Genomic DNA, 121,896 nt, shown 5'->3' on the forward strand with positions numbered 1-121,896 from the left:
GGGGGAAGGATGAGGACCAAGCTGTCCTGTGTGATGCAGGACTGATACTGCAGACAGTAAAACACAACAATTAGCTTCTTTCTTGCTAGTCACTTTCTACCACATAGTAATTACAACGCTCGGTCCATCATAGCGAATTTTCTAAGAACGGAAGAAGATCTCGCGCTCCCGCGGAGCCCGCCTTTTAATTTGAAAGATCCCAACCGGAAGTCCTCCGGCGGCGGTGCGGCACGGAAGAGACCGCGGCAACAAGCGACTTTTCGGCTGCTAACAGACGCCAGCGCGACCCCGTGATGCTAGCATGACTCATGGTGTCCCTCTGCAGCCTGCGGGTAAGCGGACGTCCGTCCCCCGGTCCGGTAGACCCGGAGACGGGCCTAATTTCGGAACCTGTCGGTTGAAGACGCGCTAGCTTCGCTAGCTACGTGTTTCACTCGAGTTCGCGTTGTGATTGGTGGAAGTGACGCAAAGGCTCACGGGTCGGTGAGTCCCGGTTCTGTCCGTGTGCTCGGGACTCGATCCCCCCCGACGCGGGCGGCACGGAGGGCTCGTAGGGCTCCCACCGGTCCGGGATTCGTGTTGTGTTCACGGACTTGCGGCTAGCCGACGGCTCTAACTCTGGTGTGATGCGGCGTTTGAGGCTCAGGATAGATGACTACCGGGGAAATGCTGCTCTGGTCAAGGAACCGTTCGGTAACCATAGTAACAGAGCCTAAAGTCTCTATAGCTGAGGGTAACGGACCAGTGAGCGGGATGTGACGTCACCGGAAGTGAACGCAGGTTGGTTGTGCTGGTCAGGTCCAGAGACAGGAAATTTGAGAAGATCGTAACTGAGCTGTCAAGATCATCAGTCGCCAGGACCTGAGGTCTTGCAGGTGGAGATGCCAGGCGGATCCATCGCTGAAGGTGGCAGCCCAGGTAGGGGGCCAGGCTAACGGCAGCCATGAAGGTCGGCACTCATCCTCAGGTGACAACTCCAAGGAGAACTTGGTCCAGTTGCCACCGGAAGATCAGACTATGGGCTGCAGGTCAGGTCTTTCTCTGCTGGTGTGTCTGTAAGTGGACCGTTTGGGCAGGAGCTGGTTTCAGGGGTGCTTCCTCTACACCACCATCTCCCTGTGACGTCAGGTACATCCTAGGCTGTAGGCAAGGTGGGTCTGTGTTGTCAAAGAAACATCAGGAAGTCTCACTGGCTCCACGACTGGGGCACTGATACCATGTGACAGGGGGTTTGAGACACAAACCTCCGACCAGGAGTGCTTTCTGATGCGTTGGGTGATGCTGTCATGGACTGGTGACACAGTGAATACACACCAAACGCGCAAGCTGGATGATTCCAAACTACACACAGTGAACACAAATCAAATACCATCTTCTCCAGCCAGCGTTCCTGCTGGAGATCTTCAGGGGCTTGCGATTGGACGGCCACTCCTCGCTCCCGGTCGGTCCCAACACTTCTATCGCCTTTGTGTGGACAAGCTCTAACTCGGATCCGTGGTTTCTCTGGGCAGCAACGAGCAGAAGAAGACCTCCGTCCTCTGGGGAGCAGGTCTGTGAGGACAGACAGGATGCTGGCTTTGCCTCCCGAGGACAGAGCAGGAGACGGTCAGCCGGAGGAGGTGATTTCCATGGAGATGTGTGAATCCAGTGAGGATGAACTGGGGCGACTGGACATAGACTTGGACAGGAAGTCGAAACAGCACAACCTAACCTCCAGCAACGTGCGCACCATCCTTCATGTGAGAGTCATGCACACGCGTGCGCACGCACACACACACACACACACACACACACACACACATACATAAAAGTACTGTTTCCATGTCATTTATGTTGTCCTCTTCCAGGAGCTGATCACCCATGAGCGTGTGGTGGCCATGATGAAGGCCGCCATCAGGGACACGCAGGACACGCCAATGTTTGTGAGTCTTGTCTTCCTTGAAAGGTCCATGAGTGGACGACGGAGAGGAGAGGCCTCCTCTGCAGGAGGTAGTCGTGGGCTCTTGAGTATCCATGAAGTGAACGGGTGCTCTCAAGAGTGTACGTTCACACGTTCACCCGTTCACCCGGTATGAACCAGGCCTGGTTCTGACTCTAGAACCAGGCTGGGTTCACACCACCCATATCTGGTCTTGTTCCCCTGGAAATGCAAACAATGAGCCCACAGCCCTCAGCCTCAGTGTGAACGTCTGCTTGTTCAGAGCAGGAGGAGTCCTCAGAAACATCTGATCTCTATTTCTGGTTCATCCTCGATCTGACTCTGGTGTTTGCTTTTCACCAGGAGCCCAAGATGACCCGGTCCCGGCTGAAGGAGGCCCTGCCCCAGAGGCAGGTGAGCACCCTCAGCCAGCCTGTGCGTCTCTGTTTGCTTACAGTCTGACTTGGATTGGTACCAGAAGATAACCTGTCTGCCCGCTGTTGTTCTGTCTTCAAGACTCCTCAGTTTGTTTCCATTGATCTGGAAGAGGATGAGGATTCTTCAGATGAAGAGTATTGTCCTGATGAGGATGAGGAGGAGGACACAGCTGAGGAGGTGAGGACCTCTCTCACTGGGACCAGACATCTGCAGGACAATATTCAAAAAGGACATTCAAGGAGTATGTGTGTGTGTGTGTGTGTGTGTGTGTGCAGATCCTCCTCAGTGATGCTGACAGTCTGGCCTCACCTCCCAGAGTGCATTGCTCCCAGACCCCCAGGGTTGACCCCCCTCAGGTAAGGCCAGGTCTTCAGGTCACCTCCCAAATGATGTGACTGTGGGCGGGGTATCTGTACCGACTCATGTCACCTGTTGTTTCTAGAAACCCCCTGGAAGCCTCATGGAGCAGGTGACCTGCTGGCCTCAGCAGGGTGAGTCTTCCTTCCTTGAGAGGCTGAACGCTGTGGAGGAGGAGCTGGACATTGGCCCCGCCTACATCTTTCCTCAGGTGTGTGTCCTACCTGTGGACGTCTCTCATTTATTACACAGTCTGAGTCAGTGTACCGGTAGCAGCAGTGTGTGTGTGTGTGTGTGTGTGTGTGTGTGTGTGTGTGTGTGTCTAACTGCTGTCCGCACTCTTACCAGTCATATTATTTATCTAATTCCTCTTCATTGTCTAAGCTCAGTCCGCTGCCACTGACAATCTAATCTTGGAATCTAATCTACCTGTCTTGTCCATCTGCCCACCTGTCTGTTTGTCTAAACCACGTGTCAAACTCAAAGCCCGCGGGCCAAAAAGTGGACTGAGAAATACAAACGATCCCTAAATGTATAGAAAGAGAAAGTTGATGCAGGTGGAAGGCTGTTTCAAGAAAGATGGGAATGCATACGTAATATTTTGAATTTGAATGAGTAATAAATTCAGAATTATTTTACATTAAGGAGTGGTTACAGGTATTTGACTTTAAGTTACATTTACACTGTTACTATTACATGTGGCCCTTTGAGGGTGACCATTATGCTGCTGTGGCCCTGTGTGAAAATGAGTTTGACACCCCTGGTCTAAACCATGTGCTGAGTAGGAGTGGAGTGAGGATGAAGAGGAAGGTAATAAGGAGGGGTTGATGTGGAGGAGAAGGGCGATGAGGAGGAGGAGGAGGAGGATGACAGCTGCCTTTCTCTCTGCCTGTCTGCCTGTCAGTCTCTGAACAAAACAGCTGTTGATGAGGATGAAGATGGCAGCTGCAGCTGCTTAGCATACCGCACACGCTCCAAGCTTCCCCTGGTTGATGTTCCTCTAGACCAGCTGGAGGCGGAGCTTCTGGCCCCTGACATCACTGCAGATATGTATGAGCAGAGCCCCGCCCAGCAGGAGGAAGATCTCCACTGGACCAGGTGGCTGCAGGGTCTCATGGCCCCAGATAACGGAGGTCAGAGGTCACTTCCTGCTTTGCCTCCTTCAAGGGGTCACTTTTAAAGCTGACCTCACAACAGTGTATGCACATACATGCACTCACCGACAGGTGTTTCTCTCCTCAGAGGACGGAGACGACGACGACGACCCCGAGTACAACGTCCTGGATGACCTGGATGAGCCTGACCTGGAGGACTACAGGACAGACCGGGCTGTCCAGATTACCAGTAGGTGTTCCCTCCAATTTAAGCCACCCACAAGTCAAAAACATTCCATTATAAAGATGGTCAGATGTAAACATTGAAACAGCACCAGACCGCACCATCTGGATGTATCGCTGTAGCCTTACAGAAGGTCCAGAGTCTGAAATAATAATGATGATAATTTATCCCTTGAGGGGAAATTCTAGTCTCTGCAATTAACCCATCATGGATGAACCATGAGCAGTAGGCTGCTGTCCACTAGCGCCAGGGGAAGAGTTTGGGGTTCAGTGTCTTGTTCAAAAACACTTGAACACACTGGGAGGAGCAGAGAACTGAGCCATGAATGTTTGCTCTGAAGCAGTTGTCCACCCCGTCCTCCTTACCATCACACATCCGACCCACATCACTGAGCCTCGGTGCATTCTGCCACAAACCGTGTTCTCTCCAACCCGGGCTGCAGCTAAGCTAGCGGGCGGCTAAGGTATGTTAGATCGGTTGCCTAGCCAAGCTGTGTGTCTGATGTTTTTCAGAGAAGGAGGCGAACCAGCTGTTGGAGGAGCTCTTCGAGACGGTGAGTTCACCTAGGACCTCACTGTGACCTTGACCTTTGACCCTTTTTGTGGGTGCATGTGTGCCTGCCCTGTAACACTGTGAGTGGACTGTTGTTTATTTGTGTGGAAACCTACATGTGTATGCGTATGTGTGATTGGGTGTTAACCTTTCACCGTCTTCCTGTGTGGACCTTTCATCCTGTTGACCTGTGTGTGTGTGAGTATGTGTTTGTGTGTGTGTGTGTATTGGCCTGTAACCTGTGTGTGTGTGTGTGTGTGTGTGTGTGTGTGTGTGTGTGTGTGTGTGTGTGTGTGTGTGTGTGTGTGTGTGTGTGTGTGTGTGTGTGTGTGTGTGTGTGTGTGTGTGTGTGTCTGCCATGTGAGTGTGTTAACCTGGAGGTGTGATTCTGGTGCAGCTCCAGGAGGAGGTGACAGCAGAGGAAGCCTCATTGCCAACTGGACCTCAGTTCAACGTCCCACAGGCATTACGGTAAGGCTGTGTGTATGTGTGTGTATGTGTGTGTCCTCCCTATGGGACAGTGCAGCAGAGAAGTGCTGTGACTGTTTGGGTTGGGAGGAAGAGCAAAGACCTGGACCACTTCTTCTCCACTTCAGTTAGGGGAAAAGAATGTGGCTGTGCTGACAGGAGACATGTGTCCAGGAGGAAAGGCAAATCTTACATCTCCCCCCTCTGAACATCTGTCATAGCTGTAGGTGGTAAGACATGTGTGATGATGTAGGATCCTTGAGAGAAGAGCCAAACATGAAGGACCAGCTTTCTATCCCTCCGGTCCCAGACCCCTCCTCCAGGAGGTCCCTGAAGTGTTTCTTCACCGACCCACATCTAGAGTTTAGGTCAGCAGCAGCCTGTCCCAACAAATCTCCTTGAACCCGTACCATGGTGGTTCTCTGGGGCCTCACCAAGTCCACTCCTCAGCCCCTGGTTGCTGCCTCTACTCCTCTGGGCTGCTGAAGATGAATGAGTGAATTTGAGGAGGAGGTTGAAGGTTCCATTCTCCATCATATCACGTAAGCTTAGAGGCGTTTCATGACTCCTGACCCGATGCTTTCCGCAGCTTTGAAGCGCCGTTAGCGTGCCAGCTAACAGAGCGGCGCAGAGTGGTCCGGAAGCAGTACGAAGCTCTGCAGCAGAGGAGAACGTGGCAGGACCCGCCCATCCATCCTCATGACTTGGAAGTCCAGAAGATCCCTCCCTGCCTGGCTCCGTCCGCCGGCTCGGTCCTCGTGCTGCCCCGCGGTTTGTCCCCGGCTCTCCACCTGGACCACCCTCAGAAGCTGCAACTGCAGCAGCAGATCCAGCAGGTAGGTCCGTCAAATTGCACCGTTGCTCCGCATCGGTCTCGGGACCCAGTGGATGTTTGTGGAATGTCCTCGTATTCCTGTCTGGCAGCATGTGCAGCTTCTGGCTCAGGTGTACCTCCTCAGTCACCGCATCTCCTCGCTGACCCACCAAGCCTGCACCACGAAACAGTACCTGGTCAGTGCACCGCTCCACAGACGCACCCATAACATCTGCACACACACAGTGTCTGAAAATCCAACTCCTTGGCTCCAGGAGGAGCTGCAGCAGTTTGCCAGCCGCCAGGAGCAGACGTTCCCGTCCAGCTGCTTCAGGGTGCGCAACCTTCAGGGGGCTCTTGGTCTCCTGGTGGAGGCGGAACGAAGCCCCCCTCTGGCGTCTCGGTCCTCCCAGGCTCCCACTGCTTCCAGGCGCCTGCTCCCCGCCATGAGGCCCTCCACCACCAGTAAGGAAGTGGTATGTCCGCTGTTGGAAGAGAAGCGGGAGCTTTATTGGGTTCTGGTTGTTTGCAGGCCATGCATTCCCTCTGCTGCCCCCTGACACCGCATGGCTCTTTGCAACAAGGCCGGTCTTCATGTACCCGGAACTACTTCCTGTGTGTAGCCTGGACCCAGCCCTCCACCCTCGGCCGCCCCGGAGCACCTTCACCACAGGGGAGGACGGGTAAGCACAGATGGCGCCCACACACACACACACACACACACACACACACATAGGTGTGTGAGCGCTCATCATTCCCCAGCGTGCCTCTGCAGGCTGATCGTCCTGGGCCTAAAGCACTTCCAGGGGGCCGTCCAACCTGAGCAGCTGATCAGCTCCTACCTGCTCTGCAAGACGGCCCAGAACCTCAAGAAGCACATCAGAGAAATGAGGAGCTCCAGAGCACCGCCAGACAATCTCATCAAGGTGACGTACTGATGTCACACCCGTCTCCCTTCGGTTGCCACGAGGAATCCTCGAGGTCATCCTGAGGTTCACGTGATTTGTCGTCTTCCAGATGTTTGTGGCTCAGCAGGCGGTCCCCTCCTTGCCCGTGGCCTGTTGCAGAGTCCACCCGGGAGACATGCGCCCTCCGGTGGAGAAGGAGAACACTACCTTCCCCAACTGGCTGAGGGTGAGTGATGTATGGTCTCAGCAGTAAAAGCTCTGGGTTGGACCCGGGACCAGGTCCTCAGAACCTGAACCGTTCATTAGCAGACTCTGGGGGCAGGACTCAGATGGAAGGCAGGAGATACCAGCAGAGAGGGAGGCCTGGTGGGAGGAGAGGGAGGGAGGAGGCAGTTATAGAGTTTCCTCAGGCAATCATGGGTGATGGAGGAATGTGATGGGGTTGTCAGAGAGGCAATGAGGTGCCTTCAAAGAAGCTCTACCTGAACTCGGGCTTTGGATCGGGTCTGAGAAGCCGTCCTGGTCCGACGCCTCTGTCTCATACTGTCGTCAGAGCTGAAGGCGGATCCCGCTGCGATGGCACCCGAGACGGGCTCCCGGGGGTTGGCCTCCAGGTGAGGCCCAGAACCAGGGATTCTCTGGTGGTCTTGAGGTTAGACGGTGGTGGTCCCAGCAGTCAGGTGACCTTGAGGGCGGGTGGTCCTGAGGTTAGCTAGCATCGTGGTTAACATGTCTCTGGGTGGGAAAGAACTTGTCTCTCATGGACGGTCCTTCTGACTCCACCGCAGAAAAGCCAGCAGACCATCCTGTCCTCTCGACAGGTCGCCTGCACTCCTCCGCTCTACCCCCCCTCCCTGCCCCCCGGATGCACCCTCAGGCTCCACCCCGGCCGCATGAACAAGCCCCGCCTCCCTGCACCCCCCCACAGACGTCTCTTCACCCTGGCCCACAATGCATCTCTGCCGCCCCTCTGCCCGGCCCAGGGCCCGCCGGATCCAGAAGGAGAAGAAAGCTCAGGCTCCACCTTGACGCTGAGCCCGGTGTCCTGCTCAGAGGAGGACAGGGGGAACGACATGTCCAACACCTGTCTGAAGAGAGAGGGAGGTGGGGGAGGCAAAGAGGGTGGAGGAGGCCAGGATGCTGGAGGAGGAGGTGGAGCAGGAGGAGCAGGAGGAGGAGGAGGAGGAGGGGAGGGAGGGGAGGATGGCGCCGGAGGAGGAGAGGAAGATGGAAGTGGAGGAGGAGAGGAGGGAAGCGGAGGAGTCGACGGGGGTGACGGTGGAGGAGAGGAGGAAGGAGAGAGGGATGAGGACAGAGAGAAGGACCGAGATGGTGAGGAGGAGGAGGAGGACTTTGATGACCTGACACAGGATGAGGATGAGGAGGAAGTGATGTCATCGGCGTCAGAGGAGTCGGTGCTGTCAGTTCCAGAGCTGCAGGTGAGACCACATTGAAGGTTCTTCACATCTTCAGCTGGAGCTTCAGCTGTGAACATCTGCAGTCTCCAGCCAAACCTCCATCTGAAGGTTCTTCGTCTTGCACATGTACTTCACACACAGGCCCTTGTCATTGGCCGATTTACAGTTCACACACACACACACACACACACACACGTTGAGGGATGGGCGGCTCCGTCCTGCCCTCCGATGGTGAGATGACAGAAGGGACCTCCATCATGGAGGTCCTGCAGATCTTCAGAGGTCCGTGCCACCGTGACGGTTGACCTGTGACTCATGCAGGAGACGATGAAACAGTTGACCTGGTTGGCTTCAGAGAGGAGGCTCTGTGCCGATGCAGACTCAGAGGAGGATCACTCCCCCACGTCGGCCGGTTCCCAGGAGGAGGAGGAGGAGGAGGAGGAGGGTCCGAAAGGCGAGGTGCTGGGAGAAGGCGGGGGCAGTAAGTTGGACGGAGATGAGGAAGCTCCTTCCTGCGAGGGGACCCCACGAGGAGGCGGGAGGTGTCCGGGACGAGGACGAGGTCAGACCTGGTTGTGGTAGATGTTTGTGTGTCTGCATCCCAAACTCCTCCTGTCCCCCGTCTCGTTGGGCCAGACCGGAGCAGATCGATCTCACCGTCACAGCCCTTTGGAGATCTCAGAGATACTTTTTGAGGTTTTTGTATCTTCTGCCAAATGCCGCTGTGCCTGCAGGTCGCAGCCGTCCTCTCCGTGGTCTGAGGAGGAGCCGCCAGGAGCGACACAGCAAGGATGCCGCCAGACTGCTGCTTCTGTGCGATGAGAACATCCTGGACAATGACCCTCACCGGGAGAGCAAAGATGTGGCCTTCGCTCAAAGCTACCTCGTCAGGGTGAGACGTCGTGGCGGGAGGTCCGGGTGGTTTGAGAGTATTACAGGATGATCAGGGCGAATCCTACGTCTCCAGGTACGGGAGGTCCTGCATGACAGTCCCAGGGAGATGGAGGAGTTTGTGTCTCTGCTCAGTGAGTTTGAGCGAGGTTCTGAGGGACAGGAGGCCGTCCTGACCTTCAGGAAGCTGCGTGTCCTCCTGGGACACAGGACCGACCTCCTCCGAGACTTTGCGGCCTTCTTGCGTCCAGAGCAGGCGCTGGAGTGCGGCCTGGTGAGCAGAGCTGGGATCATCATCCGACCAGGTTCCAACAGGATGTGTGACTTATATGTGTGTGTGTGTGTGTGTGTGTCCCAACAGTTCGAGGAGCAGCAGGCGTTCGAGCGAAGCCGCCGTTTCCTACGACAGTTGGAGATCAGCTTTGGAGACAATCCTTCTCATTACCAGAAGATCATCAAGGCTCTGCACACTGGTCCTGACCTGAGCCCCAGCAGTGTCCACGAGGTACTTCATGCACGCTTGACTTGGAGCAGGTGGCACACTCCAGGTGTCTTCTCAGGCCCACCTCTTGAAGGGGTTAGTTCAGCGTGAGACTCAGGGGACCTTCCCTCGTGTCCCAAAGCCCTGTAGCTCTTCTGGAGGAGAACAACAGTCCAGGTTTGGTCCGGGTCTCATCTAGAGCAAAAGTCCAGCTGCTGATGTTATGATTGTGCAGCAACATCCATCCTGGTCTTGTAACCATGCTTGTAACCGTGCTTGTTGCCTGGTGTGTGGCTGAGTCGCCCCTTGAGTCGGTGACCACCTGTTCCCCGAGGTGCGTCTGGTTCAGAGCTGCCTGACGTTGCATCGTTGGAGAAGGTCCTGAGGTCCTGCAGATGTGACCCCCTGGTGTGTCTTGCAGCTCCGAGCCCAGATGGCTGCCCTCCTGAAGGGACACAACCATCTGCAGGCCGAATTTTGCTTCTTCTTCGACGAGCTCCGCCCGCCTCCAGCTCGGCCGGGGCAATTCGAGGAAGCCCATTGGCCGGAGGAGGGAGGGGGCGGGTCGGACGGAGGAGAGACGGCGACCTCGGGGTTAGGAGGCAGCTTCAGCAGCGGCTTTGAAGAAGTCACACTTCCGGACCTGGAGGAGGAAGAGGAGGGACACAAGATCAGACCCATGAGGAGCCGGCGCCAGAGGAGGAAGATGGCCGGCCACAGAAACGAGAAGGTGCTGAGAGGGATTCCCGGTCTCCCGTCTTGAAACATGGCGTCTTACCCTGCTCATCTTTCCAGGACTGCGATTGGTCCGATGATGCCAAGATCCGGAGGAGGAGGGGCTGCTTGCGCTGTCACGGCAACACTGCCGATACCTGTTCCGAAGGTGCATCCAGGGCCATGAAGAGTCTGGACCCCTTGTATGCTCAGATAAGCTCTGCTCTCCAAGGAGACAAAGACCTGGATCTGAAAGGTGACGACACTAGTCCTCCAGCAGGTGAGTCACTGGGGCTCCTTCCCTGGCCAGGTGGGCTTCTTCCCAGGTGGGCTCCTCTCAACACAGCCTACCTCTCACCTGTCAGGTGGCAGCGCCGCATCATGGGAGGCCTCTTTCCCTCTGGCTGATGAGAAGGATGAGGACGAGCTGGATGAGGACGAGGACGAAGAAGACGAGGACGACAGGAAGGACAGGGAGAGGAGTCCAGCTTCCAAGAGGAGGAGAGACGAAGGTGTCCAGCCTCCACCTTCATCCACGAGTCTCCCCGTCCTCTCCAGGACCTCCAGCGCCTCCCAATCCTCCTCTATCCCTCCTGAACTTCCTGTCTGTGCCAAGAACATCTCCATGACAGCCAGTGGAGAGAAGGTCATCCTCTGGACCAGGTAATGCTGCTGGTGCTGATTGACGTCATTTGAGGGGTCAAAGGTCAGATCATAGTAAGGGCTACTCTGAGGGTCTGGAGATCTTTGGAACTCTTCAAGATGTCCACAAAAGAACATCTGGTAAAAGTTCTTCACCAGACAGACCTGCTGCTGATGGACCCAAGTTCTTAGGTTCCTTTTCTCGGGTCTTCTACTCACCTGGAAGGTCAGGCCAGGAAGGCCCGGTGACCACCATGGAGGACTGTCTCGTCCTAAATCAGAACCACCTTTGTGTTGTAGAACAGATGCATATGTTCTTAGGATGAACAGACATTGGTTTCTGCTAGCTTTCACCTCAGCGGTCCAGTGGCTGTCCGGGGTCAAAGGTCGCGCTCTGGGCCCTGAAACGGTTGCTTGTTTTCCAGGGAAGCAGATCGGGTGATCCTGACCACCTGTCAGCAAGAAGGAGCCAACCAGAACACCTTCCAGTCCATCTCCAGCCTGCTGGGCAACAAGACCCCCGGCGAGGTGACGGGCCTTCGGGATGCCGCGATCGGTCGCCTCGGGAGCCGCAGCCGGTAACCCTTCCTCTTCTTTGCAGGTTTCCGGCAGGTTCTGGGATTTGATGCGTCTCTTTCGGACGGCGGCCCGTCAGACGGGGTCAGAGGACGAGGCCCCGCCCCCACAGCCGGCAGCCAATGACCAGCTAGACTGATTGTGTTGGAGGACTTTTATTGTGAAAGGGCTGGGGTGCAGGTGCCGGGAAGGAACGTGTAAATAGTTTTCATGAAACAGATTTTCTTTTACAATAAAACATATTTCTTCCACCAGAGAACTGGTTGCAGGGGGGATTCGAGGGCGAGCGCCAGACAGATGAGATGGCGGACGAGCGGACGAGGGGCAGGGACCCCGCAAACTATTAGATGGGGGGGCAGAAGCGGGGTAATGTTGCTAAGCGACTGTGACAGTGACATCGCCGAGGACGAGTGGGGAATGATCAGATGGCGTGTATCTTCATAAGGGACGGGTTGCTCCATTGACGCCGGGGTCTGAGCCTCTGGGGCGGGCAGCTACCCCCCCGCCCTCTCGCCAGTCTCGGGGTCGATGCCGTCGGTGTCTGAAACACAGCAGCCCGAGGTAAAGGAGGCACACCTGGCATTGGTCTGACACGGTAAGAACTTCAGACACTGTAACCATGATTGTATTTACAATAATAATAGGAGGATAGTAATGATAACAAGAATGAAAGCAATTATATTTTATAGTTATTACAGCAATGATAATATTAATAATGAGGACTGGAATAATATTGACAATAATGATAATGATATTGAGTGTGCATATGTGTGAGGAAGTAAGGGGGGGGCTTTTAACCACAGCACAGACCAGGAAGAATCAGGCCTAATCCTCTGTAATGGTCTCTCACCCATGCAGGACTCGGCCCTGTCCTCCGGGTTCTCGCGGTGCTGGTGTTTCGGGTGTTGAAGATCTGCGGGGAGAGATGGACCAGAGGAAATAAGTAGAATCAGCTGTTTTCACAGGCTGCTTTTTGTCCCGACTTCATGGCTTCAGGATGTCTGTATAAACGTGATTGACCAAGCCTGTCCGAGCCTGTGACCTTTGACCCGCAGGAGCAGGCTTCTGCAACATTGATGGAGAACAATCCTCACGCCGTGCTTGGGAGACCTAAGGGGTTTTTGCTGGTGACATAAGAAGGAAAAGGTGGCGGTCTATGGTCAAACCTGGGTTGTTGGAGAGAGCTAGCACCTGCAGCCGCCTGGAGAACCTCCTGAAGGGACAGTTCTGCCGAAGCCTCAGGAAGCAGAGGCGCCTTCTGGTAGACAGAGACGCCATGGACTCGCTCCGAATGCTCTGAGCCCAGAACCTGCTCTGGCTGCTGAAGAATCTGCGGGCCAAGAGGCCTTCAAAATAAAAGCCTGTAATGAAGCTCCACCTGAGGTGAGAGGCTTGAACCCTCCAGGGCTGTGACTGCACAGCTGGAAAACATCCAGCCACACTCTTTTACATGGTGGAAAGGGGTTCCAATTCAGACCCTGACAAGGACATCAGTTTTCTCAAGAACAGCGTCAGGTGAGAAGATGGTGCTTAGTTCTAACACATATCAGGTCCTGGTCAGCCTGGAAGAGCAGGGAGGAGCTAAGGGTGTCTCCAAAGCAGGGCCTGGGTCTGAGCGTTAGTGACCATCTACTTCAGAAAAGGATCTGTGTGTGAGGAGCACAGCCAACCAGAGCCTGGCCTCCTTTATTCTGAAGGCAGCCTGCTGAGCTTCCTTCCCATTGTTTGTTAGAACTGGTTCAGCTGGAAAAACAGGTGAGCTTCCGAATGAATGGTACTTCTTCTCGGTCTGACCCCTTTCAGACTTCAACCACAGGCCACCAGGCCTGGCTGGGGTGGAGCCCAGAGTCCCCCCGCTGATCTCCCTGGGTGGGGGTGAAGGTTAGTGGGTGAAGGCTGGTGTCACACAAGCAACCAAGAAGATGAAGCAATGTTTTATTTGCATGATTGAACATTTCCATCCATAAATGATGAACTCTGAAAACAAGAAGCCTTTTCTATGCGACTTCCTGTTCCACCCGGACCGCCCAGCGCTTCAGCTCCAAAACAGGAAGTGTTTCTACAGCTCCTACTGACCTGTCAACATATGCACGGTGGGTGGGGCTTAAAGTTGAGTGAAAACTTTGATTGGGCAGTTAGAGAAAAAAAAACAAAACAAAAAAAACATTTTATTATCAGACAAATCTTCTCAAGTACATCTCATCCCCAGAACCTCTGCTTGCCGGGCGGCGGGGCCAGCTGTGCAGGCGTCAGCCTGAAGATGGACCCCGCGGCATCCACAGAGAAGATGAAGTAGATGTTGGCGGCCGTCATGACCAGACTGGGCAGGAATGTCAGGCCGAAGCCGAAGCCTCGGATGCTGCTACCGAAAGCGGTGGACACCCAGTAGACCAGCCTGAGGAGAAAACAAACAAACTCTCAGCCAATCTGCTGGTATGTCTATGTGGCCCGGCTGCATGGCCCGACCATCATTGGTCTGGAACGATTGGCCGGCCCCGCTGTGGGCGGCGATTGGTGATGCCGTTGCTGCTGTATTGGCCGTTTCCTCACCGCCCGAGGACGAAGATGATGGCAAGCAAAGACACGAGTTTCAGCTGCTCCTGGCTCAGGTACATTGCCATGACGGCCAGCTGCAGGAAATAGATCAGGAACAAGGACGCCGAGTCGGAGACGAAGTGCCGGTGGACGGAGATCTCCTGAGGGGCCGATGGACGGAGGTCAAACAGAGGCTGGATGGCCGAGGACTTCAGACGGGTGACGCCCAGGACAAGCCAGCCTGGGGCAAAGACAAGTGAGACAGACAGGTGAGAGGGACAGGCAGGTGGGACACAGACAGATGGCACACAGACAGGTGTCTCACCTAGGATGATGGGCATGGTAGCAAACACGGAGCAGCGCAGCGTGTAGACCAGCCTGAGGGGGGTGGAGTCCATTAGCGGGGCGTCGAAGGGCAGGAAGACGAAGCCCCCCCACACCAGGAACGGGAAGAAGAAGGCCGAGGCGGTCAAGGACAACCCCAGCTTCAGCGGGTCCCTGTGTGGACAGCCACGCCCACCTGAGGAGAAGGATGGGTGTGAGGTGAGCGTCCCCTGCCCGTAGACCCGGTCTGACAGGTGGGGGACGGCAATGTGTACCTGGGAGGGGGGGCGTCTCCCTCATCCAGTGGTACTGGTCCACGGGGGGCACGCCGCCCTCTGGTGAGGGGAGGACAAACACATCTGGCAGAGGCTCCTCTGCCTTCTCCAGCCCCGTGTCACATTTCAAGCTGCCTCCCCGCGTCTGCGCCACCTTCATGTCCTCCAGCCGGACACTTCCAGGAGACACCCGTCCACCTGTGGAGAGCAGAGGAGAACGTCTAACTTCCAAACCAACCTCATCACCACGATCAGATGAGCACTTCCACTCAGTAGAGACACTGGAGAGGAGGAGAAGGAGAAAAAGAATGGCCGGAGCTCCAGTCAGCTCCTTTGGCTTTGGAGGTTCCTGGTGTCACGTGGCACTTCTCAGGCAGTCTGAAGAACCTCCTGATTTTGGGTCTCTGAGCTCCCTCATTTCTATCACAAGAATCCATTGGCTCAGACTGATAGAAGTGATCAGTGATAACGGATCAGACATCAGAGGAGGCTTGCGGACTCCCGGTGAAAAGGTCAACTCAAGCATGTTGCCGTGGGAACAGACCATAAATGAACGGTTTGGATCTCAGATGCTTGTATTATTGATCAACCAAAGCATCCGCTCTTACTTTTGGGTCTTCCTCTGGCATCGTAGTCTGAGAACCATGGAGGAGGAGCCCTAAGGGCATGGAAGCCGAGGTTCCTCGGGCTCTTCCGTCACGGGGAAACAAGCCCCGCCCACTGACCGACAGGTGGGCGTGACGTCACGACGGCGTTTCACGGACCCGTCGCTGTGACGCCTGACGTCAGCTGAGCGCTAGCATGCTAACAGTTGGAAAGGAAAGTAGCAAGGGAAGAGCGGCTAAAGGCTGACAGAGCTAATCCCTTGACAGCGCCGGTCGGTTCCTCGACTGCGGAGAAGATAAGACTCACCCTCAGGAGCTCCTGCCATGTTGTGAAATCCAGGAAGATACCTGTAGATGTGGGCGGGGCCATATTTTAAAGGGACAGTCTGACAGGTGGATGACACACACACACACACCCCTCTGCAAAGCAGGCAGGACAGATGTGGCTTGAAATCCCCGGGCTCTGCCGGCTGGCAAACATGTGGAGGTGGCTCCAGGTGTTTGGTCCGGACGGGTCACCATGTCAGTCTAGGTGTTCTGGGAGGACATTGGACCTCCAAGCCGGCTCCGCGCTCTGACACTGCCGGTCGGGATTCGGTGCCTGCGGGGTCTCCTCTCGGGTCCGGGTGAGTGCCCCGCATCACTCCTCCATCCCGGAGCACAGCCGGACCCCCAGGTTGTACCTTTCGACTCCGGGCCCCCTCCACCCGTTCTGCCTCAGGTCTATGCCTGGATTGATGTGGATTTGAATCGAGCCGCAGTGCCGAGCCTGTTTGGTTTATGTCCCGATGGTCGCCGGGGAGCGGGGTCTGCCGGGTTCCACGTCACATGGTGGTGAGCTGTCCGGCCTCCCGCGGTGAGGGCGGGGCGGCTCGCTCTCGGCGCGAGCGCCTGCGTCGATTCCCCACGTGACGATATCCGGACGTCCCATAGGCCATCACTGATCACGTGCTCCTTTGACACGTTGTCATAGCGATTAACTCCGCCAGAGCAGCTTCCTGCCCGCGCCGGTGTACAAATCAAGCCATTCCCCAAAGTTGCTGGCGGGCGGGCCTAAGAGTGGACGTGGCATCGGGATTGGCCGAAGCCGGCGAAGCGGGCCGCGCTCTGATTGGTCAGAGCTGCGGTGGACCGCCGTCGGTCAGAGGGAGGCCCCGCCCAGTCCGTTCACCGAGACCAGAACCCAGTGGCACCGCACCGTATTGATCCGGATCGATCATCGGCTAATTATTGGCGGGATGTCCCGGCTCCTGGAAGGAGGGAAGTCGGACCGGGTGAAGGACGTCACGATGAAGGTGAAGTACCGGAAACTGAACCCGAGAGAGAGGAAGAAAGAAAGAAAGACAGAAAGACAGAAAGAAAGAAAGAGAGAAAGAAAGAAAGAGACAGAAAGAAAGACAGACAGACAGACAGAATGGGACGCGACCGATCCCCACGGTGATCGAAGAGGCTGATCAAACATTCGGATGGGATCGATCACAGTCCAGGAACTCGACTCTTTCCGTTACTTTCCGCCTCTTTCCGGTGGTTCCGCTCCGTCCGGTTCTATCTGTTACTGGCACCGCTGGAGCGGATCGAACAGATGATCGTTGATGTGTGTGTGTGTATGAATGTATGTATGTATCTATGTATGTGTGTGTGTGTGTGTATGTGTGTGTATGTGTGTGCGCGCGCGTCTGTCTGTCTGTCTGTCTGTCTGTCTGCCTGCGTGTGTTTAGTGTTCAGGAACGGGAAACGGATTCTCGTCCGTTTTTTTTTCGCTCGAGCTGAAGCCCGTTTTACGTGCGTGCGTGCGTGCGTGCGCTTCCCGTGTGATCACACGCACGGCCGGGTTCACTCCGACGGTGTGTGTGCGTGTGTGTGTGTGCGCGCTCCCCGGTCGAAGCGGTCTTTCCGTGTCCGTTAGAAGCAGCGTGGCCGCTTTGTCCTGCAGGAAGCGCCGCGCGGGGGGAGGGGAGATGTGTATGCGCGCGCACGTGCGCTTCCAGACCGGAAGCCGGTGGGTTGAGGTGTGACCTTTGACCCACGACGTAAACAAACACGTCCGTGCGAAGCCCGACAAGATGGTCCTCAGGCTTCACCCAAAAGTTCAGGAAAGTAAGGGACTCCCCCAAACCGCAGTCACCATGGAGACGGCGGTTTGGGGGCAAAGGTTGGAGGAAGGTGTGTTCTTTGCCGCAATTAGACACACACACACACACACACAATGTGCGTATGTGTGTGTGTGTCACCAGAATATGTTGGTTTTTGTGTGTGTGTGTGTATGTCTGTGTGTGTACTATGTCATCATTTTCTAAAAATAATCTGCTGTTTTTCAACCAGTGTTTTTTGTCCCAAAACTCCTCGTTGAACATGGCCTGCTTAAGAGAACTTTCTGGAAAATTCCTTTGGCCATTATTTCAAGAAGGCGGCAGTGTGTGTGTGTGTGTGTGTGTGTGTGTGTGTGTGTGTGTGTGTGTGTGTGTGTGTGTGTGTGTGTGTGTGTGCGCACGCGCGCGTGCGTGCGTGCGCACACATGCCACAAGTGTACATGTAACCAATGTGTGTTTCACCAGATTGCAATGTCTGTGTGTGTGTGTGTGTGTGTGTGTGTGTGTGTGTGTGTGTGTGATGAGAGTGTCTTTAGGTTGTGCATGTGTGTGTGTGTTACAAGTGTATATGCAACGAATGTGTGTGTGTGATGTGATGTGTGCTTGTGTGTGTGTGTCTGTGTGTTACAAGTGCATGTGTAACCAATATGTGTGTAACCAGTGTGTGATGTGAGTGTCTATCTATAGGCTGTATCTGTGTGTGTGTGTGTGTGTGTGTGTGTGTGTGTGTGTGTGTATAGGGCTGTCCTCCACAATGTACCATGATATTGAATCATAGATGCAAAGGTGTGTGTTTTTGTTGAACAGACTTTTATGTTAGGGAGGCTTCCAGGCCAATTAGATTCTCTGGTCGGGTCACATGACCTCAGTGGGGCTGAAGCCTAACTAAAGTATCTTCATCCTGAGGAGCAGGAGGGACAGGACAGGGTTTGTGACACATGTGCGTGGGATTGGGGCACAGAAATGCGATCACTGATCACCAATCAATAATCAGTAACTGTCAGGGACAGTGATGGCTGGGGAGGTCCGAGGAGCCGCCCTCAGACGTCTCCTCCTGGTGCTGCCGCTCTGAAGTTCTCTGTGAATCCTCCCCTTGTGTCTGATGACATACACCCACACACACACACACACACACACACACACACACACACACACACACACACACACACACACACACACACACACACACACACACACACACACACACACGGGTCTTTCTCCTGCGCTCACTGGGCTCTTTATCCCCAGCTGATGGCTGACTGTCAGCAGACCCTCCGCCCGTTAACCCTTTCACGGTTTCCCCGCCATCGCCAGGGTGTCTCCTCCCTGCTGCCCCCTGCTGGGCCTCACCTCGGAGACCTCAATGCTCTCCTTCATTAGCGTGTGTGTTTTTTCGCACTTCAATGTGTGTATGTGTGTGTGTTTGATTGCAGAAGAAACAGAAGGAACGTCAAAAGGAGCGTGAGAAGGAGGCGAGGGAGCGAGAGGCTCGCTCCGGGAATGGACACCTGTTCACTTCCCTCACCGTGTCCTCCACCACGCTGTGCTCCTCTTGCAACCGCAGCATCACTGCCAAGGAGGCCCTCAGCTGTCCAGGTGACACACACACACACACACACACTCACACATACACAGGCTGATAGGAAAGACAGGAAAGACCTTGAAAACCACTCAAGTGGTGAAAAAGATGGATCAAGAGATGGTCAGAGGACAGAGGTCACACCGCATTGCCGAGGGTTCTTCAAAAATATCCACCTCCAGCCTCCATCTTCATCCGGATGTTCATGTTCATCCTTTTGTCTCCGTCTGGACGTCCAATCTGGATGTCGGACCTCGTGTCCACCCTGTGTCTCTGAATGTCCAACCTGGGCTTCAGTGTTCGATGTGTCTTCAGATGAACTGAAGCAAACTGACACCGTCCATGTATGTTTGTGTGCAACAGACGGTGTGTTAATCCGCCTTCACAATGAACAGATGTACACTACAGATTAAACACACACACACACACACACACCCCTTGACCCAGTTCTCAGGGTTCATCCAAAAGAGCCAATCACAGCGTAACTCATCACACACACACATACATACGATTACACTCACAAACATGTGGGTGCAATCACACACACACACGCACACACACACACACACAAACACACACACACACACACACACACACACACACACACAAACACACAAACACACACACAAATCCTAGAAACATCCTACTGAACAATACATATTCATGAAAAAGTATCCACTCATCTCAAATAATATTGGATTATTTGAAAGATGTGAATGACTTTTTGACATTGTTAATTAACATTCATTGGTGTGGATTGAGTGTGATTGATGGATATTGATTGTTTTTCAGGCTGTAACGTAACAATTCACAACCGCTGCAGAGACACTTTGGACAGCTGCAACAAGATGAAACAGAAAGTATGACTGTCTGCCTATATTTCTTTCTATTCCTCTGTTTGTCTGTCTGACCAATGAACCCTCTTCTTCTGTGTCTCAGCAACAGAAACTAGCGATGGCGAGGAACAGCTCCTCCCTGCAGAATGTGGCTCTGCGCTCCAAGAGTAAGTAATCTGTGTGTGTGTGTGTCTGTCCATATGCGTGTCCATGTATTTTTGGGTCCGTGTGTGTGTCCATATGTCCATTTGAGTGTGTGTGCTCATGCAAGTTTGTGTGTGGTGTGTTTGCAGCCCCGATGCTGAAGGAGCGTCCCAGTTCTGCCATCTACCCGTCCGACAGCCTCCGCCAGTCTCTGCTGGGGTCTCGCCGTGTTCGCTCGGGTCTGTCGCTGGCAAAGAGCGTCTCCACCAATAACATCGCAGGGTGAGCTCTTGCTGTGTGCTCATTGGTCCGCCGCGGGTGATGTCGCCGTGACAGTCTCATGACCTACCAGGCTGTTCTCCCTCTCATTGTCCGTCTCCTGCCCCCCCCTCTAGGGTGGGCGAGGACCCGGTGGGCCTGCGGAGGATCCTGTCTCAGTCCACGGAGTCCCTGAACTTCCGCAGCAGGACTCTGTCCATGGAGTCTCTGACGGACGACGGTGAGCTCCTTTCACCGATCACCTATTGGAACGCGCCGTCCACACTGACCAACCCTCATCCATCCATCCCCGTGGAATGATAGCGATAATCGATGGAAATACTGAACGTTGCAGTCAAACCCGATCATTCTTGAGGGTTTATCTCCTTTCACCTGTAATGATCGGACCAAATAACGGAGAAGGCGTCCTAAATTCCCACAGTCCTCGTGGACCCGGAGAGAAGGTGTTCCATCTGCAGCGTGGTCAGATGTCTCCGGATGTGGTTCTATGATTGACGGGTGCTGGGGGCCGGCTAAGCCCCGCCTCTCGCCCAGTGACAGCTGTGATTGGCTCCAGCCTCACTGAGCCTGAGTGCAAGATGAGCAGCATCGACCACGAATGGATGGATTGGTGGACAATTCCCCCCATCATCGGCAGATCTGAGGAGAGAAGATTCCAGGAGAGACATAGGGATTACTGTAACAAGTGGTTACCATGGTGACACTTTGACCTGTGCTTTGTTCAGGGGAGTGGTGGTGGAGCCCTCTGTTGGAGGAGCTGCAGCTCCAGGGCCGAAGCGTCCAGGCAGACAGCTGGAGCCTGGTGGTGGAACCCAGCTTCCTGCAGACGCTCCACAAAGACCTGATAAGGCAGCAGGACGTGATCTACGGTGAGACCCTAGGAACAGTTCCACAGACGGTTCCACAGCTGGTTCCCACAGGCGGTTCTAACCCTTCACCGTGGATGTGTGTGTGTGTGTTCTCCTTCAGAGTTGATCCAGACAGAGTTCCATCACCTCAGAACCCTGCGGATCATGGAGGGTGTGTACCGGCGGGGGATGCTGGAGGAGGTGCAGCTGGAGGCAGGCGTGGTGCACGCTATCTTCCCGTGCCTGGACCCCCTGCTGGAGCTGCACGCTGCCTTCCTGTCCGAGCTGCTGGCCCTGAGGAGCCAGGGGCTGCAGGACGGCAGCACCGGCAACTTCATCGTCAAGGGTGTTGGCCAGCTACTCCTCAGACAGGTACGCGCTCGGGGGAACACGGGGGCAGTGGCCATGTTGGAGACAATCAGACTGATGAAACAGTGTGTTCAAATGAACTTCCTGTTCTGTGGAATAGCTAGTGTGTGTAGTGTGTGTGTGTGTGTTTGTGTGTGTTTGTTTGCGTGCGTGTGAGCATACATACAGGGGATCAGTCTGCTAGCTCATTAAACATCCAATGTTTGTTGTAGTTCGAGGATGAGACAAAACACACACACTGTAGAGCTGTCATCTACACACAGTCATGTCTCCTCTGTGTGTGTGTGTGTGTGTGTGTGTGTGTGTAGTTCTCAGGTCAGACTGCTGAGGACATGAAGAAGCTGTACTCCGAGTTCTGCAGTCGACACCCCAAAGCCGTGAAGCTCTACAAGGAGACCCTGGCCCGGGAGCGAAGGCTTCAGCAGTTCATCAGGGTGGGGGGTCCAAACAGGGTGTCAGGGTGGGGGTCCAACTGGGCTTTGTGAGTTTGACTGTCCTGTTTGGTTCTGCTGATCTCCAGCGAGTGTGTCGTGGTCCTCTGCTACGGCGTCATGGAATCCAGGAGTGCATCCTGCTGGTCACCCAGAGAATCACCAAATACCCAGTTCTGGTCCAGAGGATACTGGAGCACACTAAAGGTGAGGGACCTGGGTCCCGAAGATGCAGACCGGGTGTGACAGGTCGGGTTATAGTGATCCAGATGTTCTCGTGGCCCCGGCAGGTAACGAGGAGGAGGCAAGGGCCCTCCGCCAGGCGCTGGTCCTTCTCAAAGAGCTGATCAGCTCGGTGGACCAGGAAGTCCTGGAGCTGGACCGCACCAGGAGGCTGCAGGAGGTCCAGGCCCGGCTGGACCCCCGCGCACAGACAGAGGTGCGGGGTGGCGGAGTCTTCAGAGGAGGGGAGCTGCAGCGGAGGAAGCTCCTCCACGAGGGGCCGCTCCTCTGGAGGGTCCAGGGCTCCCGCATGAAAGGTACTGCTGTTCTGATCTGCGCGATGGCTGGAGCTTAGAGCGTGGCCTCACGTCACCTGTCCGTCTGTCCTGCAGAAGTGAAGGTCCTGCTGATGTCCGACATCCTGGTGTTCCTTCAGGAGAAGGACCAGAAGTTCACCTTTGCCACACTGGTCAGTGGCAGCTGAACATCTGCCGGCCCGGGAAGAGAGGAATCAGATACTAACCGATCATTTGTCCTCCTCAGGACAAGTCCCCGGTGGTCTCCCTGAGCAACCTTCTGGTCAGAGACATTGCCAATCAGGAGCGAGGGATGTACCTGATCAGTGACTCCTCCCCTCCGGTGATGTACGAGCTGCACGCCAGCTCTAAAGACGACCGCAACACTTGGATGGCTCGCATCCAGCAGGCGGCGCTCAGGTCAGGACCGCTCAGGCTTAGGCTTGGCGCTCTCCCAGCAGGCGCCTCTGGAGATCTCCAGCTTCCAGAAGCTGCTGTGCGGAGAAAGGGTGGAGAACTCTGCCCGTGAAGGTGTTGGCTGTCCGTGTTCACGGCAGTTGTGTGTTGTGCTTCTCCTCTCCAGCTGTCCTTCCAGAGACGAGTTCCCCCTCATCGAGACTGAAGACAAAGCCCTCCTGAGACGCCTGAGAGGTGAGAAGATCTGATGCTGCAGAAGCTCCTCTGTCTGCCCGTCGCTCGCGTTCTAATCGACGCCCTCCCTCAACCCCTCAGCTGAAATCCAGCAGAAGGACCGTGAGATCAAGGAGCTCCACCAGGAGCGAGCCACGCTCTTCTCCGAATGGCTGGAGGCCACAGTTCGAAGCGAAGCGGAAGAAGGAGGTGTGGAGCTCAGTAACTCCTCCAGGTTGGGCTCCTCGTCCAACAGGAACTTATTCCGGGCTGACACACCTCACGCTCCTCAAGCGGTGCCGCTGCTCGCCGCCGCCATCTCTGAAGGTAACGCTGCCTCTGGCTGCTGGAGAGAGAAGCTCCAGGAGACCAAAGCCAGCAGGAGGTCAATCATCTCTGTGTCTCCAGTGGATAAACTGAGCGAGCTGTTGGCGGCGTGCTGCATCCGGAAGGCCACGGTAACCAGTAGTAACCAGGACCTCCAAAAACTTCTTGTTACCAATGGCAACCAGGAGGTGAGCGGTAAGTAGCTGTCTAGAATATGATCTTCTGGTCCTCTGAAAGAACCTGGACCATGATCAGCTCTGAACAGAACCCTCTCCTCCTTCAGATGGCGATTCTTCTTCTCTGAACGGATCGTTGGAGCTCAACGGCAGCTCCTCCAAGGTAACACACCCCTGAGCGGGAGCTTGGCTGACTCTCATGAGCAGATTAGATGTTTCTCCAGATGAGACGCATCTCAGCAGGAGATGTGTCTCTGTAGTGGACAAATACATGACAACTCCTTTACGGAGGTATGGACTAGATGTCCTCAGAGTTGGAGGACCTCGTTTCTGCTCTTGGCAGGAAGCTCAGATGGAACCGCCAAAATAAGAGGGTGTTTGATGTGTTTTTTTCAGGACAAGAATGGGAATCAGCTGCAGGAGCGAACCTTGAAAGAGGTAAGGTCACTTCCTGTCTGACCGGCAATCCGTCCGATGTCAGCGCGGATACTGACGGCTGCTGTGTCCGCAGGAAGTGTGCCGGCGCCTGGTCAGCGTGAACACGCAGCTCTTCGCTCTACAGGTGAGCCGGACAGGAAGCCGATGTGGTGACCATTCATGGCGCAGCGGCTGGTTAATCAGCCTGTTCCTCCTTCCCCAGGCGGCTGTGGACCACCAGGACGCCATCCTGGAGCTGTGGGCCCGGATGGGCCCGTCCACCGTCCCCGTCCCTGGGCCGCGCCTCAGCCGCTCCATGTCCCGGGACACGGGCCTGGACGGCGGCGGTGAGGCGCTGCTGCGCCAGCAGCTGGTGCTGCTGCAGGAGGAAGTGACACGGCTGCGGCTGAAGGGCGAGGAGGCTTGGCCGGGGAGCCGGAGGAGGAGCAACGGAGAGCTCGGAGAGGTCGCCAAGGGGGACCAGGTTAGTGGGACTCCTCTGTCCACAGGACCTTTTGGAGGACCTTAGGCAGCAGTGAGGAGCTCCCTCACTGGAGGAGGCTTCCTGGTCCCATTTGGACCAGGGCCTCTCTGTGTGAGGGTCCATGTTCTTCTGCCTAGTTCCCCTCTGTGGGTTCTCTCCAGGTTCCCCGTTGTCCCCCCACACTCCAAACACAGTCATTGGTTCTTTGAAGACTCTAAATTGTCCGTAGGTGTGAATGAGAGCGTGAATGGTTGGATAATATAATCCATAATGAGTGAGAAGGGATGCTCTTAAAGGGAGCTGAGGTAGATGGACTGCATTTGGAGTAAGTATAGAGATCTAAACCCAAAAATGAATAATACACTGTGAGCTATGTTGGGACCGGAGTCTGGAGGAGTGTGGTGTGGAGGGTCGTGTTGGGTTTGTTTGTGGTGGTTGATGTCGCAATGGCTTCGGAAAGAAGATACTTCTTGAGGGTCGGTGCGGCCACAGTGGGAACAGTCCTTGATGATGTTTGCGACTCCACAGACCGGGTGGAGAGCGGCCCCATATCTTCTGGGCCGAGTCAATCATTCTGCCGTGCTCTCCTGTCAGCCACCGTGCATCCAAGCGGTATGTCAGGACGAAAAAAGGTCACGAGCAGCTTCTCGTCCGGGTTGGGTTTCCTGGGCACCCTCAGGGAGTGGAGTCGCCGCTGGGCCTTCTTCACCGCTCCTGTCGTAAGGGCAGACCAGGAGAGGTTCTCAGTGCTATTGGAGCTGGCTCCGTCTCCTAACTGAAGTCCACCATGATTTTGTTTGTTGTCGTGGTGCTCAGCGTGAGGATGTTTGCTGTGCACCACCCATCGGAGAGGAGTCCGATCACGGAGGGGGCTTGGTACACAACCAGAACACAACCTGTGGGCAGCCAGAGTTGAGTGTGATGGTGGAGGCTGAGTCTGAGAGCTTGTGAGCTGTTTATTAGGAGGTCCTTGATCCAGAGGCAGATGGGGATCGAAATGCCCGGGTGGGACAGTTTCTCCACTGGGATCTCTCTGGAATGATGGTGTTAAAGATGGAGCTGAATTGTATGAAGGGCCTCTGGCGTAGTTCCCCGGGTGGCTGAGTGCGGCATGGAGCGCTGCGCTGGTAGCGTCCTGGGTGGAGTGGTGGAGGTTGAGAGATAGAGGCATGGAGGGCCTGATTTGCTGTGAGACTTGTCTCTTAAAACACTTCATGGCCACCTGCATGAATGCAACGGTTCTGGATTGGCCGTAGCTGGCTTTTTGGGGACGTGGATTCCATACATGACTCCAGGCACGGAGGGACGATGGTTGGTGTTAGGGACCCGGAGTACCTTCCCAGGGTGTCCATCCGGGCTGGTGCGTTTCCTGGGGTTCACGTTCTTCAGCCCCTGTCTCACTGCATGTTCCTGAAGCAGCGGTTTGTTTCTGGAGGGGCAGTTTGCTTGATGGGGGTTTTGTCAAGGGCCTGGGGCCCAGATGCAGGCAAATAAACACTTGAGTTCCTTGGCTCTCACAGGTATGGGCTTTCTACCCGTGATTGCTGACACGGTTCATGCCCTACCACAGCCCTCTCTGGTCCTTCTTTGAGAAGTGTTCCTCAATTTTCCATTCCAAGTTTGGTATCTTTAATCCCTCTTCTCAGTCGGGAACCAGCGAAGCCGTACAGGGTCTCATCTCCTGATTGAAGGCGGACTCGTTATTTCTGAGGAGGATCCGGTCCTCACTGGTAAACCCCGATCTGTTGGTTTCCAGTCTCAGAGTATTTGCAGTGTTTGATGTAGTCCACCATGCTGTCTGTGTTTCTGGATGCTGCGGTGGTTGAAGATACTCCCGAGAGTCTGGGAGAAACAGTCCCGGCTCTGGGAGAGAAGTACCTCAGGCCAGGTTTGGATGGTCTTTGTTTGAGGCATTGATTTCCTCTGGAAGGGGGTGGAGATGGCCATGACGCTCAGGCAGAGATGATCGGATCCGGCGGGGTGGGGATTTTTGGGGGTGGCGGTGGCCTTGCAGGCGCGTCTCATGTTAAGAGCAAACATGGGCCTGAGTTTTTTCCTCTCGTGTTGCACATTCCACATGCTGGGAGAATTTGCGGAGCACAGTCCTTAAACACACTGGCAACCACAAGTATCTCAGCTGGATGGGACAGTTGTTTTTTACTGACGGTTGCGAGCAGGCGGCCAGCGCAGTGCTAGCGTTAGCATTCGGTGGTATGTAAAGAGCTATGACAACTGTTAGTAATCATAGTCTTAGAATGACTGAAACGACTGAGATGTCAAGAAATATGGTTGCTCACAAAGGTCACAAGTGTGTGTGTGTGTGTGTGTGTGTGTGTGTGTGTGTGTGTGTGTGTGTACAGGTTAGCAGGAGACGAGGCAGCAGGGAGCTGGAGCTCCACCCCCTCGCCCCATTGGCCAGTCAGGATCCAGTTGATCTGCTAGATGGCCTCCAGGAAGGAGACGAGGAGGGGAAGGTGTCTCCTCGCTCTGACAGCCCCCGAGGTGATACATCAATCCCTAATCATTGTATTGATCGCAAATTTCCTGTGACTTTGGAATCTGTCCTTTTCTCCAATAAAGTCAAATGAAGGCAGAGCTTCACCCCTGTCCTTGTCAGCAGGACACACACACACACACACACACACACACACACACACACACACCAGACTGAGTGGACCAAAGACGAGGATCCATCAGTACTTTCTGTTATATCATTGGTTCACGTTCTCTACCCAAGGCCCAGCAGGTTCCTTAGGATCATTCCCTGTAGACAGACAGTCAGACACAGACCGACTCATATACAGTTAGATAGATAGACAAACAGAACTAAAGGCCGAGGTGTATCACATTGTTCTTCATTGGCTTGCTGCTTGTTTCCTGACCGCCTCCATGCAAAGCTGCTTTAACCCATGACCTCTGACCTCTCAGACCTGCAGGATATCCCGGAGGAGAGCGAATGTGGGGCAGACCCCAGTTAACGCCGCTGTCACCCTGAATCCACCATGCTGCCAGCGTGATGTCACCACGATATCGCTGTCATGTCAGAAGCGTCCAGAAAGCAGGAGACAGTCGGACTCTTCGGAACCACAGAGAGGAAGTGAGGTCATCTCTGGGCTCCTCAAAGGGGCTTTCAAACCAAACATTGAAGGACCGTGTGATGTGTTTACAGGGTGGGCTGCTGGGCATCATGCTCCTCTGGACCACCGGCGCTCCATGCTGGTGTGAAAATGTCTTCCAACATTCCAGATTTTAGCATCTTTCAACACAATAGTGTCGTTTTTTTTAAACTTCGGATTTTAACGTCTGATTCTCAGCTAAAATGTTCTCTGCCTCCTGCTTTTGACTGACCTTTGACCCCGGGGTGCGTGATGTCACTGGGTTTGCAGGCGGGCTCTGGTCCTCACACTACTTCAGGCCGACGCCCCCACACTTGATCGAATGAAACTGTATTTATGAAGAAACATCAACGTCGTGTCCTCATGGGGGGGGGGGTTGTCCTATCGTCACGGCCATATTTCGGCATTATCATGGTAACTAAACTACGTTAGTCCCACAATAAGGGAGCTGTTGAAATGGAAAGAGAAACTGAATGAGGATGGGTCGATGAAGATATTCTTAAAAAGAGGAGCTGAAGAAGGACCTGCCGATTGGGTCTAAGGGACCTCCTGAGGCTAAAAGAGACTGAACCCCCCCCCCCCAAACACAGCTTTCACATCTGCCGGCCTGCAGCAGGCTCAGGTTCTGGTTCCGGTTCTGGACTGTGGCTAAAGCGTGATGTGAAATGCCATTTTAAATATTTGTGTGTATATCAAAGATCTGAGCTGTAAGCATGTTTGTCATTGATATAAGCTGGATTTTATTCTCCCTCCTGTTTGTCCAAAGACTGAGAAGATTCTCCACCAACGAGGAAAAACAAGTTTTCTGAAGATTGTCTGAAGGTTCCCTCAGGTTCATAAACCTTATTTATATCCGATGGTCACGCTGTAGTCTGATTAAGGTGACTTGAAAATGTCTCCAGTGTTTCTCTGTAGTTTGTGTGAAAATTGTTGCTATTAGAAAGTTTAAAGAAGAAGTTGTATAACCCCAGAATGTTGTTGAAACGTTCCTGCTGTTAAAAAGGACCTGCTCTTGAAATGTCTTTCTGTTGGAGATCATTGCTGGAGAACATTGGCTCTTGGAGTGGTTCCACATCACAAGGACTTTTGAGGAACCGACTGATCATATGACAGAAGGTCCAAAGTCAAAAACCTTCTGCAATGAACATTTCTTTGTACATAAACTGCGGTATTGCCCATTTATTGTGACTGCTTAGTTTATTTATTCATTTCTACCTTCAGACCCTTGGCATTTGGAGAAAGGTTTGACTTCCATTGCGCAAGCTGGCAGACTGTTGCCTTCCAGGGATCTACATTCTCTGAGTAATTCCATGTGCTCTTCTCTGTGGCTGAAATGCTATTATTTTTCCATAAATTCTTCTTCAATAGATGTGTCTTCATGTTTCCAGTGTGGTTCGACCCCGAGCAGCTTCCTTGCCACGGTTTTATTTTTATTATTTTTATTTTTTTATTTTGGAAAGGCGACTCGGGTATGCGTCACTTCCTGTTTGGCAAGCTGAACCCGGAAGTGGGTGGAGTTTGGGTTGGGAGTTGCCTGAGGACGGAACCGGAGACGATAAGAACCAGGACTCGGACCCCGAGCAGACCCGGAAGAACGGAGAGCGGAGCTTCCAAACCAGCGTTTGTCCGAGGAGCGGCGGCTTCGCCAAGTGAGAGAAGGGTCCTGATCCGCCTGTTAGCCGCGAACTGTCTTTTCTGCTCACGACTTGCTAGCTTGTTTGCTAACAGGGACGTGACGATAACAGGTGATTTGGTGCAGGTGTGCCGGCGCGCGTCATCGACACGGTAACAAGTGATCGATCACCGGCGCCCAGGCGTCATCTTACGCCCGGAGAAACGTCAAACACCACGCGGTGACGCTTTCCTCCGGCGGGAGGCTCCAATATCTTCAAATATTAATGTCTAGCCGTCTGTACGCGGTGTCATTCGTCATATGACTTGTGATTCGAACGTGTGTGTGTGTGTGTGTGTGTGTGTGTGTGTGTGTGTGTGTGTGTGTGTGTGTGTGTTTATATATATATTGTCATCGGATCTCTGACGACATTCCACTGATAATCACATTAAAGGTGTGTGTGTGTCTGAGTGTCTTGGGTTTGCTGGAGAGACCTGCCCTGCTGCTGTAGAACATCTGCCACACCTGCTGCGTTGTGTACTTTAACAATCATCAGAGTTCTGTTTGAGACAGGCCACTTACCCATGGAAAGACTGTTCGTGTCCTCCTTCAAACACACTCTGGTCACATGACCCGCCCCCATAAATTGTGTGTGACGTGTCCATCAGTCTGACCTCAGTTAAACTGGTGCCAAATGATGTCTGGTGTGGCGGCATCATCCCGGTCCTGCTTCCCAGTCGGTGGGAGGCAGGCCTTCCTCTTGCAGTAGGACGCCTTACTTCTCCAAGTACTGCTAGAAATACACTCCTGTACCAATACTGCGTGATCGATACTGTAGCACGGAAACTATGCAGTCGTTGGAGGTTTAGGATTTTTGCATGACAGCAACCTTCTGTCTGGAATGCACCCCACACTTCCTGCTCGGTGGTCACCTTATGCTTTTTCAATCCACAGAAGAAGAAGATGAGTGGGGGAATGAACAGCATTGAGGCGGTGAAGAAGAAGATCAAGGTCCTGCAGGATAAGGCTGAAGAAGCTGAGGAGAGGGCAGAGTCTCTGCAGAAACATCTGGAACAGCAGAAGAGGGCCAGGGAGCAGGTGGACACACACAAACACACACAATCAGAGTATGATGGGTGTACCATGCTGAACTTCTATACCGGTATTGTCCTGGATCTCCATCAATAACAGATCGGTTCAGGACATTTTCATTTTTGGTAAACCTTTGCTGTGTCAAGTTTTGAACTGATTACTGCAGGAACCAAGATCATAATGTCACTCAGCGGTTGTTCTTGTTCTGAACCAAATTACCAAGTTTGTAGTGAAGAGGAAGTAGAACATGTTTAACTGGAAATGTCACGATGGCCAAATAGTACCAGTGAATGAAACACATGGAGTCTTCATACCTGGGATGTGAAGATCCACTTTGTCCTTCAGGCTGAGGAGGAGGTGACGTCTCTGAACCGTCACCTGCAACTCAGTGAGGACAACCTGGAACGGATTCAGGAGAGACTGTCCACCACCCTCAGCAAGTTGGACATGATGGAGAAGACTGCCGATGACAGTGAGAGGTCAGGCGTGCACAAAAACACACACACACACACACACACATGCACACAAGTCCTGAGGTTATGCTTGTTCTCAGGGATATGAAGGTGATGGAGAACAGATACCTGAAGGACACTGAAAAGATTGAGCTACTCGAAAGTCAGCTGAGAGAAGCTAAACACATTGCAGAAGAAGCCGACTGCAAATATGAGGAGGTACACACACACACACACAAACACAAACACTCTTTAACCTCCATAGTATTTGGGTCAGCTTGGCTGTCAATCACACCTGGTCAGCTGACTTTTGATGTCATCGGTTGGACCAGTAGCACTGGCTCAGGATTGGACAATCTCTGGAATGTGTTTGGCAGGTGGCTCGTAAACTTGTGATGGTGGAGCGAGACCTGGATCGTGCTGAAGATCGAGCTACGCAGTCTGAGAGGTTGTGCAAACACTCACACACACGCCTAACAGATTCATGATGCTGCTCCCACTGAGGGACTTCATCAGACAAGAAGTTTAGGATTTCGAAGTTGGAGTTCCTGTTTGGGAACAGCACGGTTTTTGTTTTTAAATTAAAGTGCGTAAATATTCCAGCCAAGTTCTAGAGTAACAGTCTCTGTGGCTCAGCTGGCAGAGCGGGCCTCACTCCCATTGGAGGGTTGCCGGTTCCTGTCTGCATGCCGAAGTGTCCTTGGGCAAGACACCAAGCCCTCCAGTTCCTCCCGATGGTCTGGTTAACGCCTTGCATGGCAGCTCTGTGTCCGTGTGTGTGCATGTATACATGTGAAGGGGTGAGGTGTTCTGGTAGTGGAAACCATCTTGTTGTGTGGTGACCCTCAAACTACTCATAACATGTCTCACGTGGATATTAAGTTTGGAAGATGATGGATGTCCTTACACTGACGTCCTCGCCAGCCTCCAGCCCAGAACGGGTTTCTAGATAATAAATAATCTCATTCCAAGGCCCAGTGGGTCATTCTCACATCTGCTCTCATGCAAGGACACGCACGCGCGCACGCACACACACACACACACACACACACACACACACACACACACACACACGTACTGATGGGGGTTGGAGTGAAAGGGTTCTGGTTGAGGGTTCTGTTTCACTCAGGGTTGCTGACACCTGTGCTGGAGGGCGGCCATGTATCCCTGTGCAGTCATTTGGGTTAGGATTGGGGTTAGAATGGGGGAGTACGGTGAGGGAGTACGGTCGCTGTTTGGTCAAGGGGGGGGCGTGTATCCTTTTGGTGTCACTAGGTCAGGGGGTTGGGATTGGTGGGTGTCAGGGTTGTGGTGGGGTCACGGTGGCCATACTGTCCTGTGCTGTCATCAGGTCAGGGGGTGTTGGGGTTGGGATGGGTTGGGGTCAGAGTGGCCATGCTTTCCTGAGCGGTCATTCTCTTAAACAGCTGATTTGGGCTGAGTGACATCATTCTGAAGTCTCACCGCTTCACTAACAACTCCATCTGCCTCCATTTTTGTCCTTCTGTGTGTTTCCATGGAAACGTGTGGGCATGGCTGCATGTTTGCCGCGTGTTGTCCGTCTGCTTCTCGCTTCCTATCGAATAGTAAAGTTTGGAGGTTGGAGGATCAGCTGAGGGTTTACGACCAATCGTTGAAGAGCCTGCAGGCATCTTCGAACAAGGTACAGAGGGTCACCTCACCTCCATTTCTATCAAACCAAAGAAGCTCCCGCTACCTCCATGACCTCTGACCTCCAGCTTCCGCTTCAGCTCCTCCTGCTGCTCGGCATGACTTACATGAACAGACTTGACCTCTGACTCTGAGGATCCAGAGCTGGAGACCTGAGTTTGATCAGGACTGAGCGTAACCTCTGACTCTGTCTGTGACCTTTGACCTCCAGTAAGGCCCGACTTCTGGAGGAGGAACTAAAAAACATCTCGACTACTTGCAAGTCTCTGAGGGCTCATTCTGAGAAGGTAGGGGGTCAGAGGTCAGCATGAAGCTCATTGGCCAGGTGGTCTAACTGCTCCTCTTTGACGACTGTGCATGTGTGTGTTTCAGTTCTCTCTGAGGGAGGACAACTATGATGAGAGCATCAAGATTCTGACCGACAAACTGAAGAAAGTAAGGACCCGTCTCCTTCTTGCCGATCTCGGATCTCCCTGATGTACCCCCTTGTTTACCCCAGTGTCTCCCTCCTCTCAGGCGGAGGACCGGGCTGAGGTCGCCGAGCATGCCGTCGCCTCTCTGGAGAAGAGAGTCGAGAACCTGGAAGGTGAGACTTTCTGAAATGGGCAGTTTCTGAGGGGGGCAGCTGAGAGAAAGGGTCCGATTGCTCACTCAGTTTCGGGTCAGCTGATCGGGTTAGGGTTAGCTAGGCCCTGTGGTCGCAGATGGTTAATAGATCCAACAATGAGGACGCAGTCCTCTGGTTTTGGTTCTGACGGTGCTGCTCTCCAGAATCAGGGACCAGATTAAAATCCTTCCCGGTGATGCTAAGTGTAAAGACTGCTGTGATTGGTCGGTCAGTGATGAGCCATTTGGGTGTGTGTGTGTGTGTGTGTTTCAGACTCTGTGACTGCAGCCAAAAATGAGACCCTGAAGCTTCACGCGACTCTGCATCAGACCATGGAGGAGCTAAACTCCTGCTGAAGACCCCCCTCCACTCCTGCCCCAGCTAAACATTCCTGCGGTGCCTCTGCAAACCCCGCCCCATGTTTCCTGATAGAACACATTCCAGCTCTATGATTGGCTCCCCATGCCTGGGCCCGCCTCCTCTCCCTGGATTGTGCCCCCCTTCCCTAATGGTGCCAAGCTCCACGTTGAACTCGACCAGACATGAAGGATGTTGACCTGATGGTCAACTGCTAACCTGTTCACCTGTTTTTGCCGCCATCCTGTTGTCATCTCTCAGCCCGTGTGTGTCGCCACCCGAGCTTAAAGCTTCGCCACATGTGATTGGACCCGGGCGCCGTGGGCGGGGCCTTTGCCCGGGTCAGATGGAGGGGGGGGGCGGCTAGTTTTTGTCTAAAAGGGATTTTAACTGTCTTTCCCTTGTTAATGAATCAACTAACAACCAATTAACCTCAAGCCTGTGTTTGATTAGCTTTGTGTGTCATTAATATTGATTTGTTGATTAACGTCCATTTAGCCAATGATGACGTGGAGGGGTCGTGGTCTCAAGGATCAGCCAGTGGCAGCGAAGCATTCCATTGCTGCTCACGGTGAACCAATCGCAGGCCAGAGACTTACCCCCATTTCTACAGTGAAATGTGTTTACCTACTAACCGGTGAGACAACATTGTATTTCAGAACGCAAAGATTTTCAGAATAAAAGCACTGTCACTGGTACGAACATGCACAGGGTGGTTTGGTTGTTTTTCTCCCTACAACCAGTTTACAAATGACTATTTGTGTGGTGAGAAGAGGTGAGAGGTGCAGCAAAAGATCCCTGAACAATTTAAGAGCAACCATTATGCGTATCGCTTTGCTCAGCAGCTTAATCTGGCTGCTGACATCATCATCCACAAGGTGGAATTTACGCCGCAGAATCCTCAGCACTGGGCACGATAACATGGAAGATCTTGTTCAGTTATTGGAACTATTACAAAGGGTTCAATTGTTGGCATCACGATGAGGGAAGCGTCCGGCCTCCTGGGGGTGCTGCAGGATGATAGTTTCATCCTTTTTAGGGACTATTTCACCAAATAGTTCCCTCATGAAGCCATGCTGTTTGCAATGCTAGCAGAATGTGACTTGTCTTGCTGAAATAAGCAGGGACGTCTCTGAAAAAGACGCCGCTTGGATGGCAGCAGATCTTTTTCCAAAACCTGTATGTCTCTTTAAGCATTAATGAGACCCCCATACTGTCAAAGACGCTGGCTTATGAACTTTGGGCTGATCACAATCCGGATGGTCCTTTTCCTCTCTGACCCGGAGGACATGACGGTCATTATTTCCAAAAATAATTTGAAATGTAGACTCTCCAGACCACAGCACACTTTTCCACTTCACATCAGTCCCTTTCAGGTGAGCTCGGGCCCAGATATATATACAGGTATGTATATATGTGTATATACAGTAGAACCTCGGCTTAATAATTCATTCTTATTCAGTGTGGGAACCAAATCAATGTTTCCCATTGAAATCAATGTAAATCGTATTGATCCGTTCTCCAGCCCTCAAAACATACTGCATGCAAACTTCCTCATGGGTCTATTTGTGGCAAAAAACAGGAAGGAATTAAAAATAACCTGATTCCATCACTACATCAGCAAAAGTAAAGCCCTCTGGCATATGAGACCCGTGCTAACGCCATCTCCAGCAAGCTGTCTTTCATGAATCCGATAACAACTTTCTACTTCTCTTGAGACCTTTGCTTCGCTAATTTATTCACCCCTTTAGCTACATCAGCTGTCTTTAGAGCATCTGTGTTGCAAAGGAATGTGCAGATGGTTGACTTAGGCAAGTTGTGCTTGGTGAGATCTGTGACAGGATCACCACACTTGCGTTTAGCTATGATTTCCTTCTTCAGTTCGACTGACATTAACTTTTTCTTAACACCACACACTCATATATATATAAATGTGTGTATATATACATATGCATATTTATACAAATATATCTATATAAATGTATACATAAACACATACACTCACCGGCCACTTTATTAGGTACACCTGTCCAACTGTTGGTTAACACTAAATTTCTAATCAGCCAATCAAATGGCGGCAACTCAGTGCATTTAGGCATGTAGACACGGCCAAGACAATCTCCTGCAGTTCAAACCGAGCATCAGTCTGGGGAGGAAAGGTGATTTGAGTGACTTTGAACGTGGCATGGTTGTTGGTGCCAGAAGGGCTGGTCTGAGTATTTCAGAAACTGCTGATCTACTGGGATTTTCACGCACAACCATCTCTAGGGTTTACAGAGAATGGTCCGAAAAAGAAAAAATATCCAGTGAGTGGCAGTTCTGTGGGCGGAAATGCCTTGTTGATGCCAGAGGTCAGAGGAGAATGGCCAGACTGGTTCGAGCTGATAGAAAGGCAACAGGGACTCAAATAACCACCCGTTACAACCAAGGTAGGCAGAAGAGCATCTCTGAACGCACAGTACGTCGAACTTTGAGGCAGATGGGCTACAGCAGCAGAAGACCACGCCGGGTGCCACTCCTTTCAGCTAAGAACAGGAAACTGAGGCTACAATTTGCCCAAGCTCATCGAAATTGGACAATAGAGGTTTGGAAAAACGTTGCCTAGTCTGATGAGTCTCGATTTCTGCTGCGACATTTGGATGGTAGGGTCAGAATTTGGCGTCAACAACATGAAAGCATGGCTCCATCCTGCCTTGTATCAACTGTTCAGGCTGGTGGTGGTGTAATAGGGAATATTTTCTTGGCACTCTTTGGGCCCCTTGGTACCAATTGAGCATCGTTGCAATGCCACAGCCTACCTGAGAATTGTTGCTGACCATGTCCATCCCTTTATGACCACAATGTACCCAACTTCTGATGGCTACTTTCAGCCCGATAATGCGCCATGTCATAAAGCTGGAATCATCTCAGACTGGTTTCTTGAACATGACAATGAGTTCACTGTACTCAAATGGCCTCCATAGTCACCAGATCTCAATCCAATAGAGCATCTTTGGAGTGTGGTGGAACGGGAGATTGGCATCATGGATGTGCAGCCGACAAATCTGCGCCAACCGTGTGATGCCATCATATCAATATGGACCAAACTCTCTGAAGAATGCTTCCAGCACCTTGTTGAATCTATGCCACCAAGAATTGAGGCAGTTCTGAAGGCAAAAGGGGGTCCAACCCGTTACTAGCATGGTGTACCTAATAAAGTGTCCGGTGAGTGTATATACATGTATATATATATGCACAAATGTAAAAAACTACACATATTTACACATTTATATGTATGTATGTATGTATGTATATATATATATACATACACATATATATATATGTGATAACTTTTGTTTTTTAATAATCTTGTAGGAAACAGAGAACATGGTTTGTTGGAGGAGGTTTTTTCTTTCTCTTTGTAAAATAAAAAATAGGTATATAATGAATATATACATACATATATATGTGTATATGTGTATGATTATAAATATATATCTATGTGTGTATATATATAAGCATATGTATATGTATATAAAATATGATATGTATAATATATACATTTATGATAATATATATATATATATATATATATATGTATATATATATTTTTTTTTTTCACAAATCTGTCAATAATCTTCTTCTTCTTTCTCCTTTTCCCTTCAGGTGTCACCACAGCGAATCAACTTTCTCCATCTAACCCTATTCTCTGTATCCTCCTCCCTCACACCAACTACTTTCATATCCTCTCTCACTACGTCCATAAATCTTCTCTTTGGTCTTCCTCGAGACCTCCTGTCTGGCAGCTCCAATTCCAGCATCCGTCTACCAATATATTCACTATACCTCCTTTGCACATGACCCAACCATCTCAGTCTGGCTTCACTGACCTTCTCTCGAAAACCTCTAACATGTGCTGTTCCCCTGATAGACTCATTCCTGATCCTATCCTTCCTGGTCACTCCCAAAGAGAACCTACACATCTTCATCTCTACAACCTCTAGCACTGCCTCCTGTCTTTTCGTCATTGTAACGGTTTCTACGCCATACAGCATTGCTGGTCTAGATCTACAAAAACACAATGCAGCTCCCTTTGGCCTTCTCTGTACTTTTCTATTAGCATTCTCAACACAAATACTGCATGTGTAGCACTCTTTCTAGGCATGAAGCCATACTGTCGTTCACAAATGCTGACTTCTGCTCTCAGTCGAGTTTCCACCACTCTGTCCCATAACTTCATTGTATGGCTCATCAACTTTATCTCTATAGTTGCTGCAATTCTGCACATCCCCTTTATTCTTAAAAATAGGCACCATCACACTTTGTCTCCATTCTTCAGGCATCTTCTCACTCTCTGAGATCACGTTGAATAATCGAGTCAGAAAATCTACCGCTGCCTCGCCTCCTCCACATACCTACATATATACATACATAGTATACACATATACAACATATATCTACATATATACATGTATATACATGCATGTATAGACACATATAAACACACACACATAAATATGTACATATATACATACATGTATACACACACATACCTACATGTACACATACATACATGTATACACACATATATATACACATACACATGCATATAAGCATACATACATGTATACACACATACAAACATACATAGATGTATATACACCCACATACATACCTACATATATACACACACATAGATACCTACATATATATGCACATATAAATACATATATATACCAACATATATATTTACATACATACATGTATACATAAATGCACACGTACATACCTACAACACAGATACACACAATCAGTCTTTCCTGAAAATCCTGTCAGTCTTTTGATATATTGTGACGGTCTGTTTTAATTTTAAAACCGTCAAACAGGGTTTAAGTGCAAAACCAAACGATGTATTGTTATTGATCAGACAGAAGAAAATGCTGTTTTTGGTTTGTTTGTTCCGCCGGGCAGCCCGACTCTTACCGTTCATTTAGGAACATCATGGCTACTGGTTCAGTCATAGCTACATACATATTTCCTCACTTTCTATGAAATAAAGAATGTATTCTTTCCTGAACTGTGACTATGGCTGTTAAGTTATCAAATTTTGTATGTTCCTTTAACAAAATTTAACAAAAGTGTTAATCAGTTATACCTTTGTTTTATTGTTCAAAATAAGTGACTGAGCAGAACACTTGCCTCGTCACTGTTAATGAGCTCAATTCAATATCTACATTTTCTGTTTCACTTTTGAATCTAAACATACAAACAAACATTTGCACAATTTGGCACAGGAAATGACGTATTTCCTTTTGTTTTTTTTCGACCAATGTCATAAATTAGGGGGCGTGGCCAACGAGCGGACCGGAAGTGGACCCGAGCGAGCTAGCAGCAGCAGTGTAGTGGGACGCCGACTACGTGAGACATACAAACTTAAATGTTTTTCCCGGTGAAATGGCTACAGTTCGATGAAAGAGCACACAAATAAAATTTTTCAAAGAGAACCTATGAAATTTGTATCCGTAATTTTGTTTCATTCAAAGGTGACACGTCGGCGGGCAGCGGGTATGAGACTAGTAGCATTAGCATCGAGCTTCTTAGCTATCTCATGACAGTTCAGGACAGACTTGTTGTTGACGTTCAATTCTGAAGTGTTTGATTACAATCAATTGTAAATGTTGTAATTTCTGAAGTTACGCTGTGGAGCAGTCTGTAGCCAAAAACTTTCCGAAGTATTTGCATGTTAGTCTGCATTTTGACAATAAAATCCCAGATTACATCGTGATGTGTGGTGGGAACCAGGGGACAAGCTGAAGTGTGAAGGTTTGCTGCAAAAAGACAGTATACATGTGTGTGAATGACAGTGAGAAGGGGGAGGATTTTAAGTACACTTGTCAACAGTGCAGAGTAATGGAGGGTTTGGAAGAGGATGTTTATGGATGGATTGAACGAGGACATGATGTTAGTTGATCTGAGAAAACGGAATGCAAGGAAGAGGTGGTTTGCTGAAGGGAGAAGAAAAGAGGGTTCTCAAGAAAGTTTTAAATGGTAAAGTAAAAAACTAGATCTCCCCAGCACTTGACATTCAATGCTGTTGAATGATTCTTTCTCATTGATCAGACCTGTAAAACAGACAGTTGATCTAAATGTTGCTATGACAGTCTGAAGTTAGTCATTTTAGGATTGATAGGAAATCATGTTATATTTCCTATTTAGCACATGATTTTCAAAGATAATTTCACCCATCAGATACTTTAAATTTTGATCATCAAATTGGTCCGGTCAGTCTTTTTGATATATTGTCTGATTTATTGTCTGATATATAGTCTTTTCATCTTCTTCTTCCTTTTCTTTCGGCTTTTCCCGTCAGGGGTCGCCACAGTGAGTCAATTTTCTCCATCTAACCCTATTCTCTGTGTCCTCCTCTCTCACACCAACTACCTTCATATCCTCTCTCACTACGTCCATATATCTTCTCTTTGGTCTTCCTTGAGACCTCTTGCCTGGCAGCTCCCATTCCAGCATCCGTCTACCAATATATGCTCTATCCCTCCTCTGTACATGACTGAACCATCTCAGTCTGGCTTCTCTAACCTTCTCTCCAAAACATCTAACATGTGCTGGTCCTCTGATAGACTCATTCCTGATCCTATCCATCCTGGTCACTCCCAAAGAGAACCTCAACATCCTCATCTCTGCAACCTCTAGTTCTGCCTGCTGTCTTTTGGTCATTGTAACAGTTTCAAGTCCATACATCATGGCTGGTCTCACCACTGTCTTGTACACCTTTCCTTTTATTCTGGCTGAAAGTCTTCTATCACATAGTACCCCTGACACTTTTCTCCACCCATTCCAACCTGCTTGGACCCGTCTCTTCACCTCTTTTCCACACTCTCCGTTGCTCTGGGTTGTTGACCCTAAGTACCTGAAATCCTCCAGCTTCTAGATCTCCACTCCCTGTCGCCTCACCGTTCCACCCGAGTTCCCCTCATTCACACACATATATTCTGTCTTCCTGCGACTAACTTTCATTCCTCTCCTTTCCAGAGCATACCTCCACCTCTCTAGATTTTCCTCTACCTGTTGTCTGCTCTCACTACAGATCACAATGTCATCCGCGAACATCATGGTCCATGGGGATTCCTGTCTAACCTCATCTGTCAGCCCATCCCATCACCATTGCGAACAAGAAGGGGCTCAGAGCTGATCCCTGATGGAGTCCCACCTCCACTTTGAACTTCTCTGTTACCCCTACAGCACACCGTACCAGTGTCTCACAGCTAGCATACATGTCCTGCACCAGTCTAACATACTTCTCTGCCACTCCAGACTTCCTCATACAATACCAGAGCTCCTCTCTTGGCACCCTGTCATATGCTTTTTCTTGGTCTACAAAAACACAATGCAGCTCCCTCTGGCCTTCTCTGTACTTTTCTATTAGCATTCTCAAAGCAAATACTGCATCTGTAGTACTCTTCCTAGGCATGAAGCCATACTGCTGTTCACAAATGCTGACTTCTGCTCTCAGTCTAGTTTCCACTACTCTTTCTCACAACTTCATTGCATGGCTCATCAACTTTATCCCTCTATAGTTGCCACAATTCTGCACGTCCCCTTTATTCTTAAAAATAGGCACCATCACACTTTGTCTCCATTCTTCAGGCATCTTCTCACTCTCTAAGATCCTGTTGAATAATCAAGTCAGAAAATGTACCGCTGCCTCTCCTAGACACTTCCACACCTCCATAGGTATATCATCAGGACCAACTGCTTTTCCACTCTTCATCCTCTTCAATGCCTTCCTTACTTCACTTTTACTAATTTCTGCTACTTTGTGGTCTACAATAGTCACCTCTTCTACTCTTGCCTCTGTTTCATTTTCCCCATTCATCAGCTCTTCAAAGTACTCTTTCCATCTTCCCATCACTCCTCTAGCATCTGTCAATCCATTGCACTCTCTGAACTTAATCACCCAGACCTGTTGTACATCCTTCCCATCTTTATCTCTCTGTTTCGCCAACCTGTATAGATCATTCTCACCCTCCTTACTATCCAACCGAGCATACAAGTCATCGTACGCCCTTTGTTTTGCCTTTGTTACCTCTATTTTACTTTTCGCCGCATCTCCCTGAACTCCTGTCTGTTCTCCTCAGTCCTCTCAGTATCCCACTTCTTCTTCGCTAACGTCTTTCTCTGTATACACTCCTGCACTTCCTCATTCCACCACCAAGTCTCCTTATCTACTTTCCTTCCAGATGACACACCAAGTTCTCTTCTACCTGTCTCCCTGATAACACTAGCTGTTGTTGTCCAATCATCTGGAAGCTCACTCTGACCACCCAGACCCTTTCTCAACTCCTCCCTGAAAACCATGCAACGCTCCTCCCTTTTCAGCTTCCACTACTTTGTCCTCTGCTCTGCCTTTGTCCTCTTCATCTTCCTTGTCACCAGTCATCCTATAAAGCACCATCCTATGCTGTCTGGCTACACTCTCACCTACAACTACTTTGCAGTCACTGATCTCTTTCAGGTTACCCCGTCTATACAAGATGTAGTCTACCTGCGTGCTCCTACCTCCGCTCTTATAAGTTACCCTATGTTCCTGTTTTTTCTGGAACAAGGTATTCACTACAGCCATTTCCATCCTTTTTGCAAAATCTACCACCATCTGTCCCTCTGCATTCCTATCCGGGATACCAAATCTGCCCATCACTTCTTCATCCCCTCTATTGCCTTCACCAACATGTCCATTGAAGTCTGCACCAATGACCACTCTCTCATTTCTGGGAATATTCTGCATCACTTCATCTAACTCATTCCAGAACTTCTCCTTCTCTTCAGATTCACATCCCACCTGTGGGGCATAGCCACTAACAACATTGAGCATCACACCTTCAATTTCCAGTTTCAGACTCATAAGTCTATCTGACATTCCTTTCACCTGTAGGACATTACTTACAAACTCCTCCTTCAAGATAACTCCTACTCCATTTCTCTTCTTGTCAGTACCATAATAGTACAACTTAAAGCATGCTCCTAAGCTTCTAGCCTTACTACCTTTCCACCTGGTCTCCTGGACACACAGCATATCCACCTTCCTTCTCTGCATCATGTCGACCAACTCTCTACCTTTTCCTGTCATAGTCCCAATATTCAAAGTCCCTACTCTCAGTCCCAGGCTGTTTCCTTTTCTCCTCTCTCTCTACTTCCGAACACGCACTCCTCTTCTTCTTCTTAGTCTTTTCATATATGTATGAAATGATTCATTGAACCTTTTTTAGTTTTGAAGTCTAGAAATTATGTCAACCTTAATATTTTTAAAACAGCTCCCAAGTTGAATGTTGTCCAATCAGTCATGTAACATGTGTTGTGATCTCCTTGAGCACCTCAGATGGTTTGGTGTGGATTGGCGCATCTGTGTGCAGAGTAACCTCATTTGTGACGACAAGGAAGCCGTAACAGCACGTCACTGGCAGCTTTAATGTTGAATAAAGATCCTTTTTCATAATTTTGGAGTCTGAGTTATATTTATTTTTTTGCACTTTTTGTATTAAATCCATATGTGTCATATGTATATGATATTAATTATTAATTGAAAAATATAAATGGGTCCTTTTCTATCGGGGGCACACTCACACTTGGGCCACCCGCCGAAGCGGGTGGCGAGGGGTGGCTGGTGCCCATCTCTCAGCCTATAGGGCCGCCCTGGATTGCACAGGGCCACTCACACCATTCATTCCTAGGGACACTTTACAGTCGCCAATCAACTTAAATGCATGCTTTTGGCCAGTGGGAGGAAGGAGAGAACCCACGCGGACACGGGGAGAACATGCCAACTCCGCACAGAGGCAACCACACACAGTGGTTGATGTGGGGCTTGAACCCGGGTTGCTTTGCTGTGAGGCCACAGCTCTAACCGCTGCGCCACCGAGCCGCCCACCTGAAATTTGTTCGGATGTTATATTTGACATATACGTTGCTTGCAGACATACATATATATACACATATATAAAAACTTAGATACCTACATAAATATATACATGGATACATACATATAAACATACATTTAAACACACACACATACATACATACCTACATATATATATACACACACATATTTACCCACACACATACCTACATATATAAGTACATACATACATGCATGCATACATACATACTTACATACATACATATATACATACATTCATACATGTATGAAAACAGATACCTATATCTTGACATACATTCATTTATACACACATATATACCTTCATAGTAGGGTACATATATATACACAGACACATACATACAGGTATGAACACATAACATACACAAAAATACATACATGTATATACACATACATACATGTATACTACATATATACATACATATATACACAAACATACATATATACATGTTTACAAACATACATTCCTACATTTATACATATATATATACAAACAGATACATACATATATACATACACACATACATACCTACATATATACAAACACAAAAATACATATATACACACAAACACGTGTATACAAACATCTATACCCATATGTATACACACATACACACTTACATATATTCATACATTCATGTACACACACATAAATACATTCTTACACACACACATGCATACACATATACACACATATATACATACATACATGTATAAAGACAAGCAACCATACCTAAATATATACATATCTATATATATAAACCCCACATACAGACATACAGTACATATATCTATGAAGACAGGTATCCCTACATATATTCATAGATATATATACACACATACATATATACATGTTTACACACATAGAAACTTTCATATATAGACACACATATACTTGACAACATTTCTAAACAATACATACCTGACCAAATACATGCCTACATTTATACATAAATAAATACATATACACACATAACACATACATACATGAACACACACACAAATACATACCTACATCATATACGTGTATATATATATGTGTGTGTTTTTACACAAATAAACAAACGCACATACATACATACATACAAACATACATATATTCATACATGTATACACACATATATACCTACATATATACACATACATATGTACATACATACATACATTAGTACAGACACACACATATTTACCCAAACACATACCTAAATATATACACAAATACATACATACATACATCTATGAACAGATAACTTTTTAAATATATACATATATGTAGAGATATACATACATACATACATACAAACATACATGCATACATACTATGTACACACAGGCGTACCTACATATATACACATATACATGTATACATACATACATACCTCAATATATACATAAAAACATACATACACACATACATACATGTTCAAACACATACACACCTACATATATACATACATATTTTTAACAATAGATACAAGTAGACACACATACACCGACATATACACACACATATATATACACACTTACACATATAAATACACATACATATACACACACATATATACACACATACATATAGACTTGTGTGCACACATACATGCGTACATATATACACACACAAAAAATACACGGATACACACATAGATATACACGAATATACTTACAAACATGTAAACACAAATACACACATAGACACTTACATGAATATACTGTATACTTATATTCACACTTACAAACATACATTTAAACACACAAACATACATGCATACATACATACATATATTCATACATGTATACACATATATACCTACATAAATACACATACATACATACATACATACATACATACATACATACATACATACATACATAAATACTATGTACCCACAGGAATATCTACATATATACACGTATACACACATAGACACGTACATAAATATATACATATATACACACTTACAAACATACATTTAACCACAAAAACATACATACAAACATACATATATTCTTACATGTATACACACATATATACCTACATAAATACACATACATACATACATACATACATACATACATACATACATACATACATACATAAATACTATGTACCCACAGGAATATCTACATATACACACGTATACACACATAGACACGTACATAAATATATACATATATACACACTTACAAACATACATTTAACCACAAAAACATACATACAAACATACATATATTCTTACATGTATACACACATATATACCTACATATATACACATACATACATACATAAACACATACATACATACATACTATGTTACATAGGAATACCTACATATATACACGTATACATGTATACACACATAGACAGTTACATAAATATATACTTATGTACACACTTACAAACATACATTTAGAAACACGAACATACATACAAATGTACATATATTCATATATGCATACACACATATATACCAACATATATACACATACATATCTACATACATACATACATAAGTACAGACACACACATATTTACCCAAACACATACCTAAATATATACACACAAACCTATACATATATACAGACATACATGTTCAGACACATACACACCTACATAATAATAATAATAATACATACGATTTGTATAGCGCTTTTCACGGTACACAAAGACGCTTTACAAGTTGACGACAGAAAAACATAGAACATAAACATTGTTAATGGGAAGAGCTGTAGGTGTTGTAGGTGGTTTGGAAGAGGTGGGTCTTGAGGTTATTTTTGAAGGAAGACAATGAGTTTGACTCTCGAATGGCTGGGGGGAGGGAGTTCCAGAGGGTGGGGGCGGCGATGGCGAAGGCTCTGTCTCCCAGGGTGCGGTACTTGGACTTACAGATTGGAGTTAGGAGGTTTTCATCCGAGGAGCGAAGATGACGCGCTGGAGAGTGGCGACGTAGAAGGTCGGTGAGATATGGGGGGGCGAGGTTGTTGAGGGCTTTGTAGGTGGTGAGGAGGATCTTGAAGTGGATGCGTTGTTTGATGGGCAGCCAGTGAAGTTGACGGAGGATGGGGGTGATGTGTTCTCTGGAAGGGGAGCGGGTAAGTAGTCGGGCAGCAGAGTTTTGGACGTATTGCAGTTTTTGAAGGGCCTTAGAGGGGAGGCCATATAGGATACTATTGCAGTAGTCGAGTCTGGAGGTGATGAATGCATGGATTAGTGTTTCAGCAGCAGAGGGTGAAAGAGTGGGTCGGAGGCGTGCTATGTTTCGGAGGTGGAAAAAAGATGTTTTGGTGATGTGATTTATGTGTGGCCTAAAAGAGAGTGCAGGGTCCATGTAGATTCCAAGATTTCTTACCAGGGGGGAGGGGGAAACAGAGTGACCATCAATGGAGAGTGCGAGATTGTGACAGGAATTGAGCAAGGGTTTTGGGCCGAATATGATAATTTCTGTTTTGTTGCTGTTGAGTTTGAGGAAATTTTGGTTCATCCAGGTTTTTATGGCTGAGATGCAGTCGGTGAGGGAAGAAATACATGTATACAGACATACATACCTACCTACATATATGTATATACATTAATTTTTTCATATATACATATAAACATACATATATATACATATAATTTTACGTACATGCATATGTACACACAGGCTTATCCACATATATACACATATACATGTACACACAAATACATGCCTAAATATATACATAAAAACATACATACATACATACATGTACAAACACATAAACACCTACATATATACATAAATATATTTAAAAATACATACAAGTAGACACACATACACCGACATATACACACACATACACATATAAATACACATGCACACACATATATATACAGACATACATATAGATGTGTGCACACATAGATCCCTACATAAATGCACACACAAAAATACACAGATACACAGATACACAGATAGATATACACGAATATACTTACAAACATGTAAACACAAATACATACATACATCTATGAACTTTTAAAATATACTTTTTAAATATATACCTATATATATATATATATACACACATACATACATACATACACACATACATACATACATACTATGTACACACAGGCATACCTACATATACACATATACATGTATGCACACATAGACACTTACATAAATATACTGTATACTTATGTTCACACTTACAAATTCAATATAAATACACAAACGTACATACAAACATACATATATTCATACATGTAGACACACATATATACCTACATACATACATACATACACACATATGTACATACATACATATATTAGTACAGACACACACATATTTACCCAAACATATACCTAAATATATACCTTACAAACATATACAAACACAAATACATACATGTTCAAACACATACACACCTACATATATACATACATACATATATACACACATACAGACCTAAATATGTATGCAAAAACATATACATACACACATATATATAGAGATGTGTGCACACATAGATCACTATATATAAACACACACACAAATACACGGATACACACAAAGATATACACAAATATACTTACAAACATGTAAACACAAATACATACATACATACATGTATGAACAGATAACTTTTAATATATATATATGTATATATATACATACATACATATGTACACACAGGCATATCTACATATATACACATATAAATGTATACACAAAAAGATACCTACATAAATATATACATATATACAGACCTATATACATACATTTAAACACACACACATACATACATACATACATATATGTATACACACACATACATACATGTACAAACACATACACACCTGCATATATATATTTAAAAAAAACATACAAGTAGACACACATAAATCGACATAAACATACACATATAAATACACAAATACATATATAAATACACATACACACATATATAAAAACACATACATATAGACATGTATACACACATATATACCTACATATATACACATACATACATACATACATACATACATACATACATACTATGTTATACAGGAATACCTACATATATACACATATACATGTATACAAACATAGACAGTTACATAAATATATACCTATGTACACACTTACAAACATACATTTAAACACACAAACATACATACAAACGTACATATATTCATATATGTATACACACATATATACCTACATATATACACATACATACATATATACATACATACATAAGTACAGACACACACATATTTACCTGAACAAATACCTAAATATATACACACAAACATATACATACACACATACATACATATACATGTATACACACATACATACCTACATATATGTTTATAAATTCATTTTCTCATCTATACATATATATATACATACATGCATATGTACACACAGGCATACCTACATATATACACATATACATGTATACACAAATACATGCCTAAATATATACATAAAAACATATATACACACATACATACATGTACAAACACATAAACACCGACATATATACATATATATATCTAAAAATACATACAAGTAGACACACATACACCGACATATACACACACATACACATATAAATACACATGCACACACATATATATACACACATACATATAGACGTGTGCACACATAGATCCCTACATAAATGCACACACAAAAATACACAGATACACAGATAGATATACACGAATATACTTGCAAACATGTAAACACAAATACATACATACATCTATGAACTTTTAAAATATGCTTTTTAAATATATACCTATATATAGGGTTAGGGTTAGGGTTAGGGTTGAACAGATAACTTTTTAAATATATACATATATATACATATATATATACATATACACACACATACACACATACATGCGTACATACTATGTACACACAGGCATACCTACATATATACACATATACATGTATACACACATAGACACTTACGTAGATATACTCTATACTTATGTTCACACTTACGGATTTACATTTAAATACACAAACTTACATACAAACATACATACAAACATACATATATTCATACATGTAGACACACATATATACCTACATATATACACATACATACATACATACATACACACATGCATACATGATATGTACATACAGGAATACCTACATATATACACGTATACATGTATACACACATAGACACTTACATAAATATATACTTATGTACACACTTACAAACATACATTTAAACACACAAACATACATAAATACATACATACAAACATACATATATTCATACATGTATACACACAGATATACCTATATACCTACATACATACATACATACATACATACATACTATGTTACACAGGAATATCTACATATATACACGTATACATGTATAGAAACATAGACAGTTACATAAATATATACTTATGTACACACTTACAAACATACGTTTAAACACAAAAACATACATACAAACGTACATATATTCATACATGTATACACACATATATACCTACATATATACACATACATACATACATATGTACATACATACATACATACAAAGTACAGACACACACATATTTACCTGAACAAATACCTAAATATATACACACAAACATATACATACACACATACATACATATACATGTATACAAACATAAATACCTACATAAATGTTCATATACTAATGTTTCCATTTATACATATATAAATATACATACATGCATATGTACATATAGGCATACCTACATATATACAAATATACACGTATACACAAATACATGCCTAAATATATACATAAAAACATACATACACACATACATACATGTACAAACACATAAACACCTACATATATACATATATATCTAAAAATACATACAAGTAGACACACATACACCGACATATACACACACATACACATATGTACACATACACACATATATACACACATACATATAGACATGTGTGCACACATAGATCCCTACATGAATGCACACACAAAAATACACAGATATACAGATAGATATACACGAATATACTTACAAACATGTAAACACAAATACATACATACATCTATGAACAGATAACTTTTAACTATATACATATATATACATATATATATAGAATACACATACATACATACATACACACATACATGCGTACATACTATGTACACACAGGCATACCTTCATATATACACATATACATGTATACACACATAGACACTTACATAGATATACTCTTTACCAATGTTCACAATTCCGGATTTACATTTAAATACACAAACGTACATACAAACATACATAGAAACATACATATATTCATACACATAGACACACATATACACCTACATATATACACATACAGACATACATACATACATACACACATACATACATGCTATGTACACACAGGAATACCTACATATATACACATATACATGTATACACACATAGACACTTACATAGATATACTCTTTACCAATGTTCACAATTCCGGATTTACATTTAAATACACAAACGTACATACAAACATACATAGAAACATACATATATTCATACACATAGACACACATATACACCTACATATATACACATACAGACATACATACATACATACACACATATATACATGCTATGTACACACAGGAATACCTACATATATACACTTATACATGTATACACACATAGACACTTACATAAATATATACTTATGTAGACACTTACAAACATACATTTAAACACACAAACATACATAGATACATAGATACATACATACATACAAACATACATACATACATACTATGTTACACAGGAATATCTACATATATACATTTATACATGTATACAAACATAGACAGTTACATAAATATATACTTATGAACACACTTACAAACATACATTTAAACACACAATCATACATACAAACGTACATATATTCATACATGTATACACACATATATACTTTCATATATACACATACATACATATATAAATAAGTACAGACACACACATATTTACCTGAACAGATACCTAATTATATACACACAAACATATAAATACACACACACATACATATACATGTATACACACATACATACCTGCATATATGTTTATATATTAATTTTTTCATCTATACATATATAAATATACAGACATGCATATGTACACACAGGCATACCTACATATACACATATACATGTATACACAAATACATGCCTAAATATATACACACAAACATATACATACACACATACATACATGTTCAAACACATACGCACCTACATATATACATACATGTGCATGTATACACACATACATACCTACATATATATACATATATACAGACATACTAACATATATTTAAACCTACAAACATACATACGTGTATACACACTTGGATAGCTGAATATATACATAAAAACATATCCATACTCACATAGATGCCTCCATATATAGATATCTATATAACTTGTAATAACATATATGTATTATTTTTTTCATTTATACATATATAAATATACATACATGCATATGTACACACAGGCATACCTACATATATACACATATACATGTATACACACATACATACCTAAATATATACATAAAAACATACATACACACATACATACATGTACAAACACATACACACCTACATATATACATATATATATTTAAAAATACATACAAGTAGACACACATACACCGACATATACACAAACATATACATATACACATACATATAGACTTGTGTGCACACATAGATCCCTACATATATGCACACACAAAAATACACAGATACACACATAGATATACACGAACATACTTACAAACATGTAAACACAAATACACACGTAGACACTTACACATATAAAAACACATACATTTACACACACATATATATACACACATACATATAGACTTGTGTGCACACATAGATCCCTACATATATGCACACACAAAAATACACAGATACACACATAGATATACACGAACATACTTACAAACATGTAAACACATATTCACATGTAGACACATAAATATACTGTATACTTATAGTCACACTTACAAACATACATTTAAACACACAAACATACATGCATACATACATACATATATTCATACATGTATACACACATATATACCTACATATATACACATACATACATACATACTATGTACCCACAGGAATATCTACATATATACACGTATACACGTATACACGTATACATGTATACACACATAGATAGTTACATAAATATATACTTATGTACACACTTACAAACATACATTTAAACACACAAACATACATACAAATGTACATATATTCATACATGCATACACACATATATACCTCCATATATACATACATACACACATACATACATACATACATACATAAGTACAGACACACACATATTTACCCAAACACATACCTAAATATATACACACAAACCTATACATACACACATACATACATGTTCAAACACATACACGCATATGTACACACAGGCTTATCTACATATATACACATATACATGTATACACAAATACATGCCTAGATATATACATAAAAACATACATACATACATACATGTACAAACACATAAACATCTACATATATACATAAATATATTCAAAAATACATACAAGTAGACACACATGCACCGACATATACACACACATACACATATAAATACACATGCACACACATATATATACACACATACATATAGATGTGTGCACACATAGATCCCTACATAAATGCACACACAAAAATACCCAGATACACAGATACACACATAGATATACACAAATATACTTACAAACATGTAAACACAAATACATACATACATCTATGAACTTTTAAAATATACTTTTTAAATATATACCTAAATATATATATATATAGATAGATATATACACATACATACATACATACATACATACACACATACATACATACATACTATGTACACACAGGCATACCTACATATATACACGTATACATGTATACACACATAGACACTTACATAAATATACTGTATACTTATGTTCACACTTACAAATTCAATTTAAATACACAAACGTACATACATACAAACATACATATATTCATACATGTAGACACACATATATACCTTCATATATACACATACATACATACATACATACATACATACTATGTACACACAGGAATACCTACATACAAGTATACAGGTATACACACATAGACACTTACATAAATATATACTTATGTACACACTTACATAGCTAAATACAAATACATGTACATATACACAATTACATACGTACATATGTACATACATACACAAATATACATATATACATGTATATAAACATATATTCCCACATGTATGTGTATCCATATGTATACATATATATATATATAAATACAAATATATACATACATATAAATACAAACACATACATAAATGTATAAACAAGTACATACCTAAATATATTAAAACATACCCATTTAACCACACATACACATATATACACACAAATATACATAAATATAGATAATAGATACATATATACATACATTCTTGTAAGTACACATAAGTACATATATATAAACACATACATGCATATCTGTATGAACACATATATCTTTTAACATATACCAATATATATATATATATACAGACATACATACATACATACGTACACAAGGGAATACCTACATATATACACATTCATAAATATATACACATATACATGTATACACACATGGATACCTACATAAATACATACATCTATACACAGATACAAACATACATTTGAACAAAACTACATACATACATGTTTACACACATACAAACCAACATATATACACAAACATACATACATAAATGTGTTATACATATATCCCTACATATACACATGCATATATACACACATACATGTATACACACATACATACCTATTTATATACATACATAGATACATATATATACACACAAATAAAAACCTACATACATATAAACATACTTACACACATATATAAGCATTAACATACCTACATGTAAACGTAGATATATACATACATACATGTATACACACAAAGATATTTAAATATGTATTCACAGGTATACTTACATACATGTCTTAAAAAATACATACCCACATATACACATAAATAAATATATATAAATACATACATACATATATACACATACATACTTACATCCATATGTATACATTTATAAACACATACATGCCCACATATATACATACATATATAAACAAATGTACATATATATATAAACACATAATATGAACACACACACACACACACATATATATATATATATAAATACATACTTGCACACACAAATACTTACCTACATCTATACATACATACACACACAAATATATATGTATAAATATATAATCAAACATACATACATACATTAATATACACATACATACATATATACAAACATACACACATACACACATGCATGTATACCCACAATAATGACTACATATATAAATGAATCCATCCATCCATCCATCCATCCATCCATACATACATACATACATACACACATATTTACATTTATACACATACACATATACATATATGCACACATCCATACTTCATATATACATACCTATATGAACTAACGTACAGACACACATACATACACAATATATTCATAGATACACACATTTATACAGACATACACACCTAAATGTATGCATACATGTATACACACACATTCATACATACATGTGTAGACATATACATATATACGTATATCACCTGCGTAAATATATGAGTACATGTATACACACTTACATACCTACATATATGCACCCATGTATACACATATACATACTAACATGTATACAAAGATATATATGCATACATACATATATGAACACATAACTATCTATATATACATAAATATATATGCAGACATACATCCATACATGTATAAACATATAAGCATATCTATACATACACACATATACTTACATACATGAATACAAACAGACATACATACATTAATATACACATACATACATACCTACATATATACATGTATGTATACCCACATAAATGACTACATACAAATACATACATACATACATACATACATATAAACACCACATGAAACATGAAGACATCTATGAAGACATATTTGCCTATATATATACATACGTATATACACACATACATATGCATGTATACACACATACACACCTACATATATAGAACGATATATACTTAGATATATATACATAAATATACTTAACAACATGTTTAAACAAAAACATACCTACATACATACATACATATGTACATACACATACATACATAGATATGTGAACACATGATATTTCAAACATATATAGACATACATACACGCATGCATTTTGACACGCATGCACAAATAGACCCCTACACATATACACACAGAGATACTTACATATATATACCCACATATACTTACATACATGTATACAGAAAAACATAGCTACATGTATACATACATATATACACACATACATACATATCTGTATAAACACATAACTTTTATCATATATACATATATTTTCATACATACATACATACATATGTACACACAGGCATACCTACATATATACACATACTTATATATATACACACACGTATATATATATTATGTATATATATAAAATGCATATTTACATATAAAATGCATATACATAGACATATATATATATATATACACACACACATAAAGACGTGTGTACATATAGATCCCTACATATATACACACAAAAACACATATATACACACATAAATACTTACATATATATACATACATACACATATATATATATATACACACATACATACATACATATATATAAAGATGACTACATAAATACCTTTAAAATCGACATAGAATCTTGGATTTAGTTATTTGAGTTTTGCAAAACAAATATATATGTGTATATATGTATATTTAGTTCTGTATATAGTGTATGTATATATATAAAATATCTTGTTTTTCAAATTTGTATATTATCAATATATATGAGTGTGTATATATATGCATATATATGTATATTATATATAAATTAATGTATATATTGTATGTTTGTTAATTATATATGTATGTATGTATATATATGTGTGTATATATACATACATATATGCATACATATATACATATGTATGTATATATATGTGAGTTTGCATTTATATGAGTGTATATATAAACATGTATATATACAAATATGCTTATGTATGTATGCATGTATGTATGTATATATACCTTTTTTTTTAAATCTGTCATAATGAAGAGAGAGCATAAGCGTGTAGCTCAGTGGGAAGTCCTGGGTTTGATCCCCAGCACCATTGGGTATATACATGGAAGTATATACGTGTGCATATATAAATCTTTATATATATATATGTTATTTTTCAAAATGCATATAGTGAATACATATACATATATGTAGATAGGTATATATATAAAAACACACACACATATATATAGTATATATTTAATATATACGTATGTATACACATAAATGTATACATATGTAACATATATGTACATACACATATTTGTATATCTATATAGATATAGCTATGATAACTTGCTTTTCAAAAATCTGTTATACGAAACAGAATAGGGTTAGATGGAGGTTTTTTCTTTTTGTACGATAAAAAAATTTATACAATGAATATCTCTATATATACATATATGTCTGTATAAGTGTATGTATACATATGTATATATAAATGTGTATATATATCTACATACGTATTTATCAATAAACACTTATATACTCAATATTATGCATATAATAGCTGCATAAACATAGACACGTATATGCATTACATGTATGTATACATGTATCTATGCATATATTATGTATATATATATATATGTTTTTTTACACAAATCTGTTAATGATTCTTCAACATATTGCTTGAATTTCTTTTTGTAAGATATATACATATAGGTGTGTATATATGTATGTATATATAAATATAATATATATTTGTTGTTTTTCAAAATTTATTGGAAATTAATATATATGTGTATCTATATACAGATATGTATATATATAGGTATATAAACACACACATATATACATATATATGCATACATGCATATATGTGTGTCTATACATATATGTATAGATATGCATACGTATTCATATATACAAATATGCATATTTATACGCCTACAAGTATATATGTATATATTTATGTACGTGTATGTATGTTTATACGTATATATACTGAAATGTGTATATATATACATATATGTATATATGCACATATAAATGTATGTATATATATATATACACACATATGTATGTATGTATGTATGTGTGTGTATGTATATATATATATATATATATATGTTTGGTATCATGTTAAAAAATCTGTTATAGGAAATAGAATAGGGTTGGACATATTTGCATATATGTATACATATACGCTCTTAGGGTGATTTGTTCATGATTAGCGGTGTTTGTATGTCGAGGTTCTGTTGTGTATAGGAAACAGAGAATAGGGTTAGATCGAGAATCATACATATGCATATATATATTCATATATAAAAATTTATACATACTTATATATTCATATATTTAAATATACGTATATGTCAATAAATGTATACGTATATACAGATACGTGTATGTATATGTATACATATGCATACACTCAAATATATACCCATATATATGTATACATATATACTTGTATATATATATACATATATATTATACATTATACATGCAAATATGTATGTGTATATATGTGTGTCCATATATGTGTGTATATATACACAGGGAGACGGTAAATACACAGACACACACTTATATACATTACATATAACATGTACATATATATATACACTCACATTTGCATCCACGTGTATATATATGTATGTATGCATACATGTATGTATTTTTTTTCCAAAATGGACATTGACTATTTTATTTGAGCAAAACCTTCAATCCAGCCTTTTCTTTTGAAGTTCAAAATGGTTTTGTTACATGCAGAAATAGAATTTTGCTTTCCCTGTAGCGGTGGATCCATTCCATAACTCCAACACACTGTAGTTTTTCTGTTATACATGGCATACAGGGAAAAAAGATTCATGCAGTGTTATCTTTATTTTACATGTCAACGGAGTTTTGTGACTCCGCGGTTTCCTTTCCAGCAGAAGATATGTCAAAATTGCTTTATGAGCTTTGAAGGTTGCTGTAAAATATAAAATCGTCATTCAAACACTACTTTTCCCAACATGTTTCCTGCTTTTTTGTTTTGTTGATCACCGGCAAAACACATACCAACCAAATACTCATTCTGGCAGTTTGAAGACAAAGTTTAGAACTCTTTGTGAGGTATATTCAGAAATTTTGGTTGAGTCTAAGCACTTCCATGACAAATGAAACCAAAAACAATGTAGTCATAGAATTTACAAATGAAAACATGTAAGGTGGTTGTTACTTTCACACCACCACCAAGTTCCACTTACGCAGGAGACTTGACCATCCTCAAATCCAGTTTTAATTCTACAAAATATTAAAATATCATTTTGATGTATTTATTTTTAATACTTTTAGTCATCAAAATACTGAATTTTACTATGTGATGAAATTTTTACAAAACTAATAAAAAAAGAAAAAAGCTGTTACACTTGTTAGTCCAATAAAATTATTTCACATAAAAACATGTATTCATTTTAATTTCAATTGTAATTTTCACGTTTTTGTTCAATATGTTTATAAATAGCAAATATTTAAAAACCTTGGTAATCCCTGGCTGTACCGGAATAATGAAGCAAAGTTACCAATAGGATTTATTTCAGAGATGCAGCCTAATGGAAAAAAAACGTAAAGTAATTGTGATGATGAGATTTAACAGACAAAGTTGTCCTTTCATGTTTTCAATCAGTTTGGCCACAACATACAGCTGCCTGCAAAAACCCAGTGTACTAACTTCTTATAAGAATTAAAGTCCCCAATCCATCAAAAAAAAAACAGTGGGATAATCCAAGGTAAATGGAAATCACTGAAAGCACCACGAGATTCACCATCTATTTGTTGTCTTTTGTTGAAACAACCATTAATCAGACCCTAGACAATAGCAATTACACTGCACAAGTATGGTGTATGGAAAACACTTCTAGTACTGGGCTTAATGAAAAACGTGTCATCACATGGTATGTAGTCCATACGCCGAGCCAGTAGCATAGAATTAAGTTTGTGTTCATTGAGAGTCCATGAAATCAAATCAACATGTTTCATGCAGGAACCAGTTCAACGTAGCGCTAAAAAAGCAGCCTAGGCCCACACTAAACATGCTATGCCAGCAGGTAATAAACACAGGATGTCAAAGGAACAATGAAAGTTATTACATCTTTACAAGGTTAGTATACATTTTAAACACTACAGTATCATTTCAGAGCTGTGAACCAAGAAAATGCGCCAGTTCAGGTATTTGAATCTTTTTTATTCAGACAGGATTGTTGCTAAGCTAGCTCAGGCTAGCTTAGGCCCTTGTGATCTGACCCCGGATAAGCAGCAGAGGATGGATGGATTGTTGATATCTTTCGTTTGCTTTTGAACAATTTAAGTTTGCACATTTTCTGTACCTTCATCCAGTGGATTTACATTTTCAAGTTGTTGTCATTGCAGTGAATTCAGTGAAGGGCAATAAAACTCAAAGTCCACTAGCCAGGTGCTAAAACTTTTGTCCTTGTTGGCCACTGCCAGTCAGATGGTAATGTTTGAAGCACGGAGTCCGTTTTAGCCATCAGTTCCAACTTGGATCACAATCCTCCACCTAAAAATGTTGACATTGATTTGAAGAAAGGAATAGAAGATAAAATAAAATTCAAAAGATGGGGGAAGATGGTTTTTTTTTTTAGAATAAATTTCCAACTTCTTTACTGTGTAAAAATAAAGAAAAAAATCCTCAATCCCTCTCATCAGCAGATGAGATTATTTTATACCTTGACACCCACTAATATTTTGTCTATTTTATTATCTATTTTGATGTATTCCTGTTAATCTCTTCTTATTTGTTTCTTTCTGCATGGAGCATCTGAGACCCCTGAATTTCCTCTGGGATCAATAAAGTATTTCTGATTCTGATTAACTAAGGATTTTTTTCTTTATAAACATACATAGACATAAAAAAAAATGAGAAATTTGAAATGAAAATTGAGGTCATGGAAAAAAGCTAAAAGCAAAACATATGCATTTCTCACAGAATTTTTGTTTCCGATTCACATTTCATCTGACACCACGGATCATTTTATACTTGGTACCAGAACATTGTTACAAATGTTTCCGTCAACTCTGATGAAAGAGCATTTGTATAAAAATCCAAATAACATTGACATTGATCAATAAAAGTCGAAAAATTATTCTGACCAAAGTCTGCACCTATCTGACAAGAACATCCAGAATAAACCAGATATTACACCTCAGTAAGTTTGCCGCAGGATGGAGAAGATCGGGAATGAGTCTACCAGAGGGAAAGCATGTGTTAGATGTTTTGGAGAGAAGGTCAAAGAGGCCAGACTAAGATGGTTCAGTCATGTACAGAGGAGGGATTGTGAAAATATTGGTGAAGGATACTCGGGTTGGAGCTGCCAGATAGGAGGCCGAGAGGAAGACTAAAGAGAAGATTAATGGCTGTAGTTAAAGCGGACATAAGGTTAGTTTTTGTCAGAGAAGAGGACACAGAGAGTAGATCAGAGGGAAGAGGTTGATCCCTTGTGGCAACTGATAAAGGGAAAAGAAGAAGACTGCTATTGCAAAGTCATGGTATAAAATCTGTAATAAAGAAATCCTAAACTTTTAGGCTCATTTTTGTGATTTCCTTTTGCAGAACATGTGTTTTCATTAATTTTACAATGATAAAAGATTAAATAACTTCTCTTCACAGTGAAATAATTTATCTTTTTTATTGATGAAAAACAAATACAGATTAAATTAAAGATGTAGAAAAATGGATTTGTCTCCAAAATAGTATATGAAAAGCCTAACTTTATCGACTTGAATATACAGTATGTATATTTCCACTTGGACACCACATACTCAACACATTTTCTTTACCAACACATTGGTCAATGTGTTTCATTCATAGTACCTTCCATTGTTTCTCTATTCTGGAAACTCTAATGTCAACATTTGTTTTTTACAGGGGATTTAAGTACAGAGTTCTTAGGTCGCTTGGTACATTATATCTGGTCTTCCTCTTGGCCTCCTGCATGGCAGTTCCAACACCAGTATCATTCTATCAATAGAAACACTAACCCTCCTCTGCACATGACCAGACCATCTCAGACCGGTCTCTGACCTTATCTCTAAAACACCTAACATGTGCTGTCCCCCTGATAGACTCCCTCCTATCCATCCTTGTCATTTCCAAAGAGACCCTCAACATCTTCATCTCTGCTTCCTCCAGCTCTGCTCCCTGCCCTTTCCTCAATGCCACCATCTCTAAACTATGCTACTACCCCTGACCCTTTTATTAGCCGTTCTAATCTGCTTGAACCTGTTTTTTTCAACACTTTTCCATACTCTCCTTTGCTCTGGTCTGCTGACCCTAAGTACTTAAAATCCTCCACCTCTTTATATCCACTCCCTGCGGCCTCACCATTCCACTTGGATCCCTTCCAGAGCAAACCTCCACTCTCTGGATTTTCCTCCACCTGTTCTCTGCTCTCACTACAGATCACAATGTCATCTGCAAACATCATGGTCCATGACAACTACTGTCTAACCTCATCTGTCAGACGGTCCATTACCACTGCAAACAAGAAAGGGCTCAGAGTTGACCCCTGATGTAGTCCCACCTCCACCTTGAACTTCTCTTTTACCCTTGCAGCACACCGTACCACTGTGTCACAGCTAGCATACATGTCCTGCACCAGTTTAACTTACTTCTTTGCCACTCCAGACTTCCTCATACAGTATCATAGTTCCTCCCTAAGCACCCAGTTGTACGCTTTTTCTAGGTCTACAAAGAGACAATGCAGCTCCCTCTGATTTTCTCTGTACTCTACAAGCATTCTTAAGGCAAATACTGCATCCGTAGTACTCTTTCTAGGCATGAAACCATACTGCTTCTCACAAATGCTAATTGACTTGTCCTCTCAGTCTAGTTTCAACTACTTTTTGCCATAACTTCATTGTATGGCTCATCAACTTCCTCTATAGTTAATGCAATTCTGCATATTCTGCTTATTTTTAAAAAAATGGGCACCATCACACTTCTTCTCCATTTGTCCAGCACCCTCTAAACTCCATGTGCTCTCCTACCTGATCCCATTAGCTGCAGTTGTCCAGTCAATCTGGACGCTCTCCCTGACCACTCAGAGCCTTTCTCAACTGAAAACCAACCGCTCCTCCCTTTTCAGCTTCCACCACTTCACCCTCTGCTATGCCTTTGTCTTTTTCAATGTCCTTGTCACCAGATTCATCCTACAAACCAGCATCCTGTAGTTTGGCTACACTCTCACCTACCACTACTTTCTTCTCTAACTCACATCCCACCTGTGGGCCATAGCCACTAACAACATTTAGCATCACACCATCAATTTCTAGCTTAAGGCTCATCAGCCTATCAACCTCAAGAATATTCCTAACAACCCTCCTTCAAGCTAATTCTGACTCCATTCCTCTTCCTGTCCGTTTAAGTACAATATAAAATCTGTTGCTAAGCTTCTAGTCTTGTTACCTTTCCACCTGGTCTCCTGGACACACAATATATCCACCATCCTTCTCTGCATCATGTCAACCATCTCTACAGCTTTTCTGTCATCATCCCCAATTTTCAAAGTCTCTACTCCAAGTTTCACACTCTTGTCTTTTCTCTTCTCTCTGCTTTTGAACATCCAATCCTCCTCTCCTTTTACAGTTGCCCAATTTACGCTTTTTCAAAGCCATGTGAATTTTGTAGCATATTAGGGCTGATTTAGAACACACACACAGATTTTGGAGGGAGTGGAAGTGAAATGAATATCAGGATTTGACATGAATTGAAATCCCCAAATTTCCACTGGAGAGTTAGAGCCAGATTTCACCTTTACTCAAACATGAACTTTTAAATAAAAATGCATTTATTTTATTTAACATTTTTACCACACTAAAACATGTTTAAACTTGATTGTCAGTGTATGTGTGTCTGTGTGTGTGTGAAAGAAGGAAACCTGGAATCTTCAGGATTGTCCTCAGTTCCTTCAGCTGCACATGTTGGCGTCTCTTCAGTAGCTGATGCTGTGAGATAAAAACACATACAGCTAAAGTGTCCATTGTATAATGAAACTTTTTTGACTTATTTAACAACATGCGCTGTTGTTTAAAGGTGCTACAAAGAAAAAAAAAAAAAGAAAAGAAGATAATTACCATCTTTGGTTTGATTCGGCTCAGAATGTTCTGTTTCTCCCCAAGTTGCATCACCTGTTTCACCATTGCTGTTGGGCACATTAAGAGTGTCACATCTTTAACAACATTACATGGCAAATTTTACAGTAATGACGCTATCATTAAACATGAGTGAGTCTGGCTGATAGTGGGGTGAGGGTATGTGGTGGGCTGTGCATATGCTCCACCAACATATGTGCTAAATTAATGGCAGAGGAGATGCATATGATGAAACATTTCAAATAATTTGGGCATTATTTCTATACTTTTTCCTCACATTCATTTCAAGACTTATTCAAGAATATTGCTAGATTACATGTATGTGCTCATGTAAGACTGGACAAGTTCTTTGCTTTTAGGTTTACTTATTGGGGGGGATACATTCATTCTAATGCAGTCATTCATTATCAGTAGTGTGTATCCTACACACAGGTTTATGGGCAAACACAAGAATCTCAAAATTCAGAGTGAGACCTTGAACTAAGAAGTGTCTTGCAATGAGTAGGGAGTTGCAAACCACTGCCCCACCAAGTAAACTTGTCTATTTAATTTCCTCTTGGGGATTGATAATGTCATCTATCCATCTAGCTATTAAAAAGTATATTTATTATGTATTCATAGCAAATATATTTTATTTCATGGTGTTCACGTCTTCCTCCTGGTGATCCATAAATGTGCAATTGAATCATGCACGCTACCTTTTAGACAGCTTTATGGGGCAAAAATGGTCCTTACCATAGAATGGGTCCATAAAATACTGCTAATGGTGATTAAATGTTCTCTTGTTCAAAATCATTGTGTCAAAAAAATGAATTCATAATGTAAAGTGAAATCATAAATGAAGAATTGAAACCTGCAACACCAGTATATGATGTATGAAAATACATCTTTAACAAAATATAATCAATGGGTTTTATCATCCCACAGTGAGGAAAAACATGTTAAAAACTAGCTTACTCAACAAAAAGAAATCTGATGTCTTGACAATGACTGAATACTGAGTTAATGTATTCAAAATGGTCTCAGTTCGACATTTAAATAAAACTGAGTTAGTAAGAAAGGCCTGTTACTGTAACAAGCATGGTGCTCTAAATTTCACCCTGTGTCTTTGCTATATTTGTATCTTGATGCTCATCACCAACCCTGGTGTGATGATGGCTTTTGGAGGTGTCACCACCTCAGGCGTTAACGGTTCATCATCCAGCGTCTGAGATGTACAAAGCATGTCATTGGCACTGCTGCTTTCCAACATGTTTGACTTGGGAGTTGATGCGCATTCGTTCAATTCGCCGTCTTCCCCGTCCATGATGTTGCTGCCTCGGTGCTCAGGGGTGGAGCTTTCTGTGTCAGTGGGGGTCTTGACTGAGTGTTCCCCAGGCTGGGAAAGAACAAAGCTGCAACCAACGCAAAGACTGAAGCAATTAATACAAATTAATACAGAATTCATACATTTGTTTACAAAGCTTGAAAGTTTGAATCGCAGCTTCACTCAGAGCATGTGTTGGATTATCAAAGAAAAGGAGGCGACAGCTGAATTTATCTTCTTGCACATGTGACTTCCGCTGGCAGAGATTTTATAGATTTTCTTAACTTAGAGGTAGAAATTAAAAATCAAATAGAAGATTACAAATTAACAAAAATATTGTGTGTTACATCATAATGAAAATATTCCATTTGGTCTAAAACAGGGGTGGACAAACTTTTTGGCTCAGGGGCTGCATTGACTTTTGAAAATTCAAAAGACGGGCCGGGTCACCACAAGATACGATACAAATAAAAAAAACAACAAAAAAAACGCTTTTGTTAACAGTACATATCAGACTCGTCTGACATTTGCTTTGATAATAAATGCAGCTTGGTTTTGAAGGCTCTGACGTTTGCTTGCATTTCATGCACAAACTGTTTTTTCCCCTTGTAGCTTCACGTCCAGCTCATTCATGTGTGTCAGTATGTCCACAGTAAAGGCTAAATCAAAAAGCCAATCTGTGTCATTCAGTTCAGGAAAATTCTCAAGTAGCTCCAAAAATGAAATAATCTCCTGTTTGAGCTCCCATATTCATCAATCCAATCATTCACATCAAGAATGAATTCTGTTCCAATTTTTGGCGGGACAGATTAAAAAGACCGACGGGCCAGATGCGGCCCGCGGGCCGTAGTTTGCCCACCCCTGGTCTAAAAGCAGACAAAACATGTCTTCTTCCCCACCACCTGCTTGCTATGAAGGCATCTCACCTATACATGGACTCCCCCAGGGGCCGACTGGTGTCAAAGCAGTCAGGAAGAATAATAATGTAATCTTCAGATGATGTTGAGGAAGAACGTGTCCTTGAGCCTCTATTCTCCTCTCCTTCTTTCTTCTCCTCCTCTGGCTTTTTTTCAGTCTCCCTCTCCTTAGACTCAGCACAGACGCTCTCCATGTGATGCCCATCACTCCCAGCTGTCCACACATGTCAACACATCGGATGTTTCCATTAGGGTACTGCATGCAGATCTTGGCAAAAACAGTGTTGGCAAAAGCTTATTGAGCAATATGAAACTATTTAACAATGAAATGTGAGGGAATAACTTGCACGGGATAAATTCGATTTAAAAAAAAATGAAATCTAACTTTGGAATCCTGGGAATAAAAAGCTGGTTTCCTGCATTTTTCATACCTATTTTTGTCACTCAGCTCACTCAATTCACCTAAATTATCTTTTCATATCGACACAGAGGGACACAGGTATTGGTCTTCTAACACTTGCTGTTCAACAAAGTCATTTACATTTTCTTGCAAGGCATGGCTTTATAGATATTTGGGGCATTTGGTTCTTTTTTGTCAAACAAAATCAATCAATCAATCAATCAATCAATCTATCTATCTATCTATCTATCTATCTATCTATCTATCCATCTATCCATCTATCCATCTATCCATCTATCCATCCATCCATCCATCCATCCATCCATCCATCCATTATTCCATATACTGCTCGTGCATTCATTTATATGAAGCGTCTTTACTCACATGTGGCTGTGACATCCTGCATTGGGAAAACTGTGGCCGGGGCTTGGAGTGTGGTTTGAACAGACATCGGGCAGCCGCCCCTGGTCAAGGTCACAGACAGGGGTGCCTGCAGGCTGGGCTTCCTTGTTTTCAGAGGGTTTTGGGGGATGCAATGGCTGCCACCTGGACTTTCTTTGACTTTCATTGATTTATTCTTCACACTGCAGCCCCCCTCAGCAGACAGATGTGGCACTGAGAGCAAGCAACATTTCAATTGTTAGAAGAAAATGTAAAAAAATGGATGAGTGTGTGAGCATACAAAAAAAAAATTAAAAAAAAATGCATCAATGTATGCACGTGGGGTCTAAAATCCAATTCTATGGCAACAGGAACATTTTTGCCCATTTTGATGTACTGGATAGATGTTTATTAGAATACCTGTAACTTGGACATAAGCAGTATTGTGGTTAAAAAACTGATGCATTTAAATTTAATGCTTAATATGCAGCATTTGTCAGATTCTGTTAAAAGAGAGGTTAAACTAAGGTTTTTTTTTCTTTGCTCACTGAATCACAGTGTCACAAAAAAGAAAGTAATATTTTTACTTCCCCTTCATCTGAGCTGAAGAGTGAGAGGAATGGCACAAAAGAGCCAGAATCATTTGTGAGTGAGTGAGCAGTCAAAGTGCACGCTCAACGGTAGTAATGAAATACTTTATATAGTATCACCTTCCCTCAGGAACTCGCCTAGTTGCTTCACACATCTCCGCTTTCCTTATGTATCAACAAATGCCCCATTTAGAATAAATGAACCTCCGTTTCTTCGCCTACACAGGATTAAACTCATTTTGTGCGATCCCTCAGATAACTCACATTAGCATGAGACAAATGATGACACAAACATCCCACAGCTGACACAAAATCTACAGACCCATCACTATCTGACACTTCTTGAAATTTCACAACGAACGTCTTCAAGATAATTCCTTTTCCATTTCTTTTTCCATCAATATCATGATAGAACAGCTTAATTCCTGCTCCGAAGCTTCTAGCATAGCTACCTTTCTAACTGCAACATTCCCACTCTTTTCTAGGAAGTATTTTCCAGGACTTTGCCATTTTCCAATGCGACAGAAAGATAAGTTATCATGTCGTACATTAAAACATTACCTTGCTCTACCATGCATTTCAGAAGTTGACTTTTCTTGCACCTTGCATTTTGTTCATTTAATCCTTTTGTGAGGTCTGATTTAAAAGATGTACAGTCTATGACTCTTCAATTATCTTTTTATCTAGTCCTATTATATTGCGTGTTGTGCAATGGTTACCAAGTACATTTTTTTACTTTATATCCAATGTTGTTTTTGTTGTTTAATCAACTGGCTGAGACCTTTGAATTGCATAGGACTCAATTAAAAGTCCCAAAATAAAGGAACATTGACAAACAGCTGACTGCCAATTTTTAGTCACGACATTGAATTCTATTCATTTCAGACTGCAGCCTCAGGAGGCCCAAGCCAGTGTCTTTTCGAGCCCGTCCCAAGGAGGGCATCCGCTGAAAAACTTGTGGCAAAACTGCGAATCGTACCTCCAACTTTCATACAGGATCTTTCGAGGCCCGGGTTAACAACGACAGTCACGGGTGCCGATAACCTACAGGGTACCAGAGGAAATTGGGCCACTGTGGGTCAAACAAGGAGAGGAAGAAGGCGTGTTTGAAAGCGAGAAGAGGACAGGCAAGAGTCTGGGAGTCTTGGAATATTTGGACGATGACAAGAAAAGCTAGTTGACAAGATGCAGAGAGGGAAAGTGTGCATAAGGTTAGAAGCTTAGGTGCCGGTTTTAAGAGTATCAGATAGACTGCTGAGTCTGAGGCTAGAAATTGAAGGTGTGATGCTCAAGAGGAAGACTAAAGACGAGATTTATGGATGTAGCCTAAGAGGCCATGAAGTTAGGTGCGGCAGAAAACATGATACAGAGAATACGGTTAGAGGAAGGAAGTTGATTCAAGGTGAACCCTGAACGGAGCGTCCGAAAGGAAAAGAATAAGAAGAAATCCTGTTTTTCTTATACTTACATTAGCGGTAAAAGCCCTGAGCCGGCAAGAGGCAAAGAAGCACAGTGTCTAAATGTTGCCCATTGAGGAAAGTGTGACAACAGACATGCATGTGCAGAACTTTTAATCATTTGCATTCACTCGCAAAGCAGAGAAGCAGAGGGGGGTGAAATATTTTTCCTTGGACAACTTACACTTTTCCAAGGTATTTACTTTTTTAAATAATTTTCCATATATTAGTGATGACTGGAAAATTGTACAATCATTTTCCAGATTTTCCTACATACATGGGAACTGTCCGGACTACACAGTATATGCACTTTCATCCTCTGCATCATGTCCGCCAACTCTAGCTTTTCCTGTCAGTCCCAACATTAAAAGTCACTACTCTTGGTGTCTATGGAGATTGTCAGTCATCTAGGTCACGGTCAATTCGGGTCGAAATCTTTTCGTGGCAACTGGACTTGATTTTCCTCACTTGAATACACCCATCAGAGAGGCTTCTTCAGTTCTAACGTCCTGTGGGGAGTTTCTGAATATAACTGCCCGGGTTCTGGGCGGGTCTGGGTTACGATGACTTGTTATGCAAACGAGGGAGTTGATCGGCACAAACCGGGTCGAAAGGGGTTGCTATGCTGATGGGGGTGTCATTGGGGGGGGACAAAGATAAAACTTTGCGGGATTTACCCCGGTTAGAATCTGAAAAGGTGAAGCCAAACTTCTCAGAATGTGAAACAAAGGAAAGAAACCTGTTAGATCACATGGACTGAGGTGCGGAAGATAACGTGAGCTGGTTCTGGTGGTGGATCCTTCCGGGTTGTTTGTAGGGTGCAGGTGGACCTGGTCCATGTGCATTTATCTGACTTTGTATGAATTAAGGTTGTGTCTAAATCCCCCTCCTATGTTCAGAGATGTTTTTCCCATTTTGACAAAGATGGCTTTTTTAAATACAAACAATCCCAGAGGGATCCAAGCAACTAAAGGCTTTGTCAGGGGGAAACAAAGGTACCACTTTTGGGGACTTAGTTGGAATATGTATAAATGTATATATGTAAAATTCAGATAGTGTGAAACAAATTGAGAGAAACCTGTTAGATCCCTGGGACTGAGGTTTTATCGGTAGTCACCAGGAACTGGTTTTAATGGTGGATCAACAGGTGATTTTGAGGGCGCAGATAGACCTGGTGTGTGTGAGTAGATGTGTGTCGGGATAGATCCTAGTATGGCATTATAGGTTGGCGAAAGGTTGTGCTTAAGCCCCCGTCCTCTGTTAAGAGAGGAAGGGGGCCATCTTTGTCAAAACGGAAAAAAACAAACACGGCGAATGATTTCAACTGGAGCTGCTCTTAGTCCAAGACTCTTGCCTTTCCTACTCTCTCTCTGCCAGTGGACATGCCTCCCCTCTCTCCTTCTTCAACTCTCAGTCGCCCAAGATCCACTGGGTTACTGTAGGTTAACAGCACCAACCTGGGCCTCGACCGACCCCGTATGAATACGGTGACGATTCTGCGCACAGACAGGACGCTGAGCAGCAGGTCCTTTGGTGCAGTGTAACAACCTGAAGCTGAACCCCAGACAAAACACGCGAGATGCCAGTGGACGTTCAGGAGGAACCCACCATCTCATACCAAACAGCAGTAGATTTTTAGAAACCATCAACTCTTAGGACCTTAAGCGGTCAAACATACTTTCTGTGTCATCTCAGGAAGCTGAACCTCCTTTCAGGAGCCGATCTGCTTTTGCAAAGCATTCTTGACCAGAGTATCAGAACCAAACACACAATTAACAGTAAAGTAGCAAATAAGCAATTTTTAATGATATAAAAAGGAGAATCAATGAGGAAAAGGCATTTCAAACATAGAATTGAAAGAAACATTACTTAAGAAAAATTACCAACCTAATAATCTCTTAATACAGAGGAAGAGAAAAAGAAGTGCTGACAAATTTTACGAGAAAAAAAATCCAAAATTAAAAAAAAACAAACTATAGGAACATGACAAACTAGCACAGGTCAAGGTACATGCAGACTACATATACATGTGCACTAAAAGGAAAGAGGCGGACGCAATCAAGACTAAACTGGGGACGAACAACAGTTGTGGAGAATTCACCGCTTCCTGGTGTAGAAAACACAACTCTCGGATTAGTAACACACACTGCAACTTGCACTTTGCATATTGTATTGTTCATAATGTCCTCATCCTGTCGTTATTTAACTCCACATAAGCACAAAGTGAAACTGTCAACCAGAGCCAAATTCCTTGCATGTGTGAACATACTTGCTCAATAAAGCTGAGTCAAATTCTGTTTGTTGGTGTGACAGAAGAGGATAGGGTTAGATGGAGGCAGAAGATTTTCTGTGGCAATGCCTGAAGGGAACAGCCAAAAGAAATAGAAGAATTTTCACCTTAACTTGCATACAATTGACTTTTTTTTTTTATTGCAACCAGTACATCTCTCGCAATTGACATAACTACCCTCTCTTCCATATCCATGAGATTTATAACAGCTAACAAAAAAAAAAAAAAAATGAAGCTACAAAAATAAACAGGTGACAGAAAAATGAAGGAATACTAAAATTAATTACCAGTGCTGCTGTTAGTGACATCTGTCTCTTCCTGAATCAAATCCAAACAGGGGCCGACTTTGTCCAGGGTAAAGCCATGTTGTGGTACGGGGGACATGCAGGGAGTCATGTCTGGTCAGAAAAAAAAAAAAAGAGTGATAAAAAAAGATGTCATCTGTCAGGTTGCGTCTATTAAAAAATATGCTGACACATATCTTGCATAAAGAATAGTGGAATATATGTGTGTGTGCGTGTGTATATGTATCTACATATATTAAAAGGAACTTTTTTTTTTTTAATTAAAGCAATTTAAAAATATCAAAGTATTGTTGATGAAATGCTCAAATTCCATGATAATAAAAGGCCAGATGTTTAAATGAGAGAGTGAATGGTTGTCTCGTAGGATAACCGGTAGATATAGGATGGATGAATAAATGGATAATGGAGTAAAAAGCTTAAAATAGCTAAATATATAAATAGCAGAATAGGAACATTTTGTGAAAAATTAGAACAATCTACGCTGAAAAATTGAGCGCAAGTCACTCTGGATTAACTTTTTACGGATAGGACCCTATTATGCCAAAAATGAAACGTTTTTTTCTCTGGCAAGCAGTCAAAAATAAATATAACAATAAGACTTTCGGGAAAGACTAAGATTTATTGAGAGTTAGGTATAATTCAAGCAGACAGGGGGACGTTGTCCTTTATAACTAACTATCTACTTAAGATCCGGAGTGGGTAGACAGGGATATGGGCCATCAGTGATGGTCTCCCTGCAGACTTCTGCAGTGATGCAAAGAACTACATTTACTGGGCAGTATTAAGAGAAGCATCAGTCAGAAAAAAGGCAATTGAAACACACAGTTTGAGAAGCCTTAAGGCTCATATATGCTCACTTTACGTATGTAAATATGTACATCCCTTATAAAAATTGTCAGATGTCACTGCATCAACTTCCAATGGGTGCTTGCGGTTGCCGTGGTCGAAAAGCGAATTATCCACTAGAGGGAAGCGTCTTCTTGTCGTTGCTCAACACAGACTTCCAGCGATACCGATCCATTTGACGTATTTGGCTGCGTACTTGCGAGCTCTCCGAAAAACATTAAGAATTGCCCATGAAATGAACACAGAGGACGGACAGAAGGCTCCGTATGCATATGTGAATTTAACATTAAGCGCAAGTAAGCCCTTAAAGACATCCTGGTTAAAAGCAGAATTTTTAGTCTTGTAGCTTTTTTTCAAGTTGAAAAGAAAGACTAGAGTCCATGATGTATCACAATGAATATTAAGCAAGCGTGATCATTTAAATAACAGTTTTTATATTACCAACGCGACTAAAAAAGGCATTGTTCAGCTTTTGTGTATCGGCCAATATCCGAGCCTCTCGTTTAGAGCCAAGTCTCTCATGAAAAGAAAGATCGGTGCCAAATGTCTAGAACTCTAAAACAAAAAAAAAAGAAAAAAAAGAAAAAAAAAACCTACCAGTGAAAATTAGTCAAATGGATTAAAAAAAAGAGAGGGGTTTGAATACTGATACAAATGATCTGAAACTCAAGTCAGTATCCATTTGAAAGAATTAATTATATATTGATAGCATGAAGGAAAATACTGTAATAAGTACTATATTTTAATGTTGATATGCAGCAGTTAAAGGTTAAAAGTAATCTGCATTTTGGTTTTTGAAGCTTATATTTACAATGCCCCCCAACATGCTGGACAGGATTCAGCTCAATTTTTTCACAGCTAAATAAAGGGATGACTACACAGATGATAAATTATAGGCAGAATAAACCTTTCAAGAAAAGCTGCCAATGTATATGTTTTAAACACGACACAAATAAATTCTGACACTTCTTACCAGCAGGTGTGTTATTTGGAACACTTTCCAATTCCTGGACTATGTTTATGTCCAACAACTCAAATGACAGCAAATCCTGAGAGATAAAAATAATAAAAAAAAACAAGCAAACAAATAAGAGCAAAAGGGGAGAAATGCAAATGTAAAACATTTGCAATTCAAAATTTTCATCAGTTGGAGAATCCTTTGTATTATTACATTTTTAAACCATGTGTACTTCAGTTTGTGATGCTGTGATGAAACAAAAACAGAGACCGTGATTGTGACATTCAGTTGTACATAAAGCACAACATCAGCGAAATCCAACCGCATATAAACATGCAGTTTGAACCATGAGCAGAAGGCAGCTACTGAATAGCATCAAGGGGAGAAAGTAGGGTGTCCAGTGTCTTGCTTAAAAACACTTTAATAGGGTAGGAGGAGCGCGGGAATCAAACCAGGAATGTTCGGATCCACGGAGCAAAGCATCAATCTGCTATTTCAACTACAGTCCACCCGCACCACCGAGTCAATTTAAAAAAAAAAATTGGGAACAACAATAAGAAGCTTTAACCCTGTGTAGCCTGAAGCTTCTTCTGAATTTTTTTTTAACCCATATCCAGCATTTGGTTCACCTAAATTAAAGTTTGGAATTCTATCAATATCATATTTGGCACAACATGAATCAATTGAAGATTTTTTCTGGTTTTGTGGTTGCAGTAACATTTTGCAGGTCAATAGAACAATAAAATCCAATTGGATTCAAATGGTTTGGGTCTTCTGGTAAAGTCACCATGATAGTCTGTGTATATATGTGTATCAAAGTCTATGTATGTGTGAGGACCGTAAAAATCAAGGCTTTCAAGAGAGATAATTAAAGACTAACATATGATAACACTGTGGAACAAAACATGGGGAAAGGGACAAGGACACGAATACAAATAACCTGCAAAAACATTAACATACGTAAGGAAAGTCTCTGGTTATACTCCTTAACCACCTGACTGGTATAAGTTGCAAAAAAAAAAATTAATTATTGTCATTACTTCAGATTGTTTTCAAAATAAATAAATATAGCAATAAAAAGTTAATCACTTCGAACATTAAACATGCTTTTTCTACTTCAGTACAATACAGGGTGAAAGTGAATTGCATATCATCAATTTATTTACAATTTATATAGTGTCCTGACTTTTTTTAGGAATGAGTGTGGTATTAATGCTTTCTTTAGTTTTTAATTAACCTGAGCAGAAAGTGGTGAGAGGGGTCTATAAAGAAACTTTTCCCAGGGGCACTGAGGAGTGTGATCCCCCTGTAGCTTGAACTAGCCATCTGACCCCCCTTTTTGAAGAGGGGGACCACCACCCCAGTTTGCCAATCCAGAGGCACTGCCGCCATCTGACGCTGCAGAGACGTATCAGCCAGGACAGCCCCACAACATCCAGAGCCTTCGGGAACCCAGGGTGGATCTCAACAAGTCCCTGGGGCCCGCCCTCCGAGGAGGTTTTTGACTACTTCAGCCAGGGAAATAGGAGAGCCTACCCCAGAGTCCCCCAACTCTGCTTACTCATTGGAGGATGTATCCCTAGGATTGGAGAGACCTTGGAAGTATTCCTTCCACCATTCAACAACTTCCCGATGGAGATCAGCAGCCCACCATCCCCTTGCTACACAGTGCTGACTGACGGGAGACCAGAGTCTCCCACCGTAAGACATTTTCCATGGCCCCACCAAACTCCTTTCTGTAGCTTTACTAAAAACACTCTTCAAGTTCGTCATCTCTCTTTTTGTAATTTACCCCTTTCCATGAAGTCACATGGACCCAAATTCTAATTAATAAATGATTAGTTGCAGCCCTTGTGAGAAAAGAACAATCCTACCTGTGCAGTGAGCAGGTCAACAGAAGGGATAAAGTACTCCTCTTGGTCTACAGACAGCGGACGTTGCTCTGGAGAGGCTGCAAATACTTTTCCATCCTTCATGACAGGATTCTTACCCTGCAATCAGATTATTAGAGAGCAAACCATGTCCCTTTCTATGTAATAGTCTCACAACACCTTATAAAACCTTAAGTTCAACATGACCCCTTATCAAACATCTCACCTGTGGTGTGACACAGGGTGACATCAATATCCCATCAGCCATCACTGGTGCTGGAGCGAGAGGGTCGACGATGATGCTGCACCATACCCTGGGTCCAAACTGCTCTCCAGAGTGGGCTAGACGCCAGTGTGAGGTGTAAGATCCCTCCAGAACAGGAGCACACATGGCCACGCTCACTATGCCAACCTAGAGAGAGATCTGTGCTAGAACCGTCAGTTGGAAAACAGAACTCAATCAAATGTACCCGCAAAGCAACAAACCAGAGATGTATGATGTGCATTGCATGCCATTTCTAATTATTTTCCAAGGTAATCTATACGTGTGTGTGTGTGTGTGCGTGTGCACGCCTGTGTTAGTACAAGGCATCAGCATTGTCAAGTAAAGTATCAGAGTAGTGATACGTGTGTGTGATTTGATAATACAATGAGAAGGCAAGGAATAGCACATTGAAGAAGAGTTCTTGTTCCTAAGATTGAGTTCGAAGAGATAAAAACTGGTCATCTCACTTGTCCTGGTTGGAGAAAGGGAACAGACACTTCTCTCCAACGGTCACCGGATACAACCGCAAAGTTTCCCCACATGAACTTTAGCTGCAGAAAAAGCAAGGAGGTATATTTTTGTACCTATTCATGAAGAAGATTACAAAAGACTACAAAAAACTTGAGGGAAAAAAACGAAATAAAAACATTGATTCAACAATAGCACATTTCAAGACCATGTATCTATTTTTTACTGGAAGAAAATATTAAATATAAATACAATAATCCAGTTTTATTTTTATTTATCATCTGTGCATTCTATTGTCTCAAAAAAAAGCAAACTCCTTTCAAAAATACATTTCAAGGTGTTAGCAAACACAGAATGTATTTGCAAGACTTCCTTTGGACGGCTGATGCTCAGACATAAGAGTCAACTATGCGCCCGCCTCCCTGCTCAGAACTGGCATTTAAATCTATTTTTTTTTTTTTTGCAGAGGCTTGATAAAAAACAATAGCTCACTTGGTTATTTGTATGTACTTTGGTTGGATGACAGAGTGGATTAGTTTCTGCATGAACACAGAGTCTAAACAAGAGTGTAGATATTTTTATTCTCCCTTCATGCAACTTCTTTTCACACTGTTGACAGTTGTGGAATAATATTCCACTTTAAATACCTTCACAGTACAGATACCTTACATAATCTTCTTTCACACGATTCCCGATTCAAGAAATGAATCTATTTCACCTCGCTACTTCCTTACCAGCTTTTAAATGCAAGGTTTTGTTTTCAGTGCGAGTAGGTGGTTGCTATGTTACGACATATCTTCCGACATGAAACAATGATGTTACTTCCACGTACAAAGAATGATGTTGTGGTGACTATAATAGTCTAAAATGGGCCCACAGCACATGTGTTTGTAAAAGCACACTTGAAATCATTGCAGAGTAAATATTAAATAATAAGAGAGCAGCTGGACCATACCATACTGTTACCACCAACATACACATTGAGTAAATCAATAATTTTATCTAAAGCATCCAAAAAGTAAAAATCAGTCTTGATTACAGAAGGGTTCTTTACCTTAGTATCAGCACTCCAGCTGACTTTCCCCGTATTCCTCATTTTCCAGTACTTAATGAACTTGGTCCCAGGACGCAGGCGGGTCCCATCAGGAAGATTCTCATCCAGAAATGCAGCTGTCATGGTTGGAACGACCAGCGGACAAGGACACTTTGGACGCCTAGGCAAAGAAAAAAAAACACAAATCCTTCGTCTAGCAACAAATTTGTATTGTCATTTTGATATAAGTTCTCCATCGATGTGCATGTCGGTTGCTCTTTTTGGTGGACATTCATGCAGTGTAGGTGTTTTACCGGCATAACTTTAGGCAGATGTTTCATTTTTATTTCATTTTTTTTTTTCCACGCCAAAATACGAGTGTTTCTGTAACATACTCGGGGCTGTTCTGCTGTGCAGCTCGGGGCTGCAGCAGGATGGGGGAGGAGCTTTCGTCATGGTGCAAGGAAGTCCACTGTAAACCCCGTCTCTCCATTCTCAGCTGCTTGCGGATCTCTTTGACTTCGGCTTTAAGCAGGCGTTTTTCCGCTTTCAGCCGCTGCTTCTCGGCCTTCCGAAAACTGCGATCACCTCGCCGGTAGAACCTTTTCAAAGGGGAAGAACATTAGACAGTAACACGGATACAGACACCAGTTCTAGATTTTGATGTTGAGTTATAGATCTATATAACTTTACTCCCGTACTTTACCGTCCTAGAGCCACCAAAATCCAGTATTGCTGCTTCTGACTTATCATTTTAGATATCTTTTCAAAGTCCCCATTGTGTAACGAACCAAATAATTTTATAAGTGGATACAAATAAATTCATATTTGAATAACTTCATGTTATTTTGGAGGATTTTCATTTTCATTTCCTAACCCTTAGACTGTGGCCAAATAAAATTGCTATTTTACAAGTTCAAGAGATACATTTTAGGGAACTTTCTAACTCTGGAAGGCATACTGGCATTGGCTTAGAATGTAGACGTGGCAAAAAGTATATGATGCTGATGCTAAGAGAAGAAAAAAAACAACAAAAAAACCTGTGTTAGCTTGTTTGTTCGTTTATTTGTTTATTTGTTTAGAAGTTTATTAGGACAGCGTACAATTACATTAAGCACAGAGGCAGAGATGTTTGTACCAGATTGTAGCTCATAGCTAATTTCCATCTGTAGTCCTGGACAATACAAATATAAAACTGTACAAAATAGAAAATATATATCAAATATACAGATAGGCAATAAAATAACTACAGTATATAAACAGGCAATAAAATATGTATGTTGCAAGTTGAAAGTGCTATTGTTGTGATATTGTTGTGATATTAGTACTTTGGTCATCTGATGGCATATTGAGAAAAGGCAGACTTTCTTTTAGGAACATTGCAGTCTCCTCTAGACACCGACCTTAGCACTCGACTTGTGAGTTGGGAGCGAGGCTTGATGTCGGTCTTAAGAGGAGGTGGGGCGGCGTTATGTAAAATTTTGTGGACCAGACAGATATCAGAGTACCTGATTATCGCTTTTATCGCTCAGCTATTATAGCTGATTATCTTTACACAATAATCCCAGAAAGGCATATCTGAATGCAACCTTTTTTTGTATTCTTTATACACTATTAACAAAAAGATGAAAAAGTAAAGTGTGTTTTCTGGTCTCACCTGCTATGGTCTGGAGCAGGTGATCCGTGCTCTGGAATGGACAGAGGAGTCCTGGCTCTCACCAGGTTATGACTGGGATCGTGAGTGAAACTGCAGGGCTCGCACAGAGTACAGGATGTACATACACTGATGACAGACAAATATTGAAAGGGCAAACATTTTATAAGCGGGGAGATTAAACAAACTAGAAAGACAAAGGGAGACCTATCCAAATTTTATATGAGACAATGTACCTGTATAACATACACAAATAAGGCAACGGACTCTGAACACAGGGCATTGTGACAAGCCACGATATTACTTGTAGAGCTTCCACCCGACATTATTTATATGCATTTTGAGATGAACCTGAAGTTGCAGCAAATGTTAAAAAAAAAACAGATTTAGCAAAATTGCTATTGTACACATGCTGCAAAGTGTACGGTGGTGATATCATATAGAAACTGATTATATCCTATAATCTTTAACTGTGCTTCAACTTCAGAAACATGCATTGCAGCTGTGGCTTGCTTACAATGGAAAACCTATCAGTTACATAAAATGGCCAAACTACAAAAAAATAAAGTAAGCACAGCCGGTACGTTCTCTCGTGACTTACTCACCAACTATACTTGGTCCTTGTATTACAAATTCAAAAAAATTCTGGTCCTTTTTGCATTTTTTTTATGTTTTTTTTATAACCACCGCTTCGATATGTTTGGGGTAAGGTCCCGCACTGTAAAACATATGGTCAGCTTTTATCATCATTTACATTGACTCTTGTTTATATTTATCACTATTTCAAAATGAAAAATTATCCACTAAAGAAAAAAAGCAGGTGTGCTCTTGAGTTAATGGGAGCCTGAATATTTGCAGAGGAAATGTTGGGTACCATTTCCGGAGATAATTGAGATAAATCTGATTCTAATCTTAACCAAGATTGAGTCCTCGAACCAAACCAGGCCAAAGCTCGATTATTGTTTTACTTAGCGGTCAATGTAGCACGTTTCTTTTACTTTCCACATTAACATTGAATATCAGCTGTAAGGAACACCTAACAATTGAAAAGATTATTAAAGATTAGATTATTATTAGTGGTCCAGGGTTCAGCACCCCCTCGACCCGGAGAGCTGGATAAGCGGTAGAAATAATGACTGCCAGGCCAGATCATTTAATTTAATTCTTTTTTAACTAAAAATGTTTCTTTTAAATTAAACCAGCAACTGGAAGGGACTGGCATCATATCCACAGCTATTAGTTGTTTTTTTTCGATATGTAAGACCATTATAAAAAAAAATAAATAAAAAAATAAAAAAAAAATCACTAACAAATAAATTCCAAGAACAGCTTTAACTGGCCATTTTACATATATTTTCAGAGGCTGTGGAGCCTTTATGGGCTAGTTTTGGAAAGCTCATTCTCATTCCATGCTAGAAAGGGACTTGAATTCATAAGGTCAGCTGCTGATATCACATACCTGCACTGATAGCCCCCTCCTGTGGTTTGTCCCTGACAGGACGAGCAGGGAGGAGTGGAGGACGACGGAGCGCCGGGCAGAGTGGATGAAGAAACCTCGGGGATCTGTTGGGCCTCTGCCCCTGCTATTGCTTCCCCTCTGTTAGCTTCTACCCCGGCCCCTCCACCGGCATGGCCACCTCCCAGGGGCTTGTGGATGCAGCACTGTCCGGAGAATTCTCGACAGATCTTCTCCACTGCCTCACGAACCACCTGGTCCTTAAACTGCAGGGGTTAAAGAAGAGGTGTTCTGTCGGTAAATTTCTGAGCTGCAGAACATTGTTGCAAAAATAACCACAAGTCCCTTCTACTTCCATTTTGATTCTTACTTTCTCCATGTAGGAGGTAAACCAGGCTGGCGGAGTCTTATCTTCCTCTTTGGTCCCTCGCACTTCTTTCAAGATCACCTGAGTTTTAGAAGGTGAAATAACAATAACACACAAAAAAAAAAACAACTCAATAACTTACATATATACAAGAGCATGGAAAAACAAATCTTTAGATTTTTAATTTTGTGGAACAGACCAACATGATCAAACAGGAAAATGAATACACTTGCCACATAAATAATCCAAGTTTTAGTTATATAGTAGTCCTGGATCCATATACAAAACTCATCACTTCTCATTAGGTACACTGGAAACATGTAGTTTTCAAATTTTAGGTCTTTTGTTCATGTTTGTGACACAGATGGGGCTTTGGGTTTGAGGTTTAACAACAGTAAATGATAGGAAATTACTGGAAATACTAGCAAAAGACTCATCCCATCAATTGGAAATGTGTCAGAATCCCAAAGATGTACAAAATTAAGATGGCCCTACTTGAGACGACCAACCTGTCGCACCAACAAAATAGCAATGCACTGCTTACGGCAGATAACCAACACTTTGCCTCACCAACGAGACGCCAGTGACGCCCTACAGAAGGTGAGACGCTATTATCTAAATACCATGTTCGAGGTTTGCCGTTCCAGGGAGAACATACAAACCCTAGTAAAACAAATTAAAACTGAATACAGTGATTTGCAAATCACTTTTAACCTACTGTATATTCAGTTGAATACACCCCAAATATTTCATGTTCAAACTGATAAAGGATGTTTTGAATTCAATGCCTCTCAACACAGTCTCAAAAAAGCTGGGACAGAGGCAACAAAAAACAGTGGAAGTTAAGGAACGCTCAAAACACCTGTTTGGCTTATTCCACAGCTGATTCGGAAACAGGTGAGTGTTGTAATTGGATATAAAAGGGAGCATCTCTGAAAGGCTCCGTTGTTCACAAGCGAGGACGGGACGAGGCTAACCATTATGTGAACAACTGCGTGATGTGCTTCTCAATGTGCAATTGCAAAGAATTTAGGGATTGCATCATCTACTGTAAAGAGTCTGGAGAAACCTCCACGCAAGCGGCAAAACCGAAAAACAACAACAAACGCCCGTGACCTTTGATCCCTCAGATGGTTCTGCATTAAAAACCGGCATCTTTGTGTAAAGGATATTGTCATTTCGGCTCAGTAACACTTCAAAAAAACCTTTGTCGGTTCATACAGTTGGTTGCTGCATCTACAAATGCAAGTTAAAACTACCATGCGAAGCGAAAGCCAAACATCAACAACACCCAGAAGAGCCGGTGACTTCTCTGGGCTGAGCTCATCTGAAATGGTCTGACAGAAAGTTAAAAGAGTGTGCTGTGGTCTGATGAATCTACATTTTAAATCGGTTTCGGAAATAATATACGTCAGTTATCGGTCAGTAAAGTTCAAAAGCCAGCGTCTGTGACGGCACGGAAGGTCTCATTGATGCTGAAAGATACATACGGGTTTCGGAAGAAAATCCACCGCCATCTGAGCGGCAACATTCTGCAAGCATTACAACAGTGTGGCTACTTAGTAAAAACGTGTGATGCATTATGAAGGACAAAATACGACGAGTGGCTGAAGTTGTACATAAAGCAAGAATGGGAAAGAAATTCCATTTCCAAAGCTTAACCAATTATAGTCCTCAGTTACAAAACACTGACAGGGTTTTTAAAAGGAAAGGTGATGTAACACAGTTGTAAAGATGCAGCAGTCCCAGCTTTTTTTTTAATGTGTTGCAGGCATCAAAATCAAAATGAGTGAATATTTGTAAACACATCCAGTGTTTGTTTGACTGTAAAACAACAGTTGCTACCCCAACCTCACAAACTCACCCATTCATGCACGTGTCATGCCCTAACTGTTGCCTTTTTTATTCTTTTTGGTCTCATTCCACTTGCTTTCTGCCTATTTTTGTTTATTTATTTTATTCTTGTCATGGCTATTGTGTCTCTTTTTTTTCTCATTCTGTTGACCATTCTTATCCCCGATGTTGTTGTTGTGGTTCTCCCTGCTTTCTATTTTATTTGTGGGTGTCTTTTGTTTTTTCTAATTGCCTATTTATATTTATTGAGACATAACCATTACGCTGCTATGACAAGAGAATTTCCCCTCTGGGGATCAATAAATTTTATCTTGGCTTATTAAAGTTTATCTCAAATATACTGTCTTTGGAGTGTATTCATCTGAATATTGGATGTTATTGGAATATTGGAATTGGGGTTTGTACTTGAAGCAAAGGAAAAGGTTTCTGCATTTCTATATAGTGTCAAAAGATGTTGAAATTACATAAACTTTTGCACATAGAATAACAAAATACTATATAAACCTATATATATGGGGCAGCTGTGCTTTAAATAAATATAAAATCAAATATAAAACAAATATAGCACAATACCATTTAACTGCCAGACTCATAAAAATACTGGCAAAAAAATTCAAATACAACTGTTTTCATTCAGCACAACTTCAGTATGTCTGACGGGATCAGATTTGTTTTCCATTACATTTATCGTGTCTTCGTGGTGGTTTTGTATATTTTATTTTGTCAATCTCAGACACAGGAAGTGAGGTAATTTCCTTCTTAGCTCTCGTTCTGAAGATCTTGCCAGGGGTAGTTACACGTCCACAAGCATCTACAGCCATCCATGCCTTTGGATGCAGTTTGGAAATCTATAATGTAAGGTAACAACAGCTGATTTAACTCATTAACACGCTATTTTTTGTCACGTTTTTGGTTATGCACCTATCTGAATCTGTGTTTTTTGGCAGATACGGATTTGCAGAATCTTTGCCTGGGGAGATATTATGCTAATGCCATTGTAAATATCCAGATGATCTATGCTGTATTGCATGTTGATGTCATGTTATGTTTATCTTGGGATTTGTCTATAGTTTAATACTTTTTCCTGATTATTCCACCATTCGTTGAAAGAGTGTTTAGTCTGGACAGTCTGTTTATGGTGATGACATTTGAGGACACAACAATTTCCTTTTTTTTTTCTACCATAGTCCAATCAGGAGTAAGTCTCTGAATTCCTTTTCATACATTGATAAATAAATATAAGTCATCAGGCCACAACAATGTCAGGCTCTAAGAACGCAGGCAAAAATTAGACAAAGAGATTTCAACTAACCACTTTTCAGTTGCAAAAGTTGATACTGATGAAGAAATAATTTATGAAAGAGATGCAAATGAAGACGATAGAATTATAAAACAGTGTCACTCGGTAATTGTTGGTCATGTTTCTTAAACACACACACACACACTCTTACCATGCCTTGTTCTGGCACTGCAGCTTGGATCTTGCGACTGACCACCTGGGCCAGAGCAGGGCAGTGCTGCGGAGGTCTGAAACCCCTCTTGGGTTCTGCGCCACTGGCCTTGGTATTGGAAACTCTTGCTGGCTGGCCTCGCATTTCATAGACGTTCATATGCAGCCGGTTACCTTGCCTTGCTGCACTCTGGGAATCACAGTCAAGGTATTTAAACCTCAAAATAAGTGTGATGCCCATTAAAAATATCAGTTGAGAAGAGGCTGAATGCAGTTGCGGATGAAAACTGAGATTAAAATGACACTTTTGATCATCTGTTTGACATGGATGCTGTTATAAAAAAAAAACACATGTATATTCATTCTCTTACCCTGAATTACATTACACTTCCTATCTGGCTATCAAGGTTATTTATTCGACAAAATAAGATAAGATAAGCTTTATTGATCCCCAGAGGGGAAAAAAATCCACAAATCAACAGACAGCAGACAACAACGACAACAACAGGGATGACAATGGGCAGCATCAAGGGTGAAAAATACACAACTAGAACTAAACAACTATATAGATAGAGTGATAAAAATAAATAGCAATGAATAAAATAAATAAACAAAAATAGGCAGGATGTATGCGGGCTGGGACAAACAAGAATAAGGGTAAGAGAGACAGCAGAGTTTGAACATGACGTGAATGGATGAGGTAATGAGATTTGTGGAATTGAAACAAAAAATAGAAATACATTCTTACACAATTATTTCTTGTGCATTTTATATTAAAGTTGAGAAATGAACATACCTTGAGGGCTTCTTCATATTCCACTGGAATGTCAGCAGAAACATTTGTTTTTAATGTGACTAGTATAAATGTGTTCTTAATGTGACCAATTGTTTTAATGCACTAAGCATATTGAATGGATGGTGATTTGATAGACCGTCTTACCTTGACTGTTAATGGACACCTGGAAGACAAAAAGAAAATACTTATTGGCTTATCAGTTTGTTCGTTCACCGGTGACCTAGTTTTATTTTCGTTCTACAAAAAAAAATACACACAAGGCCAAAGTTAAGCAACATAAAACAGGGATATTCACTCACCTCTTCATTCTCCTCATCCAAATAGGTCAGTTGCAGGCTGCATAGACCAAATGAGCGTTTCACCTGTGTAACAAACCACAGAAATGTTCAAAAGCCTAGGCGTTTTGTCTTACACAAGACAGATAGTGCAATTTATAGCTTGACACCCAAAGACATGTGTTTTTAAAGATGATGAAAATTAGTAATCAAACTGCCGGGACAGTGTTTGTGAGTTTGTATGTGTGTGACTATATGTGGGTGGGGTGGAGGGGTGTGAGTGTTTGTGTGTGTGTAAAATGAAGTAGAACATCTATGTAACCACTGCATGGACCAACAAAAGCTTCTGAGGCCATAAGATTGAATTAGCTCGCTTGGCCAGTTGTTCCCTTTCCACTGTGACAACCTCAGAAAACACAACATTGTGATTTGTCATTGTTAAAAGTTCTTAAAGATTATCCTTTACCAATCCAGAAACATAAGCTACAGGTCACTTTTTTAATGTGCATATGCTTGCTCTGATGTGAATCTATATGTGCATTTACGTACATCTTTTCTAGATTATTCAACAGGACATTAGAGAGTGAAAGGATATTGTCCATTTTTAAGAAAAAGGGAGATGTACATAATTGCTTAACCATAAAGCAATAAAGGTGATGAGCCCTGCAGTAAAGTTATAAGAAAGAGTAGTAGAGACTAGACTGAGTGCAGAAGTCAGCATTTGTGAGCAACAGTATGGTTCCATGCCTGGTAATCAGATGCATTACTAGCTTTACAAATGCTGGTAGAGAAGTACAGATAAGGTCAGAGGGAGATGCATTGTGTCTTTGTAGATCTAGAAAAAGCATGACAGGGTTCTGAGAGATGTTCTATGGTACCATATGGGGAGGTCTGGAGTGGCAGAAATGTGTTAAGACTGGTGCAGGACATGTATGCTCGCTGTCAGACAGTGGTAAGGTATGCTGTAGGGTTAACAGAGAAGTTCAAGGAGAAGATGAGACTCCATCTGGGATCAACTCTGAGCCCCTTCTTGTTTACAGTGTTGAAAGACAGGTTAACAGAGGAGATTAGACAGGAATCTCCATGGACCATATTTGCAGATGACATTGTGATCTGTAATGAGAGCAGGGAACAGGTGGAGGAAAAACTTGAGGTACTCTGGTGGAGGTACGCTCTGGAAAGGAGATGAATGAAGGTTACTTGCACAGACAGAATATAGGTGCTGAATGAGTGGAACCGTTGGGCTACAGTGAGTGGATATAAAGAAGGCAGAGGATTTTAAGTACTTCGGGTCAACAGCAATCGAGAGTCCTGAAAAGAGGTGAGGAAACAAATTCAGGCAGGTTGGATTGGCTGGAGTAATATTGGATAAGAGTATCCACCAAAATTAAATAAAAAGTGTACAAAAATACTGTGAGACAAGTGACGCTGTGTGCTTAAGAGACAGTAACATTGAGAAAGAGACAGGAAGCAGAGCTGGAGGCAGCAGAGATGAAGATGTTGAGGTTCTCTTTGGAAATGATGGGGATGGATAGGATCAGGAATGAGTCCATCAGAGGGACAAAATATGTTAGATGTTTCAGAGACAATGTCAGACAATATTTTGGTCAAATACAGAGGACGGATAGTGAATATATTGGTAGAAACATGTTGAGGTGGGATTTGCCGAGCAGGAGGCTGAAAGGAGGACCAAAGAGAAGATTTTTGGATGTAGTGAAAGATGACGACATGAAGTTGGTTGGTGTGAGATAAGAGGATATAGAAGATTCACTGTGGTAGCCAAAAGAAAAGGATAGAAACACACACAAACACACAAGTGTGTGTGACATAAAGAGAGAGACAAAGATAGGAAAGTTTATTCAACCCCAAGGGAAATTTCAGCGGTATCGACACACACACAGGGTGGCATTGCTCTGGTGGGAAGAGCACTCTTCTAGTTCTATTCCTGAACTCCTCAAAAAAGTTGACATATAATGCATGCAATCAAACTAATAAACACCGTCAACATGTGTAGAAATAAAGCTCAATCTATAGATTAAGGTGGACAGTGGCATTGAATACAAGATAATAGAAGACTGTTGACAAACACGCAGCATGTTGTGTGTGTGTGTGTGTGTGTGTGTGTTTTGGGCATCTCCTTAGTCATTCAGTGGAGCAAGATATAGACAGCAACCTGTCACCAAAGCTGAGATGATGCAAGTGGATTGTCCAGAATTGACAGGAACTTGCAGGATAGTGGATGTCTTATCCCTATCAAGACTCCCAAACCATCATCACTGAACCTTTTTTTTTTCCTAGATACACCAAGAGTCAAACATTTTTGGACGACAATCACAAAGCCTTTTCCGAGACCACAATTCCACCGGTTACATGACAAATGACACCAGAATAACCGGACCGGTCCGCAATGCAGATCAAATAGTAAACGCAACAGCACTCTTGTGCAAGCCATGCCAGCTGCAGTGCAAACCACAGATGGGTGTAAACTGGGAAGTGCTGCCCGGCGTGCCATCCTTTCTGCTTACCATGGCCTCCATCGACTCCCAGTTCTTGGTCTCGGAACCCGACAGTAGGAAATTCTTTGAATTTCCTCTGAAATTCACCTTCAGGCTGATGTAAAAGTCCATAGCGTCAAGGATTAACACATATTTCTCAGCGGGGAGGAAGGATTTTTTTTTTTTTTTGGGGGGGGGGGGGATATTGGATTTTTTTTTTTTTTTTTTTTAATTTTTTAAAGACAAGAGGGCGCAGCGGCTTTATCTCGACGGCTCTCTCCACTGACGTATGCGTCAAGGGGACGAGCCGGTTTTTTTTTTTTTGAGTTACATCACCGTCAGAGGCACGCCCACCTTGCACAAAACATACCGGTGCAATATCACAACGTTTTTGCCTCTTTGGTTTACATCACTCAATACAAATACACCCAAATGTATTCTAATCTAAAATAAATAGAATAGAATGCTTAGTTGTCATCGTCACTGTCAAATACAATACAACGAAATTCAGTATCACCAATCTTGCGATAATGAATGCTTTTTGTGTGTTGTTAAGACGTTCGGTGTTTTCATAAAAGCCTTATTTTTAAGCATGTTTCGTTACGGAAAAAAAAAACAGTTAATGTTGTTTAGGATTTTGCTCAAATCTCCGAAATAAGTGAACACAGAACTATGGCAATAAAATGAGTAAAGGTTTGTTGTTGTTGTCCATTCAACAAATTTTACACCCGGTTGTGCGGTCTCCGATATCATTTAAAAGCTACCTCTTTTTCGATTTTCGTTAATTTCTTCGATTTTCCCCCAACATCCCTGGGATTCATATCCAACTCACTGTTCCTGCCGCTTAGGTTACCTGGTCGATACCACTGCACTCGCTGTCTGTCCACCCCTCCCTTCTGCCACATAATGGTATGATCCTTGTATGGCCTCCCTCATGATTGACAGCATGATGCACCTATCAAAACAAAGTCCCGCCCCTTCGAGCAGGCTCAGGCTCTCGCCAACAGAACCCGTCTCTTTTTATTCGCTTCATAGAAATGGTTTCCAATAGATTGGCTTATATTTATATTAATTTCTAAAGGCAATGATCTCGTGGTACCACATTTCTTTTTGGTGATAATGAAGTGGGGGTGGGGTGGTGGGGGGATAAGATTTGGATCAGAATGATTCAAAATAATTGATCTATTTGTATGTATAATCATGGTGAGGCAGAGTTGCAGCAGGCAAATAGCATAGAGAAGTGACTCCTGAAGGGATTGTGCTCTTTAATTTGCAAACTGGCTGTAACATCCATCCATCCATCCTCTGTCACTTATCCTGCACTCAGGCTAAGCATCCCCGTTGACCTACTATCTCTGTCAAGGGGCAAAAGGCTGGGTACAAACTGGACTGGTTGCCAATCAATCGCAGGGCCACATATATATAGTAAGACTCATACGGGGCAATTTTTACCAATTTCTTTACAATTAACCTGCTGGAGGAAACGGGAGAACCCACGCAGATACGGGGAGAACATGCAAACTCAATACAGAAAAGTCCCCTTCTCCTTCGAGGCCTAAGCGCCAACTACTGCACCGTTATGGTTGTATGCTATATGCAACATACCGAAAACCTCAGGTCCAAATTCCCATAGCAGTCAGTCTTGATTGTGGTGCCTCCAGATTCTGTCCACTTGTTGTGCAAAAACCACAGTGCAGGCTAGTGCATTAACTGTGCACCTGTACTAACAAACACCTTGGCTTTCAGGTGTTAAACTACAGTAGAACAACCAAGTTCTAACTACTGTAGCAAAGGATGAAACCTCAGCCTCTATAATGAAATCCTTTAAGTGGAGTGGGACCATGCACTGACTTTGGGGTGGTTTGGGTGCCTCACCAGTGGGCTCTGCAGACGAGGAGGATCCCTGAGGCTGGTATCCATTTCTTGCCTCACCCTCTGCTGGGGTCGATGGTTGATACAATGCCATCCGGTCCCAGTGTAGGGACATGTACTGCTGTAAGCCCACAGGACCGGTGGTAGGTGCAAGTCCCAAACTCACCGCTGCCGAGTTGGTTGGCCGAGATTTGTGTTTGGGTTCATGTTCATGAAGTCATGGATTGTGCACGGGACCTGGGAATCAACTGCACAGACGCCTGAGTGGTCATTGTCAGACGGAAGTCACGCAAGGCTGCTACCACTGGACTCCCCTTGTTCCGCTTCTCCACACGTTGGGAGCGTCAACGCTGCTCTTCCTCACAAGGCCGGCGCTTCAGTGCATCCATGTTAGTGTGACTTTGTAAGTGATGACTTTGTAAGTTGTAGTCCTGCGGAATCTCCAGCTGACCTTTTGGTTCTTTAAAGTTAAAAAGCCACGTGAGGGAAACGTGGTCAGTATGTAGGAGGAACTCTTGTCTAGAGATATGGGCAGAGGGCCAGGATGACATCCAGCAGCTCTCGGTGAGTGATGGAGTAGCTTCTCTCTGGATGGTTGAGGGCACGGCTGAAGTAGACCTGCTCTCCTGGCTCCCTTTCCTAGGGCAGCACTGCACCAGAGTCCACATCACCGGTATCTGTATCGACGATGAGGGGATGCTAGATGATACTGATGGGAGCAAAGTCCCCGGCAAACCAACGGTAGTAGGAGAGCTGGTCCAGGAAGCTCTGCACCTCACCAACATTGGGGGGAACTGGTCGATCCATTATGGCTGCTATCTTTACTGGGTTGGTGGTTACCTCATGAGCTATCGGTTCGTGACGGGTAACTATCTAGTAGGTGACGGTCAACACAGAAGCGCCAAGATTCGTCCTTTTTCTTTACAAGGACCACTGGAGCTTCCCAAGGGTTCCTTGAGGGCTCAGTGATTTCAGCCTTCAACACTTATTTTCTGTTAGGCCGCAGATCGCTTAGCACACGGCAGACAATGGACCGAAGACTGATTGGACGGGTCCTGCCAGTGTCAATCTTATGATGCTGGCCTGTGTTCATTTCTCATGATTTGCCACAAATATGTCGGCACACGGCTCCAGTAGCTTCCGTATCTGGCAATTCTTGCCCGTCTCCAGGCCCTCACAGCTCCGGCAGTACAGCTCATCAATCACCTGCTTGGTTTCCATGGACGGTGGCTGAGTTGGTTCCGGTGCTGCAGGGTTACGCTCTTTGACGGGTGGCAAGAAGGCGGCGATGTCTTGAGCTGAAGTGCGTCGCAGTCCTTCATCACCAGCAGGATGGAGAGTAGTGGTTTCTGAACCCAGTTAGAGCGTTACCTGGGTAAATAAACCACTGCTCTCCATTTAGGCGACGCGCCCGATGATGTCCTCACCATTCACAACCTGGGATCGCCACAGTGAGAGGCAACGGTCACTGGAAGAGTCCTCTCCCACAACATCTCAGAGCGCTCGCCAATGACAACGGTGATGCCGGTGCTGGCGCATTTTCAGCCCCACAGTCCTAGGTCAACGGTGACAGGTGTCAGCAAGATGGTGGACCCAGTGTCCACTGGAGTCCTGCATTGGGTGCTGTTGAAGCTGCAGACCAGGTATAGTCCGGGAGCTCGTCCAAGACGGCCAAGCTGTAATTGGGACACGGAGGGAACTCAGAACTGAAACTGTGTTATTCCGCTGTCTTATTGAACCATAGACAGTTTGTTGCACTTTTGGAGGAGCATGAGAACACACATAGTGACATATGCTGCACTACATCTGTCAGATGGTTCCTGAAGTCCTGAAAAGAGTTTTGGACCTGAGAGAAGCCATTCAAGGTTTTAGTGAGAAGAAGGTCAAGGACACCCAGGGGCTAACAGATGGGGACAGATGGCTGATCTCACATTTGCTGTTGATATGACTGCACTGATGAATGACCTTAACACAAAACTGCAATGCAGGGCCTTTTTTCTTTATGAAATGTAGAGCCTGGTGAAAGCTTTGATAAAAAGCTGCAGTTTCTTTTGAGTTGACTGGAAAGCAACACTGACTCACATGCAAACCCTAAAAGAAGTAATGCCATCAACTGATCACCTGCACAGGTACTCAGACACTTGGAGCACATGATGAGTTTTCTATGTGATTTGAAGACTTCAAAACAACTGAGTGTGAAATGCTGACTGCGTTTATTGCGTTTATTGGTCCGGCTGTCCACAATATTTTCTGATTTGAGACAGAAAAGACATTGGCCAACCCTGTTACTGAGCACCAGTCTGATGTTACTCCCCTACCCACAGCAGCTTTTCAATGTATACATGCTCAATTCTTATGGGAACAAGGATAGCACTTTTGGGATTTTGTTCCAGTGGACATAAGATCCATCCCTAAATGATTTATACACCTCAGAAAATACCCTAAAATAACCCAAGTTTCGTCTGGCCAACACTATGGAGATCCAGACAGCAAAAGTAAGATGACCACCACATACCACCTCACTCCACTCTCCTCTTGTTCACAACCACTGCACCACCAGACTGTCCTTAACACACACACACTTCTACATAATACCACACTTGTTAGTAACTCTAGGTAGCTACAGTTAATATTTATTCAGTTATGTACTATATAATTTCCATTTCAACTGTATATTTTGTATATAATAATTTATCATCTGTACATTTTCTCTTGTAAATTATGTCTTGAGTTTCTGCCTATAGTTTTTATTGAAGTTTAATGGATATATCCATCCGTATAATCTGTACATAGTAATCGATCTATGAATTACCGGTACACCACTGACCTAACACACCATGTCAGACTGTTAATTTATCTATTCTATCTGCACCTGCTTCTTCTTTGGACTTCTGGAAATATACAAAACTGCATTGTCATTACCCTGTACTTGAACAGGGCAATGACAATAAAGTACAATCTAGTTTAATCTAATCTAATAAATGGGTGGGTTGCAGAGCAAATACAAACCAGCCAAATGAAGATGTAGAACTACAGTTACCGCACATCAGAAACTGAGAAGCAAAACGTCTTCTGTGGCCTCTCACAAAAACTGGGCTCCCACTCAGAAGCTTTAAACCAATTTGTACTGGGGCACCATAGAAAGCATACTGAGCTATGGAGGCACTGTGTGGTTCTACAGTCTCACCTCAGAGGAAAAGAAACACCTGCCGTGGATCACCAAGACCGAGCAAGATATCATCAATGATCCCAACCCTGGAAAAGATTAATTCTAACTGGCTGAGTAGCAAAGCTTGGAAAAAAAGCTCTGACTGCACGCGCCCTGGACAATATCTCTTTGACATCCTCCCCTCTGACAGGGTCAGGAGGACGCTGTGAGGGAGACTCAGAAACTGCCTCTTCCCCGGGGCTGTGGAAGCTCTGCTGGAAGCCTAAGCTGGATCTGCACATTTTACATTTTCAATTCATTTTACCACTGCAATCTTTCACTAGTGCAATATTCCTCTTTTATTTTACTACTACTTATATGTAGTTCTTTGCTACTTTGCGACAGTTACACTGCAGTGAAAAGAACCGCTATCAAAACAAAATATTACTATACATCGGGGGTCGGCAACCGGCGGCTCCGGAGCCGTTTGCGGCTCTTTCATCCTTACACTGCGGCTCTGAGTGGCTTTGGAAAGTAAATTATAGCTATTTAATTGAAGTGTATTTTATTTGTGTTAGTTCCTTTTGTTAATTTTAGCTCTAAATTGGAAGATTGTTGTGACGTATATTTTTTGATGCTCAAAATATACGTCACACTCGTGGAAGCCGGTATAGCCGCCAAGACGCCGTCAATTTGTTGAGACTTTAAACCACAGGTAGAGTAAAATCTGAAAAAGCGATACATGCATTGGTACCTTTATTTTAGACGTCAAAAAGTAACTGTCGCTCCCAGTGTTTTCTTTTCCGTGGAAACTGGGTCCAAATGGCTCTTTGGGTGTTGAAGGTTGCCAACCCCTGCTTTACATGAATGTACAATGCTAAAAAAAAAAGTGTGCAGTCAATGCAATGAAAAACACGTAAACATCTCGTGTTACAATAAAAACAATGAAGAGTTTTAATTAGTTTGATGGCCTGAGAACAGAGACTGTCTTTTTGTCGACTAGCGCGTGCCCTGATGCTCCACAAATGCCTGAAGGAAGGTAGGAAAACAGTGTGTGAGCTGACTGATAAGAGTTCTTCAGGATTTTTAAGGCCTTGTTCCTACAGCAGGCAATGAATTGGTCTGTTGCCTGAGGCATTGGTGAGCCAGGGATATTTGCAGCAATTTTGACTGTCCTTTTGAGGAGCTTGTAACCCTGAAGATATTTCCAAACCAGACAAGGAAGCCACATGTGGACAAGTCATTTTTCGTCCGACACCTCAGAAAGAATGGTCTCTGTTGTGTTTTTTGACAGACATGCTGATGTTCAATGACCACCAGGAGTCACTGATCTGCATAAGAATTTAAAGAAGTTCACAATTTCAACAATAGCGTTCATGCAAATGGAATTGGATTTTGTAAAATCAATCATCAGTTCTTTTGTTTTTTCCACATTAGGAAAAAGATTATTGTTGCAACAGCAGCCAACCAGATATCTCATCTCTATAAAAAGCCCCTCATCGTTGTTACTAACGAGTTCACTGTATTATCATCATCTGTCAAATTTTACAATTAGGTTGTTCTGGTGCTTAGCGACAGTCTTATGTGTACAGACTGTACAAAATGGGACAAAGGCAACAACCTTAAGGTGCACAGGTGTTAAAAAGAACTGTGGATGAGTAGTTGGCATTAACTTGTACTGTCTGAGGTCATACATCCAATCATAAATCCAGCTGCAGATGGCAGATCTTACAGCTTTAATTTTAATTTCCATGACACAATAGTGTTAAAAGCAGAGCTATAGTTGATAAATAGCATTCTGATATAAGAAGTTTTACACTTCAGATATTTAAGCACAGCATGATTAGACAGTGATACACCATCCTCAACAGATCTGTTAGCCAGATAGGCTAACTGTAAGGGGTCGAGATCAACAGGGAATCAATCAATTAATCTTCACGGCTTATCTAGAATTGGGTGTGTGTTTTAACCAGGTGCACATGTGCACACCTGAATGTCTGAACATTGTGTTTAGACATTAACAGTAACAAAACAAAATAAAAAGTAACAAAAAAAAAAAAACGCTTGGGTTCAGGGAGGGAGGGGTTTCAGATAAAGCACAGACTGCAGAAGAGTGGAATACAATGTTATGCATGTACAAGTCAAAATTACATTGCCAAAATTAGAAAAAAAAATCATAATGCATCTCTAGTACTGTTCCGGGCCGGGCAAAATGTGGAGGCGTCCTGTATCCGGCCCCCAGGCCGTAGTTTGGGAACTACTGGTATAGGAGGTGACTATTGTAGACCACAAAGTCGCAGAGATTATCAAAAGGTAAGTGAGGAAGACATTGTAGAGGATAAGGCAGTTGATCCTGATGATGTACCTGTGGAGGAATGGAAGTGTCTCGGGTTAGATGGAGGAGACTGATTTGCTGTGGCGAAAAGCCGAAAGGCTAAGAATCACGAGTAATTAGAGTATGTGGACACGAAAAAAATTCAACACAAGCGCTGAAAAAACAAGGGGGAAGAGAAGTTTTTAGTGTGTCGCCATGAGCTGGTGCCATCTTATCTGTAATTTCTGCAAACACCAAAACATACAGTGCCACCCAATGCCCGCGGATATACGATAACAAATTACACCCTGCTGTTATCACACACACACACACACACACACACACACACACACACACACACACACACACACACAAAACATATTTGATATCTACACGCCGGCTCCTACTTGTTCATGTCGACAATGACCTATCACAGATAACCACGTTTAGAAGCTTTGTTGCCGGCATCTCAATGATGTCGGACGGGTGTGCCCAATACGTCGATCGCGATCTACCGGTCGATTGCAAAGGTAGTTTGGGTCGATCGCATGGCATTAAAACGTCAGCCTATCCTCCTCGCTATGAAATTTGTCACTTGACCGATAGTCGGTCTGTCCAATCTGACCTTTTCTGACACAAGCATCACCGCGCATGTGCACATAATGGCGCGTTCAAGCAAGCTAGTGTGTTAGCCTCCAATTTATGTCCTCTAAACTTACAGGTATAAAAATGAGAGGGGAAGCTGGATCGAGTAAAAAGACTAAAACGTATCACTTCCCTAAGGGAATGGGAGCTGGACTTTTTTTTGTGTTTGCCTCATCTGCCGGTCTGCCGTTGCTATACCAAAAAAGGGAAATGTGGAGCGGTATTTTCAGACTGTTCATAAAAACTACGACACTTACTTCCCTCCGAAAAGTGAGTTGAGAAGGAGAAAGGTGAAGCAGCTAAAATCCCAGCTGTCAGGATAGCAGTCATTTTTCTCACAGCTAACTAAAACTATGCTGCTGACTATTCAAGTCATCAGAATAAAGTATTTACCAAAAAAGTTCTCTGTTGTAGTGTGCCATAAGGGTTCATGCAGTCATACAAAATCCACAAACATTTATTGTATTAAATATACTCAGTAGATATATGAACAAATATATACTGCTCAAAAAGATAAAGGGAACACTTGAACAACACAATGTAACTCCAAGTCAATCACACTTCTGTGAAATCATAGTGTCCACTCAGGAAGCAACACAGATTCATTTTGACTTGTTTTAAGGACATTACATCAAAGTTGGATCAGCCTGGAGTTTGTTTTTACACTTTAATTTTGAGTGTGATTCCTAATCCAGACCTCCATGGGTTGATACAATTGATTTCCATTGATCATTTTTGTGTGATTTTGTTGTCAGCACATTCAACTGTGTAAAGAGCAAAGTACTTCATAAGAATATGTCATTCATTTAGATCTAGGATGTGTTTTTTAAGTGTTCCCTTTATTTTTTTGAGCAGTGTATATTCAGCATTTTTAGTGGAGGTAGATCATTTTTACATGGTCATTCGGAAAGTAGCTCACAGGGCGAAAAAGTGTGGGCACCCCTGATGCAGGACCTGATCTGCAACTTGACAGAATGCAGAAGACCCAGTTTGCCAAGAATGACTTGAAGCACCTCATGAACTTTGGGGAGCTGATGAATCCATTATGACATGTCAAGCGACCGAACGTCGCTTCTTCTGATTACGTTTTAGGTCGGTACTCCCACATATGCTGTTTCCAGAAAAGTCGCTTCCTCTCAATATAGGGCCTCGCTTGCCATAAAGGTAACGCACCTAATATTGCTTACAGGTTTGTCTTCCCTTCTGTATTTTAACTTCTGTGATGGTGAATGGTGGTTGATCAGGAAGCATTCTCACTTATGGAAGATCTGCTGTCGTTCACTGCACCGCTCTTTCATTGTGGTGTCCTCAAAAACTGAAATCAGCAATTCTCAGCCTTAAGACTGCATTGGTGTTGATTGTTTCAAGCACTATATTCTTCATTTGTGACCACTGTCGTCCGGGTTCTGATGCACGTCCTCAAGAATGAGCAGAGGAGGTCTCGGAGAGGATGAGTGGAGGTTTGGTCTCCTTGGGCATTGCATCAATTTTTTAACCACAAAAAAAAAAAACAAAAGGATAAGAAGAAAAAGGTTGAATAGGACTTGGAGGATTACCGGAGGGACGCGGCATACAGGTGGCGCAACAATCCCGGCGATCCACTGGAGGCTATGTCCCGAACATGGCGACTTGGTGGATAAAACAGAAATCAGCGGATGAGTGGCTACTCCACATCACCCCGCAGTTCCTAATCTTTCGAATCAGATCAATCGAGTGAGCAAAATCCACCTTCACACCACCGAAATATGGAAATTCCTTGTTAGATACCTCTCGCCTTGTAGAAAGAGACACCCCTAAAATCCTTTACAAAAAGAGAATACAAGTTCACCAGTAATCTGACAAAAGAAGAACAAGGATTGAAAAATTAAAACAAGACAATAATGTGGTGATACAAAGTGCAGATAAAGGTGGAGCTAACTCGAGGTTTAAATGACGATTTTGATATTAGACCTTGTCTAAAGGGTGTGGTGTGTCTAAGATAGCATTAATGATAAAGGTTTTCTGTTGTATACTACGACTACTACTACTAATGATAATACAATGAATTAAAACAATAAAAGTGACAAAGAGGTAAAAGTAAATACATTCTTTGATAAATAAAAGTGACAGATCAGTTGACATCAGACTGAATAGGCCACTTTAAAACAGATTTGTTTGAAAGTGCACAAAGACATCTTTGGTAAGTAGCAACAGAGGGCAGAGAATATCCGTAAGAGGACGTGACCAATTTGACATGAAATGGTTGAGGGTTACCGGAAAGCCTTTCCATTACAAGAACAGAATGGTACTGACGTATTACCAAATATTTGCTGATCAGAAGGGAGCTGTGGCTATAAGGTATAGCAGATTAGTTAGATATTCATTCAGTCTGAATCAAGTTAATCAGTCATAGCATCCAACTCCCTCACAACTGAACAGAAACAGAGGAATGGAGGCTCCTGTGATTTTTCTCATGTTCCTATCGATACTATCCTGTACTACAGGTAAAGTTTTTTTTCTAATTTTTTATTTTTTTTTAACATCAGATGAAAGATTGAGTTATTTCTTTTACTTTGATCTAGAGTATAAAAATATGTTAATTCAAGATTCGAGATTCAAAGCTGTTATTATCACATGTACAGTGTGGAAACGTATTTCCCCGTACAATGAAATTCTTACTTTGTCTGCAGTGTAACTTTAGTAAAATCTGTTTGAAAATATAGAGTGGTGCATATATTCATATTTCAGTAATATTTATCCACAGATAATAATTATTGACTTTGACAAAATATAATGTCTATTCCTTTTGACTAGATCTCATCTGTGGCGAGGTGATACATGCTTCGGAAAATCCATTACCAGTGGGCGATAACGTCACATTTTACAGTCCCATAAAAGTCACCGACGGCGCTTGGCTATTTAAAGATAGCCGTATAGTATTGATATCACAAAGCGGCATAATCATAAGCAATAATTGGCGTGACAGGGTGAAATTCAATAAAAACACTTCATCACTGACAATAACGTCAGTGAAGCTGGAGGATTCTGGCCTGTACACACTTCAGTCCTTGGATTTTTCTGCTGGGTTGAGGCTGTCGGTCCAAGGTAACTATTTTATTTTTCTAATTTAAAATTTTTACTTTGTAATCACATGATACTTATTTCCCCATGTTTGTCTTTTTTTAGGCCCTCTGGCCACGGTCTCAAATGAAATTCACGAGATGACTGCATATATTTTGTTTCAAATTTTTTTTTTTTCTTTTAGTTTTATTCATAATTTCAGCAGTACAACACGTTCTTTATTTCTATGCATATTTTTATACATACGTGGACACACACATATTTATTCTCGATGTTTGTTAATTTTAAATTTAAACATTTCCCTTGATACACAGCTCCAATAACAGCAGTTACGATGAATCAAAGCAGACCAGCAATACTTGATGAGCCTCTCACCCTGCATTGTCACACCTCTGGATCTTTTGACCGCATTCAGTGGTGGAAGAATGGTAAAGCCATTTCTGCTGACAATACAACCGTATTTGACAAGGACAACAAGACGCTAACATTCAAACAGGTCCAACTCTCAGATGGAGGTGAATTTCACTGTCAGGCTTTTAATGCCGTTAGCAATATTACCAGCAACCACCACACCATGGAATTCAACTGTAAGTATCTATGTGTCTGCCGATCGTTTTTATTTCCGTGTCGATAATTTAACAAAAAATGAACCCGTGGAATCAATTGTCTGACTTTTATAGATAACCCAACGGCCCCAGTCATTACAGGACCAAGCATGGGTCTCACAGGTGTACCCGTGTTCTTCAACTGCTTAAGCATCTCTCATCCCCAAAGCAAATACAGCTGGTACTTCAAAACATCTCTGGTGGCCACCACCTCAAGGTTCAAACTGGGACCGCTCACCTTGGATATGAGCGGCGTATACACTTGCACGGCTTACAACTCTGTCACTAACGAATCAAGCTCATCACAACTGGATTTCACTGTTTTTGGTGAGTTGCATTTTATTCCATTTTGTTTCATTCATACTCACTCCAATGTTATTCTAGGTGACAACAAAAGAAAGCATCAACTTAATGTGGTCATATGCATTTTCCCATAGCAGGGAGTCGAAGCTTCCTGTTATTCAACTCATCAATTATTTCTGATTTTTTCACAGAGCCCATAACTAATCTGTCAGTAAAAGCAGTTGGATCTCCACCAATCCTGAACCACAGCTTCATTTTAGCCTGCGAGGGTTCGGGAAGTTATGACTCACTTATTTGGATGTATCGTGGCAGCCAATTGAAAATCAACGAAAGACATATCCTCTCGGAGGATAATGCCACCCTCACCTTCAGTCCTCTCTTGTTATCTGACAATGGGGCCTATAGCTGTAAAGCCCTGAACCCGCTCAGTGGTTTGGTCAGTGGCAGCTATGAGCTGACTGTTTTCTGTGAGTTCTTGTCACTTCTTTAACTGATTTCCATGTCACAACATGTACCCCTTCTTGAGCCACCGCCTTATTGTGGTGGTGGGTTTTGCATGTCCCAGTGATCCTGAGAGCTATGTTGTCAGGGGTTTGTCAGGGGTTTGAACCACCCGGGTTCAGACCGAGGGGGCCTCCCAGTCATGCCCTTCCAGGTTTCACTGTCACTGCCCATGTGAGCATTGAAGTCTCCTAGTGGAACAAGGGCACCTGGGTAGGAGTGTTCCCTCGCAGCCCTTCCAGGGACTAAAGGGTGGGTAGTCCAGACTGCTGTTGTGCATGGGCACAAACAAGTGCCAGAACCCTTTACGACCAGCCAGAGGCTCATCTACTGGGGTGAACCTCAATGGTTCATCCTCAATGGTACAGGTACCTAGTCAGAAGGCAATCCGTATATCCACACCTACCCGGCGCCTCTCACTGAGGGCAACTCCAAAGTGGAGAAGAACCCAACCTCTCTCAAGTAGACTAGTTCCAGAGCCCAAGCTGTACGTCCAGGTGAGTCTAACTATATCTGTCCAGAACTTGGCACACCAGCTCAGGTTCCTCCCCCACCAGAGAGGTGATATTCCATGTCCCTATAGCCAGCTTCTGCAGCTAAGGACTGGATCCCCTACTTCAGCTACCAACTGGCTCACAATGCCCCCGACCCCTTGACACCGCCTGTGGGTGGTGAACTCAAAGGAAGGAGGGCCCACGTTGACCTTTCTAGCCTTGCACAGCCGAGCCCCGTTGGTGCACCCGGCCACCAGGGGCTCGCCAATGAGCCCAACCTGTCTCCAGAGGGAGGCCCATGTGTCGGGGGTGTTCTGAGCCATGCAGTGTCTGGTCCGTCACCCTAAATACCCCAAAACCTTGGCTCCTAGGATCACTATGACGCACAAACCCTCCACCATGATAAGGTGGCAGCTCGAGGGGTGGAGGGTAGAGCATTTTTTGTAGTTCAGTCTTGGACTTGGAACGTAAAGGATTTATTTAATCCATTTGGCTAAATCAGCGGTTGGGAACCTATGGCGCGCGAGCCATATATGGCTCTTCCGGTGACGGCATATGGCTCCCAGACAATTTTGAGTTGAAAAAGAAAAAAATCTGTTTGGATTGGACTGATTTTAAAATACTTGTGATATTTCTTCATAATACAGTGTCATTTTAAAGTAAACAGAAATTAGTTTTGAAGATAAATTTCACGGGTCACCCGCCAGTCACCTCAGGAACCATTGGCTTCCGAGCACGTCTGGGTCATTATAAAGGTGAAGAAATTCATTCTATCAGATAACCAGCAAGTTTATCCGGCACTAGAGGTCGCATTAAAAGCAAGACATATTTAATTTCTTATACGTTAAAAATACTATATGGCTCTCGATGAAATATATTTAGAAATATTTGACTTTTATGGCTCTCCTGGTCAAAAAGGTTCCTGACCCCTGGTCTAAATTGGACGTAGTAGACCTATAGTGACTTATATACTGACAAATCTTCCTCACTATTACAGATGGACCAGAAAAACCGATCATCTCTGGACCCTCTTCTCCTGAGGTGGGACTTAAAGCTCAATTTAACTGTTCTGCCATATCAGTGCCGCCCAGCCAGATCTCATGGTGGCACAATAGTTCCCTGGTGGCCAATACGTCAGTGCTTATAATTGGTAATATATCCTTAAAAATGAGTGGAGAATACAAGTGTGAGGCCTACAACCCTGTGACACGGAAAACAACTGAAACATTCAAGCAAGTCACAGTGATTGGTGAGAAAACACAGTCTTTCAAGGATATGATGACTTTGTGGGTAAAATTTAACAAACATTTACTGTAATGCTGTAAGATGGGAAGAAAGATGTGAATTTCTGTTGATGTGAATTAAACTGGTTAGCTCAATACAAGGAATGATGAATGCAGTGAGACAATTGCATACAGAATATGATTACTGGTAATACTGATAATGTAAAATTAGGAGACACTGGGATTTTCTGAACAAATCAATCGCAGGAAAATCTTTTACTGATGGCAAATTTTTGAAAATGTCAATTTGAAGGTTTTTTTCCTTTAATTATCAATAAACAAACCAATGGGACAGTAAAGTGAGGAGGCTGTTCAGCTGATCAGATCCAAAATCATACCAAAACAAACATTTTAAAAGTTGTAGTGTACTGTTACCAGGTAAAAAAATAAAGGAAAACATGGGGAATTAGCCCGACTTCATTGCATCAAAAAATGACAAAAATGAAAGTCTAAATATTGTTTTGTAATCATCTCAAATTATGATCATGAGATTCTGTATTGCACTGTGTTTGTCTCCACAGATGTTGTGAAATCTGTGACTGTCAAAGCCAGCCAAACTGCAATAAATGGTGAAAACATCACACTCACCTGCGAAATTACTGGCTCCTATACATCAGTTTACTGGCTAAAGGATGGCATTCGTTTTGGAAATAACAACTCCAAGACAAACCCACATATATCTTATCATATGGAAAACAAAGAACTGCTCTTCACTCCAGTGACACTGGACAATGACGGGACGTATCAGTGTGTCGCCGTAAATCAATCTGGCACTTATGCAAGCAAACAGTTCAACCTTCTAGTAGATTGTGAGTCTTCTATATGTTTTGCCAAAAGGGATAAACATAAACAGAAACAGTGGGATTTTTTACAACCTGACTTGTGATTTTTTGCATAAACTTTTATGGAGCTTAACATTTTGACAGCTGAATCAAGGTACAATTAATTTCACCGAATCTCTCTGTATGTTGACAGACGGACCACTGAGCGTGAAAATCTCCGGTCCAAGTTCTGCAAAACAAGGCGAAAGAGTGGGCTTAAAATGCATCACTAACTCCCGACCGGATTGTGAATTTCAATGGCTCCTGAACAATCAGACGCTGGCAACTCAGAACAGCGATGTCATCGATTTTGTAGCATCAAAAGACAAAGTGGGGATTTACATGTGCAAAGCAAGGAACCCCGTGACCAACATCACAATGAGCCAAAATAAATCTTTCACTCTGAAAGGTGAGTGAGACTTCACAAGATTCAGAAGAATAGACAATCTAAGGAACAGTATGAAAATCAAAAACCAAACAAATAATCTATATATTACCTGTCAACCCATTAACATCACTGAGATGACTGAGAACCTCCACAGACATGTCCACTATTATAATTTGACAGTTCATATTCTAGAATGGGAATATTACTTTCCTCCTGACTAACATTTGCCCTTTTCTCTCAGGTCTTGCATGCACCATCCATCTACGGCCCCCTCAAGGTCTGACGCTGATCATTTTTTTTGCTTTGTCCAATCATATTCTGTTCAACTGAGAAAGAAGGAATCCATGATCACTGTATATCAAACATATGATATAATAGGAATTCTGAAATTCACACGGAACCTAGAAATCAGAAATGCGCTGCTGTGTTTTTGCATTTTTTTTTCCGGAAAAGCTAAAAACATATATCTTCATAACTGTCGAACATTCATTTTCACACTGTTGATTTCCTTATGATATTAATGCTGAATGGTAACAGAAAGAGGTTAGTTTAGTTAGTTCACTGAATGACAATATAAATATACATACGTGCATAAGATGCATGATCAAGAATACGATAGTGAATATTGAAAATAATCATTTATTGTAAAAATTTACAGTACAATAAAGTAATTATGTGCAAATTTTGTGGCAGGGTTATTACCCTATCATGTGGTCATACAGGACTGTCTCAGAAAATTAGAATATTGTGATAAAGTTCTTTATCTTCTACGTGCATAAAATGCATGATTGAGAATACAAAAGTTTTCATGAATATCAAAACTAATCATTTATTGTAAAAATTTACAGTACAATAAAGTAATTATGTGCAAATTTTGTGGCAGGGTTATTATTCTATCATGTGATTACAGGACTGTCTCAGAAAATTAGAATATTGTGATAAAGTTCTTTATCTTCTATAATGCATTTAAAAAAACAAAAATGACTTTTTCATGATATTCTAATATTTGAGATAGGATTTTTGAGTTTTCCCAAGATGTAAGCCATAATCAGCAATATTAAAATAGTAAAAGGCTTTCAATATTTCAGTTGATTTGTAATGAATCCAGAATGTATGACATTTTTGTTTATGTAATTGCATTACAGAAGATAAAGCACTTTATCACAATATTCTAATTTTATGAGACAGTCCTGTATGTGGTTAGAGAAGACGGCCACAGCAAAACTCAAATTGTCAAGCTTTTCTTTACGTGTGATTACAAGATTCTGATTCTTAAAAGACTGTTACGTCCCAAGGGAGCCCTGTGTGTACATACATTTTTTTTAGTGGCGCTCAGAGAGAAGGTGCGAGTCTGGGATGGGGAGTGGAACAGGCAATTCCAGAGGGTAGGGGCAGCGGTGGCAAAAGCTTGGTGCCTTACGGTTCGGTGCTGGTTGTAATCGTTTCTTTTGGATCTTTATTTTTTTGTGTATGTATGTCTGTACGGTGTCATTGAGTGTTGAATAAGGCGCCTTCGATAAAATGTATATATAATAATAAGATTATATGGCACACGTCAACAAAGGTATAAGTATGAAGAGTGGGCCATCTATGGGGGAGCATGGGTATTTCAGGGAAAAGGTGAAATAAATGAGGTTTAATTATAATAACATTTCAAGTGCAGCTGGCCGGATAAAAAAGTGCAGCGGGGAAAATAGTGGTGACAATCAGAGAGCGAGGATGAGAACAAAGTGAGTGCAGAACCTGTATGACCCAAGAATGACTATAGACAGAGTAGGATTGACTGGTCAATGGTGTCAAAAGTGGTGTTGAGGGAACCAGAACCAGACAAGAAGGATGTGTTGGTAACTTTGAGCAGGGCTGTTTCTGTGCTATCATGAGTACAAAAAAACAGATTGAAATATTTCAAATAACTGGCAGCTGGAGGTGTTGCATGAACTAGGATACCACAAGGTATTCCAGTATTTTAGAAAGCAGCGGAAGATTATAGATGGGCCTGAATTTGTCAGGGTCAGGGACGATTTTTTTTCAGATGGGGGTGATTGTGGCAGGTTTGGTTGAGGCTGGAACAGAAGCATACGTGATGTTGGTAATGTGAGAGGGAAGACAGACATTGGTCAGGCAGGTTGAGACGAGTGAAGAGGCTGGCTGTGTACATCAATAAGGTCCGAGAACAAATATTTGATACACTGCTGATTTTTCAGCTTTTTTCCCACTTGCAAAGCATGTGGAGGTCTGTCATTTTTATCATAGGTACTCTTCAACTATGAGTGACGGAATCTAAAACAAAAATCCAGAAAAACACATTGTATGATTTTTTAAGTAAATAATTTGCTTTTTATTGCGTGACATAAGTATTTGATCACCTAACAACTTGTAAGAATTGCAGCTCTCACAGACCTATTAGTTTTTCTTTAAGAAGCCCTCCTGTTCTCCGCTCATTACCTGCGCCAGTTTGAACGTGAATCATACGGTTTGTTTTCTAGATTTTTGTCTTCGATTCCGTCACTCACAGTTAAAGAGTACCTATGATAAAAATGACAGACCTCTACATGCTTTGGAAGTGGGAAAAGCTGAAAAATCAAGCGTATCAAATACTTTCTCCCCGCTATACTTATGTTCAGAATATTTGGGAGTTAAAATTTGATTTGTCATCTTAGAGTTTTGTTATAATTTAGTTATCATTTTGATTTTCTTAAGGTGGGTTGGCAAGAACTGTCTTAATCTCTTCTTGATTGAGGCTAACCTGTAAGACAAATACTATCCCAAGTACAACAAACATAATATCAGCTTTTGCAAGAATGCAGATTGAATAAATAGGTCACAATCAGTATAACAATAGATTTTGAATAATTAATTTCCTTGCCATTTCATTGCAGAAAACCTAGCTATAGGCATCCGGAATAATTAAGGAAAGAATACAAAAAGTCACTCTTGTTTTGCAAGTTCATTTAATCAGGAGATAATTACGCCATGCTGTTTTCACATCCTTTTGTAACTCAAGCGTCAGACACGCTGACACAAATATCACAAAAACACATCTTGGGGAGCAGAGAAGCAGAGAATTAAAGCGTTTAAAAGTGCCATTACGCCGACTGATGCAAAGCCTCTATACAGCCCAAAATGCATCCCTAAACAAATGTATTTATATTGTGCCAAAACACATCAAGATCTGTCAGTATGACAAGAGCTGATGCAAAAGAGAACAATAATTAAATAATGTGTCATGATATAAAAGAAAAAAGGTAGACATGGTCAATTCAATCAATCACCATGTTTAGCATGCACATTTTATCAAGGCATCAGACATGTTAACCAATTAAATAAAGCTACTACCCAATAAATGTAAGTCAGGAGACCATGGGCCTGGGAAAGTCAAACTTCGGCTCTTTGTATAAGACCAGGTCTTCAAACGTTTCTTTATTATTCTCATTTTAAAGACACCAAAGTACCTGCCCTGACCTTCCAATAGCCACAACCAGACAAGGATTGTTGTTTTTCCTCTTTAATTATTGGAATTGTATTTTTAAGTTAAAGATAACCATTAGGCACAACATGTGGACATATATTCCTTGTATCATTACAGAGCCTAAGATATACCGCACAAGATAAAAATAATTGTGCTTTGACTAACAGCCTTTTTTTTTTTTAATCATAAATAGTTGCCACAGCATGTGTACTGAGTCTTCATCATACAGGCTAGTGAAAGGTAGTGGAGGAGATTCTTATAGGATTTAAGGAAGGACTTTGCTTCCATACAACAGGACACATTTAACATCCAACTATATTGTAGACAAAAACAAACAAAAAAAAAAAACATAATGGTCCCCAGATCTGTAATGGTGAAAACCAACCCTGTCCGTTAAAATGAATTAACAAGTTGCGTTCCTATTACCCCTTGCTAATGTAATCTAAGCATCCTTGAAGGTCTTAGTAAGCTAACAGAGTATGACGTTCTCAGGGAAAATGGAGGAGGTCCACTGCATTAGTGTCAGGCTGGCACTTCCGTTACTCTGTAACTTAGTTCTCAGTTGGTTTATCTAGCATGGATTTGAGATGATCATGCAGTGGTCCACACACAGCTTGGTAACCCTTGGGGGTCAGGTGGAGGTAATCATACATGTCCTGGTGAGAGATGCTACCGTTGGAGTGGACGAACCCTGGGTCCACATCAAGGAAAGAGGCATGGGGGACAGATGATACCGCGTCCTGGACTAGGTTGTTTACTTTGGCATTACGGTCCCGCAGTGGATTTGGTAATTTACCTCTGGGCAATATACCCTGAAAACAAATTAATTAATGTTAATGAACAAGCAAGGCTTCATCCAATAGGCTTTTCTTTGGACTATGACAAAAAAATAACGCGAGAAAGATTTCAAATGATACTTGATTTTTGAAACACTTTTGACTACAGAACTGACACTGATCAATCGGCTGATATTCTTTTATCCTGCAGTGCTCTAATAGACACAAGTAATAATATTGTCAACGGAACACTTCAATAACCTCAGAAATACCGTATTTTAGACTAAACATCAGACATATGTTTCATTATTGGTAAAAATTAAACTGAAGTTGTCATAATCTAACTGGTCTTTAAAAGATATCAAAATGGCTCAATGTGTGGATGTTATGGTAAATATCTGCAGATGTTGGATTTTAGTTAACAGAAAAAAAAATGAGATCGGCATTAACTGTCAACACTATCTGCAAAGTCAGTCGTTGAATTAATTGTCATTGCACCAATACTGCAACCTGCGGTCAATCACATTACAACAATAGTATTTGTATCCAACAAAATATTCTAAGTTCAAATTCAATGCTGTGCAAGACATATCCAAAAGCGATAAAGTGTATTTAATCAGGCTGTGCAATCTTACTCTGAATCTATATCACAATTATTTTACATTTTTACAGAGATAAAAAGTGACAATTATTAATCTCATAATTTTATTTATTATTATTAGGAACCATATGCTTGGATCTCGGCAGGACTTTCGACTTAAGAGTCAAGTGACTTATGACAAAACACAATGGGAGCACCTACGAGCACTAGGGTATGGGCATGGGGGAGCTTGTTCCTGATGACTTTGACAATATCCATGATGCCTCCACAGATCTGCTCAGCGGTGTGGCCATGATTATTGGTCCCTACCCAGAGCACTACAACCTTAAAAAACAAGGAAGAAATGGCATAACCCGATTGATGTCATGACTTTCGTCAGTGATTATTAGACAATCAGCTTATTGTGCACATACACATGCATGGCCATGCCCTCTATTTTGGAAACTAAATTCAGACCTTTGGGCTGATGTTATCCAGTTCACCATTGCTCAGTCTCCACAACACGTGTTGTGTTGCATCACCACCCACTCCAAAATTTAAGGCATGTAGGGGGGAGAACAGTTCCCGCCAAACCTACAGACAAGTCACAAGAACATCACTTTTGATGCCATTTTTATACACTAAATGAAAGTAAAAAAGTAACATGATCTTTCTTACGCCAAACTGGTGCATAAGCTGAACCAGAGAATCTCCAACAAACAGAACCTCAGGTTCTTTGTCTTTGCTGTCAGACACAAAGCGGTTGTGCTAAATGTAGGGAAGGAAATAACATCAGTGTTTGGAAGTTTCTTGCTTTATACAGCATGACTACTCAATCCATCATAACAGGCAACACTCCAGGTCAGGCTGTAGACAGCAAAAAATAGTCTCTTAAATATGACATGATCTTCAAATTGCGATAGACGAATAGGGAAAACTTTGCCATAGACATTATTTGAGATATCCCCAATTGTCATTTTATTTATTTGCACAAGGAATGCGTGTTCATGGTGTGATTAATATCCATCGACACCCAACAGTTTGAAGTGTTGAACATTAGCATCATTTAAATAATAAAGCCCCAATTCAAAAGTGTTAGTGAAATTACAGTGACATAAGATTAAGAATGCAAATTAATGTGAGACATGATAAGATCGAGAAATAGACAAAATGTGGTTGTTTGACCTACCAGGGACATCCATCGTCTGTCTCCCTGAGCGTCCTCGAAGGGAGTGGGTGTGGCGGCCGGATTTTGCTCTCCCTCGCTCATGACTTGGCTCTATCTCTGGTAAAAGACAGTCAAATACGATGGTTGACGTTACTTACAATGACTCGATAAGTTAATATTCCGGAACTAACGCAACAAACAAAATATGAAGAGGCTGGTTAAAAAAATTAGCTACAACAGCTACTAGCCTACTTTCTCATCTGTAAGCCCTGTGCAATTCAAGAAGAGATTATTGTCAGACATGAGTAACAGCCCATCATTAATGTAAAATGAAACTTTGTATTATGTAACAAACATAGAATTTGCTATGGCTGTTATAAACAAAATGTTAATAAGCATAAGCTACCATGAAGCTCTCAGTTCCGTTTCAGGAAGTTAACTGTCAATATCGTTGAAGATACCACTTCAGTCGACGGGGAACATGACGACTTTTTCAGATGTAACCCTATTTGCCAATATTTAAGCCAATTTTTGAGTTACTGAAACATTAAAGTATGATAAAAATGAGAAATCTTGCATGCAATAGTTTTTCAAAGATGATAAAAAAAACGAATGGTATGAATCCACCTCCCCCCACATATGCGTAAATGGACTTGCCCTTCACGGTAGTGTTTACGACAGTCGCTGCTGCGCGTAGCTAACACACTCGCCGACTAGCGCAGGAACCGGCGTTAACTTGCAACGGTAAATCGGTGCCAGCGGGTTCAAAAAAAATATCTTGAAAGATTCACCGTCTACCTCAAACGGTATACGCGTTAAATCGTTAAGTTACTGTAAGTCGGTTACTTTAGTAATAAGCGGTCTCCGCTGGACTTTGCAGGGATACAGGCGTGCTTCACCTAAGCGTGCACCAGATGGCACCAGGCTAATTTACGGTTATATTACTAATATTACTTTACTATATTCACACCTTGTGTATGCCTGTTTTTGATTACAATCCAGTTTTTGTAACTGCTTGCTTGCATGTATTATTTCAATTTCTATGTACAGGAGTGACATTTACTGATGATAATGATTAAGACGCTGATCTGTTAGTCAGCGGTTACAGAAAAATCGAGTCAAGTTGTAAAAAAAAAAAACAAAAAAAAAAAACTGAAGCGAAAGCCTTTAAAAATACAACAGAATACAAACTTAAGCATTTTGAAATAATTCCATACTTAAGTTGTAGAAAAGAAACAGAAGTGAAAGCCTTTAAAAATACATCAGAATACAAACTTTTGAATTAATTCCACACTTAAAAATCAAATATTTGTTTTAGTATAAGATTCATTTTGTTGAGGAGCACATGAGACACCAGCTTTAAAATTGCTGGGAAATATAGGGCAAATAAAATCATGTCACATTATCTGATCTAGCATTTGAAATTTGGAAGTGTGAGAATTTAAACATACAAAATGCCAGATGTTCCTGATATTCAATATTTTCATTTCTAAATGAAAATCAACAAGACCTTAGCAATTCTTGCTAAGGTCTTTGTGATTCATAGGTTATCCCTGCTAGTTTTAAAACCCTCTGATAGTCAGAAAACTTCAGTTTTGACAATTTCTGCTCGGTTTTAATGTTAGTGCTCATTCTTTCGCAATAATTTTGACCACATTCAAGTTATTTTGCAGGTGAGAATAAGGTTTTGATGTGTTGCAAAATAATAGTGATAATGTCAACCAGATTAACTAAACCAAATACATGAAGCCCTTGCCTTGACATTGATCGGTAACTGAATGAAATAGTATTATTATGTATCACAGTTTTAAATATAAAAAGGCACAAAACAATTTCAGCGTTGTTAATTCCTTTTGTAGTCTATTTAGTATGTTTTTCAGAGCTGTACGTCATCTGTTTTCTTCAGTAAATGAGAAACGATGTGTTTCCACAGCATCCTCTTCAGGATAAAGGAAGATCCACCCGAGACAACAAACACTTGAACCATTGCAGTTAGACAGATGAGAGACTAAAATGAAGCAACTGCACACACAAAAGGAAAGGAGTCGAGTGAGAGGTGGTCAAAAAGCATCCCAGAGGTCGAAATCCCATCACTGCCATCGCCAAGGCACAGATATGAAACCCCTGCATTGCTGCCACCTAAGCAGGTGCCAATATCTTATGAGAAGAAAAGCGATAATTACAAACATTGCTCCTGATCCACAGGAGCTCAGTATCATCACAGATGCTCGCCTGATCAGACACCAAGGGCTTTTCAACCATGAGGTAAAGTCTACTGACATTGAACGGTTTTCAACAAAGAAGAAAAAAAGGGACAAACCTGGAAAGCAAGCACAACAACCTACTCATAGCACTCCATCACACAGTCTCTTTGCATCCCACATCTCTTCTCCATCTATTAGCACAGATTGTCTTGACAGTGATGCTGGTGAGGTTGTTCATTTCAAAAAGAAACCAGATACAAATGCAGAAGCCAGCACCAGTTGCTGGGAGAAGCACAAGAAAATCCCAGTGTCTAGTAGTCCGGGATCAGACATTATGTCAAGGCAGAGTCCAGAGAGTAAGCATTTTGTGTCAATAGGAAGCTGTAAAAGCTCTCTTGATGCAGAACCTCTGCAAAGCAAGGGAAATATTCTTACATCTGGAAGAGATAGAGGTTCACAGCTGATTAACACTTGTGAAAGACAAGATAGGAAGAAACCAAGAGAAAAGGGAAATTGGCAGATGCTTTCTTCATCAAGCAAAGCCCCAGAGACCCTGGAGTTTAATGTCCAACAAACAAAGTCCAATACTTGTTTGAGCCCTCTTTGGCTCACTGACTCAGTCACCGGGAGAGCTGATGATAACGGTGACATTCAAAAGAGGGATGACGATCTAGATTGCGTGACAGCATCTGTTAATGATGTGGCAGAACGGTTGCATTCAGTTCATCTTCCACTTCCAAATGGGAGAAATCTTGTGGAGGACAGCAGGATTGTGCTTCTGAAAGCCTTGTATGAGGTGCATTGGCCGAAGCTTCAGCGCAATCTTCTCAAGCTGCAGCAGCGCAGCTTCAGTCCTAAAGGGCACACCAAAACTCAACATCAGCTGCAAAGACCTGTAAATGAAGAAGGGCTCTGGTCAGCAGGTAGGTGCATAAGGGCATGGCAGTTAAATGAGCCCTTATAAAGAAGGGGAACAATATTACTATTGTTAATCAAATCATGATTTCAGGTTGCGCTGCATTGAGGTTTTGTGCCCTCCATGGAGGGCTTGAGTAATCACTGGCTCTCCTATGTGCCTCCAAAGTACATACAAGGCACATAAGTCCATTTGATTCAAATAGGAGCCATTGTAGTAGGTCTAGCACCATTAACACAATGTAAACTGCCTACTTGTGAGATTACCCAGCCATACACATAATATCTATTATGTCAACTCAATTTGCGCAACTCCCATTTGAACTGTAATTCTACAGCTGCTTTTTCCTCACAGTCAACATACACATGAGAGGACACTAGAATGAAAAATGGGCACAACAGAAAAAAAAAAAAAACCCGGGGGCACCAAAAGTGCAGTACAGAATAATGTGGTGTGTACAGAATAAAAACCTCACACTGCAGGGTCCAATAAAATCGAACACAGCACACCAGAACCATTTAGACCATTTCAAGACCGAGAGTTGTATCCATCCCTGCTGGCCTGAATTGCGATAGGAACAGTACAGTATACCATATCTTCTTCTTCTTTCGGCTTTTGCCTTCAGGGGTCTCCACAGCGAATCAACTTTCTCCATCTACCATCCAACATCCACCATCACCTTGAACTTTTCTGTTACCCCACACTGTATGACTGTCTCACAGCCAGCATACATGTCCTGCATATACCTGTAGACGGTATAAAAGGCTCAGAGACAATGATGGTCGGGTAGAGGGTCCAGAGGGGAGGGCTTGAGTTGTCGGTCGTCAGCTGTGAGCTGGGGGTGGGGCGCTATTTGTTTGTTTATTTAATAATGAAAAAGAGGTTGGAACAAAGGACTGTTTAAAGCAGTTGACCCTACACCTGCTTGCCCTGTAGCACCTCCTTGACGGTACCAGCTCATTGTCCCGAAAGATGACGTGAGAAGGCTCACTTCGGATCTTGTTTGACGCCTTACAACTGCTCTCTCTTACATTGGCAGTGATTATGATTCCCCATTATCTTCATAAATGTGGTCACCATTCTCTAAAGTCTGGCCTCACACTGGGCTGTGAGGAACCGAACCATGCTGGCATACCATATTTTATGATACTTGCTAACACAGCACTGTCAAATGTTACCGTAATAAAGGTGCTGGCTACTTCTAAAACATTTAGCCAGTACTTTTAAGTTCCTTGTGGCATACTGTACATATTGCTGAAACTAGGGTACGCTGGCCCTAATTTACAGTGGTTCATGTCACAGAGAAGGCCGGGGCGCCTGGGTAACGCTTGAGCTGTGAGTGGACACAGTAAGAAATCAGGTTTGCTGCTTTTTCAGCGTTACCATTGGGAGGGATGTAAGCTGAGCACAGTGTGACGTTACCCAACTCTCTATGGAGGAAGAAAGGATACATAAAGGCACAGAAGTTCTATGTCGGGACCAACTGAACTCTGTCAGGCAGTGAATTGCTTGAACCTGTTGTTTCGTATAGAATTAGACTTGACTTCCTCGAGATTTCCTTGGCTCTACGCATCTCGTGGAAGAGGACTAACTAACTAACTCCTCGAGATGTCATTGGTCTACATGATAGGGTCATTTATTGGCCAAACAATCAGGAAGGCAACATACAATCTAAAGTTAAAGGGCATCAAGTTACTGAAGGTTCACGATTTATCTAATAAGTCAGACTCTTTGCAAGTTTCTAATGAAGAGCAATTGGTTTCAGTACATGTATTCTTTGTCATTCAACAAAATGTGACCCTGTGGTGGCTTGAGAGGCAAGAGTATTAAAAAAATCAAAGGGATTTTGATTTTTTCTTTAAATATTATCTCAAAAGATTGTTTAAACATGAATTTATGTTACAACTTAGCTGCCCATTTATTAGGTGTATTTGTGAAAGAGCGTATACTCTTGAAGTGCAAAACTAGCACTATCAAAAAGAGCAAAGTAAATTTGAGTGAAAATGCGCAACAGACATATTAGTTTCTTAATCACCTTTTTATTTTGTATTCTTTTGTTGATCTCTTTAAGGCAAAATGTGTGTTAAATTTGAAAAGAAGTTGCAAGAAATGTCTGTCAGCCTTTTCTGAAAAATAAATTGGAAACTTACATGCAGTTCGAATTGGTTCCCTGTGACTGAACTAACGGTGGTCAGTCGATGTGTGTGTACACAGTTCAAAACTTGACAGCAGCTCCACTTAAATGGCACACACAAATAATCTTTTCTATCAGAATGCAATCATAGTTTGCAATAAACAATTGAAGTATGAGTAATAGCCTTCTTGTGACATTGTTTACTTGAGAGGCAAATTCCATTTTTTTTTTTAGTAAACCATATGAATAATAAAAAAAAGGCTGCATTGAGCTTTCCTGAAAGGTTTGTCCATTTTACCCTGAGAAGTATGTTGTCTAGTGATATTGAGCACCACAATCATGCTTGATGGTTTTGACTGATTAAATCTCAGCAGATATGTTTAAAACGATTTATATAAATCTTTTTTGGAATGAATGCTGATTATGGTTTTACAATGTTTTCAAACAGCACCTCGGTCATCTTTGGCTACAGAGAACACCACAGACAGGGAGTCAAGTTCACTGCCTCAACGTAAAGTAAGAATGTAAAACCCAACCTCTGTCTCATGAGCTAAATTTATTTGCTGTCTATAATGAAAATAATGACATTTTTTCCATGCAAAGACGACATGCTGGCCAACAAGCCTTACAGACATCTATGTCAGTCCTTTGGAAGATGTCTTCGGATCGAGCAGCTCTCCTCTATTCAGGATGGACTTTGAGCCTTTAGCTGCCATATCAGGCTACCCGTCACCCTCCCCTTCTGCATCCTTGGGAATCGAAGCTGCAGCACCTAAGCGGTGGGAGAAAGGTTTCAAACCCAAATGCAGAGAGTCTATCATGTTTGATTCCACTAAGAACCACTTATTGAACCATACCAGTGTAGCTGGAATAATGAACATCCCTCAGTGCATCCAAAATAGCACTCAGCACCTCTTTCCACAACAAGCAGTGCTATCACCTCATCGCTCAGCCAAGGCAAGAAAATATCAGCACAAATGTGATTCATTTGCAACGGAAAATGTTTTCTTTCCTCATGTATTTTCTCCTGAAACCCACCAGTGTGGGCAGATTGGCCAACGCCACAGCCCACCAAATAACCCTTCCATTAGCTCCTACCCCAGCTATATGATGCACTCTCACACACTTGGGGAAGGCTCAGGAGCATTCTTTAATTCCATCCTCAGCCCTAAGGAGTGGTCTTTTCCTCCAATGAGACTTTATCAATAAGCCCCATACTGTATGAAATTCAGTAGAATGAGCTTTAGTAGAAATTCATACTGCTACTTTGTTTTTCAAAGTTTTTTTTTTGACAGTTCATTGAAACTTGATCTTTTCTGGGCATGTTTAATGGATAATAATAAAATGGGAAAAGTTCCAATCCCTATTGTGGCCTTGCGTTAATTGTTGTGATCTATGCTGAAATTTAGAAACATTAATGTATGCTGTATCACCTTTAAAATGCCGAGTTTAATAAATATATGCAGTATTTTGAAGAGCTGATGAATGTGGAAAATGAAAGAGAAACAAGGGTAGAAGAGGTGACTGGTAGACCACAAAGTGGCAGACTTAAGTAAATGTGATATGAGGAAGTCGTTGAAGAGTGGAAAAGCAGTTGGTTCTGATAATATACCTGTGGAGGTGTGGAAGTGTCTTGGAGAGGCAGAGGCAGAGTTTCTGACTAGACAATTCAACAGGATCCTAAAGAGTGAGAAGATGCCTGAAGAAAGGAGACAAAGTGTGACAATTCCCTTTTTTAAGAATAAGGGGGATGTCCAGAATTGCGGCAACTGTAGAGGGATAAAGTTGATGAGCCATACAATGAAGTAATGAGAAAGAGTAGTGGGAACTAGACTGAGAGCAGAAGTCAGCATTTGTGAACAGCAGTATGACTTCATGCCTAGAAAGAGTGCCACAGATGCAGTATTTGGTTTGAGAATGCTAATAGAGAAGTACAGAGAAGGCCAGAGGGAAGCTGCATGTTTTTGTAGACCTAGAAAAAGCATACGACAGGGTACCTAGAGAGGAATACAGGTATTGTATGAGAAAATCTGGGGTGGCCGAGAAGTATGTTCGACTGGTGCAGGACATGTATGCTAGCTATGAGACAGCAGTGCTGTGTGTTGTTGGGGTAACAGAGAAGTTCAAGGTGGAGGGGGGACTCCACCAGGGATCAGCTCTGAGCTGGGGAAGAGACGGGTTAAAGCAAGTTGGGATGGCTGGAGAAAAGTGCCAGGGGTACCACGTGATAGAAGACTATCAGCCAGAATGAAAGGAAAGGTGTACAAGACAGTGGTGAGACCAGCAATGCTGTATGGCCTAGAAGTTGTTACAATGACCAAAAGACAGGAGGCAGAACTAGAGGTTGCAGAGATGAAGATGCTGAGGTTCTCTTTGGGAGTGACAAGGATGGATAGGATCAGGAATGAGTCTATCATAGGAACAGATGGAGAAGGTTGATTCGCTGTGGCGACCCCTGAAGGGAAAAGCTGAAAGGAGAAGAAGAAATGTATGAAGTATATTTGAAATTACAAGGTAAGGATTACCCAAAATGTATGTGAAGCATAAATATAACGCAAGACATTAAAAAAGAGATATTAAAGAGATATTGTGATGTGAATCTAGAATAGTTGAACTAATATCACAAATGCTGCTATCTTTCATCCATAAATAATAAAATTGAAAAACCTATTCAATATATTGCAAATTAGAAGTTGTGGTAGCATTTGTATCTATTAGTTGAATCAACATTTCTAGCATGCAGGTCCAGCAAATATTATATTAAAGAGATACGGTTACTAGGAGGAGATTTTATGAAAACAATGACAGAACTCACAGTACAAATGCATTTATGAGAACAATGAGTGAGAACTCTTGAAAGAAATACAGTCATGAAGGTTGCATTTTCTGCAGTGTTTAATTAGGCCATCATCTTAAACAATTATTCTATTATTCATGCCAAGTTTTCACAATGCATCTGAGAATTTAAGAAAGTATTTCTCAAAGGGAAGATTCATTTTTAAACATCCTGAAAGAAAATCTATCTTCATGAGAGCAAGCAATAGCTTTTATTTGAGTCTAAAGGGCGTGGGGGATTTTCCAGTACCATGACAATGTTCATTTTCAGTCTTTTTCTTCAGTTTCACATTTACTTTCCTTCCTCATTGCCCTATGTAGTCGATTCCAAAACAGTTCTTGGGCCTGTGTTGAGTCGGTGCAGTCTGGGCCAGGCCACTGGAGGTAAGTCTTCTTCAGCAGGACCTTCCTCATTTGGTGATAGGATGACAGTTGCCTTTCGCTGATGTACTCCAGGAAAACAAGCAGAAGAACATCCCGATGCTCATCAAAAAGTCTGTAGCTGGCCAGCTGGATTTCCAGGGAGCACCATTCACTTTGTAGGAAGTTTTGGCTCACAACGCAAATAGTCTTCCGACTGTTGTATACAGCACTGACGATGTTATCCACAATATAACGGCCTAGCTCAAAGTCCCGATGATGTAGGCAAATTTTAAAAGACGATCCATTACCTTCCAGATTCGGAAGCAACTCTTGCATGACCCATTCTTCATCGGAGGAGTTGTAGGATATAAATGCATCGTATTTGCAATTTTCCCCCTCCTCTCTTAGTTTGTGCCACTGCTCACTAAACCAAGAGCGAAACACATAGTAGCCATATTTCATTTTCCAGTACAGTTTGACGTTAAGTAACGGTATGACAGTGAAGATGAAGACCATAGTTGTTGTGCTAAAGAAAAGATACTTCCCTAGATCCATGTAACAGACTTTGGTATCAAAATTGTGAAAGTGTTTGGCACTGTTTTGACACGTTAAAAGGTAAAGATGCACCACTTGGACATTTTTGTTATGTAATGTCCAATTTTGGAGTAAGCCATTTCTGCAGGTGCAGCTTAGTGGAATATCTTGTATATCAAGGTAGCTGAGGTTTGGTAGACTCTCCAGTGCATCTACTTCAATGCTTTGCATTACGTTATAGTTAAGGTTCAGCCTTTTTAGCTTTGTAAGATTACCAAAAACCTCCTTGGAGAAGTTCTGTATGCCTGTATTTTCCGCCATCAGTTGAGTTAAATTTCCTAGATTTTTAAAGATGCCTGGTTGTAGTTTTATAACTCCGACACAGCAGTTATCCAGTTTGAGAAAATTTAAGCTTGTCAGATCATCAAAAGCATCTGCAGCAAGGTTAGTAATTTGGTTGTTGGTGAGGTAGAGATATTCTAGGGAGTGGAGGCCATGGAAAAATTTGCTCGGTACAGTGGTGAGACCATGGGGGAGCTGTCCATCCAATTTCAAATCTGTGAGCTTGCTGAGATTTAGAAACGGAGATATGGCAGTTTCACTGAGGAAGCGAATCTGATTACCTTGTAAGTCCAGAACATTCAGTGTATCTTGAAAAAAATATAGGGAAGTGTCAATCGTTCTGAGGTTGTTGCCATCTAAATAAAGTTTTGACAAATGGTTCAGCCCTTGAAAGCCCAACGGTTCAAAGTGTGTGATCTTATTGCCTCCGAGGTCCAGTATATTCAGAAATTTGAGACTGCTGAATGTTCGGTTGAAAATGACTGAAATTCGATTATTGCGTAGGTTAAGGGTTTTCAGGCTGATCTGATCTTCAAAGGTGTCATTGAATAAGTCAGTTAAGAGATTATTGTCTAAACGGAGCGTCGTAAGCATTTTCAATCCTTTTAGAGCTTTACGATGGAGAAAGGCAATTGTGTTTATGTTGAGCTGCAGATTGTCGATATTTGGTGTGTGATAGAAAGCTTTGTCGTTAACATACAGAATTCGGTTGTAGCGATAACTCAGCACCTTCAGACTGGGAAAACGGAAGACGCTTTGCGCACAGGATGGAAGGGCAGTGAGATGGTTATGCTCGATATTGAATGTTTTGATCTTTGTATGTTTGCTCAGAAAGTCAAGACAATTTGTATCGTGCAGTTCATTGTGCGAAAGATTCAACGTTTTAGTTATTTGGGGACAATTGTCCAATGCGATACTTAAATTTTGGATCTCATTGTCAACCAGGGACAGCGTTTCAATCTGTTTCACCTTTTTGCTTAAGTGGACGCACAGCTCATTTAGCAGACTGTCATTTCTGAGACGTGTGCCAGAAAAATCTATACTACTTGCATTTATATTAGTCATGTTCAAAAATGATGCTATATTTACACTAGTTGAACGCAACCGCAAGTATTGTAATTGTCCCAAGTCTATTCCTTGAAAAGCTTTTGTGGGCAGTTTTGAATTGTGCGACAAATCCAATTTCTTGATACCAGTGAGGAATGAACTTTTACATCCTAATGTTACAAGTTTGTTTTCACATACACACAAAGAAGTAAGGGATTTCGGTAGTGAACTATTTGAATGGTTGAGACTGGTAAGCATGTTACTACACAGATCTAGGCATCGCAGACTCTGCAGGTGTGTCACAGACTCAACAATCCCCAAAAATGTGTTCAAATGGTTTTGCCGCAATGATAAAATCTCCAGTTTGGGAAGATTTGAGAAAACATCCTCACGAAGCTGTGTTAATTTATTGTTATACAGTAACAGGTGGTTGAGATTATGAAGGTCCTCAAACACATTGCGGCTAAGGTTCTTCAGGTTATTGTAGGATAAATTTAGTAATTTGAGCTGCCACAGATTCTTGAAAGCCAAAGCTTCGATACTATTCACTTTGTTATTATCTAATCTGAGATTTTGAAGATTTGTTAAATTGATGAAACTGTTATTTGGTATCAGGCAGAGCTCGTTTTTAATGATGGTGAGGTTGAGAGTGGTTTGCGGCAGGTCATTCACAATAGCAGAAATGTTTCTCCCTGCATCAACGCAAATAAACTCGAGCCCTTTAGATGATGGGTCTTCAATGCAGCTGGCAAAGCTGTAACCAGAGGCTATATGAATAACACCGAACACAACTGCAAACAAAATCAGCAGAGCACTTTGATTTGCCATTGGTTCCTCTTGCAGTCCTGAGAAAACGGCTTGCGAAATCCCTCCAAACAGTCTTCTTGGGTTTGCTTGGATATTAATTGGAATCTAAGGTCAGAGAGCAGGGTAACACACGTCAGTCGAACTGAAAATATTCAAAGGAAACTTACACGCTTCTTTGTCATTTAGACAAAGTAAGATATGTCATTTTTGTCATGCGAATCATCCAATAGGAAAAAAAGTGTAGTGAAATATTTTGGTGTTGCATAGCTGTTCTTCCAAAGCCTATTCTACAGATTTCTTTGGTATTAAAATGCACATAAATCTGAATCATTATATATATCCTGAAAAAAAAAAGACTATGATTATGTCAAAATTACAATGTCATTTTAAGATTGCAAATTAGAAAAAAAGTGAAATAAACTGATGCACTTGGATCATTTTTCATTGTTACATGCATGTAAAACATTAATTTATATGAGATAAATTGGAAGTAACGATTCCAAGTTTATTAATTATAAAGTTTATTTTGCAATGCTATGTGTCTGTCAATATAGCGACGTTTATACACAGCCTATATACTGTTAGCCGATGAAAACATCTTATAATCCTCATCTCAGCTGGCGTGCTGCAAGTTTCAAAAGTGATTCAGCATTGGAAAAGTTAAGTTCCCCATTTGTGACAGTTTCATATCTCTTTAATTCACCCTTACTGTTCACACCTAGCTTCTGCAATTTGTTTCTTGAACCACACATGACAATTAATATAAACCCGAAATGGGTTAACAAAAACATTTAAAAACATTAAAAACATTGTAAATTATTTGAAAGAGTGTGGTCCAGGCCTGCTCTAGATGAAAAGTGTCAGAAGACAACTGTGTTAAAATAAATAAGATATAAATAAAGAAATAAAATAAAATGAAAGAAGAAAAATCAGACTTGCCGTGACTTAACTTGACAAAAACAATAACAATAACTTGAATACCTCTTAACCTCATTTTAATTAGTTTTAACTATTCATGCTGGTAGTTAGGAAATGCAGTACAATATTTTATATATATTGATACAAAGAAATAGTGGTCTAACGATCTCAGCTGTCCTCTTATACCAATGTTCAAGTCAAGTCGAATTTTATCTATATAACGGTAAATCACAATACAGTCCACAGCACATCATCAGTGAGAATTGATTCAAGATTAATCATTACTGTTATCTTCCATATTCTTTTCCAAATGACAATAAATAATGTATCTTGATAATAAACTTATTTTCAAATTTAATTTAAGAGACCTAAACAATCCGATTACCACAATAAGATTTGACTATATAGATGATCCAGATGGCTGTGAACATTCACAGACACAGTAAATATAGTATCTTGCAAAGGCAGCCTTACCTGTTTATGTAAATGCAACTTGCCTCTCCAGGGTTTATTGAATTGTGCCTCTCTTAGATATATGGCAAACCAAAAAGAGGAAGCTAGACCACAGTATACCCTTTACTTTCATTTTCAGTGGGAGGACGTCTGTTTTTAGTTAAAATACCAAAGCATTGAAACCCAGTAAGTTTTTATTGAAACACTAAATAAATGTATATGAGTTCATTTAACATTTATAAGACACTTTGAACATTACAGAGATGTATAACATTTGAGAGTAATAGAACTCCTTTTTGAAGGATAGTGGATTTGAAAGAAGAAAAAAAAGAAAAATGCATACTGATATATGCACAAAGTGTACCACAGATGCAGTATTTGCTTTAAGAATGCTAATAGAGAAGTACAGAGAAGCTCAGAGGGTGCTGTACTGTGCCTTTGTAGACCTAGAAAAAGCATACCACAGGGTGCCGAGAGAGGAACTATGGTATTGTATGAGGAAGTCTGGAGTGGCAGAGAGGTATGTTAGAGTGGTGCAGGACATGTATGCTAGCTGTGAGACAGTGGTACAGTGTGCTGTAGGTGTAACAGAGAAGTTCAAGGTGGAGGTGGGACTCCATCAGGGATCTGCTCTGAGCCCCTTGTCGTTGGGGATGGGTGAGTGACAGGCTGACAGATGAGGTTAGACAGGAACCTGCATGGACCATGATGTTTGCAGATGACACTGTGATCTGCAGTGAGAGCAGAAAACAGGGGTCAACAGTCCAGAGCAACGTAGAGTGTGGAAAAGAGGTGAAGAGACAGGTTCAAGCATGTTGGAATGGGTG

General features: G+C 42.4%; 9 protein-coding genes and 1 long non-coding RNA gene across 15 annotated transcripts; 5 read left to right on the top strand and 5 right to left on the bottom strand.

Moving 5' to 3' along the window:
- The first annotated feature begins 211 nt into the window (after positions 1 to 211).
- Positions 212 to 11,766, top strand: gon4lb (gon-4 like b). Of its 2 annotated transcripts, none has more exons than XM_086153987.1 (27): positions 212 to 332; positions 1,512 to 1,739; positions 1,848 to 1,922; positions 2,282 to 2,332; positions 2,435 to 2,533; positions 2,632 to 2,712; positions 2,799 to 2,924; positions 3,618 to 3,846; positions 3,956 to 4,057; positions 4,564 to 4,604; positions 5,001 to 5,074; positions 5,661 to 5,907; positions 5,996 to 6,082; positions 6,161 to 6,350; positions 6,418 to 6,568; positions 6,661 to 6,811; positions 6,903 to 7,019; positions 7,582 to 8,232; positions 8,533 to 8,773; positions 8,946 to 9,103; positions 9,179 to 9,376; positions 9,464 to 9,607; positions 10,005 to 10,313; positions 10,379 to 10,577; positions 10,663 to 10,960; positions 11,365 to 11,467; positions 11,541 to 11,766. In XM_086153987.1, the coding sequence occupies exons 1-27, from the start codon at positions 309 to 311 to the stop codon at positions 11,652 to 11,654; spliced, it is 4,488 nt and encodes a 1,495-aa protein (XP_086010113.1). In that variant the 5' UTR covers positions 212 to 308; the 3' UTR covers positions 11,655 to 11,766. The 2 variants fall into 2 exon arrangements, with proteins under 2 accessions (XP_086010113.1, XP_086010114.1); XM_086153988.1 differs by having other exon boundaries at positions 7,615 to 8,232.
- Positions 11,767 to 11,850: 84 nt separating this feature from the next.
- LOC147230550 (uncharacterized) lies at positions 11,851 to 12,990 on the bottom strand. Its single transcript, XR_015106716.1, has 3 exons — positions 12,682 to 12,990; positions 12,366 to 12,428; positions 11,851 to 12,056 (listed from the first exon to the last, which is right to left on the bottom strand). It is a non-coding gene; the product is annotated as an uncharacterized LOC147230550 (long non-coding RNA).
- Positions 12,991 to 13,437: 447 nt separating this feature from the next.
- Positions 13,438 to 15,965, bottom strand: LOC147230551 (transmembrane protein 79-like). Of its 2 annotated transcripts, none has more exons than XM_086153992.1 (5): positions 15,562 to 15,965; positions 14,650 to 14,847; positions 14,376 to 14,570; positions 14,066 to 14,291; positions 13,438 to 13,910 (listed from the first exon to the last, which is right to left on the bottom strand). In XM_086153992.1, the coding sequence occupies exons 1-5, from the start codon at positions 15,578 to 15,580 to the stop codon at positions 13,715 to 13,717; spliced, it is 834 nt and encodes a 277-aa protein (XP_086010118.1). In that variant the 5' UTR covers positions 15,581 to 15,965; the 3' UTR covers positions 13,438 to 13,714. The 2 variants fall into 2 exon arrangements, with proteins under 2 accessions (XP_086010118.1, XP_086010116.1); XM_086153990.1 differs by having other exon boundaries at positions 15,671 to 15,952.
- Positions 15,966 to 16,103: 138 nt separating this feature from the next.
- On the top strand, positions 16,104 to 28,865 carry LOC147230552 (rho guanine nucleotide exchange factor 2-like). The gene is made up of 22 exons (XM_086153989.1): positions 16,104 to 16,549; positions 18,778 to 18,940; positions 19,716 to 19,783; positions 19,863 to 19,926; positions 20,053 to 20,185; positions 20,299 to 20,402; positions 20,908 to 21,051; positions 21,152 to 21,402; positions 21,708 to 21,833; positions 21,920 to 22,037; positions 22,121 to 22,369; positions 22,445 to 22,521; positions 22,596 to 22,768; positions 22,932 to 22,999; positions 23,081 to 23,305; positions 23,387 to 23,500; positions 23,589 to 23,644; positions 23,878 to 23,919; positions 23,993 to 24,043; positions 24,122 to 24,382; positions 26,743 to 26,884; positions 27,311 to 28,865. The coding sequence occupies exons 1-22, from the start codon at positions 16,493 to 16,495 to the stop codon at positions 27,358 to 27,360; spliced, it is 2,736 nt and encodes a 911-aa protein (XP_086010115.1). The 5' UTR covers positions 16,104 to 16,492; the 3' UTR covers positions 27,361 to 28,865.
- A 136-nt stretch (positions 28,866 to 29,001) lies between these two features.
- Positions 29,002 to 33,995, top strand: LOC147230553 (tropomyosin-1-like). Of its 2 annotated transcripts, none has more exons than XM_086153953.1 (9): positions 29,002 to 29,147; positions 30,065 to 30,208; positions 30,548 to 30,681; positions 30,756 to 30,873; positions 31,032 to 31,102; positions 32,537 to 32,612; positions 32,698 to 32,760; positions 32,842 to 32,911; positions 33,206 to 33,995. In XM_086153953.1, exons 2-9 carry the CDS (start codon positions 30,074 to 30,076, stop codon positions 33,286 to 33,288), a joined length of 750 nt encoding a protein of 249 aa, XP_086010079.1. In that variant the 5' UTR covers positions 29,002 to 29,147; positions 30,065 to 30,073; the 3' UTR covers positions 33,289 to 33,995. The 2 variants fall into 2 exon arrangements, with proteins under 2 accessions (XP_086010079.1, XP_086010081.1); XM_086153955.1 differs by having other exon boundaries at positions 29,084 to 29,243.
- A 25,721-nt stretch (positions 33,996 to 59,716) lies between these two features.
- On the bottom strand, positions 59,717 to 87,921 carry nbr1b (NBR1 autophagy cargo receptor b). 2 transcript variants are annotated; one of them, XM_086153958.1, is made up of 21 exons: positions 87,120 to 87,921; positions 84,619 to 84,681; positions 84,464 to 84,482; positions 84,320 to 84,342; positions 83,525 to 83,713; positions 80,223 to 80,300; positions 79,856 to 80,118; positions 78,400 to 78,525; positions 77,138 to 77,344; positions 76,764 to 76,923; positions 75,709 to 75,792; positions 75,203 to 75,388; positions 74,980 to 75,096; positions 73,121 to 73,196; positions 71,284 to 71,394; positions 66,663 to 66,893; positions 65,888 to 66,092; positions 64,798 to 65,049; positions 63,638 to 63,705; positions 63,442 to 63,508; positions 59,717 to 60,062 (listed from the first exon to the last, which is right to left on the bottom strand). In XM_086153958.1, the coding sequence occupies exons 1-21, from the start codon at positions 87,219 to 87,221 to the stop codon at positions 60,026 to 60,028; spliced, it is 2,664 nt and encodes an 887-aa protein (XP_086010084.1). In that variant the 5' UTR covers positions 87,222 to 87,921; the 3' UTR covers positions 59,717 to 60,025. The 2 variants fall into 2 exon arrangements, with proteins under 2 accessions (XP_086010084.1, XP_086010085.1); XM_086153959.1 differs by lacking the exon at positions 84,320 to 84,342 and having other exon boundaries at positions 87,120 to 87,179.
- Positions 87,922 to 97,496: 9,575 nt separating this feature from the next.
- On the top strand, positions 97,497 to 103,204 carry ceacam1 (CEA cell adhesion molecule 1). The gene is made up of 9 exons (XM_086153969.1): positions 97,497 to 97,551; positions 97,862 to 98,152; positions 98,443 to 98,715; positions 98,809 to 99,060; positions 99,228 to 99,503; positions 101,029 to 101,280; positions 101,836 to 102,123; positions 102,290 to 102,544; positions 102,765 to 103,204. The coding sequence occupies exons 1-9, from the start codon at positions 97,497 to 97,499 to the stop codon at positions 102,851 to 102,853; spliced, it is 2,031 nt and encodes a 676-aa protein (XP_086010095.1). The 3' UTR covers positions 102,854 to 103,204.
- A 2,253-nt stretch (positions 103,205 to 105,457) lies between these two features.
- pafah1b3 (platelet-activating factor acetylhydrolase, isoform Ib, gamma subunit) lies at positions 105,458 to 108,981 on the bottom strand. 2 transcript variants are annotated; one of them, XM_086153967.1, is made up of 6 exons: positions 108,923 to 108,981; positions 108,538 to 108,633; positions 108,027 to 108,116; positions 107,826 to 107,942; positions 107,571 to 107,693; positions 105,458 to 106,804 (listed from the first exon to the last, which is right to left on the bottom strand). In XM_086153967.1, exons 2-6 carry the CDS (start codon positions 108,616 to 108,618, stop codon positions 106,544 to 106,546), a joined length of 672 nt encoding a protein of 223 aa, XP_086010093.1. In that variant the 5' UTR covers positions 108,619 to 108,633; positions 108,923 to 108,981; the 3' UTR covers positions 105,458 to 106,543. The 2 variants fall into 2 exon arrangements, with proteins under 2 accessions (XP_086010093.1, XP_086010094.1); XM_086153968.1 differs by lacking the exon at positions 108,923 to 108,981 and having other exon boundaries at positions 108,538 to 108,875.
- A 1,424-nt stretch (positions 108,982 to 110,405) lies between these two features.
- On the top strand, positions 110,406 to 112,583 carry prr19 (proline rich 19). Its single transcript, XM_086154442.1, has 3 exons — positions 110,406 to 110,843; positions 111,468 to 111,643; positions 112,573 to 112,583. The coding sequence occupies exons 1-3, from the start codon at positions 110,530 to 110,532 to the stop codon at positions 112,581 to 112,583; spliced, it is 501 nt and encodes a 166-aa protein (XP_086010568.1). The 5' UTR covers positions 110,406 to 110,529.
- Positions 112,584 to 116,647: 4,064 nt separating this feature from the next.
- On the bottom strand, positions 116,648 to 121,116 carry tlr21 (toll-like receptor 21). The gene is made up of 2 exons (XM_086153957.1): positions 121,091 to 121,116; positions 116,648 to 119,803 (listed from the first exon to the last, which is right to left on the bottom strand). Exon 2 carries the CDS (start codon positions 119,717 to 119,719, stop codon positions 116,873 to 116,875), a length of 2,847 nt encoding a protein of 948 aa, XP_086010083.1. The 5' UTR covers positions 119,720 to 119,803; positions 121,091 to 121,116; the 3' UTR covers positions 116,648 to 116,872.
- Positions 121,117 to 121,896: the final 780 nt, after the last annotated feature.

The sequence above is a fragment of the Fistularia commersonii genome, chromosome 10 (assembly GCF_037954325.1).
Source record: "Fistularia commersonii isolate RoL2024-O1a breed Wild chromosome 10, RoL_Fcom_v1.0, whole genome shotgun sequence".
Lineage (NCBI taxonomy): Eukaryota > Metazoa > Chordata > Actinopteri > Syngnathiformes > Fistulariidae > Fistularia > Fistularia commersonii.

Bases quoted from the DNA above. Each gene is read 5' to 3' on its own strand.
- gon4lb (XM_086153987.1), top strand. From the start codon at position 309: ATGGTGTCCCTCTGCAGCCTGCGG. The intron at 2,534-2,631 runs GTGAGGACCTCT...GTGTGTGTGCAG, and splicing joins AGGAGGACACAGCTGAGGAG to ATCCTCCTCAGTGATGCTGA. The intron at 8,774-8,945 runs GTCAGACCTGGT...CTGTGCCTGCAG, and splicing joins GTGTCCGGGACGAGGACGAG to GTCGCAGCCGTCCTCTCCGT.
- LOC147230551 (XM_086153990.1), bottom strand. From the start codon at position 15,776: ATGGTGACCCGTCCGGACCAAACACCTGGAGCCACCTCCACATGTTTG. The intron at 14,848-15,670 runs GTGTGTGTGTGT...TGCTCTCCACAG, and splicing joins CCTGCCTGCTTTGCAGAGGG to GTGGACGGGTGTCTCCTGGA. The intron at 14,571-14,649 runs GTACACATTGCC...CCTTCTCCTCAG, and splicing joins GGAGACGCCCCCCCTCCCAG to GTGGGCGTGGCTGTCCACAC.
- LOC147230552 (XM_086153989.1), top strand. From the start codon at position 16,493: ATGTCCCGGCTCCTGGAAGGAGGGAAGTCGGACCGGGTGAAGGACGTC. The intron at 23,501-23,588 runs GTAAGTAGCTGT...CTCCTCCTTCAG, and splicing joins TGGCAACCAGGAGGTGAGCG to ATGGCGATTCTTCTTCTCTG. The intron at 24,044-24,121 runs GTGAGCCGGACA...CTCCTTCCCCAG, and splicing joins CGCAGCTCTTCGCTCTACAG to GCGGCTGTGGACCACCAGGA.
- LOC147230553 (XM_086153953.1), top strand. From the start codon at position 30,074: ATGAGTGGGGGAATGAACAGCATTGAGGCGGTGAAGAAGAAGATCAAG. The intron at 32,613-32,697 runs GTAGGGGGTCAG...TGTGTGTTTCAG, and splicing joins TGAGGGCTCATTCTGAGAAG to TTCTCTCTGAGGGAGGACAA. The intron at 32,761-32,841 runs GTAAGGACCCGT...CCCTCCTCTCAG, and splicing joins TGACCGACAAACTGAAGAAA to GCGGAGGACCGGGCTGAGGT.
- nbr1b (XM_086153958.1), bottom strand. From the start codon at position 87,221: ATGGACTTTTACATCAGCCTGAAGGTGAATTTCAGAGGAAATTCAAAG. The intron at 75,793-76,763 runs GTAAAGAACCCT...CTTTTTCTGCAG, and splicing joins GCTGGAGTGCTGATACTAAG to CTAAAGTTCATGTGGGGAAA. The intron at 73,197-74,979 runs GTAGGATTGTTC...TTTATCTCTCAG, and splicing joins TTGACCTGCTCACTGCACAG to GATTTGCTGTCATTTGAGTT.
- ceacam1 (XM_086153969.1), top strand. From the start codon at position 97,497: ATGGAGGCTCCTGTGATTTTTCTCATGTTCCTATCGATACTATCCTGT. The intron at 98,153-98,442 runs GTAACTATTTTA...CTTGATACACAG, and splicing joins GTTGAGGCTGTCGGTCCAAG to CTCCAATAACAGCAGTTACG. The intron at 101,281-101,835 runs GTGAGAAAACAC...TTGTCTCCACAG, and splicing joins CAAGCAAGTCACAGTGATTG to ATGTTGTGAAATCTGTGACT.
- pafah1b3 (XM_086153967.1), bottom strand. From the start codon at position 108,618: ATGAGCGAGGGAGAGCAAAATCCGGCCGCCACACCCACTCCCTTCGAG. The intron at 107,943-108,026 runs GTAAGAAAGATC...ACTTGTCTGTAG, and splicing joins AGCTTATGCACCAGTTTGGC to GTTTGGCGGGAACTGTTCTC. The intron at 106,805-107,570 runs GTAGGTGCTCCC...ATTTGTTTTCAG, and splicing joins ATGCCCATACCCTAGTGCTC to GGTATATTGCCCAGAGGTAA.
- prr19 (XM_086154442.1), top strand. From the start codon at position 110,530: ATGAAGCAACTGCACACACAAAAGGAAAGGAGTCGAGTGAGAGGTGGT. The intron at 110,844-111,467 runs GCAAGCACAACA...TCCAAATGGGAG, and splicing joins AAAAGGGACAAACCTGGAAA to AAATCTTGTGGAGGACAGCA.
- tlr21 (XM_086153957.1), bottom strand. From the start codon at position 119,719: ATGGCAAATCAAAGTGCTCTGCTGATTTTGTTTGCAGTTGTGTTCGGT.